Genomic DNA, 102,271 nt, shown 5'->3' with positions numbered 1-102,271 from the left:
GACTGCAAAAACGGAAACAGTTCAGATGGAAAGACTCCTCACCAATGTCGGAAATCAATAATGATCGAAGTATCGTTGAATCTGGCGATAAACGATAGACTTCGACACTCCCCCCTCCGGTGATGTGAAGTGTATTCTACCATGATGTGCAATTCTAATTTATTATCTGTATTCATAATTATTAGTATCTTAATTATTTTGTATGTTGACCCAGCCGGGCTAGCCCGGTCAGTTCATTCTACCTGTTTATAAATAAATGAGTTGAATATCGTTAATTGATCCGAACGGACGTATACAGAGCCTTGAGTTTTGGCTAGAGATTTAGTTAGAGAGAATTTCATTAGACTGTGAGTCAAGTAATCGTTAGAGAAGTAGCATCTAGATTTGTTACATTTATTCACTAAATAAAGACTAAATAATAAATAATTCTTGATTCTGTAGAATTATAATTGCTACCCTAAGGCAGTACAGGATATACTTTACACTGGCAATAGAGATTAAAAACAGAGATAATTCTCCATAGAGATCAAAAACAGAGATAAGTGCCCACAAAAATAATGGTTTAGGGAGATTAAAAAAGAGATAAGTGTCAATAGAGATTGATTAAAGAGATAAGTGTCAGTAGAAAATAAAACAGAGATAAGTGTCCATTGAGATAAAACAGAGAGAAGTGTCCATACAGATATATTAAAAACAGAGAGAAGTCTCCATACAGATATTAAAAACAGAGAGAAGTGTCCATACGGATATTAAAAACAGAGAGAAGTGTCCTTACAGATTGAAGACAGAGCTAGAAATGTTCATAGAAATTGAAAACAGAGAGAAGTGTCGTCGACAAGATGAATTAGATAAAATAAAATCAAAAATCCATCACTTTTTTTTTATAGATTAAGATGCAAAATTAAAATTTATTTATTTGAAAAGCCCTTAAAAGAAAATGTAGTAACAAATGTTACATGTTAATATTTGTAAAAATCTATTTTTTTAATAAGCAGGTCTTGAAAAGGTGGATAAGGGACATTAATCACACTACCCTAGCTATCTCAGTTCTGCGGGCAAAATCTAAATGTAATAGACAAAATTAGGATAGGGTTTAACCAAAACTGGCTTTTGATTTGTCACTACACTCAAAGAAAATATACGTGCTTTATGCACGATTATACAGGAAACAGGGCTTGTCTATAAATACTAGAACAAATAGTCTGAATAAGACTTTAAACAATTGAAAATTATCCTCACACATCACCACATCTTTTGAACATAAACACAGACAAAATATCACAAAATACAGTGACACAATTAACATACACTCAATACAGAACACAAACTAGATACAGAACATAGTCTAGATACAGAACACAGATTAGATACAGAAACACAGACTAGATACAGAACACAGACTAGATACAGAACACAGACTAGATTAAGAACACATAATAGATACAGAACACAGACTAGATACAGAACACAGACTAGATACAGAACAAATATTAGATATAGAACACAGACTAGATTAAGAACACAGAATAGATACAGAACACATACTAGATACGGAACATGGACTAGATACAGAACTTAAAATAGATATAGAACATAGACCAGATACAGAACACAGACTAGATGCAGAACACAGACTAGATACAGAACACAGACTAGATTCAGAACACAGACTAGATACGGAACACGGACTAAATACAGAACATTTATTAGATACAGAACATAGACTATGTACAGAACACAGACTAGATACAGAACATATATTAGATACAGAACACAGTCTAGATAAAGAACACAGACTAAATAGAGAACACAGACAAGATACAGAACACAGATTAGATAGAGAACACAGACTACATACAGAACACGGATTAAAAACAGAACACAGACTAGAATACGATCGCAGACTAGATACAGAACACAGACTAGATAAAGAACACAGATTAGATAAAAATTTTCCTTCTGCTAGTTCAGTGTGGATTACATCATATTTTCCTTCTGCTAGTTCAGTGTGGATTACATTATATATTCCTTCTTCTAGTTCAGTGTGGATTATATTATATATTCCTTCTTCTAGTTCAGTGTGGATTATATTATATATTCCTTCTTCTAGTTTAGTGTGGATTATATTATATATTCCTTCTTCTAGTTCAGTGTGGATTATATAGTGTGGATTATATTATATATTCCTTCTTCTAGTTCAGTGTGGATTATATTATATATTCCTTCTTGATATGATAAAACTTTTAGGGGTTCAGATGTTCATCGGACATGCCATAAAGGGTTACGTTCACATTCATTTTAAACAGTCTTTCTTTTTCCCTTGGTAATCATTTTGATTGGGTTACACATAAATGTAAAGAATTCTTTGTTCCAAAATGTAATCATTTGGTTAAAAAACCTCAATAATAATCTCGACATGTTTGGTCAGTTATAGGCGTACTGGGTACCTTAATTCTCTGTTGATATATTTCAGTCCTAGGCAAAGCACATGGTACTATGTGCAGTACATATTTTCATGTTTTCATGTTTTGATAATTTGAATCAAAATAAACCATGCATAATTTTCTTACGGATCTTTGTGTACTTTTTAGTCTCCTAAAAATTGCGCAATTTAAACTTTTAAACAGCTTTCTTTTAAAAAATTAGAATTTATTCTGTATTCAACGACGCTGATTTTTTGAGGAATTTAGGGACGCCTCTGCTTCACTCCTTTCTCAATAAATGGGGCTGTAAGCGTAATTTGGATATTATGAGTTTGAAACTGTTTAATTCAGAAATTTATAAATATTGATATTTGTCTTTAATCCCGATCGGTGGTCCGTCCTAGAGAACGATTTTTGGACCCGCCCCCCCTCTCCTATAAATTTTGTACATGACCACTTTTTCAACAATTTTCAATTAAATTAGTATATATTTAGGGTTAGGTAAAGACACTTTCTGGGCCGAGCGCTGCGGCTAGGACAGGCTAGGGGGCCGGGCGCTGCGGCNTCAGCCCAGAAATTGTCTTAACCTAACCTAACACGTAATAAGTGGTCATGTAAAAATAAGAGGGGGGGGGGGTCCAAAAATCGTTCATTAGGAAATTACCAATTCAAGAGTTTAAAAAATATACCTTTCAATTCAAAGGCGTGTTTAATCCTTTAATTCACGAATTTAATTCAAGAATTTAGATTTTTAATTCAAGAGTTTAAACCTTTAATTCAAGATTTAATGAAAATCGAATTTTGTAAGAGGCTAATTATAGAAATTTTGATCATCTATAAACCTTCCCTAAGGTCATGTGATATCCCACACAAAATTTGTGCCCGATCGGTTCAGCCGTTTTGATCGACGTTTATTGGATACAAAAAGACAAACAAACTAACAGACACCCAGACAGACAAGCATATTATATATATACAGCCTATACTGATGAGTCCTAAAAGGACGAAACACTGTGTCTATGGATAAATATATATATATACGCATTACTTACTTACTTACACACTTCTCCAATCATCAATATTCTCTATATATACATCTTGCATATAGATTAAAAACAATATGGACCAACAAATCTACAGATAATCTATAATAGAAGCCCCTCCGCCCAGTATACGCCCTTGAAATCCGAAACCAAAGGGATTAAATTTCTTAAAAACGTTTCCATGAGATCCTAGATTTCAGAAAACGTTGACTAATCGGAATTCCAAGGATCTCCATCAATGAGAGATTGAATAGACCTATCCGGTAGATGTCTGTTAGCCGCTAGATGACTTTATATAGCTGACAATCTTAAGTTAAACTATCCTATATCTTAAATCTTTGGTAAACCGTTGTTTCTGCAGGATCTGTGTAATAACTAATCTATGAAATATTAAATAGAAACTGCACAACTGTTACACGTAAAGATGGGCGCGTTCGGCTTTTTTCATTTCGTTTGTTCATCGTTCAAAAAAATTGATTTTAGTTGTTCTCAAAATTATCTTATATTTTCAAATCATTTCCAATCATTTGTTCTTGTTTAAGAAACGATAGTTTTTTTCATTTCTCTGAACGATTCAAGTCGTTCGTCCATAGTTCATTTTTTTCTAATAGACGTGCCATCGTTTACGAGAATTTCGTTCGTTATCAAAAAGTTCGTTCTCTCTCAAAAACAATGCCCATCTCTAATAACATGGCGGATCTTTATACTAAAGCAGAGTCTGAAAGGGACTGTGGACAACGTTTGAAGTTACTCCCCATTTTTAACAGTGGCATGTTCCATTCACTTCGATAACCTTTAAACATTTATGTATGTTCCGTTAAACTTGTAAATGGTCAAAAACGCCGGAATCTGTCTGTTCCTAATCTGAATGATATCGTTTGTTCTGTTAATTATGACGACATTTTAGACTCAAGCATGGACCCATTTAACTGAAAACTAAATAAAGTTTTTTTCTGCACCGTTGTTCTCACTGCAGGAAAATATCTAATTTTGAATAAACGGACCTTACAATTTTAACCTAAAAAAGTTTCCATGTTAATGTTCATCCAATGTGAACAAATGAAAAATGTATCTTATCAAATGTCGCTAACGGTTTGTCAAATCGTTAATAGCACTTTTATAGATATCCAAATCAACTATATTTATCCTATTCTGAGGAAAACCCTGATTCTTTCACGGCTGGACAAACTCCATTTTTTTATCAAAATTCAAAGGTTACCTCGATCTATTTTTTGAAGTTTTTTTTGACATTTTAAGGAGAAAAAACGTCCAAAAAAATCCGTTCCGTTTTCAACTGTTAATTTTCGAAAATCCCTGTTCCGTTAATGGAACGTTGCCCAGCCCTAGATAAATGTACAGAATGTGTTCCCTATCCATGATGCAATCTTAACAATACTATTGCAGAAGGAGCTTGTGTCAACCCTTGGGAGTGTTTATGTTAACTAGAAAAGGCTGGAAAACTCTCTTTGATCAGGATGCTTCTACTCCTATAATGATTACAATAGATCTAGTCAGTGTTCTGTATCTAGTCTGTGTTCTGTATCTAGTCTGTGTTCTGTATCTAGTCTGTGTTCTGTATCTAGTCTGTGTTCTGTATCTAGTCAGTGTTCTGTATCTAGTCTGTATTCTGTATCTGAAGACTGGTTTCTGTATCTAGTCTGTGTTCTGTATCTAGTCTGTGTTCTGTATCTAGCCTGTGTTCAGTATCTAGTCAGTGTTCTGTATCTAGTCTGTATTCTGTATCTAGTCTGTGTTCTGCGTCTAGTCAGTGTTCTGTATCTAGTCTGTGTTCTGTACCTAGTCTGTGTTCTGAATCTAGTCTGTGTTCTGTATCTAGTCTGTATTCTGTATCTAGTCTGTGTTCTGTATCTAGTCTGTATTCTGTATCTAGTATGTATTCTGTATCTAGTCTGTGTTCTGTATCTAGTCTGTGTTCTGTATCTAGTCTGTGTTCTATATCTAGTCTGCGTTCTGTATCTAGTCTGTGTTCTGTATCTAGTCTGTGTTCTTTATCTAGTCTGTGTTCTGTATCTAATCTGTGTTCTGTATCTAGTCTGTGTTCTGTATCTAGTCTGTGTTCTGTATCAAATCTGTGTTCTGTATCTAGTCTGTATTCTGTATCTAGTCTGTGTTCTTATCTAGTCAGTGTTCTGTATCTAGTCAGTGTTCTGTATCAAATCTGTGTTCTGTATCTAGTCTGTGTTCTGTATCTAGTCGGTGTTCTGTATCTAGTCTGTATTCTGTATCTAGTCAGTGTTCTGTATCTAATCTGTGTTCTGTATCTAGTCTGTGTTCTGTATCTAGTCTGTGTTCTGTATCTAGACTGTGTTCTGTATCTAGGCGATCTGTGCTCTGTATCTAGTAGATCTGTGTACTGTATCTAGTCTGTGTGCTGTATTTGGATTTGTGTTCTGTATCCTGTCGGTGGTTAGATTGTTATGTATTAAATTTGTGTTATGTATCTAGTCTGTGTTCTGTATCAAGTTTGTGTATCTTAAAAAAAGAAAACTACTGCACGAACTGTATAATAGTTTGATCAATCTTTTTATCTTGACAGTAAGAACTTCTATTGAGAACTTTTGAAAGCTATTGTGCATTTGCACAGAAAAATCCAATCTTCAGAATGCTTAAGTATGTCTGATAGGAATTCTTACCAAAACAATATTTTTAAGTGATTATTGAGCAGTTTGAATTTCCTTTGTGAAAAGAGGAATATAAACATTTTGCTAGATTTAAATAATTTTTTATTTATTTGAAGTTTACTTTTGCATTTTTTTACAAAATATTTGAATATTAAGATTATCTTAGTCATCTAATTTCAGAATTCAACCTTCAAAACTTTACAATAAAAATTTAACAAAAATTCAACTGATTCAGACTTGAAGCAGAACTTAAATATGCCTTTTTGTTCAAAAGAACAAAAATAATGCATATTTTCATACCTTTTACTGACCGTTAAATTACGAGTTTTAAAAACAACAAAAAATTATTTCAATGAATTGTAATGAATCCCTTATTTTTTATAATCATTGGTTTTAAAGAATCTAACGTTTTTAACAAGAACTAAACCTAATAAAATAAATGAAAATATATGAACGATTTCCAACATAATCCTTTATATGAGTAAGAAGAAGAAAGATTTCGGCGTATAACCATCTCAAAAAGCATCAAATTGGAAACCCTAATAAATGTTGTTATTTTTCAAAAACATTGAAAATTTTTACCGTACAATTAATTAAATTTAAGCCGCGGCTCAAATATGGTTGGTTTCATTTAAAATTGTATTCAATGTTTTAAGATTTAAGCCGGCGCTCAATTGAAACCGGTTTTTGGCGGATTTAAGACGCGGCTCAAATTCATTAAATTCGGACACCGGTTTCATGAATGGGGTCAGGCAGTTTTGTAGATACCAATATTTTTGTTAAGAAATAGTATTTCATATGGCTTCTTTGCATTTTCTTTTTGTTTTCTGATTCTTAAAATAAAATATACACAAATGTGTAGACCCCAACGATACTTTCTTAAATTTCTGACTCAGGGGGTTGTCTGCCCTTGGTGCCACCCAATTAAGCTGGACTGTACACTTTCACATGTTTATTAATAAATGACAGAAGATTCTGGCGTAAAGTATAGTAAAGGGTTACCCACAAAGGATGAAGATTGTACAGAATTTATACTGTCTGTTTCATTATATTTATGACTCCCTGCAACTGAAAACTTGTTTCTTTCTTGTCTAATTATTGAATATGTCATAAAAAGACTTTATTTAAGGCAGAAGACTTATTTAAAGAGTTTTAGATCGTCTTTACAGTCTTTTCCTTTGTGGGTGACCCTGTATAATAATATATATATAATAATAAATATGCAGTACAGCTCATGAATAAAGAATTAGCTTACATTTGTGCTCTATACAATATAACCTCGGTGGAGAAAAATCCTGCCAGGAAAAAATGAATATTATTCTTTGGAACTTCGATATAAAATGTTCGATCTTCACAATTTGAAATCTTTAACCCGTGTTTGACATTTCCCGTCACCGGGTTTAAGGTTCCTAGAATTTGATGATGGAAGATTTAAAACTTTGGAAATATTTTGCAGATTTTCTACAAAATTCAACCAAACACGGACTCAGGTACAGATTTTACAGATAGAACAAGATTGTAAACCATTATTGTTAGTTCTCAAATAAAAATGTGATTACAAAAAGGGGTTACTAGGAGTATACCTCCCCCTATTTACTTGTAGAGAAATATATACTTATAGTATCTTAAAGAGACAGTAAGAGAAACTCAAAGTGTGACCCTCCATATAAAGATGTTAGATTTACAATGGTACCCTTAAACACTTTGACTAATAAAGTATCTTTTGATATCCATGATTTTTTCCCCCTATTTGCGCGCGGCATTCTGCGAAAGTGACCTTGTGCATAAGGAGCAATGGAAAATTTAACACTTTTTGAGTCAGAAAAACGACGGTTTCTTCCACATTTTAAATTAGATCAAGGTTTCAAGGGTACAGTCGTGATGGAGGGTCACTTAGAATTACACTTACAGTCCCTGTAAGACCTCTATGTTTATGAAGCACCAGATCGAAGACTCATATATATAAATAACGGGTGTGTAGAAAGTTTGTTACCAATATATATGTGCTCTCTATGTTCTCTGTGTTCCATCACGAACGTGAATGGATTTGTACTTACAGTAAGGTAATATTTCCTAATCCCTAAGAGCATAGATTAGTTAAAATAATAAATATGACCCTAGATGTCGTCATTTCTATGTTTATGTGTCTGTAGAAGACAGAGACAGTGCCTGTTCTACACCAACTACGCCTAAGTCCTTTTCGCTTCTGCCTCACGGATATTGTGATAAAAAACCCCAGTCTTTAGACTGTAAAAAGGATACTTTTTGTGATATAATGAAAAATGGATAAATTTCAGAAATAAATAGAAATAGATTAGAAATAGATTAGAAATAGATTAGATATAGATTAGATATAGATTAGAAATAGATTAGAAATAGATTAGAAATAGATTAGAAATAGATTAGAAATAGATTAGAAATAGATTAAAAATAGATTAGAAATAGATTAGAAATAGATTAGAAATAGATTAGAAATAGATTAGAAATAATGAGAAATAGATTAGAAATAGATTTCAAAAATTCCTAGTTTAACAAAGAAAAAGAAAATTAATAATACACATTGGCATATACTTAATAATTCAAATTTGTGAATGTAGGCATCTTGTAATCAAAGTCTTTGGTATTCTAACTTGATCTTAACGCACCATTAAGTTTAGAAACATTAAAAATGTTTTCAAATATAACATTCAAAAACCAGAAAATACCAGGGGTAACAAGGGGATACCAGGGATAACAAGAGGATACCAGGGGTACAAGGATACCAGGGATAACTCTGGGGTACCAGAGATAACAAGAGAATACCAGGTATAACAAGGGGATCCCTGGTATGACAAGGGGATACCAGGTACAACAAGGGGATACCAGGTATAACAAGAGGATACCAGGTATAAAAAGGGGATATCAGGAATAACAAGGGGATACCAGGGATTACAAGCAGATACCAGGGATAACAAGAGGATACCAGGTATAACAAGGTGATATCAGGTATAACAAGGGGATACCAGGGATTACAAGCAGATACCAGGGATAACAAGGAGATACCAGGGGGTAACAAGGAGATACCAAGGATAAAAGGGGATACCAGGGATAACAAGGGGATACCAGGGATAACAAGCAGATAACAGAGGTAACAAGGGGATACCAGGGATAACAAGGGGATACCAGGGGTAACAAGCAGATACCAGTGATAAAAGCAGATACAAGGGATAAAAGCAGATACAGTGATAAAAGCAGATACCAGGGATAACAAGGGGATACCAGGGATAAAAGCAGATACCAGGGATAACAAGGAGATACCAGGGATAAAAGCAGATACCAGGGGTAACAATGGGATACCAGGGATAAAAGCAGATACCAGGGATAAAAGGGGATACCAGGGATAACAAGGGGATACCAGGGATAAACAAGGATACCAGGGATAACTCTGGGGTACCAGAGATAACAAGGGAATACCAGGTATAACAAGGGAATACCTGGTATGACAAGGGGATACCAGGTATAACAAGGGGATAAAGGGGATACCAGGGATAAAAGCAGATACCAGGGATAAAAGCAGATACCAGGGATAAAAGCAGATACCAGGGATAAAAGCAGATACCAGGGATAAAAGCAGATACCAGGGATAACAAGGGGATACCAGGGATAAAAGCAGATAACAAAAGTATTGTTAATTTCAATTATATTTCAATAGTTATGTCAAGTAATGTTTAAATATTAAATTAAATATTTAAATCTTAACGCACCATTACGGTTAAAAACATTAAAAATGTTTTCAAATATAACATTCAAAAACCAGAAAATACCAGGGGTAACAAGGGGATACCAGGGATAACAAGAGGATACCAGGGGTACAAGGATACCAGGGATAACTCTGGGGTACCAGAGATAACAAGGGAATACCAGGGGTAACAAGGGGATACCAGGGATAACAAGAGGATACCAGGGGTACAAGGATACCAGGGATAACTCTGGGGTACCAGAGATAACAAGGGAATACCAGGTATAACAAGGGAATACCTGGTATGACAAGGGGATACCAGGTATAACAAGGGGATACCAGGTATAACAAGAGGATACCAGGTATAACAAGGGGATATCAGGTATAAAAAGGGGATACCAAGGATTACAAGCAGATACCAGGGATAAAGAGAGGATACCAGGTATAACAAGGGGATATCAGGTATAACAAGGGGATACCAGGGATTATAAGCAGATACCAGGGATAACAAGCAGATACCAGGGATAACAAGGAGATACCAGGGGGTAACAAGGAGATACCAGGGATAAAAGGGGATACAAGGGATAACAAGGGGATACCAGGGATAACAAGGGGATACCAGGGGTAACAAGCAGATAACAGAGGTAACAAGGGGATACCAGGGATAAAAGCAGATACCAGGGATAAAAGCAGATACCAGGGGTAACAAGGGGATACCAGGGATAAAAGCAGATACCAGGGATAACAAGGGGATACCAGGGATAAAAGCAGATACCAGGGATAAAAGCAGATACCAGGGAAAAAAGCAGATACCAGGGATAATAAGGGGATACCAGGGATAAAAGCAGATACCAGGGATAACAAGGAGATACCAGGGATAAAAGCAGATACCAGGGATAACAAGGGGATACCAGGGATAAAAGCAGATATCAGGGATAAAAGGGGATACCAGGGATAACAAGGGGATACCAGGGATAAAGCAGATACCAGGGATAAAAGCAGATACCAGGGATAAAAGCAGATACCAGGGATAACAAGGGGATACCAGGGATAAAAGCAGATACCAGGGATAAAAGGGGATACCAGGGATAACAAGCAGATACCAGGGATAAAAGCAGATACCAGGGATAAAAGCAGATACCAGGGATAAAAGCAGATACGGATAAAAGCAGATACCAGGGATAAAAGCAGATAACAAAAGTATTGTTAATTTAGTTATGTCAAGTAATGTTTAAATATTAAGTTGATGATGAGAAGGTATTCTAACTGTGAACTGGTTTGTTTATAGAAATGGACGCATTAACATAATTAAACTCCCTCATTCATTTAAACAAATTAGAGTTGAGTTAGAATAGATGCAGATACATGAAGAATTAAAGTACTATTTTCAGATAGTTTTTACTTTGGCCTATTTAAAGGGAGTGACCTACAATGTATGGTTGTTGAACTGAGATTATTGAGACATTTTTAGGATTCATTTGAGACCTATCATGCAGACGTTTTTACGGTGTATATTTGTTACGCAAGAGCGCAAATTCAATATTCAAAATCTTCATTGATTGTCCATTTTGAAGGGATGATTTTGAGAATCGGTTTCATTTAAATTATTCAAAGACGACCGCTAAAAATGTAATTAAAATACTACAGTAAACTAATTAGTTGTTCAGGAACAGGTTGAGAAAATAAAAATTAACTATTATTATTAAAAATTTAAGTAATCTTATTCAGTCATTGGTTTCTGTAATGTCTCAATGTAAAAAACCATTATCTGTAAATTTCCTGGAATTTTTAATGACAATTTTAAGAAATCTGCGAACAAATTCATATAGAATAAGAAATTCAATATAATGATGAAAAAGAAACAATTTATTTTTACATTGATTTATTGTTAAATTTTCTATTGATAAATATGTTCATCACCATCTTGTAAGTTTAATGTAGAAATTTTGTTAAATTTTCTTTGTTGTTTTCGAATAATTTTTATAAAACCGATTTTCCAAATCATCCCTCCAAAATTGACAATCAATGAGGATTTTAGATATTGCATTTGCGCTTTTGCTGAACAAATATGCAATTCAAAGATTGCGAAATTTTTGTATCACCCCCTGGAATTAAAAAAGTTTTTTTTGGTAATTTTTATGTCAAAACCTTGACATGGTCAAGGATGGGATATGTGTTACCTATTTTTAACATTTTCCCTGGAAGAAATAATATTTCCAAAATTAACAACATTTTGACTGACAAGTGGCGCCGCAAATTTTTGTATCAGACAAAAGATTAAAAAAAAAGAAGCTGCCCCCCTCTCTATATATGTTGTGAGCTAAATTTTTCCCCTGGACAACCCCCTTCCCTCCCCCCTTAAGCCTAACCAGTGTTTGTTCTATTTCTAACTCTATTTTCAGTGATCTAAATATACGCACTCCGTGGGACACGCCCTAGCCGCTGACGCACGTTGATATAATGTGTCGAGTATACGCAATCTCTTTGTCTGACTGAGAAGCGTCAAAGATGACGCAGATCATGAGATTTTTATTCACCCATTGATAGAACCACACCTATACACGCTGCAACCTCAAGTAAACAAAATTACCAAGCAAAATGTATATTTAAAAAATGCATCCATTAAAAAATGGTAACAATGAAAGTCACGATTGAGGTATTGCTGGAGATACACCACACGACAGCCGAGCAACTAAATAATAATTATTATTATGATAGAAATAGTAATAATAATAATAATTGTATAAGCGATAGAAATAGTAATAATATTAACTGTAAATAATTTTTGTTACTTATTTAATTATAAATATGATACAAAATATATAGAAAATAATGATGATGATGGTGATGATAGTGATACAATCTAAGATAACCATGACGATAATTACAATGACGATAACACTAAGATGCCCATAATAATCATTACAATGATGATAATGCTAATAATGATGATAAAGTTGGGAATGATAATACTATAAGATAAAATAATGATAATTACAATGATTTATGCTAAAAATGATGATTAAGATGGGAATGATGATAATATAAGATAAAATAATGATGATTACAATGACTATGATGCTAAAAATGATGATAAAGATGGGAATGATGATACTATAAGATAAAATAATGAAAATTACAATGATGATAGTATTAAATGGTTATTACAGTGAGAATAGTGGGATAAGGATGCATTAAGATATCCACGATGTTATTTTATGGCGAAAATGATAATAATGAATATAATCAGTGCTCAGGATCCCGATCCGGAACTGCTGGCTCTGCAACATTTAAACTCTCCTGATCAATATCCGAAAAAATAAATTGATCCATAGAATCGGATCCAAGTTGAAAAATATCATCCTATTATCTACTAAGTTAAAAATAAGCAAAAGTAGAATTTTTTAAAATAAGATTTTAGTAAACTTTATTAACTTTTAATGAACTGTAACCGGATCATTTCTTTTACAGGTTATATCTGGAACCCGGATCCGGATCCGGATCAAGATTGAACATATTGATAATTGAATTGATGATGAATTGTAGTTTATGAAAAATGTTTTACACCATGCATGAATACAACAAGAGATGGACATTAGAACGAACGACATTTTTGAGAACTTTTTTTGAACGAAAAAAACGAACCATGAACGAACAATTTATATTTTTCAAAGAAAAGAAAAGAGAATCGTTTTTTAAAAAGAGAACGAAAAAGACAAAAACAAACGATTTAAAATCATTCGAACTAACTTGAAAAAACGAACGCTTTTTTTGTAACAGCTTACCTGTACATCCCAGCTGCTTTTTATAACAGCTTACCTTGCATTCCAGCTGCTACACATGTATCCTGATCCTCCCCTCTTAGAATTGCCGTGATAAACCCAGCTGTCAAACAATCCCCAGCACCAGAAACTTAAAATATAAATGTTAAAAATAATAAAAATGATTTGAAAATACAGGGTATCCCAAAAAACATGGGAATTGAGTAAAAACTTATAAAGAGCATTTTTGGACCTTCAAAATTGACGGAGATGTTGAAAAATTTATCTATATACATACTTTGCTTGTCTGTTTGACTATGGGTTCGTATCCAATAAACGTTGAAACAGCTGAACCAATGGTGCCAAAATTTTGTGTGGGACCTTACATGACCCCAGGGAAGGTTTATGATTTGTAAAAATTTCCAAAATAAGCCTCCAACAAAATTTGATTTTTATTAAATTTTGAAAACCCACGAAATATTTTCAAAAAATCCGTGAACTTTTTTTTTCTTTTTTTTACAATGTCTACAAAGAGATAATGTTCAATTAAAATAGAAGATGGACGTGAAGCCTGGTATTCATATATTTTACCTGAAACAACATTAGTGGCAGGCACTCCAGGATAATGTACAGAACTAAAACTAGATATTTCAAATCAATATTAATTTAATCTGAGAAAATGTAACTTAAAGTACACAGTGTACAATGTAAGTGTAAGGATTACACTGTACAGTGAACAGTGAACGGTGTACACATACCTGTAAATTGGACGGGTTATAAGCTTCCATATAATTGTGTAGACAATTATTCAAGTAATCATTTTAATTACAAATTGGACTAAGCATTTTTTTTTATCAAAACTGATTTCAGCAATCTGGCCTGAAAGGGGTGTCGTTGGAATTTGAGAGTGGCATGAACTATTCACTTTCAAACTTACTTTCTTTAATAATGTGGAAGATATCGTGTTTCTAGTTTTAAAGGCTTTTAATTTAATAATTTCCTTCATTGATTTTAGAGAAGAAATACACAAATCTCTTAAAATAATCATTTTTCTAAGAGCACCTTGATCATACGAATTGCAAGTCGCTAAGAATCAGTCATGTTACTCGAATAATAAAAAGTCACTTTAAAAATAAGTTTATATTCCCTTTAACAATGATGTATTTGACAGTACTAACCCTGTAAGCTGTGAAGCTGGATTAGATCTTGAAGGAAGAGGGTCTGAAGGATCTCCTCTTCTGGTCAGAAGCACTCCGTCCTTACTCATGGTCAATAGGATCACAGATATACCATAGTGTTCAAGTAACCTAGAGAATTAGTGTTCAAGTAACATAGAGAATTAGTGTTCAAGTAACCTAGAGAATTAGTGATCAAGTAACTTAGAGAATTAGTGTTCAATTAACCTAGAGAATTAGTGTTCAAGTAACCTAGAGAATTAGTGTTCAAGTAACCAAGAGAATTAGTGTTCAAGTAACCTAGAGAATTAGTGTTCAAGTAACCTAGAGAATTAGTGTTCAAGTAACCTAGAGAATTAGTGAATTAGTGTTCAAGTAACCTAGAGAATTAGTGTTCAAGTATCCTAGAGAATTAGTGTTCAAGTAACCTAGAGAATTAGTGTTCAAGTAACATAAAAGACGAAACCTTAAGACAAGAATTATGTTCAGGGGGAGAGGGGTAATTTTGTTAATTATACCTGACAGAAAGAGAAGCCAAGGATTTTATTGTATTGTCAGTTATTGTTGAAACATCAGGAATATCCTAGAAAAACAAATGTAACAAATGTTGTATTTGATTTAATCTTTACAAGTAAATTTTAAAAGTTCAAACAAATTACATCACTTTTTCTATGACAATTTCTTATTAAAGGGACCGTTCATTTATTTGGATAATTTCAGGGTAAACTACACAGCCTATTCAATGTTGATTGGTATTAGTCTTACTTTTCAAAGACAACTGTGGCCGGAGAAAAAGAAAATTAAAACGTAAATTAAAAAGTTGTCTTTATTATATTGATATTATCGCCTACCACCGAAAATAAGCACCGTAAACTTTGATTGCTATACTGCAATATTTTGCTGACCAATGTAACCTTGAAGTTGAATCATACCTGCACACCAGGAAGAGTTTTAATCATGTTGACCAGCTCGTTCAGGTTGGGGGAGGAGTAGGTCAAACTACCTGCCAGGGACAACAAGACAATTTTAAAACTTTGTCTCAGTTCAATAAAAATAATCGTCTGAAAAATGAAAAGATTTGTCTGATCAAGGTAAATAAAATACCCTAAATTTTCTTTATAAAAATCCACTTAATTTTGATGCGGATCCTGGATTCGCACTGGAAAAAATGAATCCGGATCCAGGTCATTTCTTTACGATTTACTGAATTTTTTTTAAACAACTATGAATTTTCAAATTTTTGTTGTATTTATTTCGTTTGTTTATATGTTGAAACTAAATGAACCTTTTAGAAATCAGGTAATTGTTATAATCTCTCTTTAGTTCAGATTTAGATTTAGAGAGTAACAAAGTTTTTTTTTGCAGTTTTGGTTGATATTTTGCGCCTTGCATCCGGAACCGTGGATCCGCATATTTGTGCGGATCCGGAAAATTTTTGTGAATAATGAGGGATTATAGAAACAAATAATTAAATAAAACTACTTATTTTCGATGATAAGAGTTAATTTTTATGTTCTCAACCTGTCCCAAGCAACTAATTAGTTTACTGTAAAATTTTGTTTACATTTTTTGTCGTCGTTATTTAACAATTTGAAAAAAACCGATTCTGAAAACGTACCCACCCAAATCCATGATTTGAACGTCGACTGTGCGCTCAATTCCGATATTAATGCAAACTATTAACCCGTAGTTTTGTGTCTTAACAAGTTATAATCCTAACTTTAAATATATTTTCTCTTGTTTCCTGTAAATTTGCTTTGTAGAGGTTTGGTGGATTTAGTTGAACAGGCGGGGTCGTAGAAATACGGTACACCATGCTTACCACACAGTTCAAGAAGTATATCTAAATATATATTATATTTATCAATAATCCGGAACTAAACTTTCTCTATTAAAGTCAATTTAGATTTTGCAACAAAGCAAAGAACATTCCCGACCAAAATTCGAGGCAAATCGGTCAAGGGGTGGGGGTGGGGTAATTAATTGAGTTGAGATAAGAGATTACTAGTTTGCTTAAAAGGAGTGACCGGCTAAGTATGCAGTGTTGTGGAAAACTTCTTTCGGATTCATTTGAGAGACATATTAAACTTTTTAAAGATCTGTAAATCCTGAGTTTGAGCGCAAATTCGACGTTCAAAACTCCTACTTTGGGGGTGGATACATTTTCAGAATTAGTTTTTTAAAATTATTAAATAACGACGACATAAAATGTAAAAAAACTCTACAGTAAACTACAGACGTCATGTATAGGACCATGTTGAGAAAATAAAAATTAATCTTAACATCCAAAATAAGAAATCTTGTTCAATTATCTTGTTAAAAAAAGACGACATTTGAAGAATTTGAAGAAATCTGCGAATAAATTCAAAGAAAATAAGAAATTCAATATAATAATGAAAACGAAATAATCGATTTTAGCATTGATTTATTGACAAATTTCTTTTGAGAAATATGTTCCTAACCTACTGTATAATTTTTACTTTATTTTTCGTTGTCGTTATTTTGAACGTCGAATTTGCGCTCAAACTCAAGAATTACAGATCTTTAAAAAGTTTAATATGTCTCAAATGAATCCGAAAGAAGTTTTCCACAACACTGCATACTCAGTTCAACTACCTTACATAACCGGTCACTCCCTTTAAATAGATTCTGTGGATATTTTTATGGGTTCTTCATTAAAATGAGAAAACTATTTTCTAGAGGACTAATTAGGATCCTGATCAAAGTGGAATATTTAATAAGATCAGATGTTATGATCATTATTATTAATATCATTATTATTAATATCATCATTATTATTAATATCATTTTTATCTTCCGTATTTTCATTACTAAATATTTCATAACGGTTACCACTAAAACTGTCATTATGGTTTTCATACACTGTAATATTAGCGGCTAAACCGGACATCCTCACAAGTATTTCTGATTTAAAATGCAGTTATGCGAATGTTTAAATACAATACACGATAAACTGCATAAGTACGGTGGTTAGAGTGGTTAACATTCTAAAAAAAGTAAAAAACGGTTCTGACAGTAAATCGTTAAAGTACTGTCAAAAGACAATGTTAAAAACTGATTATTTTCAATTGTGGTTTCTCAACAAAAGTGACTTGCGCATTTCGACTGCAGGAAACCAAGAAGAAATAAACAGAACCAAACACTTCAGCTAAAAAGACGACATTATCTTCCATATTAAAAGGGTCTTGTTGTGAATTGGGCAATGGGCATTACCATCTTTGCATGAAAGGTTCAGCTGCAAATTACGTTTACAGTCCTTTTAATTCCTGCCGTGTAGGTGAAATAATATAAAAAAGAAATATCAATGAAGGAATTAGAGTTGACATGTGTCACCTATTTTGTCAGAACAACCTTTCTCTTTCTCATAATTTTTCAAAACAATTCAAAGCTGTAAAAATATCGTCAGTTTTAATCTTAATTAATTTAATTAGTTTTCTCCGTTGGCTCTGCTTCATAATTCTTCAAGTCACTTTCATACTGCATTTGAAAAAAACAAATTCATTCTAAGAAAAACATCGCTTTAAAGGGTACCGTTAGAATTAGTAAATGGAGGATCAATTTAAAAATAAGTTAACAGTCCCTTTAAAGAAAACTTACTAATGGATTGTATAGGTATATTCCCATCACTAAGAACCAGGGGGGATCCAGCAATAACATCTTCATGTTCAAGAATATACTCAGGAGTAATTTCATCATGAATATCCATATCTCCAACACCAAATTTACATTCACCAAAACTAAAATAAACGCATCATAGAAAATTATATTTCTCCTTTGACCAAGACGATTTTTATTGTTTTATTGTCCCTTTAAATGTTATGTTTGGCGAACAGCCCTGTTAACATTTCTTTTATTGCTTCTGAAGTGGCAAAAAAATGCTTGTGTTACATTACAAGCCATTTCTTACTGTCTTCTCATATTCTATAGTAAACCAACCCTTAATAATCTTTGAAGATGAACTGTTCCTTAATTTTTAAATATTCTTAAAAAATGTGAACTGTTCCTTTAAATATTCTGTAAAGATGAACTGTTCCTAAAATTGTTCTTAAAAAAGGAAAACTGTTCCGTTAAATATTCTTGAAATGTGAACTGTTCCTTTAAATATTCTGTAAAGATGAACTGTTCCTTAAATTGTTCTTAAAAAAGGAAAACTGTTCCGTTAAATATTCTTGAAATGTGAACTGTTCCTTTAAATATTCTGTAAAGATGAACTGTTCCTTAAATTGTTCTTAAAAAAGGAAAACTGTTCCGTTAAATATTCTTGAAATGTGAACTGTTCCTTTAAATATTCTGTAAAGATGAACTGTTCCTTAAATTGTTCTTAAAAAAGGAAAACTGTTCCATTAAATATTCTGTATTATAACCTATCTAGTATAGCTGTATAAGTTGCAGTGCTACTGCTGGGAAGGATTTTAACCAAGCTCGTATCTGGGTTCAAACCAAAGTCAGAAAATTCAACATTAAACTCGTAATTTCGAATGTCCCTCCGCTTATACAGTACCATGTCCAAATTCACATAGGTGCCATGACAATTTTTTTTGTCATTATAAAAAATTTATAAAGTTCAATTGCAGTTTCTCTATAAAAGTGACTTGAGCATTTCCGTTGCCTAAACAATTGAAGGAAGTCATCAGAATCAAACGTCTGTCAAACTAGAAAAATGACATAATCTTTCACATTTTTAATCAGTTAAAGATTTAAAAAGAATCGGGAACGCCCAATGGAGGGTCACATGAAATTTCAACGACAGTACGTTTAGCTCAGATTCAATTTATCATTAGATTCTGTTAAAAAATGTTCTGATCATTTCGACAGAGAGCTATGTATATTGTATATCGATGCTTCTAGTCCGCAACAACGAGATGTTCCTAATTCTAAAAGTGTTTTTAAATACACCTTTTAAAATGTTAGAAGGGAAATTCTTTTGTACTCATTAAGTCGCCATTTTCTCAAAGTCAAAAAGAACCAACGTTAATATGCTGCTCTGCTCATTAAAATTAATTGGTTTAGAGAGAATACACGTCGAAAAATTTAACAAAAAAAGGTCTTTAGAATGTAAGTAACAATATCAATTAATAAATTAGTGGCCTTTTAAAACATAAAACTGGCTAACAAGGGTTAAAAGATTTAGATTTTTGGTAAATACGTCTGATTTAATTTTGACTGGTTGGAATAATGTGAATATGTCTGGTTGGTTTAATGTAAATCTGTCTGGTTGGATAAATATAAATCTGTCTGGTTGGATTAATGTAAATATGTCTGGCTGGATTAATGTAAATCTGTCTGGTTGGATAAATGTAAATCTGTCTGGCTGGATTAATGCAAATCTGTCTGGTTGGATAAATGTAAACCTGCCTGGTTGGATTAATGTAAATCTGTCTGGTTGGATTAATGTAAATCTGTCTGGTTGGATTAATGTAAATCTGTCTGGTTGGGTTAATGTAAATCTGTCTGGTTGGAATAATGTAAATCTGTCTGGTCTGGTTGGATTATTATGAATCTGTCTGGATGGATCTGGTTGGATTAGCGTGAATCTGGTTGGATTAGTATTAATCTGGTTGGATTAGTATTAATCTGGTTGGATTAGTATTAATCTGGTTGGATTAGTGTGACTCATATAGGATTCGCGCGAAACTGATTGGATTAGCGTGAATCTGGTTGGATAAGTGTGAATCTGGTTGGATTATCGTGAATCTGGTTGGATTAGCGGGAATCTGGTTGGATTAGCGTGAATCTGGTGGTTTTAGCGTCAATCTGGTGGGCTTAGGGTAAACTAAATCTGATTGGATTAGCGTGAATTTGTCTTGACTAGAAATTCAAGGCGCTTCGCGCCCTTCTTTCTAGGCTATTAGGGCGCTTCGCGCCCATCTTCTATTTAAATTGTGAACATGTTTTTTTTGTTTACATTTCAAAACAAAGATGAAAAAAGTTTTGCGGATTTTTAAAAAAGAATTCGCGGATTTTCAAAAATTTAAATTTTTTTACAAAATTAAAAACCTCTAAAACACAAATTTTAAAAATTTCAATCATTCATAAACCTTCCCTGGGGTCCCTAGATGTCCCACAAAAAATTTGGGCCCGATCGGTTCAGCCGTTTTGACGTTTATTGGATACAAACAGACAGACAGACAGACAAACAGACAAGCCAAATTTATATATAGATGGATCAGCGCGTGAACCTGGTTGGATCAGCGTGAATCTGGTAGTATTAGTGTGAATCTGGTTGGATCAGCGTAAATCTGGTGGTATTAGTGTGAATCTTGCTGGATCAGCGTGAATCTGGTGGTATTTGTGTGAATCTGGTTGGATCAGTTTGAATCTGGTGGTATTAGCGTGAATATGCTTGGATCAGCGTGAATCGGGTAATATTAGTGTGAATCTGGTTAGATCAGCTTGTATCTGGTGGTATTAGCGTGAATCTGGTTAGATCAGCGTGAATCTGGTTGGATTAGTGTGAATCTGGTTGGATTAGTGTGAATCAGGTTAGATCAGCGTGAATCTGATGGTATTAGTGTGAATCTGGTTAGATCAGCGTGAATCTGGTGGTATTAGTGTGAATCTGGTGGTATTAGCGTGAATCTGGTGGTATTAGTGTGAATCTGGTTAGATCAGCGTGAATCTGGTGGTATTAGTGTGAATCTGGTTTCCTAAATGCATATTTTGATCTAGAATATGTTTCCCCTGATCGTCCTCCCCCAAAGCTGACAGCAGTCTACACAAACAACAAACATTATTCTCAATTATACAACTTTTTTTCTTTCTTTTCCATAAAGATATCAGTATTATGTGTTAACATTCTTTTTATACAAAATGTAAGTTACTTTTAGTTTGATTGTACTTTAAAAATGAAAAATTGGATATCAAAAGGCAAGATTTGTCATCCTTTTAGATACTTTTCCCTCAAAAATATACTTGTTTTACCCAATTCAGCAAAAAAAAATTTACATTGAATTAAAATAAAAAATGTTTGTTTCCCTAGGCCGGGTACCCAGGCGAGCCAGGGCATCTGCAATATTCCGCCCAACTCCGCCGTGACTAAAAAGCATAAAAATCATGAATAAAAAATACTCTTTAAAAACATCCTGTTGAATACACTTATCAGAGTTAATCAGGATTTCAGAGATATGAGAAACCTACAAAAGTTACCGTTTGCCATTCAATTAGAAAATACCAGGAACAGTTTCCGAAAAGGATCCGGATTCATTGGATACGCAATAGTTTGCCTCCCAAATAAAAAAAAACAATTTTAGTTTTGCCCAACATGAGTTGTTATTAAAACCTTCTTTAATCAGCTTCTACGTAAAAAAATAGCAAAAACAAAAGAAAACCTTGTAGGAAATTTGCTTTTTGAAAAAAGAAATATTCATGGATCCATTTTTTTACGGATCCAGGAATGAAATCCTAAGCACTGCAAAATAAAAATAAATATTTGTAAAAATTTTAATCATAAACGTAGTGTTAGAATAAATAGAACTTATGTAAGGTTATCTTGAACATTATTCCTGAATCTCTACCTGTACTGAAGTTTTCCAAAATGTGTTGACCCATTGGTCTGAAACCTGTCCTCTGTAATCCTCACTACGAAATCAAATATGGAACCTCCGACAACAACTGGTCCTTTACTGGAGGTTTTACTTGATCCTCCTTCACTGGAGATTATAATTGATCCTCCTGAGGCGCTACTACGACCTGGTCCTAAATGAGTTTGGTCAACACAAGTTGCAAAAATACATTTCCTAGATCATTCGACAGATAAAAAATAAAATTTCAACTTTAAATAAAAGCAGAAAGAGTCTTCCCTCGTTGGTAAACGTTTCAGTGTGTTCCCTCTTCCTTAGTACAGCCGTCGTCGTATATATCAATTCAATGAAGACGACTTTCTATTTAATTTTTTGATTTCTACAGATCTTTCAAACAGGAAAGACACATAAACATGTAAACAAAGAGAAATTGACAAGGTTTAAACTTTAAAAGCCTTATGCGTCTTATGATGTTTACATTTTAACATAAGTAAAGAAAAATTCAAATTTAAGATGCAAACCATTAAAAGAAATTCTTTTGACGACCTTTCAAGTCTCATCCATAGTTGGACATGAAAATGAAAGACGACTTTTTAATTTCAGTTTTTTTGTAAACAAGCTAAGCTTTTTTCAAATTACAAGACTACAAGTAATCAAAGAAAAGCTTTCTAATTGACAGCTTCTCTTGACTTCTATGCTAATATACCATACCTGTTGTTTTATTAATTAGGTTAGACAGGTTGACCGCTACCTCAGCCCCAACCCTAGCATTGTTTTCTACTAGGGCAATGTTTGCTCGAAGGGACTCCCCGCTGGTCAACTCATTTAACCTAATATGCAGAAAAATAAAAACAAACACAAGAAGAAACATGGCACCAAATAAGGTGCCAAACGCGTCTTTTGTCGGGACGAATCAGTCATTTTTCAAAAGACATAAAATTACCTCAGCTTGGATGTGATTTACTAAAAAGAAGGTCGAAACAAACTAAGCCGTCCCTTTTGTGGTTTGACGGTTAAGTTAATTCCTCTGGAATATCTTTGAAGATCGATCAATCAGAAGCAACACAAAATCTGATTTTAGTAGCGATAAATGCTTGCAGCAATACGAGCCAGTTTTTCTTCTTCTTAAAGGATTAAGAACTTAAACCCTGCAAATTAAAGTCTCTTTTCAGTTATAGTGGATCTTACACTAGAGTTCCACACAAATCCAGAAAAAAATATCAATGAGAAATCAAATTTTGAGGCTACCTTGCTAATATGTAAGGTGTGATTTCTTTTCCTGAAATATTCTTCTCCTTGGCTTCTTGGACAGCGGTTTTAATTGAGTTTTCTATTGAACAGTTTCCTTCCTCTGTTGCAGGGATAGGAACACCCAACAGAATACCTACAAATAAAGTGACTGTTCAATTAAATTAAAGTGGGCTTTATTATTCGCTCAGTAAAATGGAGCTTTTTTGTTTTGTTTTTCTTTTTTAATAATAATCACACAATTAAAGCAAAAAAGCTTAGTTTTAAAATAGCCGAGGAAACAAAACAAAAAATTATCATTATGCGTTAGATTATGACTAAAGGAAAGAAAATCCTTTTTATTTCACAGTTTAAAGAAATTATAAATTGGATCAAAGTCAGTTTCACCTTTCCGTCATTTTTCATTTAAAGAACAAATTGTCATTTTTCAAAAGTGTTAAATTCTGAATTTTCTAAAGCAGAAATCCGCAAGTAATAGAAAAAAAATAAATTTAACATTTAGATAAACAAGGGTAACATTATCGTACGGACATTTCACTCTATAAGTATGGGTTACATTAGGCGGTCTGGGTCGCCCTAATTTGGGAGAACTTACGGATTTAATCTTTTTTATCTTTATCTTTTCTAAATGAAAAGTCAATTGAAATTACGCCTCAATCTTGAATAATAAGTATGAGTTGACCTGATTTCAAATCCAGATCTAGGTTGGCTTTCATGAGCGCAGCAGCTTCGCCTGGGGACCTAAGGTTAGTCATAAGCATTAAGTTGCTTCTCTTTTTTTAAATATTTTCTTTCTGGGTCAAAATTTGGCATATTGTAGGAAAAACTGTTTATTCTAAAAATTTGCTTTTACTATGCTAAAATGTCAGAAAATGCGAAAATAAAGCGCTCCAAAAATTAACGTTATAACGATCGTTTTTGTATTGGTTTTCCATTTTTAGCGAACTATAGCAGAACTGTAGCTTTGAAATTTTTGAAGTTTTTTTAAAAAGTTTTTTTAAAGAAGAACGAATTACCTGAGGTTATACGGAGCTTTGAACCCACTGTTACTGGTATAGAAGGCGGGGAAGTTTAGACCCTCCCCTAGGGTTGCCACGCATACGCCCATAGTTTCCAGGTACTCCAGGGTTAAACCAATATCAAGGATAGATTTTACACCGGCAGAAACAACAAGCACAGGGGTTCTTGGGAAATAAAACATATTTTTTTGATGAAAATTATCTTTTATTGAAACCTATATCTTACCAATAATGTGGAAGATGGTTCTAGGTTTTAAAAGTGTTTAATAATGTTAATCCCAAAATTTATATAAAATATAGTTTTCAAACTAATAAACATTCATATCTAATTCATCCTTGATTAGACAAGTTAAGGGTGCCCTTGTGAATCAGACTTTGTCATCTTGCATGGAGAGTCACATGAAATTAAGCTTACAGTCCCTTTTATCTTACTTTTCTTGCTAATACGATACCTTCCTAGTTCTGTGAGATCTGCGCTTATATCCATAGTAGTTTCAGCACCCCTGTGTACACCACCAATACCTCCTGTCACAAATACCTATATTTAAAACAATTATATAGTATTATATATATATATATAATGGAGAAATGTAAATCTGTCTGGTTGGATTAATGTAAATCTGTTATTTTATCTCTTAACTCATAATTCTTAAAATAAAGCGTGCGGTACAATGAATGAATGTAACTACCCTATTTTAGGACGTGAAATCCATGGTTTCCATCTTTATGTTTGGGATTTCCAGTTTAAGCTCCAGTTTAAAAGTCAGGATTTTCTTGATAGTCAATATGTGCTGTGCACAGTATACACTGTAGTATTTGAAAAGATGATTTAAATATTTTTTGATAATTAACCCCCACTCTGGCCCAGTCTGGAAGGGCTAAATAAGGGTATGGGAGTTCTCATTAGAATGATCAGGGAGGGGAGGACCTTTCAAAGAATTTAGAAACTCTTAAATGATAAGTCACCATGGTTTACATCAATTTCTTCTTTGATAAATATTGGACAGCAACAAAATAAGTAAAATTGATGGCTGATCATAGACAAATCCTTAAATAGCATATATTTTATAATTTCATGTCATACTATTACTTATCAGTGATGAACAAAAGCAAGATTCGTTTCTCTAATCTTTTAAAGATTTTCTGACTTATAAAATGAAACAAAGGGAACGCAACAATCTTTGAAGGTTCTAACATTTCAAAACTGTATTTTGTAAAAGTTTGTGTTCAGAAACTATGAAGTTTTAACCTTTAGACTGAAGATTTGGTAAAAAGTTAACCAACAATCAATCTTCTTAAAAAGATCTTCTTTCAAGGTTAAAATTTGGCACAGTGTGAGAAAGAAAATGTAAAAAAAAAAAATCAATTTTAAAGTTTTGAAAACATGGATATTGAACGTTTTAAATGTCCTCAATTATTTAATAGGTTAAAAAAACGAATCTTGAGATTGCCCATCACAAGCGGTATGACATAAAATAATAAAAAACTTGTTAAAAATGATTCTTCCATGAAAACAAAAAACTTTTGCTATTGTCCATCAGTACATACCGAGGCAGAATTTAAAGAAATTGAGCCGCGGCTTATATTTAAGCCGGGGCTCAAATATAGTTGGTTCCACTAAAATTGTATTAAATTTTTTAAGATTTAAGCCGGCGCTCAATCGAAACCGGTTTTTGGGGGTTTGAGACGCGGCTTAAATTCATTAAATTCGGACACTGCTTACCTTAATCCCAGCTTTATTGGCTACCAGCATAGTTCCAGATACTGTTGTACCTCCATCCATCTAGAGAATTATCATTTAGAAAGAGGATAAAGTATACCCTGTTCACATCATGCAATATATGACGTAATTAAACTTTTATTTTTGGCTAAATATTATTATTTATAAGTATTTATTATTATTTCACGTATCGTTATCACAATGGTTATCATTATCATTCTTTCTATCATTCTTTCTATCAATCATCCTATCAATCATTCTATCATTCATTCTATCATTCATTCTTTTATTCTATCATTTTATCATGCTATCATATTATCATGCTATCATTCTATCATGCTATCATGCTATCATGCTATCATGCTATCATGCTATATATGCTATGCTGTATTCACTGCAAGTTCGTAATTTGATTTGATCAAGATATGCAAATAATCATTTATAATTTTTATCTTTATTATCAAAAAGAATTCATGTTTTAAAATCACCAGTAAGATTAATAAAGATTAGAACTATCATTAGTATTACTGGAATAACCTTATTTGCCAGAATATATGGAAAATCTCGTCTTGAAGTTTTTAGAACAGTTCGAGCTGTGGCTAAATACTCTAACTCCTCGGGTGAAAGACCTAAAACAAAACCCACTTAGCTACACTTCCTACAGTTGGGTGCGTTCGGCTTTTCATATTACGTTCGTAAATCGTTCGCGAACGACCATTATCGTTCATTTTAATTCAATCGTTCACAACAAAATCAGTTTTTCAAAAGTTGGTTCGAAAAAATCGTTCAAATGTAAAAAAAACTATGGGTTTTTAGAAAAGTTTGTTCCAATAAATGGTTCGTTTAGTCAAAATACGATTGTTTTTTTTTCAAAATAATTTTTAAAATACATTAGTTCAGTAAAAAACGATAGTTTTTTTTCAAAATCGTTTGAACGGTTTAAAATAGTTCGTTTTTTCCATTTGTAATGAAAAACTATCGTTTTTTATACCGTCCATCTATGAAAAAACAACAACATTAGGGTGGATTGGATATACATATATACATCGTTGTAATAAAATACTTTTCATAAACGCATTCTGATAGTAATTTCAAGAATGTAAAAAAGTATATATTTCTTTTTTCGCTAAGATAAATTTAAGATTGATGCTGTTGTCAGCTGAAATCACTCCATTGAAGTACAGGGTCACTTGAAAAAATACTTTCCCAGAACTAAATAAACTTTTTGTTCAATGTGCATTTCTTAATAACTTTATCAATTTCAAATTAACTTTGATCCAACTAAGATGCATATCCTTGGATTTCACAACAGGACAATAAATATCTTCGTCAGTAAACTAATGTACACTTTCACGCCCATTTTCTATTTCAATTTATAATTCTGGCTCTATCTGTGAGTATCTTCTCTGTACAATAGGGAACATTCGCTGATTTTTCGCGCATTTTTAAATATTGCAAAATTTTTAAACTTTTGCACACAAATTTTTGCAATTTTGAGCATCATAACCTCTCCCTGGTGTCATGCGTGAGGTTACGCGCGAAATTTTGGCTCGATCAGTTTAGCCATTTTGACGTTTATTGGAAACAAACGGATTAACAGACAGTCGCTAAGACTTTGCAATTTACAACTGAACTATACTAATTCTTTAGCTAAACTTGACTTCGCAATCAATTCATTGGAAAAAGAAACAAACTGCATTTTGTCAGTGTCTAAAAAGCGTTTGCAAGAGGAGGACGGAATTGGAAATACATACATAAGTTGCAACAATTATAAATTAGAAAATCATTGCCATCTTTTTTTAAGTATAAGAAAAATCAAATACAAAAATCATTCGCTGTTTTCTGGTTCTCACTGAGCTGAAGCTGAACCTGGCTTGGGATTGTTGTTTTGAATTTCTGGATTAGCCTGTAAGTGTAGAATAAGCCGGATATTTAACTCAAAGTTTCATTTGGCCCAATACATGATTTTAATTGTTGGGAGAGGGGGGATAGTTTTTAGGCTTAGGTAGTGACCTGCTATGTAAGGTAGCTGAACTGAGTATGCAGAGTTGTGGAAAACTGCTTTCGGATTCATTTGAGACATATTACACTTTTTAAAGATCTGTAAATCCTGAGTTTGAGCGCAAATTCGACGTTCAAAACTCCTACTTCGGGGGTGGATACGTTTTCAGAATCGGTTTTTTAAAATTATTAAATAACGACGACGAAAAATAAAGCAAAAATTTTACAATAATCTAATTAGATGGTTAGAAACATATTTCTCAAAAGAAATTTGACAATAAATCAATGCTAGAATCAATTATTTCGTTTTCATCATTTTATTGAATTTCTTATTTTCTTTGAATTTATTCGCAGATTTCTTCAAATTCTTCAAATGTCGTCTTTTCAATAATAATTCCAGAAAATCTGCGGAAAATCTTTGAATAATGAGAAAATAGAAACAAATAATTGAACAATTGATTACTTATTTTCGATGATAAGATTAATTTTTATTTTCTCAACCTGTTCCTAAACAACTGATTTAGAATTTTTTTTATATTTTATGTCGTCGTTATTTAATAATTTAAAAAAAATAATTCTGAAAACATATCAACCCCCAGAGTAGGAGTTTTGAACGTCGAATTTGCGCTCAAACTCAGGATTTACAGATCGTTAAAAAGTGTAATATATCTCCATTATTCTCCAATGAATCCGAAAGAAGTTTTCCACAACACTGTATACTCAGTTCAGCTACCTTACATAGCCGGTCACTCCCTTTAAAGGTTGTTTCAAAACTAAGAAAATACTTCTTCTATAAAACTTAAACTTGTGATTTAAAGGGACTGTCTAAATAATTTTAAATGACCCTACATCAAAAGAGGTTTATGCCGGATTTACAACGGTAACTTAAATAACTTACTATTAGGAACAATTAAGAAATCATCGTTGCTATTTATCTTTAAAGGATTTTAATTTTGTCGATTCAATACGTTGCCTCTGCAGAATATCTCCACAACTCAATCTCAGATACCGTAGTTGTAGATTATCTCAGAAAAGTTTAAGAAGTACAGTTAGGATTAAAGCGCATGTACCTTTGTTAAAGGATGGTAACTTCCCTTTTATCAAATATAAAAGAGGGGAAAATGTACTCAACAAAATCTGAATAAAATCTTGTTGAGACACAAACACTCTTATAAAATTGTAAAACTGTCTCAATAAAACTCCTGAGGTAAAATTTTCTTAAAAACATTTTTATTTTGGAAAAAAGGAAATATAGCGGAAAGTTAGAATAAACAACACAAATTCTCGTGCACAATTCTCATAGGAGAAGGGCATTTTAATGACAAATGTTCTTTCCTACAAGGGTAATTAAGACAAAATAGAACAAGTAAAACTAACTATTAGAAATTATTTTCATCATTCCTAGAAAATAATTTATTGTAGTATTACGTTAAGTGTTTGCGCTGTCATTGCGTCTAAATAAATATTTTTACATTCAAAAATGAGATAAAACAGGGGTATTTAAATTACAAAAAATGTAGATTTGTCACTTTAAACTCTAAAACTAACCTACGTGTATTCTACCCTGTATGATGGCAATAGTGGCCGGTACAGCACCCAGACCTCTAAATATCATGGAAAATAATAATTAGTCTGGATTCGATGCATTTTCCTCTTCATCAAAAATACGTTTTTTTTTATGGATTGTTGTTGTAATTTTTAGTTGGCCTCTATTTAAAGAGGGATAAGTCCGATTTACAACTTGAACCCTTTTACAACCGTTTTCTGATCAATAATGTGTACAATATATTAGTTTATTTAGCTTATCAAGGGTTTGATTTACTAATTAATTCTCTCCATTTTCCCCAATTATTTGTATAATCCACAGATTGATTATATAGAGAAACCACGACTAAAAATAATATATTTGTAGAAAAAAACAGAAAAACTCCACAAAATTTTTGCTTTTACATAGGTTTAAAAGATACTGTTGTGTATCGGACATGCCCCGCTATAAATGTAGGATCAATAGAAATAACATCTTCAGTACCTTTACCAACTGAATCTACTCTTATATACATCTACACAGTTTGTTTTTACCTTTGTGACAGAAACAATCTCAAGGAATAATAATTGTCTTTTTTTAAAGTGAATATTTGCAAATTATCTTTTTTCCATCTCATAATCTGAGTTCGTCTCCCTTATGTCCATTTGACAGCCCAAATTTTTGTATTGAATAAACTGTTTAGTTTGTTTATTTTCTTGTGATTTTTAACCAATTTTTTAAAATTTTTTTGTGATGGTTATTATATCGTTAGAACTGACGAGGGTCAACCCAGACCGAAATATTTTTCAATAAATGTGGAACTAACATCTACTTTTTACTCTACAGAGGTTTGGTCCATCACCATCACCGAATTTTAAAAAAAGAAAATAATTAATTTTTATATTCCAATATATAATTGGAATCAACTAGGATTTTAAAGCCAGCATTTCATTACGATCAGTTCAAACAAACAGTAATGTGAGTTTTGATAAACACTTAAATAAAAAAGGTTAAAAATATACCCACATGAAAAGTAAGATTGAAAAAATATGTTTAAAAAGTCACAGGCTCGAGGAAACTAAATAGTCCAAAAAGGAAGCACATTTCAGACTAAAAATGTTGAGTTTAAATTGTTTGAAAATTATTTATTTACCTAATAATATCTTCAGTTTTTCTAGCCATAGATAAATTTGAAGGGTAGGGCATCCCGTGGGTAATAATTGTAGATTCTAAAATAAACCTGAGCTGTGCTTAGGATTCATACAATTTTTTCCCGCTTTATATCCTGGATTCACATTGAAAAAAATGTGCTGAAAACTTTAGAATGGTGGATATCGAGATTAATGCGTGATCCTCTCTTTTTCATAAAATCGAGACTAATCTAATCTTGTACTTGCATCCTGAAAAGTGTAAAAAAGCCGATAAATTTAAAATTTTGCGCGCTATTTAAGATTAATATACAGAAATTTTAATTATAAAAAACGGTTTAAAAAGAAAATCAAAAGTGTGTCCATTGGATACCCAGATTAAGTAATCGGGATTTAGGATATCTCAATCTAAAGTTTTCAGCTCTGACTTCAGAATCAGGTCATGAAAATGCATACGGAGGAAATATTTCTCACTTTGTTACTTTGGTTCACAGAGGGATAAGTCCGATTACTAGTATTAAGAGAAAAAAATGTTGTTCTATATTGTAATGTACAGGGTTACCAAAAAAGGATGCGACCATAAATAAGTCTAAAAATCTAAAATTGCTGAACCATAATATTTTTATGGCTCTTTTAATGATTAGACATAGAAAAAAATTGAGTTTACGACTACATGGAATAATAAATAAAAGAAAACAGAGCTGCAAATTTTAGAATTGGATATCTTAAAATACGATAACTAAATTTATGTATTCATTGTTGACACTTTTAATTTCTACTTAATCCACTCTTTTTTAATTTATCCCTGCTGGATTGCACCAATTAGAATTCACTCATTGATTTCGCGGGCTAAATTTCAAAATTTCTTGGCTTCTAATTGGCTGTTTGGGATTTTGTAAACGGCACTCTATTGGTTGAATTTTACACAATTTCCAGGAAACAAACTAATGATTAGATTAATCTTGAAATAAATAAGAAGAGGAAAACAAGGATCGACCTGGAAATTCTCGATATCCACCATTTTAAAGTTTTCAGCTTTAAACGCATAAATTATCTGCGCCTCTGAAGTTTCATCCTATATGAGTACAACCCTGTATATTTTGATAGATATTACCCCCTTGCCCAATTTTACAAAGATCCGGATCCAGAAAATCCCAATGTTGCGAATAAGTATCTAAAGCACTTCTACTTTGAAATAATTATTTCTTTAAGTGGACTGTACACAGTGTACACGTAATTCTTTTCTCGGAAAGTTTATTTTTTTCAGTTATGGATCTGTACAGTGTACACGTAATTCTTTTCTCGGAAAGTTTATTTTTTTCAATTATGGTTCTCATCAGTATAAACGTGCCTAGCGGATTCATCCATGCTACAAGGCAATGAAGGAAAAGTTCAGAATTCAATAAGGTTTAGGTAGAGAACACTATAGTAATATCCTAATAGTTTATCAAATAAAGTTTAAAGGACATTTTTTAAATGTAGGGTCATTTGAAATTGAGTCTTTAGTTATTTAATAAAAAAAAGTGTTCGAGACACAATCAGACATAGTTGAAAGTTCAGAGCTGAAAACTTTAGAATGGTGGATATCGAGATTAATGCTTGATCTCCTCTTTTTCTTAATATCCAGATTTAATAATGCTTGTTCTCGTCTTGTTATTAATCTCTGGATTATTTAACTGATCGGGATTAAGGATATTCCAAAGTTTTCAGCTCAGGTCAAATTTTTAGATTTAAGTTTGAAATAATTTTAATTCCTCTCAAGTTTGAAATTGAATTTCCTTGCTAACTCCAGATATCTACTTTGGTCCAACTTGACTAATTCAAATAATAATAATTTACAACTTAGAAATTAAAATAGCATAACCACTAACTCCTTTCAAAGTTTAAAAAAGAATTTCATTGCTTATCCAGAAATCTATTTCAGTCTAATTTGACAAATTTTAGTGGAAATAAATCATTTATATGTTTCAGGATCATTTCTAAATTTTCTCAAATTATAAATTATTAAACAAACAATAAGGTTTTAAGAGAATTCTTAACATAAATTCTGATTTATAATCTCAATCTTTACACCCCGATGCCGTAGACACAATCAGGTTACAGCGATACAGGGCTTATCAATTCTAAGTTTGTGGCAAAAACTCGCTTCCTTTATCTATAAACAAAACATGATTATCAATGATGTTAGCTCTAAGGTAAATCAAATCCGACTTTTGGGGACATCTAAATTCCACACTTGACAATCTGAAGGGATTGTAGTACCTAATGCAACCACTGGATCTCCATTTTTTATCGCCAGTTCAACTTCTTTGGTCATATTGAAGTTGTGCAAGCAGCGGCAAAATTGGGTTTGAATCCGGCCAACCGCCATCTTGTTTAGCACCAGCGCCATTTTGAAAGAACCCACGTGGTTCAGTGGAATTCTGAAATGAGAATATAAAGCAAGATTAAAATATATTTGACTGACATAAAACATTGTGTTACAATACATTAAACAATCTTACATAAAAAGCACTTTCCAGTGAAAAATAAAATAGTAGTAATAAGCTTTATAAACGACGACTGACGAGTCATGGTTCATTTCTTGTTCTTGGTTGTACATCGACTTAAGCTCCATAAGCATTACACTCAATAAAATCTGCTAAGACATTAATCAAGTTTACGTTGAAGATTTAGCATGTAACATTTAGAGAATAATAGTGAACAGATTAAATTTCAAACTAAACCAGATATTTTTTAATTAAGATTTGTACATGCAATTTTATTAAAAAGAAATGCTTAAATTCTATTTTAAAATAACTAAATATTTGAAAAGTTGGCACAGAGAAAATTGCACATTATACAAGTATGTATGACACTACATGGTTTGAAATACAGCTGAATTTAGTAAACATATGAATAGATTGTAAGAGTTAGCTTATGAAATATGACTACTGTGTATAAGGAACAATGAAAGCTTAGATTTATTTTGTTGTACTCAACATATAAAAGCCGTAGGCATAATATAGTATTTTGATTTTTGTTATATGATTATCTTGAAGAACAAATAAAAGCTACAATTATTTTATTTAGAAGATCCAAAAATGTTTTTACTCGGAAGTTTCAGGTATTGTTTGTGTACTGCAATTTTAGGATTCCTCAACCAACTGCAGTACACAGATATCTTAGAAGTTTATGCATAGTACATTCTATTGGTACAACTGTACAATAAATTACTAATGCATATTCTCTTTATCCCTCAGAACCTTCCTGCGAATTTTTCCACTCACGGTTTTGGGCAAACTCTCAACGAACTCAATTTTCCTGAAATAAAAATAAAATGTTTTCCTTTACTTGAACGATGTCAAGAAAATGACAACTATTAAGATGTGACACATGATTCTACTTCCACTTTTAAAGGGCTTTTCATAGATTTAGCTTTTAAGTCTGTAGCTTTAGTACAAAAAAAATTATGGACTATTTTAGATTTTTTTTAACACGGACGAAACATTTTACAGCCGTGAACCCTAATACCCTAGGCATTAAAAATTTACAAAAAAATCTTTTAAATTACTATTCCTTAAAAGTAAAAAATTTCAAGGTCATAGTGCTATGGCAAAAAACTAAAAGGGGGGAGGTGGCGTGATGCTGCAAAGTGCTATCTAATAAACTCTCCGGAATATAAAAATTTTCTGAAAAACTTAAGTTTTTCTTGTTTAACATTGAAAGCCAAGAAAAATAATGATAAAAAGGGAAAATATTTTCATTACCGATGCATTCATAAAGGTCTTAAGGATAACATTGTGAATTGTTGTTAAAACTTACTTTAAAGTAATCTTTTTCTGAAATATTCTGTCCTAAAAGAAACTAATTAACTACAGAGAAATATACATCGTCGGAATATGAATATAAATTAAAATTTAAAAAGAACCCTAATCCAATTAATAAAATTATTACAGATTAACTTATTCATAAAACTCAATGATATCTTTTTATTCATTGAATGAGCTGAGGTTTAAAGCGGAAAGATGTATTCACAGATACCATAGTAATATAATCTTAATTAAAAAAGTAATTGAGAGATAAAAAAAATAATTAAGAGAAATGCAGGCAGCGCCATAAAACCTGATTTTTCAGGCCCGAAAAGGAGGGTTTAGACAGATATAATCCAGGTAAAAGATTTAGAAGTAAAACAAATTTCATAATCCAAGGAATATAATGCGAAGAAAAAAAAAAATTAGTAAAACTCTCGCCAGCATTAGCTTATAAAAAATTAAACAGACCACTGAAGAAAACTTTAAAGGGAGTGCTGCAGTGGTTATTGGAAACTCTGTAAAAAGCATTGGCTCCAAACCTTGGATATTTGTATGGAGCTGTTGTGTTCTTGACATGCTCTTGGAGCTGGGAGATCAAGGCCTCCTCCTCCTCCACTATACCTACATGAGTATCTATATATATCTATATAAAACCGGTCCCATTCGGCGCGTTCACTTTGTATTTGTATGAACGTCAATCTTTTCTTGAATTTAATGTATGTACTGTAGAGCGTAGGGCTGGGCAACGTTCCATTCACAAAAGGCAAGTGTTTCTATGTCAGTACAATTAAAGCATTGTTTACCCATTATCTGTTTGTGTGTCCCCAACAGTAAAATAAAACAACTGTTTACCCATTATCTGTCTGTGTTCGTGACAGTACACTAAAACAACTGTTTACCCATTATCTGTCTATGTGTCCGTGACAGTACAATAAAACAACTTTTTACCCATTATCTGTCTATGTGTCCGTGACAGTACAATAAAAAAATGTTTACCCATTATCTGTCAATGTGTCCGTGACAGTAAAATAAAACAACTGTTTACCCATTATCTACAATAAAAGCATTGTGTCTATGTGTCCGTGACAGTACAATAAAACAACTGTTTACCCATTATCTGTTTATGTGTCCGTGACAGTACAATAAAATCATTGTTTACCCATTTTCTGTTTATGTGTCCGTTACAGTACAATACAATCATTGTTTACCCATTATCTGTTTATGTGTCCGTTACAGCACAATAAAATCATTGTTTACCTATTATCTGTTCCGTGACAGTACAATAAAATCATTGTTTACCCATAATCTGTCTATTTGTTCGTGACAGTACAATATAATTATTGTTTACCCATTATCTGTTTATGTGTCCGTGACAGTACAATATAATTATTGTTTACCCATTATCTGTCTATGTGTCCGTGACAGTACAATACAATTATTGTTTACCCATTATCTGTTTATGTATCTGTGACAGTACAATAAAATCATTGTTTACCCATTATCTGTCTATGTGTCCGTGACAGTACAATATAATTATTGTTTACCCATTATCTGTTTATGTGTCCGTTACAGCACAATAAAATCATTGTATTATCTGTTTATGTATCTGTGACAGTACAATAAAATCATTGTTTACCCATTATCTGTCTATGTGTCCGTGACAGTACAATATAATTATTGTTTACCCATTATCTGTTTATGTGCCCGTGACAGTACAATAAAATCATTGTTTACCCATTATCTGTTTATGTGTCCGTGACAGCACAATAAAAGCTTTGACAACTTGTCCTCTATCCATATCTGGACTGGACACTACAGCACTCTCCTCTACTGCAGGGTGTTCCAGTAGGGCAGATTCTACCTAAACATTGGGAACAGTTTCTTTACTTTTATTTTTATAACAATCATGAACATTAAACAGTATCCATCTTCTAGATAATAGAGCTCTTCGTTCATTTTTATGTTCGTTATAGCTGGCCAAACGGCTGGACCAAGTTAGCTGATTTTTGGTCGGACCCTAGCAGCAGGGAGATATCCTAAAGAGATGATTTGGCAGAAAATAAAGTATCCACAGTAGACATCGTGATTAATGGTATCCAACTCAATATATTCGGGTAGGAATTATATATTAGTAAAATCAAATTTAAAAATACCGAGGCAGAATGAATATTCATCTCTTCCAATTAACCCCAATAAGGAATTATCTATTGTTAATGGAACAAAAGGTTGACTCTGAAATACTGAAAAGAATAATTCCTAATAATCACCATTATACTAATCATATTCATTAATCATCTTCATACTTATCAGATTAATTAATCATCATCATACTAATCAGATTCATTAATAATCATTAAACTAATCAGATTAATTAATTATCATCATACTAATCAGATTAATTAATTATCATCATACTAATCAGATTCATTAATCATCATCATACCAATCAGATTCATTTATAATCATCATGCTAATCAGATTCATTAATCACCATTATACTTATCAGATTCATTAATCATCATCATACTAATCAGATTCATTAATCATCATCATACTAATCAGATTCATTAATAATCATCATACTAATCAGATTCATTAATAATCATCATACTAATCAGATTCATTAATAATCATTATACTTGTCAGATTCATTAATAATCATTATACTAACCAGATTCATTAATAATCATTATACTTGTCAGATTAATTAATAATCATTATACTTGTCAGATTCATTAATAATCATCATACTAATCAGATTCATTAATAATCATCATTATACTAATCATATTCATTAATAATCATCATACCAATCAGATTCGTTTATAATCATCATACTAATCAGATTCATTAATCATCATCATACTAATCAGATTAATTAATCATCATCATAATAATCAGATTCATGAACTAAGTACAGACGTGTATTCATCATATAATCATAGACTCTTGAAAACATAAAAGATCATCAACCTATTTAGTCTTTTAATGGCACTGATATATTGTATTCAAGGGCTTCTCTCCTTCCTTCAGAAAGGTTTCAACTAATCAACTTTACAAGAAAGTTGTATAAAATATTAAAATCTATTGCATATTGGAGCTATTAACTGTAACACTTCTCTCAAATTCTTTCTGGACGTTAAAGCCAACTAATCAACATAAAATGATATAATTATGAATTCATCTATTTGATTGAGTACTTCACAAGGTAGGATGATGACGATATCAATTTTCTCTCTTATTCCCATCGTTGAAAAATGCCAAAAATCCACCACCAATTATTTATAAAATATAAACAATGAATATTAAACTTTTTCTTCATTTAATTTTTGGGGAAAAATCCCGACAACCTTTATTTTTGAATGTTTTTAAACATTTCCTCCTCAAAACCTTAATTTTGTATTTTTTGCTTTATAAATAAACTAACAAAATCGAATACAAAAAAAATCGCTATAGCTAACATTTATAAATACATACATACAAATATATATATATATGCGAAGAGCTTTATTATACATATTATTAACTTACTTATTTACAATTTGCTCTTTTTACATTTATCTAGGCTAAGCATTTGCCCAACACAACAAACCCCACGAAGTTTGCTCTATACAACACCTACTAATGTTTTTTTTAAGGAATACCAAGATCTTCTGAGCTTGGCTTTGCTGTGGTAAAACATAGCGCTCCGGCTAGGGTGAGCGGAAGTAAATTGGATTTAGAGCAAATGACATCAGCGAAAATTGTTATAATAGAGCAAATTTCGTATTTTCGTCTGAGAGAGAGATAGTGAAAAAATTATATTCGATAAGTACTTGAAGTAATCTGATTTAGATATGATGATTACTGAGTTTAACATATTTGACTGCAGGATTTAATAACTAATTTTTAAAACCAACAGTAGAATTACAATTTCAAGTTAGGTAAGCTCATAAAACAAAATCTAACCTCAAATGGTCCAATCCTGTATCCTGAAGAAATTATCAGATCATCTGTTCTTGATTGGAACCACAGGTATCCATCCTCATCCTAACATTGAGCAAATTAACAGTGACAAAAGAAACTGAACAATGCCGCAAACTCAGCTATTCTAATTCCTATATCTTCCCCTAGTTTCCCCGTCTCATGATGTTACCATTTATATTTCAAACTAAGATGTCTAACTTTGAAATAGGTCAATAAAATATAGGTATTGGAACTTAGAATTTGTGGCAAGAGTTCAATTTCTTAGCAAACAGCTTAACAGAGACTTTTACAAAAGCCTATTGATCGATTACATGGGGTGGATAAAAAAATCAGAACTTGTTATTTCCAAACTTAATTCTCAAAATCATTTATTTGGGTGGTTACGTTTAGAGAATCGATTAAAAAAAAAATTAAATAACCACAACAAAAATCCTATAGTAAACTAATAAGATGTTTGTGAACATATTTCTCAATTGAAATTTTCCCAATAAATCAATGTTAGAATCAACTATTTCTTTTTTCATCAACATATTGAATTTCTTATACTTTATGAATTTGTTCGCAGATTTCTTTAAATTCTTCAAATGTCGTTTTTTCAAGAAAAATTCCAGGAAATCTACAGAAAATGTCTGTGAACAATGAGACATTAGAGAAACCAATAACTAAATAAGATTACTTATTTTCGATGATAATAGTTGATTTTTATTCTGTTAACCTGTTCATAAACAATGTACTAGTTTACTGTAGAATATTTACTACATTTTTCGTCGTTGTTATTGAATAATTTTTCAAAAACCGATTCTCAAAATCATCCCTCAAAACTGAACAATCGTTGAGGATTTTAATGATTGAATTTGCTCACTTACTAACAAAAGAAGTACTTCGCTTTTAAACGTTTTTCCGTTAGGTTAGCCAAATTCTTCGCTACTCGCTAAAGTGTGAAAGCATATTTAACAAAATATTAGATTTTTTTTTCTAATAAAAAATTAAATAAATTAAAAGACCTGCACCGCCCTGTCTCCTGTCAGATAATAGTCCCCTGCCAAACCAAATACAAATAATGAATTACAAATAAACAATATTTTTCTTAAACTTTGAATCATCAATGCCTTCAGACAACATTTTTTTATATTTATATTTATTAGATTCTTATAATGTAATTTTATTTTACTTTACGGAGAGGAATGACTGAATCACAAGGGTGCTTTCAAACCCTTTTCTAATCAATAATGTAGAAAATCTTGACATTTTTCTTTCTTGAAAATTGTTTAATTCTGACAATATATGCCATATTGCATCTGCAGGAGAAATGTGCAAAAGTCCATTTAAAAAGAACCAGGATTGAAAATTATCAATTCTAAAAGAGAGGATCTCATGCATTCTTCATTGGAGAAAGTTTTAAGGGTAGTGTTGTGAACCTGACATGCCACTTCATAACATGGAGTTACTTGAAATTAAATTCTTCAGTCCTAATTAAAATAAGAATATTCTAAACAATTATTTTTCAAGAAAATGTATGAAAAAACTGAAGTGAAGAAGTATAATTAGTAAAATAAAAAGAAAAGAAAATAAGAGAAAACTGAATAGATTTGCCCCCCCACCCACTCTGAAAAACCGAGAGCGCCAAATAAAAAATAAAAATAATATATATAGACAAGAACCATTGAATGGTGATAAATTAATTAAATAATTAATCTCAGTCCTGCAGAGAACAGATTAATTATTAGAAGATTTGTTTTCCTCAGATTAATTAATTTACTAATAAAATTATTATTATTTATTTGGTTCCTATGAATGAATGTGAAGTAGCCTCTGGATCATCAATATATCCTTTCCATATACTCATATCAGAAATATAAATATATTTATGTCAGAAATATAAATGTTTTCATATCAAAATTACAAATATATTCATATTAGAATTACAAATATATTCATATCAGAAATATAAATATATTTATGTCAGAAATATAAATGTTTTCATATCAAAAATACAAATATATTCATATTAGAATTACAAATATATTCATATCAGAATTATACATATATTCATATCATAAATATAAATGTTTTCATATCAAAATACAAATATAGTCATATTAGAAATAAAAATATATTTATATCAGAATTATACATATACTCATATCAGAAATATAAATGTTTTCATATCAAAAATACAAATATATTTATATTAGAAAAATAAATATTTTCATATCAGAAATATAAATATATTCATTTCAGAAATACAGCTATATTCATATTAGAAATATAAATATTTTCATATCAGAAATATACATAAATTCATATAAGAAATAAGTATTTGTATTTCTTATTAATGAATGATATCCTACTAGCTCAATATATTATCAAGATATCCTACTAATTCATATCAGAAATATATATTTGTCAACCTATATTTATATCAGAAATATATCCTACGTTATATTCATATCAGAAATATATATTTGTTCACCTATACTTATATCAGAAATATATCCTACTTTTTACTCATATCAGAAATATATTTTTGCCAACCTATATTTATATCAGAAATATATCCTACTTTATATTCGTATCAGAAATATATATTTGTCAACCTATATTTATATCAGAAATATATCCTACGTTATATTCATATCAGAAATATATATTTGTTCACCTATATTTATATCAGAAATATATCCTACTTTTTATTCATATCAGAAATATATTTTTGCCAACCTATTTTTATATCAGAAATATATCCTACGTTATATTCATATCGGAAATATATATTTGTTCACCTATATTTATATCAGAAATATATCCTACTTTTTACTCATATCAGAAATATATTTTTGCCAACCTATATTTATATCAGAAATATATCCTACGTTATATTCATATCAGAAATATATATTTGTTAACCTATATTTATATTAGAAATATATCCTAATTTATATTCATATTAGAAATATATATTTGTTAACCTATATTTATATCAGAAATTATCCTAATTTATATTCATATCAGAAATATATATTTGTAAATCTATATTTTTATAAGAAATATAGATAAAATAAATATAATTGTTAACTAGCTTTGATTTCGAAACCTGAAAAGAAAAGAAAACTTTCTCCATACTTAGAACTATTAACCCAAGCTAAGAACATTTCCGTCGCTCTACCCAGCTTCCCAAATCAAAGTTTCAGGGAAATCGGTCAAGGGGTCATGAGTTATGATCAGACATACAAACAGAGAATACAACTTTATATACTATAGATTATTGATAAAACTAATCTATTCAAAAATTACATTATTGCATTATTTTGGCTGTTTTCAAAATAGTTTAAAGAATAGGTTTCTGAAATGAATTCCTGCGAAGAGTCCAGGAGGTTTGTTAGGTTTAATCTTGACTCCTATATTACCCTGTTCTCCCCTAGCAACCTCCTGACCCATATTATTCACGATCCTCACATCATATCCTGAACATATAGTAATCAATACTAGTCCCTTGAATACGGTTGGTAGTCAATACTAGTCCCTTGAATACAGTTGGTAATCAATTCTAGTCCCTTGAAAACAGTTGGTAGTCAATACTAGTCCCTTGAATACAGTTGGTAGTCAATACTAGTCCCTTGAATACAGTTGGTAATCAAATCTAGTCCCTTGAATACAGTTGGTAGTCAGTACTAGTCCCTTGAATACAGTTGGTAATCAATACTAGTCCCTTGAATACAGTTGGTAATCAATACTAGTCCCTTGAATACAGTTGGTAGTCAATACTAGTCCCCTGAATACAGTTGGTAGTCAATACTAGTCCCTTCTAAAATCTAGTTTTTTGTGGTTTTTTCCCTTCCCTCTTCCCCCTTTTCCCTTACCGTCCCACCTTCTTCCCTTTCCCTTCCCTCTTCCCCCTTTTCACTTCTTCCTTTTCCCTTCCCTCATCCCTCTTTTCCCTTCCCTCTTCCCTTTTCCATTTTCCCTTTTCCATTTTCCCTTTTCCCTTTTCCTTCCCCCTTTTCCTTTTTCCTTCATTTGTTTTCCCAAAACCCAATGAAAACAGAAAAATATACACCCCTGGTCTATTGTCTGGTCTGTTAGTCCATATGGTCTCTTCATACAGTTGGTCGTACATACTGTCTCTTGATACAGTTGGTAGTTCATGGTAGTCTCTCAACTTTCGATATACAAGTCTCTTCTGATACAGATGGTAGTCCGTAATGGTCTTTTGATACACTTGGCAGTCCACACTACTTGTCTCTTTAAAGTTGGTAGTCCATATTAGCCACTTAGATATAGTTGGTAGTCCATATTAGCCACTTAGATATAGTTGGTAGTCCATATTAGCCCCTTAGATATAGTTGGTAGTCCATAAAAGTCTCTTATATACAGTTGGTATTCTATGCTAGTCTCTTAATACAGTAGGCTGTCCATTCTAGTCCCTAAATTTCAGTTGGTAGTCCATTCTAGTCTCTCAGCTACATTTGGTAGTCCTCAGTTGTATATTAGCTACAGTTGGTAGTCCTAAATGTCGTCTATTACAATTGGTTTACACAGTGTAACAATCGCAGCAGGTTGATTTAAAAATATAACTTTGGGTAGAAAACATGGCTTATAATAAAAAAAGATGGAATAAAATAGAAATTATTTAGATCTTTACAAACAACAGAAAATGATGGCTTGGCAGAAATAAGATCAACAATTTCTTATTATCAAGTAAGGTTATAGGGTTTTTTTCTAGAAGAAATTTTAAGGTTTGTATAGCTGAATTAGGAAAATAAAGGATTTTGAGGGAAAAAGCAGGGGGTTTTTCTAGAAGAAATTTTACGGTTTGTACAGCAGGATCAGGAGAATAAAGGATTTTGAAGAAAAAAACAGGGGTTTTTCCAGAAAAAAAAATTACGGTTTGTATAGCAGGATCAGGAAAATATAGGATTTTGAGGAAAAAACAGGGGTTTTTTCTAGAAGAAATGTTAAGGTTTGTAGAGCTGGATCAGGAAAATAAAGGATTTTGAGGGAATAACAGGGGTTTTTCTAGAAGAAATGTTAAGGTTTGTATAGCTGGATCAGGAAAATAAAGGATTTTGAGGAAAAAACAGGGTTTTTTTTCCAGAAGAAATGTTAAGGTTTGTAGAGCTGGATCAGGGAAAAAAAGGATTTTGAGGGGAAAACAGGGGTTTTTCCAGAAGAAATGTTAAGGTTTGTATAGCTGGATCAGGAAAATAAAGAATTTTGAGGGGAAAAAACACCCTGAAGAGAAGGGGAAAATGTGATATTTTAATTCACAATTTACATTTTCTTATTCTCTTACAGAATCTAAATTAGAAAATTTTACATTACTATTTACCTGGGGCAGGTTTTCCTATTGAGCCAGGTTTCACCCACTTATTCATCTTTTCATTTTTTCATTTAATTAATTAAAAAATTAGTTGAATAAGATTTAACAGAATAAATGAACTTCATTTTCATTACATTCAATTAATTAATTATGAACTTAGTTTAATAAGATTTAACAGAATAAATGAACTTCATCTTTTCATTATATTCAATTAATTAATTATAAACTTAGTTTATTAAGATTTGACAGAATGAATGAACTTTATCTTTAATTATATTCAATTAATTAATTATATACTTAGTTGAATAAGATTTAACAGAATGAATGAACTTTATCTTTAATTATATTCAATTAGTTAATTATATACTTAGTTGAATAAGATTTAACAGAATGAATGAACTTCATCTTTTCATTATATTCATTTAATCAATTATAAACTTAGTTTAATAAGATTAAAGAGAATGAATGAACTTCATCTTTACATTTTTTCATTTAATTAATTTTAAACTTAGTTTAATAAGATTTAACAGAATGAATGAACTTTATTTTTTCATTTTTTCATTTAATTAATTATATACTTAGTTTAATAAGATTTAAGAAAATTAGTGAACTTAATCTTTTCATTATATTCATTATAAACTTGAAAATGAAATCAAATGAAATCAAATCACACCAAATAAAATATAATTAGAGTTTTGAGGACGTCTTACTCCCGACATTTTAAACCCAAAGTGATTTTACTAAATCCAGAATGAGATATGGTTTTAAGAGAAAATAAAATTTATCAATTATTGAAATATTCCTTCTTGAATGTTCCACATAGAAGGGTAGATTCAGTTTGCCCGTAACCCTCTTTTAATCAGAAAATGTCAATTAGAAGAATTAGGTTATTACAATGATCCAGATTAAAAAAAAAAAGAATTGATTAAATACAGTGTCATCTACTAAAATCGGCAATTTATAAAAATGACTTTTTAAAAGAATTCATTCATACAACATTTTTATAAAACTGTCAAATAATTGTTTTAATGACTTTTACAGAAACATGTATTTTATTTATTTCCTTTAGGTTTCTTAAGTTTTGATTGTCATTTATAATGGGACACACTGTACACTGTTCAGTGTATAATAATACAAATAAATTAATTATTAAAACTTTGTAAAAATTGCAAAAATATTTAAAATTCTGACGATTCCTTTGATAACAATACCAAGAGCTTCTTCCCAGCTGTAGATCACCTGTACACAGATTGTACATAAATAGAACATAATAAGTAAATACGAAGTACGTCAACCGTAACTTTATAAAATAGTTCCCCCTCTTTTCTAACCACCCGTAGGCTGTTACCGCACCCCTTCCCTTCCACATAACCACCCTAAAAAACATTCTAGTCAAATAAAGAAGTTTACCACCTTTCCTCTTCATTAAGATGTTCTCATGACGGAAATAATCTCTCTTCATTGAGAGGTTCTTCTTTCTGCTTAAACACAATGCCGAACTGTATCCCCCCTTAAACCTTGAAATACTAATAATACCTCTTCATTAAGAGGTTCCCCTGCTGAAACACAATGCCTAAGTGTATTCATTTTATATTTCTTCAGATCTTCTTGAAGCAAAGACCTAAATAAAAACGAATATCTCTCCAAAATATATTGGAATAAATGGTCTCTCAACCTTTAAATGATCCTAACAAATCTAACTCAATTCATGTACATCTGAATCTTAGCTGAACCGACCTTTCAGGTCTTGGATTGTACTGCCCCGCCCGGTACACCAACTACAGTAGGTAAGGCTAGCTGGTGCAGCTAGGTTGACGCGGTCTGACTAAAGGGTGCATCTTGTTAAAGAACCTGTCAAATCTTTCGTTGGGATGTTTAGAAAGATGAAAATTTCCCTGTATGATAATTGAAGGACTGCAGTATGGTTTTGGTGAATTATATTGACGTACTAAGCCTAGGGGTGTCAGAAATGATTTTTTTTGCATTTTTTTGAAAACGTCCAAAAAACTTAAAAAAGTTTAATTTTGATAAAAATTTTTGTTCTGGATGATTTCAAATATCTATCTAAAACTTTCTTAAACCGGCATATTTTTTCTATATTCATTTAGTTAAGAGTTTGAGTTAAAATAAGTATTAATAAATATTGCTTTTTTTTTTGCCGGGCCCTTAGTTTACCTCCCCTGAGTACTGTCCCTGTCAGCTGCCTTGCTGCTGTCGGTTCTCTCGCCTATACAGTCTTCCTACAGTTTTCTACAACTACACAGCTTCTCTAACCACCTCTCCAAGTTAAGTTACGTTTAATTGTTTTAACTTTTAACTTGCTTTACTCCAATTCTTTTTCCAGTTATTTCATACTAATTAAATTTCAAAGTTATTAATCTCTCAGAACCCCACACGACAAACTTCTTTAACCATTTACCAATTTGTTAAAATAATTTAGTTCCTTAATTTAATTTCAGAACAAAACTCCTTTTACCTTTGTTATCTATATTGAACAGTTTCTTATTATTTTTAACAAATCTATCACTATAACTTCAGTTAATTACTTATCTACATTGTACCTCCAAAGAACTTTTCCTTTTTGAATTAACTTTTTCTCTTGCTCATTTTAGCCCTCCTCTTTCACTGTTATTTCCAACACTCTTTTCTTTATAACTCAAGATTTAATAACATACCTTTCTTCCTAATCTTCATGTAGATATTTCCTAAACTAAGTTCTCACTATTTCAATATAATTAACACTTACTTATGTCCCTTTTCAACCAAACATTTCTTTAATTTCAACAATTTTTCAGTATGCCCAGCAAGAAAAAACCTCCTACCATAATTACCGGACCACAATTCAACGGTACAACTGCCTTGGACGAAGAAGACTTTACAGTCCTAGCAGTTGAAGGTTTCGGAGAACAAGCTGAAACTATTTTAGCTGACATAAACTGGTCTGAAGAAATAGTCTGTCTAACTGGTCTAAGATTATCTCCAGACAACAGCAGAGTTTCTAACAGCGCAGTTTTCCTGCTAGGCTCTATCTTCGCAGACAAACGAGTGAATATAACTAAACTATGGAACCTAGACTCCCAAACCCATCTTTCTCTAACAGTCTCTAATGCCAGCATCTTCAACTTCCCTAAGGGGGCCCTTTTCTCCGACTATGTAGACTCCTCAGCTGTAGCCTTCAAAGTGTCCCAGCACGGCTCTGAACTAAACCAGTCCACCCTAGCAAGCTTGAATTTCCAAGGTTTTAGTCTCAGAGCTCACCTAGCCCCTGTCAGCGCTACTAATATCAAACTCTGGATCTCCCTGCTGCCTCTACCTAAGCTCACACTTCTAGAGACTCACCCGCTTGCCTCTAACCCAAGTTTCCCTGGCTTCAAAGTTCTGGAAGGCGACATCCCTCTAGCCCCCCTCAGCTCAGGCCCCCCCCTTTCCAAAGACTGGGGCTGCCCCATCACACCAGCAATCATTCTTGGCTCTGATTTAGACCCTGATGCTGTTCTCCCCTCCAACCAAGCTCTTATTACCGCCCTAGCCGCAATGCTCAGGAAACCAGTCAGACCAGAGCTTCACGCTAACGGTTCCAAACTTGCCCCTCGCCTAGAAGAAATCCTAGAACACGGTTCTTCAGTGCTGAAATCTCTAACCCCTGATCACCTATGGCCTTTACCAGGCAACACCAGTCTAGTGGCTAGTTCCTCCACAGGTAGTTCACTGTTACTTCTACCTCTTTTATCTCTCAGGCTTGCTTACTTCCTCTCTTACAGTAAACTCTTCAACCTCTTTGTTTTAAACTTAATTTATTCTTTGTGGTTTAAATTCTCTGCAAGTAAACCTAACTCAACTTCCTTTTATGATTTAGTTTCACTCTTCCTTAAGCTGTTGATTTAATGTACAAACTTAAACTCTTTTTGCCTATCTATGTTTATGAGTGTTTCAACTCCTCAACTTTCTGGCTTGTTTACTTTTTAAGCTACAAACTTGATTTAAAGCTCACTAAACTTGAGTTACTCACCTCCAAAAACTTGATGTATAAGTTTTTACAGTGACCAACTAAACATGCCTTTTTCTTTCCAGCTACTATTCATTTATAAGCACACACACAACCTTCAAGCTTGACTTATAAGCTCGCCTACTTTCCCTAAAGCTTGATTTATAAGCTTACTAAACTTGATTTATAAGTTTACAGTAACTTTAATTATATTCTAGCCTACCTGGCAATTGTCAACTTTAGACTGTTTATTTATTTACAAAACTTGATTTATAAATTCCCAAACTTGTTTTAAAATTTTAGTTACAATTCCTGAACTTCTTGTTTGTTTCTTTTTCAGCTACAAACTTGATTTAAAAGCTCACTAAACTTGAGTTACACACCTCCAAAACTTGATTTATAAGTTTTTACAGTGACCAACTAAACATGCCATTCCTTTCCAGCTACTATTCATTTCTTTGCTTGATTTATAAGCACACACACAACCTTCAAGCTTGACTTATAAGCTTGCCTACTTTCCCTAAAGCTTGATTTATAAGCTTCCTAAACTTGATTTATTAGTTTACAGTAACCTTTAATTCTATGCTAGCCTATCTGGCAATTGGAAACTTGTTCTATCTCTTAGATTACAAAACTAGACTTAGTTTGTATTTCTTAAATTAAAATCAAGACTTAAACTGTACCTCTAAAATGAAAAAGCTTGACTTAAACTAGTGTCTTAACTTATTAAACATGATTTATAATCTAACATAGATTAAAACTTGATTATAAATACTCATTAAAATCCTTCCTTATTCAAAGTTATAATTAACAACCTAACACTTCAGTTCTTAGCAAAACTTGAAATTTAAGCTAGGAAACAATTTGAACGAAATTTACGGTTTAATTATTACAAAAAATTTAACCTACAATTTACAATACATTATAAGCTTGCTTCACTTTAATCATGCTTCCATTAGTTTCTATCCAACCATTAATTTGTTTCTCTTAAAGTGAAACGTTACCAACCAAGACCAACTCTAGGCGTGACCAAATATGGCCCCAAGGGACTCTTCACTAAGGATTCATTCACCGGAAACCTATCAGTGCACTGGAAAGAGTACTTGGCAACAATCGCAAATTACTCTTTATCAAAGAAGACCTGGAGTGCATACAAAACAGCAGGGAATCTTCTCATACAATGTCAAACTGAAACCAAAACACCAATGACTTTACCCCTGAATGATGACAAAGTCCTAATCTTTGTAGCCTGGCTATTATCCCGCGGTCTACATTCCCGAACCATCAGCACCTATTTATCGGGCTTACGCCAGGTACACCTTGCTTTTGGTTTGGTGTTTTTGCCATTCCTCCCTCCAATGAATCATCAGCTGTTTAGTTTTAAACCATCAACGGAACCTCTTTAATACTGTTATACACAAATGAAAATAATGCAAAACTAGAGTAAAGTGCAACCCAGAAAAGCTTCTTTAAGTTCTAAATATTTTTGTTCAAAATAAAAATTCCGTTTGGTTTGGCAACTTTTTTCTGCAGAATCTTTCCTACTTTCTGAAAGGTTTTACATCGGTATGTTTAAGGATATCTACTCGATATAAAGCAATATTTATTTATACTTATTTTGACTCAAACTCTTAACTAAATGAATATAGAAAAAATATGCCAGTTTAAGAAAGTTTTAGATAGATATTTGCAATCATCCAGAACAAAAATTTTTATCAAAAATTAAACTTTAAAAGTTTTATAGAAGTTTTTAAAAATATGCGAAAAAAATCATTTCTGACACCCCTAGGCTTTGTACGCCAATATAATTCACCAAAACCATACTGCAGTCCTTCAATTATCATACAGGGAAATTTTCATCTTTCTAAACATCCCAACGAAAGATTTGACAGGTTCTTTACAATCACTAAAGCGGCAATTTTGCGTGAAATAAAACCATTGGAACTAGATTTCATGGCCTGCACTTTGTACACTGTACAGACCGCACAAGAGAACTGGTTTAACTAAATTTACATAGTTCAACTACTTCTTGCTATTCATTGTACCTTGAACTTGTTTAATTTAACCTGTAAAGGGTTGGTGGCGCACACAGAGTTGTGATTGGGTAGTTGGTCAATGTTTGGAGGATTTCTAGAGGAGCAAACCGCGGCATTCCGTGCACAAACAGTGTACAACCTTCATAGAAATATGTCTTGTACAAAAAGATTACAACATTTAAATAAATATTTCATGTACAAACAATGTAGAATCTTTATATAAATATTTCATTGTACAAACCATGTACAACTTTTATTGAAATATTTTATGAACAAACTGTATACAATATTTATAAAACTATTTCATGTAAAAGTATACAACCTTTAAACAAATATTTCATGTACAACTTTTATAGAAATATTCTATTTTCAAATAGTAGCAAGAAAGAACTTATTAAATAGTCCATGCAGAAACAATGTACAATTTAACAAAAATATTAAGTTACAAAATTACAGATAGAGAGTTAAAATTCCTGTTGAAAATCAACCAACATATGAACTTAAAAATGAGAAAGCAGAGGAACGGCGTTCTTTATGAATTAAATAAAGAACGAAATACAATGAGTTAACGATTTTATGATAAAATGAAACATGAGAACCGGAAAACATTGTAATCTTGTTTTTCTTTAAATCATTTAATGTCGCAAAGGATAAGTGTCATGCGCTGAGAACTCTCATATTGCGGATATACAGTCAGGGGTTGGAGGGAGCTTTGCTCAGGAAAGGAATAACTAAAATGAAGATTAGGAAATGTATAGATATTCGTAGATCCTCAAATTATAAAATGCCCACAGTGGATATCGAGATCAATCGATCGGGAATATGAATATCCAACATAAAAGTTTCCAGCTCTGAACATTTTTAAGTGATATTTCCTTTGCAACAAGAGAAAACTAAAAAATCCGCAGCGATAATACTTGAGTGAAATCAAGAGCAAAGACGATATTGATTCCAAAGTTTTCTGGTTCTCACTGTACACTAACAATACCTTGAGAAAAAGGTCCAAAAAGGCTTGACCAAGCACTCTTGGCCCACCCTGAATCTGAGATATTCCAATGGACATCATCCTTGGTTAGATCAAGCCAGTATTTACCTAAACAACATTTTAAAGGAATTCAGTCTTTGCCACAAACTCAAAAATTTCTAATCCCTACATCTTTTCTTTGCAATCTGATCGTGTAAAACTTTGATATTACAAACTTGTTTGATCTTACAAAATTTAAAACTTGAAAAATTTAAGGTCGACGACATTGGGGCCTACTGTTAATCCGTAAGTATAGTTTTACTTAATTCAAAAGCAATAACTAATTCACAAAAATATAAACATCTCTAGAGATTCTAACAACTATCAAAATTATTAAACCATGACAGAAAAATTTTCCAACCTAGCATTTAGCGTGTGAGTGAGTTCAGAAAATCTATATATATTTTCTTTTGTTCCAACTTTTTTGTGGCAATTCAAATGGCCCCAGACTAACAATCGTCTCCATGAGATCTCATCCTTTGTGGATAACCCTATACTAACAGTCTAACATACCTGTCACGAAATGACAATATCCATAGGATGTGTGGGTGTGTGGAACCATTTTTGGAGATCCTACTGTTCCACTTGTAAAGAATATCTGCATTATCTAAACAAAAAAAAGGAACGTAAAGAATGATATTTTAATCAAGATATTCTGCTAAAAATACTTTAAAAAGATCCTATAAGAACCGTCCAGAAAGATTTTCTTTAAACAGATATTATAAGAAAGATATCTTCATAAAGATACCTTTAGAAAGATAATCTAATAAAGAAACTTGAGAAAAGATACTTTTAAAAGAAACTTTAAAAATGAAACTTTAAAAAAGATATTTTGAAAATGGAAATTTCAAGAAAGATATCTTATAAAAGATATTCCATGAAAGAAACTTTAAAAAGGAAACTTTAAAATGGAAACATTCTGAACGAAAAGTGAAGTTATTAAAAAAACCATTAAAGGAAAATGTGATACAAAAGGGCCAATTTTTCCAGATTCTGAACTTGAGACTCTTGGATGTCGAGAATCGAGATCAAGCATTAATATTTTTTTGTTTTGTTATTAAAAAGATTTATTTAATCTTCGATATCCCTTCTGAGTTTTGTCAGTGGAAAACAAGCAGCCAATCAGAAGCCAGAACATTTTGGATTCAGCCAATTGCGAATATAACAAGATCAAGAAAATTCTGTTTATCTAAAATTGCCCGCTGTGGATATCATGACCAAGCTATCAGGTATCCGACACTAGTACAAAAAGAAAACTTCTCAGCTAAGACACTTCCAAGATTAGTTACCTCATCTTTCTGAGTCTTGATGGGAGTATGGATCTCGTCAGCTGATTGGAACAGCTGATCCCAGCTTAACCAACCCTCCTGCACCCGGTCACCATTTTAGATTTTACAAATCAAATTAGAAAAAGTGTTTGATTTAAAAAATATGCCAAGTAACATTCATGAAATGTTGCTTTTCTGCCAAATTTTTAAAGAATAGCCTAACTATACATTCTAAAAACGGCCACAAAGCTACGAGGTTCGGTGTTAAGTGTTCATATGAAGAATAAATGTTTTCCAGAAAAAGACCAAATGGAAAATATTGCTAAATATTCATTTCAAAACAAAATATGAAATAAAAAACAAAAATTTAGTTTAGGTGATATTTTTAAGTTATGAAAACGAGTTCTGTTTTAAACTGCGGATTATACTTAAAAACGGGAAAGTGGGATTTGTCTTGAAAACGTGAAAACGATTCAAATTCAGGATATGTTCGAAAATGGCAAACCTGACATGGTTTAAAAAGAACTCCTTTTAGAATTTTTATTTTAACATATAATATGAAATTGGAAATTGGAAATTGATGTTCTCGTCATGTTTAATAAAATGTTGGTTAAATAGTTTATATTGACGACTTTTACTCTGAATGTGGTCCGTGTTCCTAAAAACCCAATCGTTCAATTTGTGCCCATTTCTAACACTCAGTTTTAAACATGGGCCAAGTGTTAGTTTTGGAACTAATGTCCCCTGTAGTCTGTTTGTACATTTTATTTTGTAAACAAACCAGAAGGAATAAAAAGTAAATGTTTCATAATAATTTTTTGTCAAATAAATTGATGTAAAATTTCCGACAAATAATCTTGATTCACACTACAAAACATAAATTATAGTCATTGAAAAAAAATGAATAATATTCTTGAGAAACACTCAAATGAATTTAAGCCGCGTCTCAAATCCGCCAAAAACCAGTTTTAATCGAGCGCCGGCTTAAATCTTGAAAAGTTGAATCCAATTTTAAGTGGAGCCAACCATAGTTGTGCCGCGTCTCAAATTTAAGCCGCGGCTCAAATTCTTTAAATTCGGCCTCAGAGCTCTTAAATAAGTCTACTAAAAGGGACGGACAACGTAATTTATATTGACCAGGTGCATTAAAAATTTTTATGTTGGATTCACAAAAGCAACCCGTTAAACTTTATTTGATTAATAATGAAGAGATATCGTCTGTTTCCTTTTTTGAAGAGATTTAAGTTTGAAAAATTTTATTATTTTTTTTTCAGGGGTGCAAATGCGTAATTTTCACTTTTATAGAGATCTAAATTGAAATTATAATAAATGTTTCACCTTATCGTAGGGTTACTTTGTGAATTGCATTTGTTACTTTAAAAATTACAACTTAAATCCCTTCAAGTGCTTTTGATTATTTGTTAAATGTGTATTTTAATTGCGAAGATTCTATTTATCCTGTAACTATTGAACACTCGAGCTAATTAAATTAAATTTTAGTTGAATTCATTCTAATAATTATTTATGTTATAAAGTAAATTAATTTTTCTTCTCCGTTTGTTAGCGTGAGTTGTAATTAGCCCACATTACTATCTAACAAATGAATAGAACTCTATTATAGAGGAAAATAATTCATTAAAAGAAAATGTAAATTTTAAGCCATTTAGTTGGAAGAAAAGTTTAAAGGCAGATGAGATTTTACAATTTTTCATAATATAGTCCTGCATTTAAAATTTCTAAAATTCCTTCCCTTTTTTGATTTTCTTGGGAACCTTCGGAGAAGAGAATTCTCATTAAACTTTTTTGATTTTTCCCGGTCACTTTAAGGAAAGAATTCAAGCTGAATCACTTTTCTAACTTACCAGGAAACTAATCTAAAATCGATAATTTAACTTTTGCAGAACTTTCTGATGAAAATTATTGGAAAATTTCTTTTTTAAAGGAATTATTATCTGTTAGATCAAGTGAAATTGAATCTATTGTACCGTTATGTATACGAAATACATATACAATATAACAATATTTTAAGTATATCTAATATGGTGGCGTTCCTTGGTCCCACCAATCAGTATTTTTGCCTTCACTTGACCATCTATACCAATATTATCAACCTAAGAAGTGAAAATAACAGTATTGCCTAGTCTGTTTCGGTGATAGTTTGTTTGTATCCACTAAGCGTCAAAGCTGCTGAACCAAATGGCACAAATCCGCGAAATTTTTATTTGTTATTATCTGAAAAAATATGAAAAAAAGGCTTGCAGATAAAATAGCAAGAAAAGCAAATACAATGATGAATGAAGACGACTTTCTAGCTTAATTTTAATTTCTACCAGGCTTTTAACCAGCCGAAAAACGTAAACATAACAGCTGCTTTTTGTTTTCTTGTAAAATTATAAATTAAAATTTTTTGTTAGTAATCAAAGCATTGATTTTAAAAAGTCGTCTTCATTGTATTGCTATAATCTCCAACCACTAGACGTACATGAAAGTATATTATATAACATACAGAAAACATTTGAGAAATACAAAGACTCACCTTATGAGCGGTTTCTAGGTCTGCAATTACACAATCCGCCTTTAAATGTAATGTATCAGGATTGTTTTAGGTTGAGACAAATCATGACCCAAGAGTTTAAAATAAGAGTTTTAAGACGGCACACTTCATTCAAACTTACATGATTTTGCAATACTTTCTTCAGCCAGACGTAACAATAAAAACACTTTTTTGATATTAAAATTAGGGAACTAATTCATATCCATGTTGGAAATATTATATTCAAGAATTTGGCTATTTCAAATGATAAGAATAATGCTTAAAAATTGTTATTATACTAATTCATTGAATTATTAAAAAAAAAACATTCTCAATCTAAAACTCACCTTCCCCCCCCCAAAAAAAAACAAAAAAAAACAACAACAAGACTTTATGATCTTGCGAGTAGGACGTGGGGGGGNTGGGGGAGACACGGGTTTTTCAAGGTATGTTAATCTGATATATATTCCTTAGATGCACCAAGTCTAAGAAGGATATCCTTCTCCTGTAGCTGGGTAGTACCGGGTAGAAGAACGACCTTCTGCCTGAACAATATCGGACTGTCAGACAATTTCCAAATTTACAATATACCAATTTCCAATTTCCAAAGACAATCTCTCTAGAGATAATTTCCCAAATTTGCAATATACTTATTTCCAGTTTCCAAATACAATCTCTCAAGTGGCAATTTCCCAAATTTGCAATATACTAATTTCCAGTTTCCAAAGACAATCTCGCAAGTGGTAATTTCCCAAATTTGCATTACACTAATTTCCAGTTTCCAAAGACAGTCTCTCAAGTGGTAATTTCCCAAATTTGTATTATTCTAATTTCCAATTTCCAAAGTCAATCTCTCAAGTTATAATTTCCCGTATTTACAATATAATAATTTCAAATTTCAAATCAATTTCTCAAGTAGTAATTTTCCAAATTGCAATATACTAATTTCCAACTTCCAAAGACAATCTCTTAAGTTATAATTTCCCAAATTTACAATATACAAATTTCCAATTTCAAAAACAATTTCTCAAGTGGTAATTTCCCAAAATTCCAATTTACTAATTTCCAACTTCCAAAGACAATCTCTTAAGTGGTAATTTCCCAATTTTGCAATAAAATAATTTCCAATTTCCAAATACAATCTCGCAAGTGGTAATTTTCCAGATTTTGCAATATACTAATTTCCTGTTTCCAAAGACAATCTCGCAAGTAGTAATTTCCCAAATTTGCATTATACTAATTTCATATTTCCAAGGACAATCTCTCAAGAGGTATTTTCTCAAAATTTCATTATACTATTTTCAAAATTCAAAGACAATCTCTCAAGTGGTAATTTCCTAAATTTACAATATACTAATTTCCAAATACAATCTCTCAAGTGGTAATTTCCCAGATTTGCAATATACTAATTTCCAGTTTCCAAATACAATCTCGCAAGTGGTAATTTTCCAGATTTTCAATATACCAATTTCCAGTTTCCAAATACAATCTCTCAAGTGGCAATTTCCCAAATTAACAATATAGTAATTTCCAATTTCCAAAGCAAATCTCTCAAGTGGTAATTTCCCAATTTTGCATTATACTCATTTCCAATTTCCAAAGACAATCTCTCAAATGGTAATTCCCAAAATTTACAATATTCTAATTTCCAATTTCCAAAAACAATTTCTGAAGAGGTAATTTTCCAAATTTGCAATATACTAATTTCCAATTTATGGACATTCCCCCCCCCTCTCAGTATCTTTCGCCTCCCACTGGCCCCACCCTCATTTGACTCCAGCATGATCATGATTGTGGACCATATTTTATCTAATTTTGTCAATTAAGAAATAATACCAAATTTTTTCTTTGGCACATTGCGCATCATCACTAATAGAATTTCTAACTATTTTCTCGTTTTCAAAATAAAGAAATTCTATTATTCTTAATTTATCCTCTCAAAAAACCTGTTTATATGCTACTTCTGGTGTCGTATCGTTTGCACTAATGATTGATCGGACTAACTACATTCGCACTAACGTTCATTCGGACTAACGTTTTATTTGAAGATTAGGTTAGGTTAAGACAATTTCTGGGCCGAGCGCTGAGGCTAGAACAGGCTAGGGGGCCGAGTGCCGAGGCTAGGACAGGCTAGGGGACCGGGCGTTGCGGCCACAAGTGTTACTGATCGAACTGATCAGCTGACTTTAGTGCAAAAGTACGTTAGTTCAATCGGACATTAGTGCAAACGATATAGCATCTTACTTCTCATGGGTATTACAAACTAAAATACATATACCATTTAAGGTTAGCAAAACCTGACAACCTAAGAAGAATAATAAGAAATGTAAAAAGGATTGTATCAGACTATTAAGACTATTGTAGACTATCATGGATTATGGACAAACGAAATATAGTTTAGTACTGCCAGGAACTATGTACTACTTAGGAAAGCACAGACCTACGAATAAGTGACTATTTAGTGGACAAATATGACTAGTGGATGAAGTACAAAAACTGCTGTAGACTGTAAGAGGGGACTTTTGTATACATAGTGAATATGACTATAATCTTCTCAAAATCAAATGCCGCTCCCCCTCACAAAAGTATTGATGCGAAACTGCAACTCATTAAAGGTCACTTGAAATGTCGTCTACAATCCCAATTATAGAGAAAAAATGTTGATGAAAAAATGCCCCTATACAAAACTGATCATCTACCTATCTGATATGCGATGCATGCAAAATATGTTTAGAATCATCATGAAAATACATTAATATTCAAGATATTAAAATTTATTCTACAAAGTAGTTGATTCGAATAAGTCGTTATCAAATCTAGTTTTCTGAAAACTATGTGGAAACTTTTTTGTTGTCAATCTCAGGATTGATTTCCATATTATGCAGACTTATGGATTAACTTAATTCTCTAAAATATCCCGTGGTGGCTATGCCTTGCAGGGATAACTTACCAAGGGAAACAGCATTGATTATTAAATTGCCCACATTGGATATCGAGATCAAGCGTTATTAAAGATAAACAATATTTCTTACATAAATTTATGATCTCAGATCTGAATTAACAATTACAAAGTAACTAACCCATTAGTAAGAACTTGCATATAAATATAAGTGAAAAATAAGGAAATTCAGATAACTGAGAATTCATGAGATGAGTCTGCATAACTGAGGTTTACTTGGTATAAATAAACCTATTAGATATTTTTTGGCTGTATATCAGTAATTTAACAATATGTTGGAATGTACAATGTACATATCTAACTAACCTATTTGTAAGAATTAAACTTACAAAATAATACCTTATACAAGCAAGGTTTATTATCCACCATTCGGGTACCCTGCAATAAAATAGAGAATATTATAATTAGCGGAACAATTAAATGTTATATTTTTAAATAACAAAAACAATGTTCCACGATGGCTGCCTTTTTTAAAGGAAACTTTGATTTTTTTAGGAAACATTGTATAAAGCTTAAAGCTCATTTTTTGTGTATATTCCTTAATCTTGGAAAAATTATTTTTTGTTACAAAAATCTTTTTATTTTCAAAGAATTTTCAAAGAAAACCTAAGCTGGCTTAAGAGGACAACTCAAGTTATGATCTTAAATAGTGGATGTAATGAACCTGAAGAACAACAATTGTGTAGTGCTAACAGACCCCTTTTATAATTAGTATGATGATTTCCAATATACCGGTAAAATAATTTGCTTTAAAACAACATCAAATACACAAAAGATTGCTAAAATGTCGTCTTTCTTTTCTAAAGTTGTATGGGTCTCACTGCACAACAAAGAAACATTTCATAAACAAAAAAAATAATCGAAAAAATTCGCTTTGAAAACGATAGCAATCTGTTTTCAATTCAAATCTGTATTTGATTCCCAATCTGTATTTGAATCCCAATCTGCATTTGAATCTCAATCTGTATTTGATTCCCAATCTGTATTTGAATCCTAATTTACGTATCAATTTCCAAGTTTTATTTCATTATTATTTTGTATTGTACTCCCTTCATAATAATAATAATAATAATCGCTGTCAATAAAACTTTAAATTCGAAATTATTTAAAAGTAAAAAATATAAGTTACCTGTGTCTAGAAAGCAATAATAATAAAAAATATTAAAACATCAATAACGAATTTTTAAAAATGGCTGTGGTACAAATTTTAAACTGTTCGGTCAATAAACCATTTTGTGCCATTTGATCAACATAAGGTTAAATCTTTGTAAATGTAAACGTTAGATGATTGCCACGAAATCGATTATATTTTAATGGAAGGACAAAAAATGGCCGATTTTAGTCTCGTTTTAAATACTGAGATTTCAGCCATCATTTCTAAATGCAACAACTAAGATAAGAAATTTAACTTGAAATTATGTATGGAGGGACCAGATTTTATAAATATCAAGAAACAGTTGAATCACAAACCGTCGATTCAAACAATTATTTTGTGTGCCGGGTCATGCTGAAGCAAAGTGGTTCAATTTGTTCTACGTGGTTCAACTACTTCTAACATTTATTAAATCTGGTCGACTTTAATTTACCTTGGCAAAATACACATTGCAGATTTTACTCCCAGGTTTGCAAACACATTCGCACCCTTCTGACAAGCAACGTTTAAATCACTGAAAAAAAAAAAATAAAATGTTTTTTTTTCTCTTAAAGAAAAAATCAAAACATTATATGACTGACAGGTTAAGATTTAATATTATCTTAAAAGAATTGAGTTTAAGTAACATGTACGACTATTTGTAATAATTTAATTTTTCCCATTCCTACACAAAAATATTTTTAAAATCTTTTATAGATTTAGTCAGAAAAAAAATATTTAACAATAAAATTAAATGAAGTACTAAATATAATTTTGAGCTAGTTTGAAACTATTGCGGTCTACTTTGAGAAGGGACAAGGTTTCGAGTTTCGAGCTTAAAGTCCAATAATTTACGCTTTAATCGCCTTTTTTTTTACAATTCTTAAATTACATGACAAAACAAATAAAAATACTATTCTACATACTAGATGCATGTATACAAACAGGTTGAGAAAAATATTGATCTTATTAAAAATTCATTTTAAAATCTCGCAGATTTATACAAATACTTTTAGCTAAGGTCGCTTGTTTGAGCTTTTCTTTATTTTAATTGTGAAGACGACATTTTGAAGAAATCTGCGAAAAACATTAAAAACTGCTAAGAGAATAATGATGACGAAATAATCGTTTCTACGGTTCTACTATGACCGGTTTTCTTCGATAAATTAGTTTTAAAAATATTTTCATAAACAGCAAATTAGTCTACAAATAATTTTTATTACATTTTAAGTCGGGATTTTTAAATAATTGTAAAAAAAACTTTCTTCTTGTGACTAAAACAACAGGTGTAAAATTAAAAACGACCTTGTGCTCTTATTTAATAATTGTACACAAATAGGTTGTCAAGTACAATAGTCGGCAACGCAGAATGCGTACACTTTCAGGACAGCTGTTTAAACGTCATAAGTGTCAACTCAAATTTTCTGTCTGACAAAACTAAACATAATAGTGATATTTTTAGACTAAAGTGCTTATCTTTTAGTGAAATTAGTGCAATTTTATGTGTTCTTTATTTCTGTTTTTACACTTTTTCATTTAACGTTCTATAGACTAAATAACAGGGTTGAAACTGATATTGTACGGAACCCTTTAACATTGTAATTCGAAAGTATAACGTTAAAACATATTTCAGAAATGTTTAATGATATCTTTGGAGAAGTGCTCTGGAAAGGTCTAATCGAGGATAAACCCCCAGATCCAGGGGAAATACAGGCAACAAGAAACGGTAATTTTCTAATGAAATGTCGTCTTCTAAGGATATTTAATTTTTNTTAGAGGGCTGGGGCCTGGACGCCCCCCCCCCCTCCCTCAAACTATTTAGTTTACATAGATATACAGTGAAAAAATTAAGCCACCAAATGAAGTAAAAATACTCTATCTGATTTTGAGTTGTAAATATTTTTTTACGTATTCCTACAAAGACGACATTTACCTCCACCGAATCTTGGAAATAATACCAATTAGAGGACATGTCGTCTTTCTTTTTTCATTTGACACGTATGACGTTGTGCGCAGTTGGTCGATTTTTCTGTTGCCATCTATTGTACTTGACAACCTATTTGATTGTACACCGTAAAAATGTCTCATTGGTATCAAATAAATCTTAAAGTTTTTCTCTACAATACTACACTTTCAGCTCAACTACTATGCCTAGCCGGTCTCTCCCTTTAAACGTAGACCAGTATTTCAATTTAATAATCAAAAATCACAAAGATAAAACTTATGCTAAAGGCGAAAACTTGAAAAACCAAATAAAATTGAATTCTATAAATATACATTTATCTCCTTTCTGTTAAAATGATTGAAAATAGCTAAATTCTTAACTTTCTTGCTGCTTCTTAAAGGATACTTGAAAAATTCAAAAAGCTGATTTTTTAATTTGATGTTCGTTTCTAAAAAATGCTTAGCTTTAGTAAAAATGTAATATTGGGAAAGGGGCATATGGATTTAGTTCATCTAAAGATTTTATTGACTAAGATACAAATACAATTTTAGGCAGATTTTATGGAATTTATGGACTATGATAAAATTTGATGGAAGATTTTATGAACTAAGATACAATTATACCAGATTTTACAGACTAGGATACTATTTTTAGTAGATATTATGTGTCGAAATGTTCCTAATTGGCATTTTTGGGGGGATGTAAAGAGTATACTATGTTCGCTGATATTTATCAAAGAAGAACCCTTGTTAAAGTAGAAATCTGACAATAGTGTTCAGATTTACCTATAGGATAGTTTTAACTCTGTTCCATCTGGGTGTATATACCAAAAAGCAGTTCTATCCCCTGCTTCATCTGCAAACTTCTCAATAACATCCACTAAAAATAATTTTTTTTCTAAATTTTCTTCTTATTTGTTTACCATTTAATGATTAGTAAGGTTTCAATGACCATTGAATATGCACTGTTTGTAAATGTGTGTTTAGAGAGAGACTAGTGTTTTTTTCGATGATTTTGTTGAATTTTTTCATCTATATCCGGATCCGTGGATCTGTATATATGCGGATCCGGATCCATTGAGCTAAAATGTTGGGGATCCAATGGACCCGGAATCCGGATATTAAGCAATGCAAATAAAGTCTTTGTATCAACAATCATGTCAACTTGAGTGTTAGCCACATCAACATCAATAAATGATAATATGCTTTAACAAAAAAAGTATTATAAAAAATCTGTTTCATCGACACCAACTGCAGCAATTTCATCTTACTCTTTATCAGAAACATCAATATCACAACATATACATACTAAAGATAAAAATCAGTGTCAATAAAAACATCAAAATCGACATTGACTAGAATAAGATTAAATTCAACATTATCACCTAGATCTGTATTTATCATTACTTCATCTAAAAATATAAAACATTGTGTTTATCTTTCGGGTTTGGTTTGATAATGTTGTCGAAAAAATTGGAATTACATGGATGAATTTAATATACAGAGTTACCCACAAAGGATGGGACTTTAGAGACGATTGTACTATATCCAACTACATCCAACTATATCCAACTATATCCAACTATATCCAACTATATCCAAGGCCGAATAATTAATTTAACCTTGGGATTGCCACAACTTAAGAGTTTTCGGTCGTCTTTTCAGTCTCATCTTTTTTAAGTAACCTTGTACACTGCACGCTGCAGGGTATAAACTCACAAGAATTCTTAATTAGATTTTAAAATAACGGTGAACTGAGAAGTTAAATTAAGTTAGTTAATTAAAGAAACCTGAGAAGTTAAAGTGCTCCGGAACATCCCACTTGAAATCCTAGAAGAAAAATTTTTTAATTACAAATATGAATGATGTAAAAAAACGTGGGACCCGGACATAGTTTGAATGGACAGTAAGCATAGTTAATAGAAACAGTACAATAGTTTAATAAACATACCTTGACAAGATCCTCGTAATTATAACTATTCCCACTGATGGGAGATTCCCTGATCACATATTTGTAAATTATATATATAATATATAAGACCAACTTGGGAACCCACCGCTGCCACGGTTACTAAAAGTTACTTCAACCGTTTACCCGCACTTGAACGATTTTACCGTGAAACTAAATTTTTGCTATTAAAGTCGACATACTCAATCTTAAAACCAAGCTAAAACATTCCCGTGGGCCTCCCCAGTTCCAAAATCAAAAATCGGGTTAGGGGTTCCTGAGTTTTGATCGGATAAACAAACAGACAGACAAACAGAGATTTAGATTGATTTAGATTTTCTTGATTTAGATTTTCTTTATTTCATACCAAGAAAAAAAGAAAATTTAGTTTTAAAGGGACTTAAAGGGACTGCTAGACGTAACTTTAAGTAATCTTCCAATTAAAGTGAGTCATGACATTTCCCGATTCACAACGGAACCCTTTATACCTTTAATTGATCAATGTTGTGAAATATATCGTCATTTTTATAGCTTGAAAAGTGTTCCGTTCCGAAGTCAAATTCTGAAGTAACTTGAAGGAGAAACCACGATTAAAAATAGTCAATTTGAAGAAGAGACGATATAACTAAATTGTAAGTGCCCCTCTAAAAATGGCGAGTAACTTAAAATTATGTCTCTGGTCACTTTAAAAATGAAAACTGAAAAATGTGCGACCCCTAAAAGTTCATTTTGTTTTCTCATAATGTCAGAAAATTGTTACATGTAAACTACATTTACATGCTAAACTTTACTTTAAACAAGTTGATAAAGCGCCCTGCAAGTTTTGTATTTACTATTTATATAATTACATTTTCTTTTCTTTTTATCAGGGGTTAAATCTTTGAGCAATTTTTTTTTTGATAAAAATGCTCAAATTCATCTTGCTCCAGTCCTCAAATTTTCTGTATTGCAATTTTAAAAAAAGAAATAAAACTTTAAATCTTTTTGTAACATATATATATAACATATAATTTTCCTCAGATTTTGATTGAACTTGACAAGTGGACTTGTGCTCAAACATCTAGAAATAAAAATTATAATGCTTAACAGAATTTCTGAATATTTTTGCCAATAAAATCTGAAAACGAGAAAGGTCGCCAGAGAAATTAAACACTTTTTACAGGCTCGAATTTTTTATTTTTAAATCTAAGCATAATGTCACTTTAAAATCGGCGAAATCAAAGGTTGAACTTTTAATATCTAAGGTCTACTCCATCAGGTTTGAAATTATAGAGGTTTTAGATTTTGTGGCGAGTCTTCAGTTCCTTATAAACAATTTCATTGTTGTTAAAATAAATTCATTAAAACATATATTCTTATTAAAAATTGTCCAAAATAATATTATTATTGAAATTAATTGCCGCTAAATGTTAATATCAAAATATTGAAAAACCTTTTTATCTCAAAACTAATCCCAATTAGCTGACGGCCTCATTTTTTTAAAGTAAGAATGGTTTTGACATTTAAAAACACATCATTAGCCGTACGTTTTCATTTTTTAGGGGGAGGGGGGAGGGACGATTAAGGCATTACTTTAATTATAATTGGAATACTTGCTTTATAGTAGAGTTTAAAACAAAATACTCTTTTACTGTGAGTAGAGTTGTATGGGTGTTAGAGATAAATAAGAAATATTTTTAACAAAAATTAGCTGTAACATCTATTTTATCCTCTAGATTAGTATTCTTGTAAGCGTAGTGACCAGGAGGCTGGTAGGTGGGATCTAACGCCTTAATAAATAAAATAAATGGGGAGAAAAATGGCTGTACTCCTGGATGACTGGTTAACAGCATCTGAGGGGCTTGGCCACTAAGGTGCCATTCCACAGAAGCCATTTTAATAATCTTTTAAAATCTGAAATTAAATTAATTAAAAAATATATATATTTTTATCAAGTTTATTTAAATCACATGTCAGAAAACGCAGTTTTATTCTCAGCGGCCCAGGATAAATAGAATTCAATCTTTTTAAGTTGAACTTTCAACAGTTTTGGATCTAAATCTGGCAGTTTCTGAGCAAACCTGGAGGGTTTCTGGTTCCTTGAATTACCAGATTTAACCAGTTTTATAGCGGATTTGTACTGTTCCCTTAGTTCAGACAAACAAGCTGAGATCCGGCAAAAAATCAATTTATAATTGAGGATATAATTCCATCCAATACGATCCCAAATTGTGATTGATACATATTAAGGGCAGAAATTAAACATGTTGTTATTGTAAATAATTAGAAGTATGATGTCCAGATGCAGCAAAAATCAACACTGCAGAATGCAAGGGAGTGTGTACTGTGTATTTTTCTGAATATCATAGTTTATCTCTGAAATCTTATATTTACTTCTCTTAACGCCCAAATTACAGTACATGAAGTGTAGTACATGTACGTAAAAAACTTGCCGAAGTTAACAATGACACAGAAAGTGTATTTTAATGCCCCTAAATGTACTTTCAAACCCGATCCAATTTGGGACCAAAATCTGGATTATATGGACCCCTGCAGTGGTGAGGGGTGTAATTCTTGAAAATATAAACCCCTTTAGTTGTTCTTTAGATGTTTTGTAGACAAATATGGTCGAGAGAAGCCGTGATTAAAACATTTTATTTCTCGAAAAAGTAGTTTTTCTTAAAACTTTGCAGAGCGTGGTTAATGGTTATATTACATAATTGTCCCAAGGGACAGTAACTTTACCACCCTCTGTTGGGGTAATCATAGGTTGGTAATGTTGGTCAAAAGGCGGTAAAATGAAAATATAGAACAATAATTATACGTAATCTAAATAATCTTCTGGATAAAAAATAACACAAAATTTAATGTAATAAACTTTTCTTTAAAATCTAATGATAAAAATTATTTTACAAAACTTCTTAATTTTGAAAAAAAAATAAAAAAACTTATTTTTTATAGTCCAACCCCAGAAGTAATAAAGATATAAAATTTTGGACCTGTAAAATTAACTATTTTTGATAATTTGCTTTCCTAAAAGATAATATTGATTGTCGTCTTCGCATGGTCCTTTAACAATCTGATACACATCCTTCTTCACGGACCTCGAAAATTCTGAAGAAGACATCATAAACAATTATTTTGAGGAAATCCACCATAATACTTTCATGTATATTTGGCATAAAACGGGGTTAAAAAATAAAAATTCCTTCTCGCAAAATGGTATTTTCATGCGTACAAAAAATGAAATATCTTAAAATATACAAAATTCGGTCTCATCCTCGAGGTTGAAACTTATAGGTTTCCCAGAGTTCACAAAGGGTGAAACTAAATTAACGACATGAAACTTTTGAAGGATAATACTGAATATGCTACTCTGTGTTTAATGTATAAAAAATGAATTTACTGAAAGAAAAAAGCTGCATAGAACCATTTGTGTGAAACAAGGCTGAATAGATTCCGTCGTCCCTGAAGCCTCATCCTTTGTGGGTAACCCTGCCTGTCATGAATCTTGAACAGGTGGATGATAAAGCGATAATGTGAAAAGGGGATGATGGAGTTGGCACATTTGCTGTAGGGGGGTTTTTAGATTGTTTAGTTTTCCCATTTTAAGGATTCCAACATTTTGGTTTAATAACCTTGATAATTCCATTTAATAATAAGCGAAGAAAAAGATAAAAAAGATGATAAAAAAAGAAAATATTTTGCCCGGTCTTTAAAGAACCGGTAAGCGGCGTAAAGACCTTTCATGCAAAGATGGCAATGTCCGATTCAGAACTGTATTCTTAAAAGCATTGTCTGCTCAGTATCAATTAGATATGCATGTTTAATGTTTATTGTAATCGCGTTTTTTATTATTTAAGCATTTCTTGCTTAAAGGTAACAATAAAGAAATTCACAGAAAAAAAAACTTTCTAGTCAGAAAAACGACGTTATCTTTCACATTGTCGACCAGATTAAGCTTTTAAGGGTAAGGGTAAATTGGGCATTTTCATCTTCGCATGGAGAGTAACTTAAAATTACGTTTATTTTATCAAAATGATGTCTTTTGCCTAGAGATACGGCCAGGTGAGGGTTGAGGTTGACCGCACTCGCCGCTGCTTCAACAGCTGTATCCGCCAGGTCATAGTTTACACCCTAGCAATAGAAATACAAGGATATATATATTATGAAGAATTGAAATGAAATGGATGAAAAATGAAAACAAATGCTAAATTCAAAGCAGATTCCGTAAAAATGAGAAATATAAGAAATGTTTTTACATGAGAATAAACAAACTCTGGTCTGAGTTGCATTTATCACTTGAACTTTGGGCCAGGGGGGTTTACAGTTACATTGAAAACAATTCTATATATATATATATAATATTTCAGTTTTTAACTTCACATTTTTATTAAATAAAGAATTATACTAAACATAATGTTTCACGTCTATCATGACGATCCTCAGTAGTTACAATTCTTTGAACATTTTATATTATATATACATATTTGTTTGTACATATTTTAGCAATAGCCGGCCAAACGGCTGGACCAAATTAGCTAAAATTTTTGAGGAAAACCATAGGTGGGGGTGACAGGTTTGAAAAATTATATTTTTTTATTCCACATGCAGCGCTAGGCACTTCAGCTAGTATAAATATATATACACAGCTAATGAATGTCAAACATGAAACAGTGTCCAGCCATAACAGATATTAATAAACAATTTTAAGAAGATATATATATGTATATATATATTTTTTGTTCAAAGAATTGTAACTACTGAGGATCGTCATGATAGACGTGAAACATTATGTTCAGTATAATTATTTTTTTAATAAAAATGTGAAGTTAAAAACTGAAATATATATATTTGTATGTATTTAGTATATACATGTTAGCTATAGCTTGCCAAACGGCTGGACCAAATTTGCTGACATGTTTTGAGGGAACCCGGGGGTAACATATGCTAAAATTTTTCAACATTATTTTTTTAAAGTATCTCATAAAAACCAATTTAACTGACCTTTAATGAGTTCGCAAGAGATTGAACAATATGGACAAATTCCAAACTACAGTTAGAATAGTCACCATAATGAAACCTTAACAAGATGTATATCTCATAGACTCAATTTTCAAGAACACAATGGTTTACTTTACGGATATCACAAATATACTAAGAATAATACTAAAATCACTAACAGGTTCACAAAGAAAAAATTCCAATTTAAAAAGTAAATATAACTTTTTTGTTAAAAAAAAATATAAAAAATATTAAATTAAACGAATGTGTGAGAGAGAGGATTAAAAAGTGTATAGTCTAATTCCTCCTCAAAAACTTAATTATGTACGACCAAGGATTTACGATGTCTTACCTGACTGCGTAAGCGAAGGCGTAAACTAGATTAAGAACTCCGTACTGTATGAACTGCGACGGTTTCCCGCTAAATATCTCATGAAATTTTGGAATATTTTCCCATATTGCTGGACAAGATTTTTTATAATCCTCGTTCCTGGGTGCATCTAACTCTTGGATTTTTGGACACTCGTATCTGAGCAATAAACATTTATTTTGAAAATATAACTTCTTTTATTAAGAGCTGCGTCGTTTTACATCCTAAATACGTATCAAGCTAAGGTATATGGAAATTAATTTCATATTATTTCTTTTTCCCTCCTTATCGGGGTCCTTGGCAAAAAAAGTGAAAAAGGGACGTTTTTCAGGCTTTTCATCGACGTTCAATTCATTTAAAGTTTACAAAATCTCTTCAAAATTACTTTTTCAGACAATACCTACTCAGTCATGCAGTTTACTTCGGGTTTAGATTTTTTGCCACAACATGTCTTACGACTGTTTAGAAATATCACAAAATTTGGGGACCATGCCATTTACGATTTAAGAATATCACAAAAAACGTTACAAAACTGAGGTGTTGAAACTACAATTAAGTTTGACTTGTAGACCTGAAAATGCACTTAATTTTGACGACTTTTTAAAGTTAGTAAAACATATGGAAAGATGACCAAAATGTAACTGCCGGCTACTAGCGAGTCGGTCAGATTGCTCCAATAATTATTTTGACCTCACAAATAAATTCCTAGTGCCAAATTACCTATGAATCGACATACAACATGTAAAATCTGTGCTAAGATGACCTATAATGTAATGGTTGGCTACTAGCACGCCTATCAGAATTCTCCTAAGTCTATTTTGACTTCGGACATGAATTTCTTGTCCCAATTATACTATAGTTTGATGTATCTCATGCTACTCTTATTCTAACTTAGGCCAAACTTAGCACATACGTATTAAAAAATATATTCATCTATAGCGGGCGCGCCCGGACATATAAGGCTTTGGAGGTGAATTTTTTAAGCGAATATTTGTTTCAAGGGTGTTAGGATAAATGTTCAAGTGTAATTAATGAATTTATGATTAAAGTTAAGATTGTCAAAACAGTCGAATTTTTTCACTAAAAGAAAATTTTTAGGAATGAATATTTTCAACAGTAACAATCATTTATTCATTATGAAATATCAACTATATTTGAATACATCTAATAGAATTCGACAATTTTAGGTAGTGATTTCTGAAACAGTATTTATCAAATTAATTAAATTATTTACGATCTGAATGGTATAATGCAACTCCGTGAATTTGCATGGACGTTTAAGTTTCTCCTGATAGATGCAACAGATAGAAGTAAAATTAGTAGCGATCAATATCGAACTAAATTCGACGTCAACCTATACCACCTTTCATTTTTCACGAACACTCCCCTTAAAAATGTATTTTCCCAATAACTCCACCCTATCAAAGATACTTAAATTGACAGAACTAAAATGCCAATGTTTATTTTCCTATTTATCCACCAAGGTGTGTACTCTGGTAAGAGATTGGTAACATCTCCCTTCTCCAGAAGTTGGTTAAACTCTCTTCTCTCCTGACTAGAGAGAAGGTTCCAGACCGTCTCTGTATCCTCAAGATCTATTCCTAACAGTTAAAAAGTCTAATTATACAAATTATATTTAAATGTTATGACAATGCTGTTTTAATAGTACATATTTTTTGAAAAATCATCCTTTTATAATAATTTTTCACCAGAAGTGTTTATCAGCTGAAAAGGTGAAATTAAATGATTTCTTGAAGAAAATCAATACATTTTTGGGTAAACAATATGAAACAGGCTGAAAAAACCTTTTTCCCAAAATTTTAAATCCCCTCCCCGTCAATAAACACCCCTGAATTATGCCTATTTTTCAGGACCAAGGTTCAGGGAACTGAAACAACCAGTAGTCAGAATTCTAAGCAGAGCTATTATTCTCTACCTTTTAATCGTTCTGCTAGATCGATATCGTCATCATCATCATCGGAATCAATATCGGAATCACTCTCTTCTCCGCTATTCGCCATTCTCTGGAGAATTTGATGCATTCGGGCTTTAGACTCATCACTCAAATTATCTCCCACTGCATTTCAAAATATTTACAATTACTTCCATAAACAATTCGTCTTCTATTCAACACCAGCTTGTGTGATAATAATAAGATATCAAATTTTTTATACATCTATAACATTAAAAAAAATAGAAAAATATTAGAAAATTAAAGAAAAATCTTTATAAACCTTCAAAATAAGCTCTATGAGTCTATGATATCAGTTTTAGAGAGAACGTAAGATTTGGTTTTCAGGTTTTGGAATTTTTATGATCGAAATTGTTGAAAAAAAACTTTTTAAGTGAAAAAAGATCAAGAACAATTAAAAAACTTAAAAACTTTTTTCCTCGAAAATTAAGACCATTAAGAAGTATTTGCTGTTTTTTCTATGGTAAAAGAGTTGATAAATATTTTTGCCTAATTCTGCTTTTACACATTCTTTATAGAAATCTTCGCTACATCGTTGGTGATTAATCGATTGATAGCACTTCAATCCACAGTAGTCCTTGTTGCAACGCGGGCACGTAAATGCACCGTCGCCTGTTGTACAAAATCCGCAATTTCGACTCATTTCGAGGATTTGCTCCAGTAGATTAGGGTGCCATTGTTTTCTGAAACAATAATACACTTTAAAACTAGATAATTTTCTTGCCATTTTATGCATGGCTGACTGATAACAAAATTCAACACTTATGATGTGCTCATGAACTAGATGGTTCAACCTAAACCTAGATACGGCTTGATTACAATCTTTTAGAATTTGAAAGATTTCGGATTGGTGATTCGACTGCTCAGAGGAAGGCTTTAGACTAAAAACAAGGTAAGAGGAAGGTAAATTTGACTGGCAACCTGGGTGGAAAAGTGGGATGGACGGAAGATATAACGGTTAGGTTAAGCGAACACGAAGGTTATTTCAACTGAAGATTTAGATTTTAATCAAAAGGGTTAAATAAGGAAAGTAAAGAGAATGTAACATTAGGAGAAGGAAAGAGAAGGTAAGAATAGGAGAAGGAAGGGGAAAGTGGAATAGGAGAAGTAAGGGGAAAGTGGAATAGGAGAAGGAAGAGGGAATAAGAATAGGAAAAGAGAGGGAAAGATAAGAATAGGAGAAGGTTAGAATAGGAGGAAGAAGAGGAAGGGTACAAAAAAGAACACATAATTTGAGATCTGGAGTTTATTTGGATGATCCTGGAGGAGGAGGGGGTGGACCATCAACCTAAACAAAAAAAGACAATTAGAAAAATTAAACATTTTCTTATTCTGACCAATTAAGTTTTTATAGATTTTGTTTTTATTATTTTGAAGTCGACTCTGCCAGGCCACTGTACACGGCAGGTTGAAAGTAAAAGATATGGAATATTCTAACCAATCAAAAAATGAATCCAGGTCATTAAAATTAAATCAAGATTTACTGAAATTTTAACAAATTAAAAATGTTCAAATTTCTATTATTGTTTTTGCTCTTTTTATTATAAACCATTCAGAGATTAGAAAACTTCAAATAAATTTTCATTAGTCGACTTGAATGTTGAGAGCAAAAAGTTTTTTAAAGCAGGTTTTAGTTAATATTTTCCCAAAATGTTGCGGATTTAACGAATACGAATCCTAAGCACTGAGCCCGAAATTTAAAAGAGTATCGTTGGACAAACTCCCTTTTCGGGGTCTTAAAATTTGTGAACATTTTGATTTCAGAGATTCGAAAAAAATGAGAATATAAACAAACTGAATTTCATAACAAAAATATTAATATTCACAAAACTGCCTAACCCCCCATTCGTGAAACCCGGCTTTTAAAATTGGTTTTTAGAACGATACCCTGTTTTAAGTTTTGGGCTCTACCGCGCCACTGTACAATTGTACGTGGCATGCTTAAAAGTAGAAAGGGGTAAAAAAGTTACCTTGATAACACGCTTCTCTTCTTGTTTCTTCTGTATTTTAGCCATGAGCTTAGCGTGCTCCAGTCTAGCCATCTCGATCTCAGCTAGCTTTGCCTGGAAAATGAGCAGATCAAAATGATATCATCAAAACATTTTCAAATAATAAAAACCAGGGGCATTATTAGGATACATCTCATGGGGGGGGGGGATTAATTATGGATTTTAGTCAAAGAGAATAGAACATATTCAGAGTGGAATTTACTAGAAAAAAAGTGTAAAACGGACATTTTGTTGTACTGTTTCCATACTGCAGGTGTACTTCACACATTTACGCTATATAACCTTTTGGGCCCTGGAACATCATTTTATAGAAAATCTAAAATTAAAATTAAAAGAAAACCAAATTATGAAATAGGCTGGATTCATAATTGACCTATAATCATTTAACATAGCCATATGCCTTTCACTTTACGAACTATGATTTTCCGTTATAACTATAAATCAAATGATGTTTTTTATTCACCTAATTCATTTTATAAAGTTTATTTAACAGCTTTAAAAAATTCGAAATTGAAATGGATATTCTAGGGAACATACTGTATTAATGTACTCTACTGCATATAATTTGTGAACATTTACTTGATTTGTAATCTTTGAAGGCTGAAAGGGACTGACAAAATTCATACCGAAGGATTGTCTAAATTCCACTCTAATATATATTCTATTCTCTTTGATTTTAGTGCACCCACTAATGAAAGAATTGCAAAACAAAATGTCAATTCAGCAATATAACCCTTAAGTTCTTGTTTTAGTAGGCCCCTCCCCCCTATCACATACAAACTCCGCCCTGTATTTTGTGACACACAAACACACATTTTTTTTGATGTTTAATGGTTATACCTGTCTTTTATCTGCGTGTTCGGCAATCCAGTGTGTTGGGACATAATTCTCCTGAACCTTGGGCTTCTTTTCCTCAACCTGATCAATATATTGGTCATTGTTCAATATCCGGGCCTTATCAGCTTTCTGGATCCGGTGTGGCGTTAAAAAGCTTCCATGCGTGAGATAATGACAGGGTAGTGTGACACTTATTAATAATTTGGAAACTTTCCCCACAATATTAAATTAAGGATGCATTGATAAACATCTGCTGAACGTAAACATATAGTTAAATTAGTTTTCAAATGTAGCAATACTAGAAAAGATGTAGAAAACGATATTTAGTCTTAAATGTCTTTTTTTCAAAGAATTAAAAAAATATTGATAAATTAACTTCTATTCCTTGCACATGTAAAATTATGTAATAATTAGACGTAAAATGTAAAAGAATTTATTTAATATCTTTAAATATTTATAAATTTTATGTTTAAGACCGAAATACAGTACCCCAGATTATTATCTCACGCCTGGAGACTTTAACGTGACAAAGGATCCAAAGAGTTAATAAACAAGGCGAAATATTAAAAGGCAAAAACGACCCCTTTTTTTAAACTGAGTGAGTAATAGTTAAAAAGTTTATTAAAAGTACAGAACGTCACAATGAAACTAGAAAAAAAGAGTCTCCGAATCACATTTACAATTTTCACTTCATAAAAAAAACTTTTTACGATTTTTGGTTTATTTGGATTGTTTGTATATCTTTTTAAAGAACTCACAAAAATCACATAAAGAAAGTTTAAGTCGTGTTTACTGATAACCGAGTGGATATAACTATTCAGGGGATATTTATTTTCAAGATGTTTTATACTTAATCCAAATATTTATTGTTTTTCCTAAACAGTTTAAAAAAAAAAAAAAAATAAGCAAATAAAACAATGAAAATATTTGGGTTATAAAACATCCAAAGGAAAAAATATTTTTAAAAGAGGCGGAAAACAAAATAATAATAATAAAAAATTAATATATATATACCCCTATAAAACATTGTACTAACCTTCTCTTGACCAAGCTTGAATGGAACAAGCCGGCCTCCGAACATTGAAGCACGACTCTGATCTAAGTGGGAGAATGCATTCGTCGACGATTGTTTCCGCGCGGCGGCAATGGCCGCTCCAGGAGCAGAGCTGCCGTTCGTCAGCATAAGACGAGGTGCGGGTTTGCTTCCGGCACTGAGGTTTCCCATCGGAGGCACATAGGGACGTTCCTCCTCTGATACCTTGGCTTTCTTCTGCAATAAGTATGTGCTCTTTCTTGCAATTACAAATATTTTAAAATTCAAATTAGATAAGATTCTTATTAACCATTATGGGGCCCAAAATAATTTACCTTTGCGATTCCAAGGTCGTCCAAAAATGCTGAATACTCGTCTAAAATAATGTTTAAATGTTTTTTTCTCGATAAAATGTAATAGCATAAATAAAATAATGATCAATTTTATAAAAACTGACTGGAAAAAAGAAGTAAGAAAAAATGAGAACCTGCAGACGTGAAAGCGGAAAAGGAGAAAATATGAATATATAAATATTAACTAAGCCTCATAACCTTCAATTTATTTTTTTTTAAATACAGTGGTAAAAAGTTTATAACTGATCAATTGAAGGTACTATGGAAACGTCTCAACAAGGAAACGGTCCAAAAAGTGACTTTTGGTCCGATTCCTTCTGTTTTTCAAGAATTATCGTAAATCCCTCAAATACTGCAAAAAGGGAAATCCGATTTTTTTTGATCCATTTCCGCTATATTTACATTTGATTCGTTTCCCGTTTTCTTTTTTAACGTTTTCCGCATTTTTTGGGTCTGTTTCCGGTTTTCAGAATAAGTTTTAAAATCTCAATTTGTTGATCGGTTTCCTTTTTTTCGATTCGTTTCTGCATATTTTAGGTTCGTTTCCGGTTTTAAAAAAAGTTATACATTTTAAGTTGATAACTTGCAAACAAACCAACAAACTAAATTTTTTTAACTTTTCTGAAAAACGGAAACGGGCCAAAAATCATTCGGAAACGGATCGAAGAATAAAGGAAACCGAAAAACAAACTGAAAATTTATAACTTTTTTTGAAAACTGGAAATGGACAAAAGATTTACAGAAACGGACCGAAAAAAACAGGAAACCGATCAACAAACTGAAACGAACCAAAAATATGCGGAAACAAATAAAAAAATAAAGGAAGCAGGTCAACAAATTGAAAATATTCTACGTTTTTAAAAACCGGAAAGGGACCAAAATTATTCGGAAACGGATCGAAAATGGTGGGAAATCCCTCAAAAATGTTTGGCTCGTAAAAACCGGAATCAGACCTAAAAATCGGGGAAATTGATCGAAAAAAGTTGGAACTCTCAAAAAATAAGTTTAGTGGGATTTTCAAATATTATTGAAAAAACAGAAAACGCCTCAAAAAATACATTTCGGGACTGCGGAGGTTTCCGTTTTTTTTTTTGGCCCGTTTCCATGTTGGTCTGTTTCTGTGTTGAGGCGTTTCCATAGCACCCAATTTAACTAACCGTCTAGCTCGGCTCCTCCAGCAGACTGGTTCCAAACCTCTCCAGGTCTACGCTGCTTACAGTCCTTCGTCACGTGACCCACTCCACCACATCGGGTACAGATTATACTGGAACATTTCAACGTAACACATTGCGCCAAAATTTAAAGAGAATGGCGCCAAATTAAAAACGAAAATGGCGAATAATTTTACAAAAAAAGCATAACTTCAGAATTAAAAAGAAATTACAAATAAAAATAAAAATTACAATAAAACACTTTTTTAAATGTAAAAACAAAAAAAGCTATGAAATATAAAATATTGTCGGATTGATTGATTAATTTAGTAAGAGTCACCTAGCGGTCACATTCTCACTCTCTGGACACTGCCAAGATTTGTGTCCTTCACGCCCACAGTTCAAACACTTTAGGTCTAGATATTTAACAAAAATCTTATATTTGTAAATTTGGTGGGAATGGGGGTTCAAAATTGAAAATGTTGGACAGGGGGAGAAAAATGGCTGTACTCCTGGATGACTGGTTAACAGCATCTGAGGGGCTTGGCCACTAAGGTGCCATTCGAGGTATATGGCTTATATTTTATGTATTGTATTTAAATATTTGAAACAAACCATAGGGGTACCGACAGGACGCTTATGAATTTGGTAAGTGTGCAGTGGGTTTGTGGCAAACCGCCATTGAGCTTGTCCTGTACCCGGTGGTCCACACTTTGATCCTTGCGATCAGCCCCACTATTTTAATTGGAAATAGTTCAGTGAGCCAGGCTCTACCCAAACCTCTCTTTGGATTGCTGGGGGACCGTTTTATTTATTATACCTAGGTAAATACTATCTTTACATACCCCCTCCTTAGTTCTATTATACCTAGGTAAATACTTTCTTTACATACCCCCTCCTTAGTTCTATTATACCTTGGTAAATACTATCTTTACATACCCCTTCCTTAGTTCTATTATACCTTGGTAAATACTATCCTTACATTATTTTTTATTACAATATTGTTCTTACCCACATCTCTCAGTGTTCCGTTTAATAATGCCAACTCATGCATATGAGATGCCCTCAGAGCAACCATCTAAATAAAATATAATGGTCACCGTAATAGTCCCATATTCTTAAACTATCGTTCAAAGTATTCCTCCCAAGTATTCTTCCCAAGTTTTCCTCCCAAGTTTTCCTCCCAACTTTTCCTCCCAAGTTATCATCCCAAGTATTCCTCCCAAGTTTTCCTCAGAAGTTTTCTTCTCAATTTCCCAAGTTTTCCTCCAAATTTTGCCTCATAAGTTTTGTTACCAAGTTTTCCTCTCAATTTCCCAAGTTTTCTTCCCAAGTTCTTCCAAAGTTTTCCTCCCAAGTTTTCCTCCCAAGTTTCCCTCCCAAGTTTCCCTCCCAAGATTTCCTCCCAAATTTTCCTTACAAGTTTTCTTCCTAATTTTTCTCCCAAGCTTTGTTTTTTCTCAAAACTTTCTTGTTCTCCATCTGCCATGTTTTACCTTTTCTCCGTCTGGGGCCTCAATCTGTAGTTTAATCAGCTCTCTAATATGGTCTCCACAAGCTATACAACAAAAGAACAATAGAAGAAGAGACTAAAGATGAACATCGTTGTTTAGTTCGTTTTAATACTTTCAAGGTTTTTTGACATTCTTTTGGCTCCACAAAAGTTTGAGATATTTATTTTTAAATTGTATTTATCTACTTCACAATCCACCCTGACAAAACATACAGGACCAGAATATAGGTCAAATTTATTTGATAAATCGTATAAAAGTAAACATTTTGCACAATGTGATAAAAGCGTTGTGAATATAATTTTGAGATATATAAATTATGAATAACCTACAATTTTTCAAAACCATCACTGTTAAAAAAGAATCGAAAAAAAACAATGCCCATATCTGAATCAAGACAAAACAGGCTGATTATATAAAAAATCACATTGTTCTGATTCAAAGAAGAAATAGACTGAGATGAAAGAAATCAATAATTTTCTTAAATCATTAAATTTTTTCCCCAAAACTGTTTTAAATTTGATTTAATAACTGTTGTACAAAAGCTTACAAGAAAACTGGAAAATTCACGACATTTTTAATCCATACTTAAAAAAGTACGAAGAAAAAATGCTTTCAGATTACAGTTTACATATTACTAGCAAGAGGAGTGAAAAACGCCTTGTAAACTATAGTATTATTGTATTATTAAACATAGGTAATAAAAACACTTTTACCTCTAACAGACTCAGCAGTTTGTCCATTGATACAAACATGCATTGGTTCATCTAATGCATCAAATCTAGATAACAATAATATAGAAAAAAATACTGTTTTATGTTTTCTAAACTATCCAACATTTTTAAAAATGGAAAGAAAAATAAACAACTAGATAATAAGGAATAAAAAAGAATTTGGAAACAAGCAAGATTATGAAAGTTAGAAAACAAACCAAAAACTAAAAAGCTCCTAGACTAAACAAATAAAAAAACATAGTACAAGACATAAGATGAAGCCCTCAAAAAGAAAAAGGAGTTCAGCGTTCATATTTAATGAATAGCAAGGCAATTAATTCTCTTTAGCTTGAACCGGCCCAAAAAAGAGATGGTTGAACTACGTTTCGCTAGTCTTAAGATCTGGTCCAAGATAAAAGCATGATTAACATCTTACTTAGATCCGTCCTTCTTCAGTCCTGTCATCCCATCCTTGATACTTCCCCGACCCTTGACAACTATTCTACAATTGAACTTCTGCTTGATCTTCTCCAGGGAGTTCCCCCTGGGACCCAGCAACAGACCCATAAAGTTGTACTGGGGATACTCCTCCTATACAATCATTAAACATCATATCATAGTAAAAAAGTAAAAATTATAAATACATTAATAATAATAGTAATACCAATTGAAATGGCAGAGGGACAATGACAACAATAACTGAATAAATGCGTGAAAGGATGGTAGGATGGATGAATTAATGAATGAATGAATGAATGAAAGGATGGATGAATTAATGAATGAATGATCTACCTGTGGAACATCTATTTTATCCTCTAGATTAGTATTCTTGTAAGCGTAGTGACCAGGAGGCTGGTAGGTGGGATCTAACGCCTTAATAAATAAAATAAATGAACAAATGAACAAATGAACAAATGAACAAATGAACAACTGAACAACTGAACAAATAAACAAATAAACAACTGAGCAACTGAGCAACTGAGCAACTGAGCAACTGAGCAACTGAACAACTGAACAACTGAGCAACTGAGCAACTGAGCAACTGAGCAACTGAGCAACTGAGCAACTGAGCAACTGAAACAACTGAAACAAATGAAACAAATGAAACAAATGAAACAAATGAAACAAATGAAACAAATGAAACAAATGAAACAAATGAAACAAATGAAACAAATGAAATGAGTTTTGTGATTGCGTTATTTCTCATATTTGTCAGTTTAGCTTTCGTTCTCTCAAACCTCGTGTTCATTCTCACACCCTAGATACAAATATATAATTTAATAAATTTAAATATTAATCTATAGATTGATAGATATATATATGAATGGGATGGGTAGATTAATCATAAGATGAATATTAAATAGATTGGTGGGTAATTAAATAAAAAGATAAGTAGAAAAAAAAAATATGTAGAATCATAGATATATAAATACATGGATTATAAAATTAATTGATAGATGATAAGATTTGTGAACAAAAAAATAGATTGATGGGTACAGTAGGTAGCAATCCATGGTAGGTAGGTAGATTAATCGTTAGATGGATAGATGGGTAAGTAGTTAAATGGACAAGCATACAAAAGATGGATCAGTAGATTTATCAATAGATGAGAGAGATGATTAGATTGGTGAATAAATAAATGGATAGATGGATAGATGAGAACAGGTAGGTAAATCGATATGTAGATAAATAATAAAATAGATAAAAAGCTGGTTATAAGACATATAACATAACATAATATATTATAAAGATGAATAAAGATGATGAGGTTTCTTGATTCTTGAGTCGATTTTCTTAATTTCAGGGCGTCCAGACCTCCAGGTCGAGTTGAATCACTACCTTAAAAATCGCTTGGGTGTGTGTGTACAAATGGTTTAGGTGTATAGAGGAAGGCGTGTGAAATTGTGAATGTATAGTTTTTTTGTTTGATTATTTTTAACATTCCAAGTTTTTGGACTATTCAAGAGGTAGGATCTGAGGAGTTATCATATTCAAATGTTGTGGTCTAAAAATTGTTTTTATATTGTAACACGTCTGACATAAGATATAAACCATAACGAAAAAATTAAATCCTTCGTAAAGCAAATAAGTGATTTATTTCGTTCAGGCCTTACATCTTTGCAAGAGTTAAAATTTTGCTTTAAAAATTAATGTTTAGAACTCGCATTATTCTTAACATGTTCTCACTCTGATATTTGGGGAACCCTTTGAAATCCAAAAAACTTCGGAATGTTTTTAATCCAACCAAAAAAAACCCCGATGGCTAACACTAGATAACCAAAAAGTTTTTTCTTTTTACTTTTTGCGAATTTTCAATTATTACCTATTCTGAACTTCGGATTTCCGTGGTTCCGTCCAGCCCCTAAAAGTTTGATTTGTCTGTAAGTCTGTCTGTCACGTGTCTGTTTGTTTATTTGTCTGTCTGTTAAATGTTTACCTTGCTGTTGTATATTGGTTCTGGACTAGGTGACCTATCCCGAGGATTCGGAGGAATACCTGTAAACATTATTGTCATTTTATCAATACAAAAAGCTTGTCTGTCTGTTTGTGTCCAATAAACCTCAAAATGTCTATTTTTAAGTTTGAAAAATCAATGAATGTTACCGATAAATTGAGAAAAAAAAGCAAATTTTTAGTTTTTTAGTGGTAAAAATGGCGCCCTTTAAGTCTATTTTTCTTTTATATACTGAAGCAGCTCATAAAATGTTAAAAATATCGGTTTAGACGGATAAAAGTTGACTCAGAATCAAAAGGATCAACTTTAGTTAACATTTTCAAACTGTGAAAGTGCTTTTACTACTTTGGAATTCAGAAGTGTCCGTTTTAACGAGCAAAAATTCCCGTTTTTGTTCCAATTCAAATTTAAAAAAGACATTTTCTTGAATATTATCAAAATTGATATTATAAAACTAGTTTCTTTAAGGTTTTTAAATTATAAATTTTCCACTTCTCTTTTACCACTTATGTTGCAAAACTAATCAAGAATTTGATGAGGATTGGAAATAAATCACGAAGAATATTCCAATTGTAATTTGTTCAATGAGATAAAGTTAACCCCCACAATTTAAAACCTTTAAACTTCAAATAAAACTTTAAAATTAGAAGTTTAACATTTTAATAGATGTTTATGATTAAATAAGACGATTTAGTCTCATCAGTCAAACGTCGAATTATGAATTATTGGAGTTAAAATTTTGAATTGAGTTTAACTCATTCTGTGTTTGCAAAAGTTTGCAAAACTATTCTGACCTAAAGTAGGCATAGTTAGCTTCTGTGTAGCCTCCCTGATCTGCAACTGAAGAATATAGATCTGCTGGGCTTTATTATCCACGTTAGAGATATTTATAATAGTCGGCATACTGTTCACACTGAAATATATATTTATAATAGTCTGCATACTGTTCACACTGAAATATATATTTATAATAGTCGGCATTCTGTTCACACTGAAATATATATAATAGTCCGCATACTGTTCACACTGAAATATATATTTATAATAGTCGGCATACTCTTCACAATGAAATATATATTTATAATAGTCTGCATACTGTTCACACTGAAATATATATTTATAATAGTCTGCATACTGTTCACACTGAAATATATATTTATAATAGTCCGCATACTGTTCACACTGAAATATATATTTATAATAGTCCGCATACTGTTCACACTGAAATATATATTTATAATAGTCCGCATACTGTTTCTCCAGAATTAGAAATTGAAGATTTTAGAATAATAAACCTTCTTATAAAGAATTGAGTTTAAACTCAGGCGAACATTTAAGTATAAATATGGAATTTAAAATGGAGAGACCGGCTGGACTTGGTAGTTAAGCTGAGGGTGCAGTGTTGTAGAGAAATATTTCAGGATTCACTCGAGATATTTGAGACGTTTTTACAGTGTATAATTGTTCTTCAAGAACGCAAATTCTATCTGATGGACTGTCCGTTCTAGAGGGATCATTTTCAGATTTTTTTTATTTTCATTAATAACGAAAATTAAAATATTGGGAAATTTCTACAGTAACCTAATAAGTTGTTTAGGAGCAAGTCGAGAAAATAAAAATTAACTCTTATCATCGAAAATATGTAATCTTATTAAGTTTTCGGTTTCTGTAATATTCGCAAACGTTTTCCGTAGATTTCCTGGAATTTGAAGAAATCTGCGAAGAAATTTATAAAGAATAGGAAAAATTCAGTGTAATGATCGATTTTACCATTGCTTTCTTTACAAATTTCTTTTCAGAAATATTCTCCCAAACAACTAATAATTTTACTGTAGATTTTTTTTTAAATTTTTCATCGTCGTTATTGAATAATTTTTTAAAAAAACTATTCTAAAAATCAACCCTCCAGAATGGAAAATCCAGGAGAACTTAAAAGATTGAATTTGCATTCTTCCTGAAGAATCATACACCGTAAAAAAAGGTTTCAAATGAAGCACTCTCATCTCAACTACCATGTCTAGCCGGTGTCTTTAAGAAAAAACTTATTTCCAGAGAATTATTGAAGAAAAATATATTTAAAATCCAGTTTTTCAGGAAAAATAAAAACTTACACATGTTTTTCCTCCTTCCTTGCTGATCCATCATCCCATCTTGACTTTCTTTTCTTTGCTCGCTCTTCTCTCTTCCTAATATATATATAGTGAACGATGATCATCATTCATTAGTCTTATATCATTCAAATTTAAAATTAATGTTAATGTGATTAAAAGCATAATGTTTAAGTGACCCTCCCAGCAAAAAATAATGCTCGATTTACAACGGTACCCTTTTAAGCGTTGTCTGTTTATGCGATTATAATAGAAAATCAGAGTTTGTGGCAAAGACTTAGTTTCTTTCTTGACACTGCTTCATGATAATTGGAGAAGTATCTACAGGGTGTCCCAAAAAACATGGGAATTCAGTGACGAATTCTTGGAATAGAGTTCCAGGTCCTTGGAAGAAAAACCGTAGGAAAACTTTCTAGATATTTATTGTTAACTAATTCTAATTTATAACTTTTTGTTCTGTTTGGTTCTGCTAACGCTAAAAACATTCCATTAAAAGATAATGGAAGTTTGCCATTCATATATTTAAACATAAAAACAGCAGAATTAAATTTGATCATGTCTTTTATTTCTAGAATTTCAAGTTTCAGAAAAAGTGGATCTGCGTGTGCAGCATAACCTTTATCTGCTAGAACTCGTAGAGCTTTTTTTCTGAAGAGTAGATAATTTACCTAATCTACTATTTACTGACGGACCCTAAGATAAAATACCATACTCTAGTTGACTTTTAATAAGACTATCATATATTCATTTTCTAATTCTCAAAGGAAGAATATGTTTTACATTTCTTAGTGCAAATATCGCACTAGAAATTTTAGTACATATGTGTTCTAATTGAAAATCCCATTTTAGAAACTCATCAAATCTAACTCCTACAGTCTATAATAAGAACTGAACATTTTTTGGGTCAAAAAACGACGTTTTATTTAAGATTTAGAATTCATGGGTACCGTTGTAAATCAAGCATTGGCATCTGAGCATGGAGGGTCACTAAAATTACACTTACGTCTTTCAACCATTAGTCCTAGAATTGATATGCTTTTACTCTAATTATTTTATCTTGATTTAGAATGAACATGAAATTAAATGAAATGAAATGAGGCTGTTAAGGACGTCCTTCACCCACGCACCAAACTAGAGGTGACTTATGCTAAATTAAGAATGAGGTAAGGTATTACGATTTATAGACTTTATTTATTTTTACTTTAAAGTAAAAGAATTAAGTTTTTGATTATTGAACTATCACCCTTTGCGAAACTATTTGCAAGGCCTTTTTTAATATGATAACAGTGAAATTTACGTTTTAATTATTATACCACAGTATATAAAAAGTGTACAAATATCTTTCGAAATTAAGTAAAGACAACAAACACAAATAATGTTAAATTTGTTTAACGTTCGCCTTTAAAGAATGCATTTAAGATGCTCGCCTTTTTTGACTCGAGTTACTGTTCGTAACAATGGACAAATACGACAATTAATGTTTGAATGCATCTTTATCCACGTTTCTTTTCCTATTTTCTTCGGTTCATTATAATAATATCTAGAAGAGAATTTTACTCCTGTCCGAAACCGTTTTCAGTAGACCACATTATAATGATTTTTTTTTATATTACAAATTAGTAATAATCTGTTTTAGACAATCTATCTTGTTAAGTCTCTTTCGTAGGACAAGGCAGACCGTTTTGTCCATGGATGTACTTGGGTGGCGAGGAGCATCATTCATTAAATGAATGGTTGTAATAATCACAACTCACCTTTGTCTTTCTTCCTCTGATTCCACAATAACGGCGCCATTTACAGTAAATGCGCGTAACTCCTTTGGCCCCTCAAGTGCCAATCTATCCGACATTTCGTTTCTGAAAATTTAAACACTTTACATAATAAACAAATATATGATGTATTAAAACTAAACCGCTAAATATTATTGTACTATTTACAAAAGAAAATAACTTTTTTATAGAAATTATACATGTGTAAAATTTATGTTAAGCAATTTTTATCACAGGGGATTTGTGTGAACAAAAAACATGAATGGAAAGTTTGAAAAAGTGTTCTCTTCGAACAGTTTGTGAAAACTTACGATAAAATTTTATTAAAATTTTGAATTTTTACGTAATATGCTGTTATTAAAATTTACATAGTTGAGCAACTAAAAATGTGCGGGCAAAAGCCACCACAATTTATTTAAGTTTTTTTGCTATTTATATTATTTACATTAGTGTCATGCCAACTTTTTTACATTAAAAAATGTTAAACTTACGATTTAACTTAACTAACTTAAAGCCTCAACTTGTTTCTTGATTAAAGAATTTTCCTAAAATAAGTTTCATTGTTTTGTCCGATTTCCCAAAAAAATTCATAATTTGTAAATTAAGGTGTGTTCAAATGATGAACAAACTTTTTATTTAAACCTTTTAATAGCAAAAGAGGGGGGGGGGGGGCAGGTCAATTCTAATATATAAAGATTTCTATAATTTTCTATTCCAGTGATGACAGGATGTGTGTAAAACTATATTAAAAAGTTTGGGGGAGGGGGGAGGGGGCATTATTTCTTTTTTTGATAATATAGTGGAGAATTTTGGAAATACAAATTCCTGAAATATCAATATATTACTTTAAACACCAGATATCTGGATTATATTTAGAACGTGTTTAGTCCGTGAATAGATCAAGCAGCTGTTCTCGGCCTAAACCGGAAATCCGGCAAATTTTCTTCCGCTTCTTCTTCGGCGGTGGTTCTTTGAGTTTACTGAGTTCCTCTACTTCCTCCTAATCAACAAAAGTAAACAGTGAGAAGTAGATGAACTAAGGAGATTAAGTTAAGCCAATTCCGACACACAGGGGATTCAATACGTTTATTAAGCTTAACGATTTCTCACTATTTGTTAAATCAGGTAACTGGGACCAAATTTCATGAACAACAAGACATGGCTGAGCGCCGCGTAGACGTGGTTCAACCACTTCTCTACAGCTTAAATCGGCGCACAAGAGGAGTGATTCAAGATCTTCTATGCGGTTCAACTACTTATCGCGATTCAAATACTTATCGCTTTTTATTAAATCAGGTACCAGGGTCCATAAAAATGAAGATAAACGAGAAAAACCATGTCAAAAATCATGTATTACATTCTTCCGAGGCCTTAACCTTTCATCTAGATGTGCTTAGGAATATATTGAGAAAACAATAATGGTAAAAGGACTAAACGCAACAGAAAGGGATGCTTTGATCTTAAAGTGCAATAAATAGCTAATTATCCGATAGATGGAATCACAATAGTTCCTTTTAAAAAGATTTTAGTAATTCTCCAAATAAAGGTGAGTTAAAATTACATTGACATTCCCTTTAAACATATATTCCCTACTCCGCCCCTACCTTGGCTACTCCGGCGTGTTCCCATTTATTTATGGAGAAGTCCCAGGAGGAGGACAGGATCTCTGGGTAGTAGGGATGCCAGGACACATCACGGACACATGCACGGTGCCCAGACAAGGTCTTAACAATACAGTTTATCAATTAATCAATCAATCAATTAATCAATCAATCAATCAATCAACAACCCAACCAACAAAACAATAACTGTTAATGAATCTAGGGATGCCAGGGCACACCACAGTTCCCAAATAAGGTCTTCAAAATAACAACAAACAACCAAACAACCAAAAAACCAAACAACCAGACAAAAAAACAAACAAAAAACAATCAATCATCCAATAAATCAACCAATCAATCAATCAATCAATTCATTAACTAACCAATTAACCAACTAACTTAATCATTAAAATTTTAATTTATGTTTTGGGACCCACGAGGCTTGGACAAGGGCTTCAATAATCAATCAATCAGTCAGTCAGTTCATGTTTGGGAATTGAAACTAATAATGGCGACCCTCCAGAATACCGTTTCTAAAACTCGTTAACAATCCAATCATAATTCAATTCAGTGACATTTTAATACAGTTAAAATTCAATCAATATCGTACTAACAAATTTAATTTAATCTAATTCACGAACACATCGATCAAACACGACAAGGTTATTGTTAGTAAAATTGTGTTACTATCTTTACCTGAACTATCTCTCCTGTTAAAACATCATAAATCACAACTCTACCAGAAGCACATCCAGTATAGATATACCGCTGTCCTGAAATTATTTGTGATCTCATTGGGAATCGCGTTCTCTGTCTTCTTCCTGATGTGTAATTTGTTCTTAAATGGACTATATACGTAATTTCAAGTGACCCTCCCAGCAAAGATGGCAATGCCCTATTTACAATTCTGGTTTCTCTGCAAAAGAGACTGCAACAGAGACAAGCGATGGACAAATTCACAGAAATGAACACTTATCCGAGTGAGTAAAACGACATTTATCTTCCACATTTTTGATAAGACACTGTTGTGAATCGGACATTACCATCTTCGCATGAAGGGCTACTTGAAATAAATTTATTTCGGACTTCAATTCGTCTTTTGCCACGGCTCATTCCTATATAGCCAGTTTCACAGACCNAGCAAACTGTTAAAATTACGGAACCTTTTTACTACCCCCTATTTCTATCATCAATAGTTAATTTATTCTTATTCTAAGAATGTGATTTGAAAGCTCCCCCAACTCTGCAGGACCTGGTCTTTATATCGAGTCAAGTCAGATTTTTGAAAAGAGCGCAGCGACTAGGATGGGTGTGCCAATCGCAGTGGCTGAGGTAGGTGGGCCGAGCGCTTAGCACTGACTGTATTGTGCAGAGAACTTTATATTGTTAAATGTGTACCTGTACTGTGCTCTGGGGAGAAATGACAGCGTATCAGGGTTTGAAGAACTGAGTGTCCAGTATAACTCATAATACTGGAATCTCCTTTAAGCCTGGCTAACCCACCCTGAGCAATTTTAATCAATTTCAAACAATTCCAAACAATATCAAACAATATCAAACAATAACAAACAATCACCAACAATAACAAACAACAGTAACAAATGATGGCAAGTAATTGTATTAAACTATTTTAAAATTGAACCTCATGAATAGTGCTTTAGAATTCAATTAAACATTTGGTTTTTGGCAACGCGATTTGAATAATTAACTTTAAATAAATCAAAAGGTGAACGTAATAATATATTTTTTTTGAGGTATTTGACCTTCCCGCAATTCCAAATATTCTTGGCCCAGTGTTCTAAATCGTTCTCTTATTAAATTGTTGAATTTATTTTGACTCGTAAAATTTTGTTAGAATCGTTAAAAATCTAATTTATGGATTGTAAACGCTTACCTGAATATATTCTCCATTCTTTATGAATTGAGAATACAGTTCCTTACCTTCTCTCCTACCTGAACTTATCTTCTCTCCTACCTTCTCCTACCTTCTCTCCTACCTTCTCCTACCTACTCACCTACCTAAGTCTAGCTTCTCCAACCCTCTCTCATACCCGAGCCTACCTTCTCTCCTGAGATGAAAACTTTAGAATGGGATATCCTTAATCCCGATCTGTTATTTAATCTGGAGATTAAGTTCATGAGGAGTATAAGCAATATTTAATCTGGAGATTAAGAAAAAGAGTGGATTAAGCATTAATCCTGATATCCACCATTCTAAAGTTTTCAGCTCTGAACTAACTAATCTTCTCACCTACCTTCTCCTACCTTCTCTGCAACCTAAACTTACCTTCTCTCCTACCTGAGCCTACTTTCTCTCCTACCTGAACTTACCTTCTCTCCTACCTGAACCTACCTTCTCCTACCCTCTCCACTTTCCTCGCCTGATCACATATCCTCACCATTCCTTACTTTCTCCTAAGTGTTTATGTGATGGCCTTTCATGTTTTAATACATCATGTACCATGTGTTGAACGATCTGATGTTTCAGATCTGGAAGTCAGGCTTTGGACTAGGACAGGTTAGTGCTACCACACTTACAAATAGAAGATAACATTGTTTATATTTTTACCTTTGGTCTCTCCCATCTATAATCCCACTGCATGTTCTTACTAAAATAATATAAAAGTAAAAACTCGCTTTTCCTTCTAAAATTAGTGTTCGTGAAAAATAAAACGAGTACATGATAAATGACAAAATATTTCTTTTCAATGATTAAGCTCCAAAATAATGTGCTACCGAACTGCAGATTTGCATTGAATTGAAAAAAAGGACCAATTTGAATACAGTTAACCAATTTCTAAATCTTTAAACACTAAATCTTAAAAGTGATAAATAAACTTTTTCTTCCTTATTTTCAAATCTTTTTTTTTAAATGGTCGCCTCTTTTTTTTAGCTATCGATCCTTTTATTTAACAATAAGGAGGAACTCTTGTAAAGAATCACTCCTTTAAAATAATATTTAAAATAAACTCATTTTTCCCCCAAAAAAATCCCTCATTCATTAAAAAAAATCATAAAAATGTTGGGCTAACATTGATAAAAGACTGGCATAAAAAAATGTTAACTGGGTGGGGGATAATTTTTAAAGAAAATAAATACCCCTGTTAACTAACCTGACAGCTCGTCTTCCCTCCTCCACATCAGATTCTCTAGAGAACTTCCTGATATCCCACAGTTTAATACTCTACAAATATACATGTACTTATACTTCCTGATATCCCGCAGTTTAATACTCTACAAATATACATGTACTTATACTTCCTGATATACCACAGTTTCATACTCTACAAATATACATGTACTTATACTTCCTGATATCCCGCAGTTTAATACTCTACAAATATTCATGTACTTATACTTCCTGATATCCCACAGTTTAATACTCTACAAATATGCATGTAATTATACTTCCTGATATCCCACAGTTTAATACTCTACAAATATGCATGTATGTATACTTCCTGATATCCCGCAGTTTAATACTCTACAAATATTCATGTACTTATACTTCCTGATATACCACAGTTTCATACTCTACAAATCAATTATATAATAAAACTCTTTGCTCATATATATATATATTTGAATATATGTTAGCTATAGCCGGCAAAACGGCAGGACCAATTGGCTGAATTTCTTTGAGAGAACCCAAAGGTGCCAGGGGGATAAATAGGCTAAAAACAAACAAAAAATTTAATTCCACGGACAATGACGAGCACTTCAGCTAGTTCATAATAAGATAATATGATAATCTAATCAGGAAAAAAATGTAATAAAGGAAATTCTTAAACGAGATGAAATAATCTTGATGTATTCTTTAACGAAAAGGCCACAGGGACTCGAGATGGGAAATATTACATAGGCAAAATTATCCAGAGGAGCTCAGTAGAAATACTCGTGAAAGTTTTAACAAAATTGTTGAGATAGGTGTAAATGATGAATGACCTGATCTTTGCTGTTTGTAATTATATATCTACCATCTCCTCTAGGATCAACATAAGCTATACCGTCCCTAAATAATGGACAAATTATCAAATCAACTCAAACCAATCAATCAATCAATCAGTCAGGGGTGTACATTTTTAAGAATTACCACCTGGGGGTAATGATTTTTTTTAATCTAGGGGGAAAAATGATAAATTTCACATGAAAAGGCAAATTTTTTCATACTTTTTCATACTTTTCCATACTTTTTAATTTTTATCCAAACATTTATTTATTTTCCCTAATTCAGCAAATTTAAAAACATTCCTAACTTCTTTCTTTATCAAAAATCAGCAATCTCTAACGTCTTCGTTTTCTTTACTGCCCATCAATTCAACATAATTCAAAAATAATTTTCCCTTCACTCAAATCTACACAGATCTTTTTTTCTATGAGTATATAGAATTATTTTCAGGATTTTCTTTTGCTGAAATGAAAAACTACATTTAAAGATGGGGAAAATGAAGAGGGGTGATTTTGTAAAATATAAACCCTTTATTATACATTTGGCATCATTAATCCATTCTTTATTTATTCTTTAACTATAAACTACCAACCAAGAAATCAACCTTTACTTTATAAAAATAATGGTGGATAAAAAATGCTTAATGTTACCTGTGACCAGCAAGAGTACCAACTGGCTGAGGATTGGATTCTCGTAAAGATCTCCGATCCCAAACCTTGACAAATTAAATACTACATTAACTTCACAAGACTTAACAAATAACTCAGAGACAGGAACTTATGAATAGAAACGAGAACTGAAAACTGGGTATTATAAGTTTAAATCAAGTCCAAGGAATCCAAAAGTCAAAAAGTTCATATCAAATATACAAAAAAAATCTCCACGAAACAGGGAAGGTCGTTGTGCGGAAAATACTCAAAGAGGAAAGAAGTAGATTTTAAAGACCTATTCTATCTTAATGTAAAATTAAGTTTCGCACAAAACCGGATCCGCATCAAAATGGATTAACGCCTAAATTTTAAGTTCTGACGGGCAGATAAGCAGAAGCAGTTGAACGAAGTCGTAGCAAGTAAAAATACTCGTCTGTTTTAATAAATCACTATTTCACAGCTAATTATTTTGTGCTTTGCAGCATGTTGATGCCCAGCCTGATGGAAAAATTTTTCTAACATTTCTTAATATTTATTTAAATATTCATGTAAAAAGAAAATATTTACCCTGCAAAGTCCGTCATCACCTCCTGAAATAAATAGTTAATCATACAAAGTTATGTTGAAGTGAATTAAAGATTTAAATCTATATATTTTTCTAGACCAATCATTACCGCTCCAAATGTTCACTTAGTATAAATATTTTTTTCGCTGAATTATGGGAAATAATAAAAAAGAGTGACAAATCTTGCTTAGTGTCTGATATTTGTGTACCTCCAGATTATTAAAAAATTATTATCATTATTATTATTTCTATAATTATCATTATTTATAACTATATAATAAAACATGACATCCGAAATTTTATTTTTTCAATTTTTTAAAAATATTTTAACAAAAATTCAAATTTTTTTACACGGGCAACGCCGGGCCCTTCAGCTAGTCATCTCTAATAATAATAATTATAAGATGTGAAAGGGAACCCGACATGGAATCTACATAATAAAACAAGACATTCATATATATCTTTACTATAGCCGACCAAATTTCAAGTTTTTTTCCACGGGCAACGTCCTTCAGCTTGTCATTAATCATATTGCCATAATTTTTATGAATACTTTTTTAACTATCTTTATAAGTCCGTATCCCGAAATAAAAGAAACTCTAATATGAAACCTGAAGCTAGAATCTGCGTAGTTTCATCAACAAAACAAACTGCGTTCACATCACTATCATGCGCTTGTATAGTCATTCTCTAAATAATACAATCAATCAAGCATCAATTAATCATCACTCAATCAATCAACTCTCAATTAATCAGCAATCAATCAATCAATCGTCAATCAATCAATCAATCAATCGTCAATCAATCAATCAATCAATCGTCAATCAATCATCCTTCAATCAAAATAAAATTAAAGATTATATTCACCAGAAAATGTATCACCATAAAAATATTTGTTCTCCCATTATTTAAACGAGAAATCACAATTGAAAATTATCAATTTTGAGAAAGGAAAACAATGATATCTTAGTACTTTTTGCTTAGCACCATGCATGAGTTTTGCAATTTCTAATTGGCCCTGGTTTAAGAAAGACATTTAATTTATGCTGCAAGAATTTGGATAAGAAGATGCCATTATGTCTGACCTACTGTCGTTTGAGATATTGATTATTTTGACAATTGTTCATGTTACCAACATACAAATGTAGCAATTTGAATAACTAGAAATTCAAGGCGCTTCGCGCCCTTCTTTCTAGCCTTAGAGGGCGCTTCGCGCCCATCTTCTAAATTAGTTGTGAACATGTTCTCTTTGTGTACATCGTAAAACAAAACAAAAATAATTCGCGGATTTTCAAAATTTTTAAAAATTTAATGACGATTGAATTTTGATGGAGAAAAATATTTGAAATTTTGATGATTCATAAACCTTCCCTGAAGTCCCTAGATGTCCCACAAAAAATTTGGGCCCGATCGGTTCAGCCGTTTTGACGTTTATAGGATACAAACAGACAAACAGATAGACAGACAAGCCAAATTTATATTTAGAAGATTACATCATAAGGGCCACTGAAAGTAGAAAGGACTTCAATTGAATCACTTTTTTTTTCATAAAATAGTGACATAAAACATTTAAATGCAAATAAAAAAATATGTTGAAATGAAACAAAAATCTAGAAAGCAAAACCAAACCGAAAAATTGTCATTATAAACAAAAGTGAAAATATCTCTAGTTCCTAAGACGTTAGTTCAAGTGACTAACCACCAAATCAATTAACTTGCAGACATGTTAAAAGTGCAGATTTTCAACAAAGAACGATGATGAAGTATAAACATGAGAGTTCACTTGCATATGGCATACAGTTTAAATTAGTCTGAGTTTTAATTTACAATTTTTAAGTTCACTTAATGTATATATACCACAATTTATGTAATGTGAATGTCGTCTTCCTTAAACCAGGGCCCATTTCTTGAAAACGACTCAACACCACCACCTCCTCCTTCTCCTCACCTGCGAATGTGACTCTCTGTCATACAAGTAAAGACATCCATCGTTAGCTCCTCCCAACAGTTCTGATGAATCTTGGCTGAATCTCACAGAGAATATACAGAACTAGAATAATCAGATCTTAGTTTAGGAATCTTGGCTGAATCTCACAGAGAATATACAGAACTAGAATAATCAGATCTTAGTTTATGAATCTTGGCTGAATCTCACAGAGAATATACAGAACTAGAAAAATCAAATCTATGTTTTGGACAACGTAAAACAATCTAAATATCAAGTTTCATTAACCCTATCTCCCCTAAACTAGCTTAGAAATATGTACACTCTGTAAAAAGTATATACCCTCTGTAAAAACTGTATAACCCCGTAAAAGTATATACCCCCTGTAAAAGTATATACCCCCTGTATTAAAAATGAAAAGATTGTCTGACCTGATTGTGTGTAGGTGGATCTAAACACAGAGGAATCTGTTCAACAGAATATCCATCCTCAGAATAGTTATCACCAAGGATGTGAACCTAAATATTTCATACAGTTTTCTTTACATCAAAAATCAAAATGATCACATCACATTGATCACCATCGTATCAAATAAAAATGATCACATCACAACCCAATGATCACGTTGCAATGATTACATCAAAATGATCACATCATTACGATCACTTGACTTGACATGACAATAATCACACACCAATGATCCCGTCACAATTACCAAATCACAATAAGCTCATCACAATGGTATTGATCACATCAAAATAATCACCTGACAATGATTATATCACATGTTCTCATTACATCAGTGAGAGTAAATAATAATTAAATTAAATAAATGGTCGTGGTAGATCCTTAATGTGGAATCCCCAGACCGTCATCGGGCCTTAATACAAGAGAGGCGGGGGGGAAATGCGTTGCCAAAGAGGAAAAGGGACAAGAATGGTGGGTTGAAGTGAACCTGAGGTAGAGGGGAGGGGGGTTGTAGTNGGGTATGGGGGTAAGTAGTGAAAGAGAAGAGTTGGGGTGATGTCATGATTGGGAAAAATGAGGAGAAGAAGCGGGGTCCCGAGGAGGAGAATTTACCTGATAAAGATAATCGTTCCATGAAGAGTAAACAAGATGAGTTCCTGTTGGGTTCAGTGCGACATCTAGAATACTCCACCCTACATCACGGGCCTAGATAATCAATCAATCAAACCTTCAGTTTTTCAGACTTTTAATAAATCATTTAACTCTTCAGTTTATCAGACTTTTTACCAAATCATTGAACCCTTCAGTTTATCAGTCATTTACCAAAACATTTAACTCTTCGGTTTTCAGTCTTTCAACAAATCATTTAACCCTTCAGTTTATCAGTCATTTACCAAATCATTCAACCCTTCAGTTTATCAGACTTTTACCAAGTCATTTAACCCTTCAGTTTATAATGACTCGTTAAATTAAGCAGTAAATCATTAAACTAATCTTAAAACCATCAGATAGTTAGTCAAGTGTTCAGTTAAATAACCCCTAAGTCAATCAGTTAATTACCCTCCCAGGTAATCCAGTTAAGAAATCAATCAAGCCTCAGTAAATTCGCCAATAAAACCCTTCAGCTAATCAGTTGGTCAAACAGTCAGTTAAATAACCTTTTAGTTTATCAGTTTATTTACCCTCCAGTTAATCCAGTTTATAAATCAATCAAGAATTCACTGAACAAATCAATATTGATTTCAATTTATAAATCAATTAAAACTTCACTACCCTTTAGGCAAGGAGTATGAAATAGAAGGGAGATATAACTGAAGCGGCCCGCCCTACCATATGATTATATATGCTTTGCAGACGGCACTCCATTTGAATAAGAAATATCTGACTGATGTACAATAACCGCGTATACAATAACCTATTCTGAATATTTGTTATACAAATGGAGTACCCGTCTGCAAAGCATGTATGATCAATGATCATATGGTAGGGCAGGCCGCGTCAGTTGTATCTCCCTACTATTCCATACTCCTTGCCTTTAGGCCGCGTCAGTTGTATCTCCCTACTATTCCATACTCCTTGCCTTTAGCTGATCAGTCAATCAAACTTAGCCCAGCTTGGCTGGTAATAAAACCTTCCCTATAAATGTCAATCTTCTCATCTTATAATCTAGAATACAAATTAAAACATTCCTGTAGTTCTACCAAGTTCCCAAATCAAAATTCGGTCAAGTGATTCAAATTCAAACAAACAGAGATTACTATTTATATTTATAGACATCTAAAAGATTAAGTTACCGGAATTGTTTGCAAAAGCTTAAAATTTCCTCGGCTTGTATCAAACACTCTAAGTTGTTTGTCCTAAAATTAAAAAAATTATGATTTTTCACTTTTAAATATCCTAAAAAACTGATAAAAGTTCTTACAATAGAAAAAGAAAGTAAAAGTAAAAACTAATTTCAAATCCACAAATTCTGCATAAAAATGTAATTTTATTAAGTAATGTTAAACATATTTTTAGGAATGGACAAAACACGGCAAATGTGCCTTCAAGTCTTCACTCTACATATATATATATAAATAAGGGATAATGTGCTTAAGACGATTTCTAAAGTAGAGTTCACATTAGAACACTTCGCGCGGCAAAGCTGAAAAATTAGCTTAATGTAAATCTGCAACTTTGATTTATCAAAAGTTTCTCTTTTAAGAAATAATATAACCTGGCATGCACTAAGAAATATATCCCCTTCTCTTCCATGAACTCCACAGAAAACTTTATTCCTAGAAATATTAATATATTTATTCAAGAAAACATTATTCCTAAAAATATCAATATATTTATTCAGGAAAACTTTATTCCTAAAAATATCAATATATTTATTCAAGAAAACATTATTCCTAAAAATATCAATATATTTATTCAAGAAAACTTTATTCCTAAAAATATCAATATATTTATTAAGGAAAACTTTATTCCTAAAAATATCAATATATTAATTCAGGAAAACTTTATTCCTAGAAATGTCAATATATTAATTTAGGAAAACTTGATTTCTAAAAAGTCAAGAAAAGTGAAGAAAAGTGAATAACGAGTCAGCGGAATGCGAAAAAAAATCCCGATAGCTGTTGTACAATGAGACCATTAACGTTACATGTAATATGTATTCTAAGGTCATCAGATTTGTTAAAAGTAACAAAATTGCCATTTATACGAATGTTAATGTTTGTGAAAAGGGATTGTCAATATTCTGCTAAAGCAGTAAACCCCACACCTGCCAATAAAGAAAAATTGGAACCAACAGCTTTTGCTCACTGAGTAATCAGACTACTGCTTAGGACAGGTTAAATTTTTTAAAGAAGAATAACACGCTAAGCATGCTCTCTCATCGCTTTAAAACACGGGGAGTGTGTGTGTCTCTTGCCATGCATTGTCAGAGGTCTGCCATGAGGATTAAGTAATCAAGTATCCAATGTCAGGATAGTAAAGCAGGATTGTGGTATTTGATTTTAAGTCCATTGAAGGCACTGTTCCCCCGTCTGTATATATTTAAATATCGAGAAGAACTCCAAAACATTAAGCCCACAGGATGTTTCAATCTGAATCACCCTTTCTATATTTTTTTGCTTGTTTTCAGTTTGAGGAGAGCAGTGACCTTAATATAGACTTTTATATCTAATTCAGCGCTCCAGCGCACTCTCTCCAGGCTAGAGAACTTAAGCTAACATTCCTCTGCGATGGTCGGATCCATACAGATTGAGAGATTATGTAAATTACCCTAATGTTAGCTAGATTGAGGCTTAGAAGAGTCGCAACTAACCCAAAACAGGGGAAACTATCTGAAAACTTACTTAAAAGCGGCAACTTTAGTCTCTGTATCAGGAAGAAGCGTAGAATTCAGTCTTTTTACACTCTAAAAAATATTAGCATTTAAAAAAAATAATGTTAAAAATTTAAATTGTATTGTACTTTAAAAGACTAGGCTATTAGGGCGCCCATCTTCTATTTCAATTGTGAACATGTTTTCTTTGTGTACACGTTTATTGGATACAAAGAAACAGACAGACAAGCAAAGTATATATATATAGAGAGATTAAAGAGACTATGGAAAAAAGTTTTCAAAATTTTCAGTGAAGTCGTCATATCAAAAGACAAAAAGAAACGTTTTAAATAGGTCATTACAAACAGTCCAATATTTTTAAGGGTGTGAAGAGTTCAAACCTGTGGTTTACGAATCCCAAGAGCTCGATCTTGTAGGAACTTGTGAATATTACAGTCTATTCAAATACATGGGTTACTTTATATATCATATGAAAATGGAATGACGACTGACTAAAACAAATATTTTGCGTTAAAAGTTAAATTTTTTAAAATTAATTTTATTCTTTTCGTCGTAAACCCGGATCAACGTCAAAATGAAATGAATCCTAAGCTCTACTCATAAAATGTCAACACACCATGAGCCTCTAGTTTCTTGTTGACTTTAATCATACTTGACTTCAGAGCTTGGTGCTTTGTTTTTCCAACCAAAAGTAACGAACTTCGTAAGCGACCCTCCATTTAATGAAAAGATGTTCGATTCACAACGGTAACCTTTAAACTTTGCTAACAAATAAAAAGGTTATAAAATCGTTTTATAGCTTCGAAAGTGTTTAATTCGGACAAATTTCCTACATTTTGTTTCTGCTGCAGCCGAAATCCCAATATCACTAAATCATCTTTATATAGAAACCACAATTACAAATAAGGTTTGACTGTTGTCGTTGTTAATCGGATAAAGCACTCTTTAAAAAAACTCCCTAGAAATTATATCTATAGTCCCTTTAAAGTAACTAATATTAAATTCAAAAAAGAAGTAATTTAAAAAAATGTTTTATACTGTGTTCTTACAAAACAATGGAACAAACGAATAAGTAGAAGTAAAATTTGTGAGAAACCTTTTAGTGTTCTAAATATGATTCTAAATAAGTTTTTAGACATTTTTCGGATTAGTTCTTATAAACATAAATTTTTAAGAAGATTTTGATAATATTTCTATAAATAAATTTTTTAGCCCATGTCCCTTTTAGCGGTTGCTCTGAAAAGCAACTGGTGACACTAATCTCATTCTGCACTATATAGGACGTATCTGAACATATCATGTATTAATAAAATATATTTTTATATGGGGAAGGTCCGGGGATGGCGGGGGGAGAAAAAGAGAGAGAGAGATTGACAGTGTTTATCAAAAAATATTGCGAGATTTTGTCAAAATTTTGTAATTGATGATGAAAATTTAATTGTGCTCAACAATTTTTTTTCTTGAACTAATGAAACTTTAATATGGAATTTGCTGTATTTAACTTTAATTCTGATCCGGTTTTAAAATATTACTACAGAATACTTTGAGAGAAAGAGTTCATGGCCCGAACTTAGATATAGATTCCTCCAAACCATTATTTTAAGATATGATAATTTTCTTTAAAGAAGTTTCATTAAAGCGAAGACAATTTCTGGACAGAGCGCTTGCGCTGCGACCATATGCTGTGGTTGTATAAAGCGATACAAATATTTAAAAAAAAAAAGAATTATACATCTAAAAACAAGCTTTTTCATCGTTTTTGATACTTTCTAATGACTTGATCCAAAATGTATTCATTTCCCCCGAAATCAGCTAATAAACTATATAAAAAAGTATTTCTGGGGGGAGGGGGTATTAATATTTTAATATAATAAAAACCAAACCAACCAGAGTGAATTTGTAAGTAATAATTTCAGAAAACAAAGAAAATTAATGTTTTTGTGTTTTTAGTTGAGAGGGGGGGGGGGGTCTACCTATACTAGAAGGATGCATGGTTGGGACTGGTCTGTACGAGTAGGGAAGCTCCCCAGAACCTGCCGAATCAGAATCGTCCGTCTCGTCAGATATACTCAAAACGTTTCTATCATCGTCTATAACATGTTTAATTAACAGTTTAACTATAAGAGAAAATTAATCTCTTCTTAATCATATTTAAAGGATTCTATGAATTTATTTTCATTCGAAAAGCTAACCGTAAATATCTTTCAGGAATAAATCATTATTTAGAAAGGAATATGTAAAAACTAAGGAAAGGTTGAATATCGGGGACATAAGTAAATTAAAAAGTTTAAAAATTAAAACTTCAGTATAGTGGAGTAATAGTTCTATAAATTTTCTGGGATGGGGGGAAATATCCAAAAACATTTCTTACCGTCGCTTGCTGCAAAAGAAATAGTGCTGGCTCCTCCTGTCAGAGCTCTAATTATGCTTCGTAAACTGGTTTCCATTGCTGCAGTTTGGATACCCTCGTTATCTTAGAGAAATTATAAATCAACAATGTGTAAAGGTCGTAAAAGTATTATGAACAAAGTTTAATTGGTTTAATCTTCTTAAGAAGAACCGAAATCCTGATCCAAATATGTTCACTAAACACGCCTAGATGCTTTGAGTCTAATAAGATTGATTCACTGATCACGATTCTTGGACCCTGATTCGGAGATGATCCCTGCATTTACTCAGATCAAGCTCAGAACAAAGCTGAATCCGACTCAGGTTAAAGACGATTTATATTTCCTAGAGAAACCAGTACCCCTCTACTTCTTAGTTCACGCGTCTAATCTGAAAAAATGAACCCCTAGCGTGTCCTAACTATGAAGTACAGTTTGTCTGTTTACCTAGGCGCGCAACCGCCCACCTTTTATCACCCCAACCTAAACCCTTAACTTATTAAATTAAACGTTAAAATTAAGGATTTGTATTTAGGTAATTAAGGATTATTAACCAATCAAGCACTGAACGTCTCGATTGGCATTTTGGCTAAAATTGGCAGATTTATTCTCTGAATGGACAGATTATTCTCCCAAATTTGCATGTTTTTGCTCCACAAATTTTTACTAGAAAACTACCGGGTCTGTCCTAGTAAACGTTTTTTGGACCCCCCCCCCCTCCTATCAATTTTGTACATGAAGAAATTAGTATTTATTTATCATTATTTAGGATAGGCTAGGGAGCCGAGCGCTGCGGCCACGGGTTAGGTTAGTTAAGACACTTTCTGGACCAAGCGAAGCGGCTAGGACAGGCTAGGGGGCCGAGTGCTACGGCCACGGGTTAGGTTAAGTTAAGACACTTTCTGTAAGATCCATGTACAAAATTGATAGGAGGGGGGCCTGGGGGGGGGTCCAAAAATCGTTCTCTAGGAATATACCAAACTACCAGAACATTTATTAATTATATTACCGTCATCTGAAGACTCTGAAGAAGATTGAGTATTCCTGCTTGTTGTTTCTTCAAGGCGGGGAATATCTTCCTGTTCTGTGAGTTTAGTATTTACTTGGGACATTACTTAAACTATTCCATTTAACATTTCTATTTCTGATATATAAACTAATCAAATATCAGTTCTGTCATGTTTGGTCTTTACAAATGTTAGAGGTTGAAAAGTACGTTAATGGGTAGTACTTAAAGCAACCACTAGAAGCCTTAATGTACGCAACAAACTGGCCTGAATGTCTTGAAAGTGCGTACTTTTTGATCTTTTGCAATTACGCTTATTTTGTAAGATTAAATTGATACGGGGCATTCGAGCGGGAAATTATGAAATAAAAGACGACATTAATTATTATCATTAATTTGTACCCATAAATAGTATATAGTAACAGCAAATGTAAATGGATTAGGTGATAAAAGCAAAAGAAATCAATTCTTTGATCATATCTCTAAAAGTAAACCTGATATTTTATGCCTGACTGACACTAGATTTAGTGAACAAATTCATACTCTTATCAAAAATGAAATCAATTATTTTTGTCATTTCAACAGTCTTACTTCTAACTCTAGGGGAGTTGCAATTTTAATTAATAAAAAATGCTGTATAAAGGTGAATGTCGACACTAGTGATAATGAGGGTAACCTTTTATGGCTCAAATGTGAATTTGATAGTCAAGTTTTTTTACTAGGTGTACTGTATGGACCTAATGAAGACAGTCCCGAATTTTATGAGCAAATTTTTGATCATTATCAGAATTCAGGAATTACTAACTGTATATTAACCGGAGACTTTAATGTGACTCTTAATCATGATGTTGATAATTATGGATATATAGGCCCAAGGAATCCTAGGGCAAGAAGAGCTCTGAATAATTTAATTGAAAATTACGGTTTTATTGATGCGTTCAGGACGCTGAACCCGAATAAAAAACTTTTTACTTGGGTTCGCAAAGGGGGACCTCAAAGGGCAAGACTTGACATGTTTCTCTTAACTGAATCGATGCGACCCTTTATTCATACTCAGTCTGTATTTCCTGCATTCATGTCTGATCATTCTCCAATTGTTCTTAAAATAGACTTCTCACAATTTACACGTGGGAAGGGAGTATGGAAGCATAATTCGGAGCTCTTAAAAGATGTAGACTATTTAAATACTATTAATTATACAATTAAGAAATGCTTTGCCAAGTATGTAATCCATCCGTCCCATGATAATTTTTTTCAAAATGCTTCTGATGATGACTTTTTGCAGTTTATGAACTTAGACATATCAGAGATAGAGCAAATGGAATTTAATGTTGACCCTCATATACTGTTAGATATGATCTTAAATGATATCAGAAATGAAACAATTACATATAGTGCAGCAAAAAGACGTTTTAACAGAACAATTGAGATTGATCTTCTAAACAAACTTCAACTTATTCAAAATAAAATTACTTCTGGCGAAACATACCCAACCATTTTTGATGAGCTTGAACTTGCTGAGAGACAATATAGTGAGTTTAGAGAACTTCATAATAGATCTAGTTATTTTAACAGTAGACTTTTAAGCAAAATCGAGGGTGAAAAGCCTACTAAGTACTTTCTCAATATTGAAAAAAATCTTTCGTCACAGAAGTACATTTCAGTACTCACTGTTAAAGATGCAGAGGGAAGGGAAATGAATATTAACAGTCAGACTGCAATTGAACAAGAGATCCAGAAATATTATAAAGATCTTTATAGTAACAAAGATGAGCATATTTCATTGGAAATTAATGAATTTTTAAATAATGAACATATACGCCCAAATTTAACTGATGAGCAGATCTATAATCTAGAGCAGGACATTACTTTACAGGAACTTACAGATGCTCTCAAAAAAACTAAAAATGGGTCCACTCCTGGTTTCTCTGGCTTCACTTATGCCTTTTATAAATGCTTTTGGAGATATTTGGGGAGAACTATACTAAATGCCATGAAATATAGCTTTATAATTAACAAATTGCCAAGTTCCCAGACCATAGGAATTATCTCTCTTTTACCCAAAGGTGAAAAGCCTAAACAGTTTTTGGAAAATTGGAGACCGATCACACTCCAGAACAGCATATATAAACTTATAAGCTCAGTTATTGCTAACAGGATTAATTTTGTCTTACCAACAATAATTCATAGTGATCAGTCTGGTTTTGTAAATGGGAGATACATAGGGGA

At 32.1% G+C, this 102,271-nt stretch overlaps 6 protein-coding genes across 10 annotated transcripts; 1 reads left to right on the top strand and 5 right to left on the bottom strand.

The window, feature by feature from the left end:
- Positions 1 to 12,471: 12,471 nt before the first annotated feature.
- On the bottom strand, positions 12,472 to 33,476 carry LOC111712235 (pseudouridine-metabolizing bifunctional protein C1861.05). The gene is made up of 22 exons (XM_023486803.1): positions 33,227 to 33,476; positions 30,970 to 31,045; positions 29,840 to 29,895; positions 26,828 to 26,919; positions 26,294 to 26,353; positions 25,023 to 25,108; positions 24,568 to 24,735; positions 24,234 to 24,292; positions 23,552 to 23,687; positions 23,015 to 23,133; positions 22,298 to 22,478; positions 21,759 to 21,818; positions 21,431 to 21,495; positions 19,148 to 19,211; positions 18,381 to 18,520; positions 16,507 to 16,605; positions 15,695 to 15,765; positions 15,281 to 15,345; positions 14,766 to 14,894; positions 14,179 to 14,228; positions 13,646 to 13,738; positions 12,472 to 12,518 (listed from the first exon to the last, which is right to left on the bottom strand). Exons 1-22 carry the CDS (start codon positions 33,453 to 33,455, stop codon positions 12,472 to 12,474), a joined length of 2,145 nt encoding a protein of 714 aa, XP_023342571.1. The 5' UTR covers positions 33,456 to 33,476.
- Positions 33,388 to 64,003, bottom strand: LOC111712233 (acyl-coenzyme A synthetase ACSM3, mitochondrial). 2 transcript variants are annotated; one of them, XM_023486799.1, is made up of 24 exons: positions 63,889 to 64,003; positions 62,877 to 62,925; positions 62,716 to 62,755; positions 61,712 to 61,805; positions 59,436 to 59,516; positions 58,189 to 58,227; positions 55,360 to 55,435; positions 54,894 to 54,932; positions 54,409 to 54,468; positions 52,379 to 52,456; positions 51,603 to 51,696; positions 51,054 to 51,158; positions 50,096 to 50,204; positions 45,581 to 45,665; positions 45,241 to 45,283; positions 44,847 to 44,896; positions 44,054 to 44,099; positions 42,081 to 42,188; positions 40,513 to 40,554; positions 39,729 to 39,763; positions 38,707 to 38,787; positions 36,493 to 36,619; positions 35,298 to 35,379; positions 33,388 to 34,267 (listed from the first exon to the last, which is right to left on the bottom strand). In XM_023486799.1, the coding sequence occupies exons 5-24, from the start codon at positions 59,450 to 59,452 to the stop codon at positions 34,180 to 34,182; spliced, it is 1,404 nt and encodes a 467-aa protein (XP_023342567.1). In that variant the 5' UTR covers positions 59,453 to 59,516; positions 61,712 to 61,805; positions 62,716 to 62,755; positions 62,877 to 62,925; positions 63,889 to 64,003; the 3' UTR covers positions 33,388 to 34,179. The 2 variants fall into 2 exon arrangements, with proteins under 2 accessions (XP_023342567.1, XP_023342568.1); XM_023486800.1 differs by having other exon boundaries at positions 62,877 to 62,929; positions 63,893 to 64,003.
- On the top strand, positions 46,201 to 49,472 carry LOC111712234 (uncharacterized). 2 transcript variants are annotated; one of them, XM_023486801.1, is made up of 2 exons: positions 46,201 to 46,330; positions 46,840 to 49,472. In XM_023486801.1, the coding sequence occupies exon 2, from the start codon at positions 46,841 to 46,843 to the stop codon at positions 47,927 to 47,929; it is 1,089 nt and encodes a 362-aa protein (XP_023342569.1). In that variant the 5' UTR covers positions 46,201 to 46,330; position 46,840; the 3' UTR covers positions 47,930 to 49,472. The 2 variants fall into 2 exon arrangements, with proteins under 2 accessions (XP_023342569.1, XP_023342570.1); XM_023486802.1 differs by having other exon boundaries at positions 46,201 to 46,335.
- A 762-nt stretch (positions 64,004 to 64,765) lies between the features above and the next one.
- LOC111712232 (zinc finger HIT domain-containing protein 2) lies at positions 64,766 to 70,952 on the bottom strand. Of its 2 annotated transcripts, none has more exons than XM_023486796.1 (8): positions 70,688 to 70,952; positions 70,163 to 70,303; positions 69,695 to 69,827; positions 68,209 to 68,385; positions 67,860 to 67,935; positions 66,905 to 66,989; positions 65,886 to 65,966; positions 64,766 to 65,018 (listed from the first exon to the last, which is right to left on the bottom strand). In XM_023486796.1, exons 1-8 carry the CDS (start codon positions 70,932 to 70,934, stop codon positions 64,819 to 64,821), a joined length of 1,140 nt encoding a protein of 379 aa, XP_023342564.1. In that variant the 5' UTR covers positions 70,935 to 70,952; the 3' UTR covers positions 64,766 to 64,818. The 2 variants fall into 2 exon arrangements, with proteins under 2 accessions (XP_023342564.1, XP_023342565.1); XM_023486797.1 differs by having other exon boundaries at positions 64,766 to 65,024; positions 65,892 to 65,966.
- Positions 70,878 to 84,257, bottom strand: LOC111712231 (splicing factor 1). Its single transcript, XM_023486795.1, has 17 exons — positions 84,123 to 84,257; positions 82,372 to 82,446; positions 81,055 to 81,173; positions 80,243 to 80,301; positions 78,986 to 79,063; positions 78,598 to 78,681; positions 78,242 to 78,396; positions 77,809 to 77,873; positions 77,078 to 77,139; positions 76,593 to 76,659; positions 75,922 to 75,997; positions 75,588 to 75,694; positions 74,413 to 74,453; positions 74,081 to 74,314; positions 73,048 to 73,125; positions 72,169 to 72,261; positions 70,878 to 71,486 (listed from the first exon to the last, which is right to left on the bottom strand). The coding sequence occupies exons 1-17, from the start codon at positions 84,215 to 84,217 to the stop codon at positions 71,445 to 71,447; spliced, it is 1,530 nt and encodes a 509-aa protein (XP_023342563.1). The 5' UTR covers positions 84,218 to 84,257; the 3' UTR covers positions 70,878 to 71,444.
- A 533-nt stretch (positions 84,258 to 84,790) lies between these two features.
- LOC111712230 (DDB1- and CUL4-associated factor 11) lies at positions 84,791 to 100,331 on the bottom strand. 2 transcript variants are annotated; one of them, XM_023486794.1, is made up of 22 exons: positions 100,046 to 100,135; positions 99,383 to 99,427; positions 99,021 to 99,122; positions 98,623 to 98,739; positions 97,871 to 97,936; positions 97,030 to 97,085; positions 96,660 to 96,721; positions 95,531 to 95,591; positions 95,109 to 95,171; positions 93,928 to 94,020; positions 93,279 to 93,365; positions 92,851 to 92,952; positions 91,514 to 91,592; positions 90,905 to 90,927; positions 90,338 to 90,402; positions 89,684 to 89,750; positions 88,852 to 88,922; positions 88,308 to 88,347; positions 87,137 to 87,242; positions 86,435 to 86,511; positions 85,742 to 85,861; positions 84,791 to 85,137 (listed from the first exon to the last, which is right to left on the bottom strand). In XM_023486794.1, the coding sequence occupies exons 3-22, from the start codon at positions 99,094 to 99,096 to the stop codon at positions 85,021 to 85,023; spliced, it is 1,548 nt and encodes a 515-aa protein (XP_023342562.1). In that variant the 5' UTR covers positions 99,097 to 99,122; positions 99,383 to 99,427; positions 100,046 to 100,135; the 3' UTR covers positions 84,791 to 85,020. The 2 variants fall into 2 exon arrangements, with proteins under 2 accessions (XP_023342562.1, XP_023342561.1); XM_023486793.1 differs by lacking the exon at positions 99,383 to 99,427 and having other exon boundaries at positions 100,046 to 100,331.
- Between the last annotated feature and the right edge of the window lie 1,940 nt (positions 100,332 to 102,271).

Source organism: Eurytemora carolleeae, unplaced genomic scaffold, assembly GCF_000591075.1.
Source record: "Eurytemora carolleeae unplaced genomic scaffold, Eaff_2.0 scaffold1245, whole genome shotgun sequence".
NCBI lineage: Eukaryota > Metazoa > Arthropoda > Copepoda > Calanoida > Temoridae > Eurytemora > Eurytemora carolleeae.
This window is presented reverse-complemented; position numbering and strand designations above follow the sequence as displayed.

Excerpts from the sequence above, each read along its gene's own strand:
- LOC111712235 (XM_023486803.1), bottom strand. The coding sequence starts at position 33,455 with ATGTATTGTAACACAATGTTTTATGTCAGTCAAATATATTTTAATCTT. Across the intron at positions 23,134-23,551 it reads ACACCTTACATATTAGCAAG|GTTAAATGAGTTGACCAGCG; the intron begins GTAGCCTCAAAA and ends TCTGCATATTAG. Across the intron at positions 18,521-19,147 it reads TATACAGCTATACTAGATAG|TTTTGGTGAATGTAAATTTG; the intron begins GTTATAATACAG and ends CGTTTATTTTAG.
- LOC111712234 (XM_023486801.1), top strand. The coding sequence starts at position 46,841 with ATGCCCAGCAAGAAAAAACCTCCTACCATAATTACCGGACCACAATTC.
- LOC111712233 (XM_023486799.1), bottom strand. Across the intron at positions 38,788-39,728 it reads CAGGAGACAGGGCGGTGCAG|GATGAGGATGGATACCTGTG; the intron begins GTCTTTTAATTT and ends GCTCAATGTTAG. Across the intron at positions 34,268-35,297 it reads GCTCCATACAAATATCCAAG|GAAAATTGAGTTCGTTGAGA; the intron begins GTTTGGAGCCAA and ends TTTTTATTTCAG.
- LOC111712232 (XM_023486796.1), bottom strand. The coding sequence starts at position 70,934 with ATGCATAAAATGGCAAGAAAATTATCTAGTTTTAAAGTGTATTATTGT. Across the intron at positions 68,386-69,694 it reads ACACCTTGGTGGATAAATAG|ATACGAGTGTCCAAAAATCC; the intron begins GAAAATAAACAT and ends TTTATTGCTCAG. Across the intron at positions 67,936-68,208 it reads GCCTTCGCTTACGCAGTCAG|GTTTCATTATGGTGACTATT; the intron begins GTAAGACATCGT and ends CATCTTGTTAAG.
- LOC111712231 (XM_023486795.1), bottom strand. The coding sequence starts at position 84,217 with ATGTCGGATAGATTGGCACTTGAGGGGCCAAAGGAGTTACGCGCATTT. Across the intron at positions 74,454-75,587 it reads TGGAGGAGCCGAGCTAGACG|ACGAGTATTCAGCATTTTTG; the intron begins GTTAGTTAAATT and ends ACATTATTTTAG. Across the intron at positions 71,487-72,168 it reads AAGAGAAGCGTGTTATCAAG|GTTGATGGTCCACCCCCTCC; the intron begins GTAACTTTTTTA and ends TTTTTTGTTTAG.
- LOC111712230 (XM_023486793.1), bottom strand. The coding sequence starts at position 100,148 with ATGTCCCAAGTAAATACTAAACTCACAGAACAGGAAGATATTCCCCGC. Across the intron at positions 90,403-90,904 it reads GTGATGACGGACTTTGCAGG|GTTTGGGATCGGAGATCTTT; the intron begins GTAAATATTTTC and ends TAATTTGTCAAG. Across the intron at positions 88,923-89,683 it reads TTACAAACAGCAAAGATCAG|AGTATTAAACTGTGGGATAT; the intron begins GTCATTCATCAT and ends GTATATTTGTAG.